General features: G+C 41.5%; 1 protein-coding gene and 1 long non-coding RNA gene across 9 annotated transcripts; one reads left to right on the forward strand and one right to left on the reverse strand.

Moving 5' to 3' along the window:
* Positions 1 to 10,798: 10,798 nt before the first annotated feature.
* On the reverse strand, positions 10,799 to 29,068 carry LOC125078314 (uncharacterized). 6 transcript variants are annotated; one of them, XR_007120861.1, is made up of 4 exons: positions 27,726 to 28,213; positions 26,288 to 26,426; positions 11,418 to 12,099; positions 10,799 to 11,278 (listed from the first exon to the last, which is right to left on the reverse strand). It is a non-coding gene; the product is annotated as an uncharacterized LOC125078314 (long non-coding RNA). The 6 variants fall into 6 exon arrangements; XR_007120860.1 differs by lacking the exon at positions 11,418 to 12,099 and adding an exon at positions 27,405 to 27,491; XR_007120859.1 differs by lacking the exons at positions 11,418 to 12,099; positions 26,288 to 26,426; positions 27,726 to 28,213 and adding exons at positions 15,479 to 15,527; positions 28,845 to 29,068.
* Positions 29,069 to 29,524: 456 nt separating this feature from the next.
* On the forward strand, positions 29,525 to 103,195 carry SESN3 (sestrin 3). 3 transcript variants are annotated; one of them, XM_047690731.1, is made up of 10 exons: positions 29,525 to 29,651; positions 73,275 to 73,340; positions 75,951 to 76,148; positions 77,602 to 77,784; positions 81,834 to 82,070; positions 82,755 to 82,929; positions 89,227 to 89,366; positions 90,170 to 90,360; positions 92,843 to 92,987; positions 95,272 to 103,195. In XM_047690731.1, exons 1-10 carry the CDS (start codon positions 29,574 to 29,576, stop codon positions 95,356 to 95,358), a joined length of 1,500 nt encoding a protein of 499 aa, XP_047546687.1. In that variant the 5' UTR covers positions 29,525 to 29,573; the 3' UTR covers positions 95,359 to 103,195. The 3 variants fall into 3 exon arrangements, with proteins under 3 accessions (XP_047546687.1, XP_047546689.1, XP_047546690.1); XM_047690733.1 differs by having other exon boundaries at positions 89,248 to 89,366; XM_047690734.1 differs by lacking the exon at positions 29,525 to 29,651 and adding an exon at positions 65,027 to 65,078.
* The last annotated feature ends 34,073 nt before the right edge of the window (positions 103,196 to 137,268 follow it).

Genomic DNA, 137,268 nt, shown 5'->3' on the forward strand with positions numbered 1-137,268 from the left:
GTATAAAGCAAGAGGATTCAAAGAGAACTGACATATAGCGTTCCCCCCTTTAGTGGCAGGGGCTACAACCAGATACCACCCCCCCCCCAGCAGATCCCTGAAACCAGAGACTAATGAAATCTACATACACGGCACTCTCTCCTTTCCACACAGAACCTGCGAGAAAGTTGATGTTGCAAAGTGGTCTCAGTAAGACAGTAACAGCAAACACTCATAATAAAACAAGACAACTGTAACAACATACTGTAATAAGTTATGGGAATGTGGTTCTCCCCAAAGTGTCCTACTGTGCTGTACCCCCCCTTCTTCTGGAGATGACGCGAGATGCTAAGATGACTGCCTCAGGAGAGGAAGGGAGTAACACGGCCATTGTGACAGAGCGTTAGGCTACTATTGGTGATCTGATGGAAGGATCATCAGCTTCCAGGGGGCTGTGTGACCGTGGGTCACTCTGAGTAACTCGGACCCTGAGAGAAACTGCGGATAAGGGGGTACAAGTGTAACAAACTTGGGGCACACATCGGGGGCTCCGAGGGAGTTCCTAATTCAGGTATTCACATAGGTAAAAAAACAAACAAACAAACCAGAAAACCTTTGAAATGGGTCGCAAAGAAGAAAAGATTCCTTCCTTCAGTTCTTACTCACTAAGCTCTTACTCCATGCTAAGAAAAGTGCTAGGTGGGGGAGAAAAAAAAAAACAGTGAAAAAAGTCATGTGGTCTTGTGGGAACTAAAAAACAGTAAGGGGAATCAATGGGTGAATGATTTTAGACGGGAAGTTCGAGGCTTGGTTAGGAGATGGTAGTGTGGCTAGAATACGTAAACCTGGGGATGCGGGGGAACTTGGCAGGGAGCTGGGGGGAGGCTGGCCTGAAGGGAGGGGCTTGGTCCTCCTGTGAAGAGCCTCAGGCCAAGCTGAGAAGTTGCCCGTATTATCCTGTGGGTGGCCTTGGGCTGTAGAATTGGCATGTAGGGGTGGATGTTTTCAGACCTGTGTCTACAAAGATCCCTCAGGCACTCGTGCTATATACACAGCTTGTAGGGGAACCCAGTTTTGAAATTTTCCAGGCAAGAAATAACTGGGTCCTGAACCTCAAGCGCAAGTACAGCTGGAGAGATGGGGAAGGATTCAAGAACTAGATGAGAGGGGCGCCTGGGTGGCTCAGTGGGTTAAGGCCTCTGCCTTCAGCTCAGGTCATGATCCCAGGTCCTGCTCGGCAGGGAGCCTGCTTCCTCCCCTCTCTCTCTCTGCCTGCCTCTCTGCCTACTTGTGATCTCTCTCTCTCTCTCTCTCTGTCAAATAAATAAAATCTTAAAAAAAAAAAAAAGAACTAGATGAGAGAGATGAGAGGAATAAAAGCTATAAAATATCGGGAGGGCACTGCATAGTCTCAAAGGATTTTTAGACTCTTTGGGGTCACCTGCTCTACCCCTATTTCACAGATAAGAAAACTTTCTACCAGTGAGGTCGAGTCCCCTGTCCAAGATCACATTACTGCCAGTTTGTCTGTCTGTCAAGTGGGAAGAAGGCAGCTTCTGGATTCTTTCTCCTTGACGCAAAGGCTTGGGGGGACGATCCATGACATTCTATTTTCCGCAGCAAATGCATTTTTTAGGAGAAAGGCCCTGTGGAAAGAATAGAATGTTAGCATTCTGTAGTCTTCTCCACTGCTGACTAATGAGGAATGAGCTTCTAGAATAGCTGATTTGGTCTCGCCCAGGAAATGCACTCCCCGAACTTCCTCCCGCCTCCTCTGGGCACCACAGCTGCTCTGACCTCTAACCTGCCAGGACTTTCACATCCCCACAGACTCCCAGTCTGCCCAGTCTGCAGAAAGGCTTTCTCAACCCCTGTGGGCATCAGCAGCATGGCCCCTTGAAGGACGAAGAAGGATGAAGAAGGGGAAGGATGAGAACAGGATGAGGGCAGATCCTTCTGTGTTACATCCTTCTTGTAAAGAGTGCCAGGGCTTTGTAGAAACATTTGAAGGCCCACTGCATTCCTCTCAAGGCTCCCAGAAAAGTGAAACTCCAATCACACTAAAGCACCTTCATCTGGAGCTTGGGGTCATTCAAACAGAGCCTGGACAAAATTTAATTTTGCCCAGGCAGTAAGGATTTGCTGAGCAAATTAATGCTAGAGTGTAAACAAGGCTTCTCAAGCCGGCCTAAGAGACTTTAAAGGACAACCTGCTTTCATGGCTCGGAAGCAATCCTTTTACATGCTAATTACAAACCCTTCGGTGCTGGTGAAAGCGGGTCCCTCAGGGATTTCTATTTGCCAACACGTTGTTTATTTCCAGTTTAAAAGGAGTGAAGGGTCTATGAATTATTGAGTGGTGATGCTGTGTTTTGCTGGTACTGGATGAGAGCTTGCTTCCCTTCGTTTTTGCTGGCCTCCTTGGAGCAAGCGTTACCCCGGTCTGCACCTGGGGAATGGAGACCTGGCTAGAGGAGCAGAGCAGGTAGGTCCTGGTGCTGGGATTCAAACCCCTGGGAGCCTGCCCTTCTCACCCTCCTCCAGGTCCTGATCAGCCTTCGAATGTATTAAGTCTGCTTCCTTCTAAAACATATACCCAAATTCAGTCTTCTCAGTATTTCAGAATGGCCTGTCTCTAGCGCAGATTAGCTAGCTCTTGTAAACTCTGTTTTCGTTTCAGTAACAAGGAGAAGGAGGCATTCAGCCAGGAGGCAAGCTGTCGGAGGAGAGGGAGGGTAGGGTGCAGGTCTGGGCTAATACCTCATGGTCTCTGTTGTGTCCTGAGCTCTACCAACCACTCTGCAAGAAGACACGATGGAAAATCACTCCCTCTTTGTTATATCTTTTTTTTTTTTTTCTTTTGGGAAGATGTGTTTTCACACTGCCTGTGCCCAACATCCCCCCCTCCCCGCCTCCCTGCAGGCCAGATAGGTGAGGATCCTGCCTGGGAGGGGTAATGGAGTGTGAGGGATGCCAACACCAAGGTAGGGAGGTTGAGCCCTTTGTACCGTTTCTGGGGACTGCTTACTCTGTCTACTAAGGTCAGAAACCCTGGCAACTTGTCAGAAGATTACAGCGTGCTTTTAGGATGACTACAGAGGTCTACCCTCCCCCACCATGGGGCAACATCTACAAGTCACAGCATAACCTTCCCACTTAGACTTATTTTTAAAGCGTACACAAAACACATTTTAGCGAAATTGGAGAACTGGAGCCTTCGACCCAGAAATGAAACAGCTGTTGGCTTCCATACCGCTCGTCGTGAGAGAGAAGCCCCAAAACATCAGAAACAGTATTGATCTTTATATATGCACCTAGAGCTGCCCAGCAGCACAGGATGCACAAAACAGGTTTCAAACAATTATAAGGCACCACATAGAAATCAAGCATTTAAAATATTTATTGACGCTGAAATTTTTGAGGCAAAAAAAGAAAAAAAAAAAACATTTGCTTCGATAGGACTCATTACCCACAGGACCGACTGACTGTTTGGATGCAAATAACCTTAACTGCTTGCACACCCATTGGTACCCTTTCAGCTAAGGAGCCATTCAGCCTCCGCTTCAAGTGCAGAGGAAGTGCAAATAGCCTCTGCACTTGAGAGCTGAGTTTGCTTTACTAGGAAACGGTTGAGCAAAATCCCAGCACGCTCTGATTCATTCTGCTTGCTGATTGGCTGCTCTTCTGGCCGCTGACATCATCCTGTTGCCGGGTGGAAAACTGCCTCGCTGCCGTCCATCCTGACTTCAGATTCTGGTGAAGGGGACGTTGTACTCAACAGGGAAATCAGATTGTAGCTCGAACAGAACGCTCTCCTTCTTCTGGGATTCTTCCATCACCCTCCACCTCTTAAATGAGAGTGTGCCTGCACCCCCCTACCCCATAGTGGAGCAAAAGCTTTTGTGTGGCGCTCTCTCCTCCAAGCTACCCAATCCCAGCCCCCTCTCGAATATCTGTCTTCTTGGAGTGTAGACGGTCCACGTTGCCTACATCTCCCGGATGAGGCTGGCTTTTCTGATTAGTTTAAATTTGCCTTTATTAATAGAACTAGAGTACATTCTTACTTGCTACTATGACTTAGCAGTAGTGAAATAGTACTTCGGACTTACTGTGATAAATATCTTCCCAGCCCTCATAATTCTCCCAGTGTTCTGTGAGGTGTTGATACAGAGGGGAAGGGACAGCAAAGGCCAACTGGGCTAGTGCCCTTTGCGGTTTGCAGAGTGCTTTTTATGTTTGTTCTATTGGTCTCTCACAACAATCCTATGAACTAAGTATATTGCTTCCTCCATTCTATAGATAAAGAAACAAGCCCCCCCCCCCCCCAATATTAAACACTTTGCCAGCCACATAGTCAAAAATAACAAAGCTGGGACTCAAATCCAGTCTTTCTGACTCTGCCCACTGGGACATAGCATCTTTCAGCTTCGGGAGGTTTCTTGACTTGCAAGGGTCAGTCCAAAGTGGCTAAACCAGTACCAGGACTGACCCAGCAACCCTCCTTCTCTGTATAAGACCTTTTCTTCTAAACCTCTTGGGAGTTCTTAAGACACCATTCTAAAGGTTCTCTTTAAGGATGTTCTTAGATACACATTTATTTTAAAAATCCCCAGGCTTTCACAAGCTTTTACTTATTAAGCAAAGCTCTAAGGGAAAAAAAAATAGAAGGCTAATAATTCAGATGCACATTTGCATACATTACATAAGGCTTCTATAAGGGGTAAGGTTCTCTAGTTGCAGGCTTATTTTAAGTTTTAATGGGATGACTTTGACAGAGCAGAAATAGCAGGCTTCGTACCAGCTCAGTGACTTAGGTGGCAAAGGCATTTCTGTGGTGGAAAGTGGGGCTCCTCATCTCATCTCATCTCTGGAGGCAACACTGGATTTCTCTTGTTGATCTCCGGCTGGGATGATTAACAACCATTTGCTTGGCTTTCATCTCCCCTGGCTGGGGCTTTGCTTTCATCTCATTCATTGCTCCAAACCCTCCCTCTCTTCAACTTTTTTTTTTTTTTTAAGATTTTATTTATTTATCTGAAAGAGAGAGTGTGTGTGTGTGCAAGCAGGAGGAGGGTAGTGAGCAGAGGGAAAGGGAGACAGAGACTGCCCACTAAGCTTGGATCCTGATTCCAGTGGGCTGGATCCAGGGGACCCTGGGATCATGACCTGAGCAGAAGTCAAATGCTTAGCAGACTGAGCCACCCAGGCACCCCCTCGCTTCAACTTTTAATGCACATTTGAGATATGTCAGCCTCCCTAAGTTATTTTTACACAAGCAGAGCAAGAAACCACGGAGTCACTCCTTGGAGCCCACCACATCTGGTTTGCTTAGGCAAAAACAATACTCCCTCAGCCATCCTTATTTTTAAAGCAGACAGACTCCTTCCACAAGGACTTGGGAGACTTAAAATGTTGGAGGAGAGGATGAGGGAGTGAGTGGCCCAGATGACTCAGATGTGGAACTGTAGGTGTTTATTTTCTATCTTGATCTTTGTGACTGCAGCCCCAAAACACAGTACAGTGACTTACGCTTTGCAGTTGACATAGCTGATCTCAGATACTTTGCGTGCTTCCATCATCCTATCAATAGTAACCTTTTCCCTCTTGGGGGACATTGTGGGGCTCCGTGTCCCTCTCAATCCTCATGCTTCTTGACTCCTGTGTGCAACTTATATTTACATGGGTCACTCTTAATTTCAGCAAATTCTCTCTCTGAAAAGGCTTCATTTTATATTACTCAGATGCTCATGTTTTCACTGCCTCTGGAAGTACAAGCTTACCGATGCTTGTCTTTCGGTGTTATTCTAAGGTAACAAATCATTTTTCATATTGAAAACTAGATTCTTGATCTCACGAACTCTCCGGAGTGAACCTAGGCAGTCTCCACTTCCAATTCTCCCCCCCTCTGTTGAGTGAATGAACCCCATCTTTGCTCCTACTGTCCCTTTGCAAGAAATGTTTGTCTTCCAAAAGGCATAGAGTTAGCTCTCAGTAAATGTTCAAGAAAAAAAAAAAAAATCCTACAGCCGCAATGCTAGTTGGTGGTGGTTAAAACTAAAATTAGATCCCAATCTCACTTAAACAAGTATTTTTTTATGAAGAAATATGTTAACATAGGTTAGGACATTTGGACAACATCCAGCTCCTTTCAAAGCTCCAGGCATGAAATGTCTCTCCTGGGATCCCAGGAGCTAGATCACCCCTTTCTCTTAATCCACCCAACCTCCCCTCCCTGCCTTCTGATCTCCATGGGGAGATTCCTTTTGCTTAGAAAGTGACAGATAAAGTCAGGCGAGGAGCCTCCATCATGTTCTGGGCTAGATGATCTCAAAGGGCACTGCCAGCCTGGCTTTCTAGGTCCTCAGGCCCTTTGCAAAATCATGCCTACTGGGTTAAGAGTTCAGGCTCTGGAACCAGGCCTCATTCAAACCTCAGCTCTGCAACACACCAGCAGACTGAGAGGAGGGACAGAAACCAATATAGACGTGCAGATAATTTAACCTCTGCCCATCTCTTTCTTTCCTTTTTTTTTTTTTTTTTAATAAATCAAGGGTTGTCATGGATGTACTTCTTACAGGCAAGGATTAAAGAGGAGGAGGCCCATGAAATCCATATCACAGAACCAGGATGTGAGATATGGAAGAATCCCAGTAAAGGCTACTGCATATTTTTGCCAAACAGACAAAAATTCAGAGGCCATAAGGGAAAAAAAAAAAAAATCAAGATAATGAGGATGAATGAGAGCAAATTTCAAGAATGAATATCAGTGGCACTCATAGTTCTGTTAAAGGGGAAAAAAAGAAATATGCAGGCATAGTATGAAAGACTATAAATATATCTAGATGATTAACATCAAAAAGAAGGATTTTTGTTGCTGTTATGGTTCATGAGCTTTGCCAAATAAAACTGTGGCTTTTATTACATTTGTAAGCCTGTTAATTAGAGTCCTATTGGCAAAATCTACCCCATTTTGCTATCCTCAGTAAATGAAATTGGGGATCAGTGATGCATAGAAGGAGTTACACATCCCTTTCCTCCTGATTTCACTGCATCACTTGCAGAATCTCTAGGATAAACTACAGAGACTAAAAACTTTTACAAAATAGCCGAAAATGTTTCTGGAGAGCAAAGCCTATGGTGGGGTGCTCTGACTCTATGAAACATATGGGAGCCTGCGTTACTAACTTGAGTAGACCTGGGCTGTGGCAGAAAGGCTCAACTTTGTACTTCAGTCCTGGAAATGTATCAGATAACCTGGCTGGTTTGTACAGTTTCTGCAAGTCCATAAAAAACGATGCAGATTACTTTCCCGAGCAAATGTGTCCTTCGTGTCCACTATATACAGCACACTGCGCGTGGTGTGGGGAATCCAGGGATGAGTAAAACAGCCATTCCTTACGGACTGAAGTAAGACACAATGTTGCAAACACCGTGATCCACAGGGGCCGTGGGTCCCATCAGTAGTGCGCTTCTTTCTGGCTACAAGATAGGGAGACGCTTCCCAGGATAAAAATACCGTCTGGCATCCAACACGTGCTGATTGATCAATCAATAATCCCCCCAGAAGGGAATCTCTCATACTGCCATGCTAGGGGGCTTAAAGTCCCTCTGAGACCTGTCACCAATTTTAAAAGTAGGGTCTTAAATTAGCAAAAAGAAGACATGTTTATCCGATCAGCATATGGCAGAAAGTTGGGAGAGAGTTAGCGAATTGACGATGAAAGTAAGATTCGGAAAGATCGAGCAGGCTGGGAGGATGGCCTGAAACCAAGAAAAATGTAAAAATTTGTATTAAAAAACCAAATATATAAAAACAGGAGGAGAGAGAGAACTGGCTGGGAAGCAGCCTATGTGAGAAGACATAGGGAATGATTAACTAGAAGTTCTTCTTGGTTTGACTACAGGCTTCTTTAACGAAACCAAATGTCATCATTAAACAGTAGTTTCCTTCAGGGCAGGGATCGCATCTTAAGTATTTTAATAGCCCTTCTTTGCCGACCGTAGGAAATATACAGAGTATGCGCTCTATAGAACTTTCTTAAACGGGGTCAAAAGTGAAAAAGCTTAAAGCAATAGGGCTCCACTAAGGAAGGGGCTGTGGTCCGAAATCCCAGGAAAGGCTGTCCATGCTCCTCTCCTGGACGACTTTTCTGAGGCTGCTCTGGGCTTTCTCCTCCTGTCCCCTTAAGCTGATAACCAAAATTAGAATCCTTTGCGTGACTTAGAAGGCTGACCTGATGCCTCCTGACCTCTGACCTCTGACTTGAGGGGACTCTGCTTCCTCACCCAGCTCCAGTTTTTCGGTTCCTCCAAGACCCCTGAAGGAGGGCTGGGCTCTGCAGGAAAGACTCCTCCCTCCAGCCCACCTCACACAGGTATTCTACCTGCTTCTCCTGCCTCCCTCTGACAGTTGCTTTAACTAACTCAGGGAACCACTCCCTGAACGGCAGCCCAGAGCCCAGCTCTCTACTGTACGCTCTCCTGGTTCCCAACCATGTGTCCTTCTAGCCCTATCTGCAGTCCTCATTCAACGTCAGGCTCAGCCACGACACTCGCTGCTACACCATGAACTCCATGAGGGCAGAGACGTTGGCTGTCCTGCATCTCCACCACTGTATCCCGAGTCCCTAGGCTGGTGTTTCGCAAACTTGAGTGCCCATGAGTGACCTGGGGGACAATGGTAAGCTGCGGATTCTGATTCAGCAGGTCTGGGGTAACACTTGACACTGCATTTGTTCTAGATGATGCTGATAGTACTGGTTTTCTGATTGACTTTGAGAGGCCATGTCCGGCAGTTCATGGATGCTCCCTGCCTTTAAACCAGCCTCTTCTTTCCATCCTCCCAGGCCTTCACGGGATCCCCTCACATCTCTCACTCAGATGCTCTGGTCCCCCAGCTGCTCTTCCTGCCTCTGTTCTTCCTAGAGGTCCAGCTCCTGGGCCACACACCTTCAAGCGTCCTTCTGCAATGTAAGCCTAATCATGTTTCTCCCCTTCTTTTAAAATTGTTAGAGACAGGGACACCTGGGTGACTCAGTCGGTTAAGCGTCTGTCTTCGGCTCAGGTCATGATCTCGGATCCTGGGATCAAGTCCCGTGTCGGGCACCCTGCTCAGCAGGGGGTCTGCTTCTCTCTCTGCCTGCCACTCCCCCTGCTTGTGCTCTCTCTCTCTGACAAATAAATAAATAAGTAATCTTTAAATAAATAAATAAAAATTTTATTTTTTTATATAAGACTTTTTTTTTTTTTTTTTTTTTTTTTTTTTTTTTTTTTTTTTATAAAAGACTGCCTGTCACCTTGTAGGAAGAAGAAACAAACAAATGAAAACCGAGTTTCTCAGTTTGGCCTTCAAGGCTTAACCCTGCCTACTTTTCTGGTCCTACTTCTTCTGCGTCACCAATCCTGCACCCACTCTCTTGGCCTCTCAAAGCTTTTGTGGATCCTTGAACTCACGAGGCTTTGCCATCCCTCCCTACCTTAGCTGGGGCAGTTGACTTTCCTTGGATTACCCTCTCCGGCTCCACCTGCCTGTCGGAAATCCACACTCCTGATCCTCTATGAGAAGCATCTCTAGGATTCTTCTCTCATGGAGAATTGGCCGCTCCCCAAATTGGTTCTGCAGCAGCCCCTTGTGCTAAACCAGTTCATTTACAGGGCAGCCTTCTCCTTCCTGCCGTGAGTCCTCCGAGTACAAAATGGCGTCTCATTCATCCCTGTAACCTTCATGCCTGGCACGTGGCTGGTACGTCAGGCTTGTGTAATGTTACCATGCTCTGCTCCAAATGCAATATTTTAAGGGGGATTCTTGGACACAGTGGAGTCCTTCTAAGGAAGGATCATTGGCATTGGTCTAAAATTCCCAAGAGAAACAGTTCAAACAATGATCTACACATGAAGCCTAGAGAAGATGTGCTGGCACATAGTAGGTGCTCAATAAATATTTATGGACTGAAGGAACAAATGAGCCATAAGAGCTCTCTTCATTATGGAACGCTGAAGTAAAGGAAAGATTGCATGCATTCTGAATTATCTGTAGGTCAGGAGCTCAAACATTATATCAAAGGCAGAGATCTCAGTCCAATAAAAAGAATGAATTTTTAACAAGACCAAGATGTACCAAATTTCACTTTCTCTAGGAGCCACCCAAATGATCTTGTTCTTTTTCAAATATAAAAACTAAGTGACACGACTTAAGTCTCTGGACCAGTGAGAGTTATTTTTGTGGCAAATGACAGGGAAAAAAAATTAAGTCGTGTGTGATTTATTGCCTCAGATGGAGTCATTAGGTGTCCCACTTTCTCCTTCCAGCTCCGGCCTTCCCCTGTGCTGACTTCAGTGTAAAGACCCCCTGGGCCCGTAACTCCAGCTTGCTTCTCCCAGAACAAGGGAAGGACATTCCCCCACCCTACAGCTCCTCTGAAGGAACCTTCTGGAACTGTGGCCAAGAGAAGCCCATGGCCCCAGGAAAGTGGTTCTCTGATAGAACAGAGAATCACATAGCAATGTTGGATCCAGTGCACCTGAGGGAGGGGGACAGACACAGGGCTGAGAATGGAAGAGAGGGCAATGTCCCAGACTAAAACGGGCTAAGAATTTCCCCAAAGGAAAAATAAAAGCAGGAGGAGAAAACCACAGTTTGCCCCCACGGCCTAGATACTTGCTTCAACAATAAAACATGTAACTGCATTCAATATTCCATTTCTTGCACATAATATAAATTTGGTTGACAACCACTGGTTATTAAATACACCCAAGCAATTCAACCTACATTTTACTAACTTGGTAAGAATTCACTAACCAAAGGACTTTTGCACATTGACCTTCTTTATTCATTTCTTCAAAAAAAATTTATTGTATTGAGGATATAATGATGAGAAAAACTGTCCTCATGAAGCTTACAATCTCATAGAGCAGGCAAAGAAGGACAAAAAAAATCACAGAGCAGGTGGCAAGTAGCGTGAGGAAATAACCTATCTCCATATGATCGTATCAAGATACAAAAAGATAAAGCCAAAGTTTAATCAAGCTTCTTCGTGACTATCCATTTTCTCTGCTAACCTGACCAGCTGCCTCTTGATGATACAGATTGGAAGGAAAGTTATTTCTTGCTGAAGTAATCTCAGTGTTTCCCTGGCCCACCAGAAGAAGAAATGCTATCCGCTGGCTTGGAGCACTCAGTTTCAAACCCAACAAACACTCACGGACGTCCCATCATGGACACTGAAGTCACCACCTCCAGAGCACAGAAAACAGCAGATTACTTTGATGAAATGAGCAGCTCCTATCTGTGGCTGGGTCTCTGAAGAATAAAAAAAGGAGAAAGTAAGGAGAAAAGCAATGTCTCGATTCCCACACCGTTTAATTCCTTATGTCACCTGTTCTTCCGACTCTGGTCCTGTTTCCCTTATTTCTCTCAGGCGGATACTTTGAACGTCTACCATGATCCCACAAGGGGTAGGACCTGTCAGATGTGCCCTTTGCTGTGGACATTCTTTGCTCCATCTGTAGTGACATGGCTTCCTTCCTTCATACCTTCCGTCAGAATCTGCAGTGAGGTTTGAATGATACTCTTCCCTCAGGTGGAGAACACCGATGCTCTATTTTACTTGCCTCTCCAGCCTCGATCGTGTGTTTCAAGTTAGTTAGGTCCCGGATGATGGCAGGGGTTGTTGGGTTACAAAGTTTCCCAGGATTTTGTTCTCTGACTTTTGCCTGATATTTAAAATTTTTTCCTATTGCTTATCGAAATCTGAGCAGTTATTAAGAAGCACACCGTACTTAAACTGAGTTGGGGAACATCTAGGAAATCACTTTGGATTATTTCGTTATCCCTCTTACAGGAAGCCCAGATGTGCTACACTCAGGTGATCTAAGAGGCAAGGGGTTCCATGGTAATTGCTGGCCCACAATGTGGGCCCAGCTGGGCTGACATTTTAATTTGTCTCTTTTGTGGCTTCCATTATCCTGGGGACCAAGGTATAAACGTGTCTGGAATCACAATATGTGGAAAGTTAGTAAAATTTTGGAACAGTGCCAGGACCATTCAGTGCTTGGGATGGATTTCTTGGAGTCTCTCCAAATGTACGGGCCGTCCATTGTGCCATGTGGCCAGACTTGAGTCTAGAGGAGACAATTAAGATGAAATTATGTTTACTGCAGCCTAGTTGCACAATGGAAAAAAACTGAGGTGAGTGGTCTGGAGGAGGTTGCTTCTGTGTTTTAGAAGACTTTCAAAGGTTCCACAGAGGAATGCTGCTTGCGTGTGGTGAAGTTTGGGGATGCTTAGAAAGCAGTTACTATATAAATATAAAAGGTGATTTAAAGGGGAAATGATGGCTGAGGCTGGAAAGGCTCTGGGTTTTTGGCAACTGTGCCGTCTCCTGAAAACGAAGGTGACTTGATATGATAAACAAAAGCATGGGATTCTGGTTTGGCCTGGGTTGGTAACCTAGCTTCCCCACTTGTTGGCTGTAAGCTTCTGAAAAAGTTCATTGCTTCTCAGAAAAGCTACAGTATCATGAAGTTAGGGTTAAATTAGTTAATACATACAAAACTTTTAGTATAATGACTGGTGCTACGAAGTGTTCTGCCAAGCCTTATAAGGAGACAGTCTAAAACGTTTTATAAATCCAGGGGTTTATAAGACTTTTGGGGTCTCAAAATTTCCTAGGAACTTGATGAAAACTATGGGTCCTTGTGCCACAGGGGAAAATGTGCATATACAAAATTTTTGTGCACGATTTTAGGGAATTCAAAGACACAAGGCTGTATAACCATAGACTTTAGGTTAAGATCCTTTGCTCTAGGGCTAGGTCCATTCCAAAAAGAGAGAGAAAGTCCTCTGTTTTATTCATTTTGTATAATTTTTGATCATTTATAATCACAGGTACATAGCTTTTTAGATGAGGAGGGATTTTTTTAAAAATATTTTATTTATTTATTTGACAGAGAGCCAGACATAGCACCAGCAGGGGGAGGGGCAGAGGCAGAGGGAGAAGCAGGCTCTCTGCTGGGCAGGGAGCCAGAGGCGGGGCTCCATCCCAGTGCGCTGGGATCATGACCTGAGCCAAAGGCAGATGTTTAACCTACTGAGCCACCCATGCGCCTCTGAGGAAGGGATTTTAGCTAGAAAAAATCCCTTCCCCCTTTTTTGGAATAACAACATTAAAATCCTAAGAAAATACCTGGTGTTTCAGATAAACAGGGAATTGTATCAATTTCACATTTCTATAATTTAAAAAAATCAGTTCTCTTTTTATCACCTACCCTTCATTTTGAGATATTCTGTAATATCTTGTATACAAGATATTCTTGTATTTCCCCTCTCTTCCTAACCCTATACTCTGAAATACATCGCCCTCAGAAGCTCACGTCCGTTCAAAGCTCCATGATGAATACAAGGATCGTTTACTCTGTGTATTTTAATTAGCATATCAAAACCTACTCTGCTATACCCATTTGATATTGTGCTATTTGTTGAACTGTACTACTAGAGTATAACTTCATCAGGTAGGAATTTGTATGAAAAGAGTTATCAAATACCTATAATGGGATGGGCTTGATTCCTTCCTCCTAGGATGCACAAATGAATAGAACCCAGACAGAGATGTATGTCTCAGACTGCTTACAGTCTCACAATAAAAATGATCTTTTCTTTTGGACAATTATGACTGGGTTGAGATTCAATTCATGGATGGGAAGTGAGGTATAACCTGCAAGTTTTCAGCCAAGTGAATGTCACCAAAGCCTCCATTGCCATTCCTCAAGGACACCTGCCTTCATTTGTTTAAACAATTGTTGGCAGCATGGGCACCATTAAACACAAAATAGCCAAAGTGTGTCTGGGCAAAATCCCACCCATAACTCCCCCCTCTGGCAGGAGCCAAGAACAGTAGCAGTGAATTGGCCTGTTCGGGAGCTCATCCCCTCGTTTTTTCACTGCAATATGTGTTTTAGCACTTCTATTTCGCTTCCAGGATACTTTGGGTGACTTTTGAGGAGAAAGTGAGCAAGAGAGCAAAGGTCCTGGGGTTTGGTAGTTTGTTGTAGTTAGAATGGAGCAGGGAATATGGCTGACCATGTGGAAAAGCAGCAGATTAATCCAAGGGAGAGACTGGAACATGAAAAACTGGAAGTAGCTTGGATTAAGTGACGGGCAGAAGGCAAGAGACAGTAAAAGGCTTTGAAATGCTGTACTCTTATACTCTTGTTCAATCTGCTTCTGGAGCCCCAGACGCAGTGTGACACAAAGTCAGTGTCACTAACATTTCGCTGGGATCCACGGCCTCTGGGCAACTCACCAGACCTCCCTCGGAATGTTACTGCAGGCCCAGAGACAAAGGACAAAGACAACAGAGTTGAGGTGGTGCTGGCAGGTTGGGGCTAGCCTCCAGTCACCTCAGCTTCTTGTCCTGTTTAGGGGGACAGACCTCAGGGCTCCATTCTGAAGCTACTTTGGATGGCCAACGTTACAGGAACTATGGCTCCAACACACCCATATATCTGCCTTCCCTACTTTGGTTTTTCTACCTAGAAAAAAGTCTTACCCCTTTTTGCTAACCTCTACATCTAGAACCCTATCCCTGTCTGGCCAAGTATGCTCCCTAGTTCTTGGGGAAAGGGGAGACAGTCTTCTTGGTGTTATCAGAAGAATCCAACTCAGACTTGCTTCAGCCCTTTCTTACCTGAGATGTCCTGTGCACTGGGCTAAGAACCATAGTGGAAAAGCAAAAGTTATGTTCATGACATCCGAGGAAGGTGAAATCAACCTAATGAGTTGCGTCATTTGCTCAAGAGAACACAAGCATTTACTTATGACTTGGTAATGCAGCGACCTTTCTTACATGCACCCATAATTTGCAAGCCACAATATTTTTGGCAGATGACTTGCTTATCTCCTCTCCCAGGGAACGCTTTGACAGACAACAGTATAAATATCCTGTAGCCTGGGCCCTTGGTTTCGTAAACAACCAGGAAAGAAGCAAGGCATTTTGCCTGATGACCAAGGAAGACTCACAAATAGGCTTCTATAAACAGAGGGCAATTGTAAAAGGGAAAGATGACAGAAGCGACGGCTTGGTCCATCCTTTAAATATCTTGCCCGTGACACCACCCAAAGGACCCTGTCAACCCAGACCCATATTTTAAGAAACCAGACCTATTAATATAGTTGGGCTCTTGCTCAAGTCATACAGAATACATCAGGCAAATTCCTTTCATGATTTTGTTCACAACACAAGAGGTAGTTACCTCCCACAGACTAAAACTGGAGATCCTTAGCTATGGGCTAGTAGGCAAAACACTTCGAATATTTCGAGGCACGCTATCTCAGAATTCCAGCTTTTCGGTGGAAATCTTATAAGCTAGCCAACTGCAATTCATCAGTTAAAACCCTAAATAATAATGGTGACTGGCTATCTCTAGCTTAGAAAAAAAGAATTTATCCAGCAGAAGACCAATAAAGGTATATACACATCTATGCATATGTGCACACACTCACCTGTACACACGCACGAGCCCAAGGTCCAGAAAAGATCATCTTTCTTCACCTAGAGGAGGCTAGAATGAGGAATACATTGCTGTCATCTCATTTCTGCAAGCACTTAGGTTCTTTAATAGTCGACGTTATCTCTGACAGGGAGTTCTCTATCTTGGAATGTGATTGGATAGGCTAATGGAAAACAAAAATGTTCTTTGCAAACACAAGGGCAATAAAGATGCTTAATGATAAACCTTGCATGTTATCAAGTACTCAAGGCCCCTTTTAAATCAAAGCAAGCAATGGTAAATGGTATCAGGAAACCCAGAACATTAAAATTCAAGTAAATTTCAATTCCTCTTGGAAAACAGAATGATTGTTGTATGAAACCTTTTAAAAATAGTGATAGCTAGCGTTTGCTCAGTACTCATAATCAGAGGAGCACTGTTCTATGCACTTTGCATATATTTTTTCACTTAGTCCTCAAAAAAAGCCCTCTAAAGTACTAAAAAATGAAATTTGAAGACTTTTGACCAGTGACTAGATGATACAATCCTGTGACAGAAAAAAAATTTTTCGGTTTCATCCTTACAGAGCTCTTAGACGATATATTCCAACTGATAGCTAAAGTTATCCTTGTTCGTAGGTGAATATTTCCATGTGCTTCCATTCCTCAGCACTCTAGCTCCCGGTAGACCTAGGCATCTCTGAATGTTCATGCTTTCTCAGAGAAGTAGAAAATGCAAAGTGACCAGTCTTGTCTCTACGGAAGTAGAGTTATCTCATCCACAGCAAGTGCAATGCAACCAAAGACTTCCAGGATTGCTCAGGGAGAAGCACCATTTCCTTTGGTTCTGCATCCACGTTTCCAAAGGTGTGGCAAGGGACACCTGTAAAGACGATCCTCATTAATAAGGTGAAGTATTGCCTTCATTTTCTAAGGGCTTAACATAAACTCAGAACTATTTACCTAGGAGATAAAAGGTCAAGGGTTGCTGAGCTGCAGATGAGCATAATATAAAGGATAATATAAAGGAGAGAAAGAGAGAAGGGGAAGGAGAAAGGAGAGAGAGAGAATGAGAGAGACTGATCTCAGCAAGGGGAAGAAGCAGGGGCTCCCGCACAGATAGGGCATATGAGGCACGGGAATGAAAACCAAGAAAAGCCCAGATCTACTAAGGCTAGTGATAGGCTCTACACAAACAGCTGTCATTTAGGCACTTACCACATCTGGTAAATTGAAGCAAATTAAAACACTTATACATGGGGGTTGACTGGGTGACTCAGTCGGGGTTAAGCGTCTGCCTTTGGCTTGGGTCATGATCCTGGGGTCCTGGGATCGAGCCCCACATTGGGCTCCCTGCTCATATATGTTTATATTTCCAAAACAATGTGGCCTCCTAGAACATGTCTGATCCCCTTTATGCCTTGTGAAGACCACCACAGTGATCTTTAACCTGCAATTTGACACAAAGTCACCCTTGTTCACTTCATCTTTTTCCTCAGCTACTTCGTTCTTGGAAACTTTTGAGGAAATTGAATTTTGATTTCTTTTTACTTTTTAAAAATCTTTTGGTTCAAAAAACCCTAGACCATCATTAAACTGGGCCAGGATGCATTAAGTGTGAATAAAGGACAAAGAATGGGGGACGCCTGGGTGGCTCAGTTGGTTGGGCAGCTGCCTTCGGCTCAGGTCATGATCCCAGTGTCCTTGGATCGAGTCCCGCGTCGGGCTTCTTGCTCCACAGGGAGCCTGCTTCTCCCTCTGATTCTGCCTGCCACTCTGTCTGCCTGTGCTCGCTCTCTCTCTCTCTGACAAATAAATAAATAAAATCTTAAAAAAAAAAAAAAGGACAAAGAATGGGAAGGGAGAATGCTTTTTGCCTCTCTTCACATAAACACATTAGAATCACTTTGGCATTAAACACGAAGGGGAGAAGAAGCTTGAGTAATGGATGACTGATTCCTACTCTCCAACTAAGAAGGCAAAAAGTTTCTAAAAACTTTGAGGTTTATGCAGAGCAGACTTTTTTAATGAAATGTGGGCTGTAAGAATTTTTTATGTGCAAAAACCAAAATGGGGTTTTCTGGCACAGTGAGTTCTAGTTCTTGCTTTGGGAATGTCTGACTTTCACATCCATTTACTAATGAGAACTAAAAGCAATATTTCATATTTGTAAGTGCTTGACATGAAAATGAAGGAAGACTGTTTCAGTCAATCTTGTTTGGTTGAAAGAAAGAGAGGTGCATTCAAGTTACTTCACAGAGTTGGCACTGGGAGAAGATGAGATGGGGGGAAGGGAATTGTTTCAAGAACTACCCAGCAAGGACCGGACAAGAAACACACCAGGACTGGCGGCATCCCTAAGTAATCCTGTCTTACTGCCTTCACTTTCTTTCTCTGTGTTACTCCGGCTTCCTCAACCTTCACTCTCTATCTGTTCTGATCCTTCAAAGTTTGAGCCCGCATATGGTTCACGGCATCCTCCCACAATCTGACTTGGATGCCAACTGGCTGAGTGTCTTAGCTTCCCATTGCCAAATCTCCAAGACAGGCATCTGATTGGCCCCACTTATCATTTTAAGCTAGTCTATACAGATGGCTGGCCGGGTTACAGAAAGGGCTGCCTTCAAATCAAGTGTCTACCCTTTGGTCCACTCATTTGAGACAAGGGACAAACACGTAGCCTGGAGCATGACTATTTAGAAGGAGACCACCAGCAGAAGGATTTCTTTGGATGGGACAGGTTGAGATAAAAGCTCTACTTTGCCAATAGATTATGTGGAAACCAGTGTACTCATCTTCCTTCTGAGAGGAGCTTGTCTCAGCTAATCACCTTCATCACCTCTACCACCAGTCCATCTACCACTGTCTCCACGACTGACCAAGCGCCTAGGAATCTGCATACTTCGATATCAAAGCATGAGGAATTCCAACAGAGTGCCAACAACAGTATTTTTCATGTTCCAGGACCACTCAATGGTTTTATTTTAGAGTAACATGCCAGTGGGCAATAAAATATTCAAATAGGGATAATAGATATTACTCTGCCTACTCCCATGGCATGTATATTAATAGGAATCCAATTAATGCAGGTGCCCAAACTGTATTTGGTGAGTGTTGGGAGATCTAAGTCAGCTGACCTCACCATTTGGTAACCTAATACAGAGAATTAGTTCAAAGAATATTTGTAATAGGGACGCTTGGGTGGTTCAGTTGGTTAAGTTTCTGCCTTCAGCTCAGATCAGGATCCCAGGGTCCAGGGATTGAGTCCTACATTGGGCTCCCGGCTCAGTGGGGAGCCTGCTTCTCCCCCTGTCTGCCGCTCCCCCTGCTTGTGCTCTCTGACAAATAAATAAATAAAATCTTAAAAAAAGAAAAAGAGTATTTGCAATAATGACTAATTGTAAATGCCAAGGCAGAGTTGCAAAAGACTATAAACCCTGGCATCAAGCAAATATGGTTTCAAATCACAGCTGTCTTATAATAACTGTGAGACTTTGGCAAAACTGCTACTCCCCATAAATCATTTGTAAAGTGAATATAATAATGACCCCTTCATAGGGGTTTTGTATACAGTTAGGCAAGACAATGTTTATAATATTATTTTTAAAAATAAATATTTAGACAATTTAGGCGTAAGTTATTGCAAAATGGCACATAGTAAGCTCTCAATAAATAACAGTAATGGTTTCTATTACTATCACTATTTTGAGTATAATATCCTTACCATGGCTGTTATGGGGATTGAGGAATAGAGATGAGAGTTATGAGGATTATCTTCAAACACTACACAGTCTTAAGAGTGATGATATAGACCTGTGTATTAGAAGTGGGGCATACCTAGAATTTGCACATGCACAAGTGGAATTCAGCAGAATGGTGGAGTAAGTGGGAAATGTTATGTGTGAAATAATGTTCAGTGATAGTCTCTAATTAGGAAAAGGAGGTTTAAATTCTGGCGAATTCTTCTTAGGGATCATGCCTCTTTGAAAAGAAAGGATTGCTCCTAGTGTAAAAGTTTATCTGTGGTAATGTAAAAAGCCAGGATGCCTCGGATTTTCATAACTGGGACATGAACTCCATGGAAAGCATCGAGAACTGCAAATGGAAAGGACCCACTGGATGGAATACCTGGAAGTCACGGTCAGAAACCAGGGGACAGCCCACTGCTTAGAGGTACATTTCACTTCCCCGGGAAGCCTAAACCAGGCTAGAGTCCCCGGCTGTATGTTCTCTTCCTGTGTTTTCCCTACTAAAATACTCACTACATAAAGGCATGACTTGTTTAAAGTCCATCTTCTGTGCTAGGTTGGAAGATCTGTAAGACCCTGACTCGCTATTCATAACTTTATATCCGCAGCTAGCACCTACTGGTACACGGTAGGTATGCCACGAACACACGCCAAGTGAATGAGTACAGGAATGCAAGAATGAATTCAGTAATGTACATGGAATTCAGAGGTGATTTCATCATATATTGTTCTGCATTGTTCTCTAATATTTATAAGGGTTAGTCCTGACTTCCTGTTGACATTATAAATTGCATTGAGACACAGCAAGAATTCTGCATCCTATGTCTCTACCACTACAAGACATCCCATTACAGGCATAAATCCTCCAAGGGTCTTTCTAAGCTCTTTGCTAATAATCTTTCTTACCCTCTACTCTCCATATCCTATCTTCTATTTTCTATATCAATGCAGAGATTACACCTCAGTCTCACTATTAGATTGTAAACAGGGCTTTTGTTATTTTTATCACCAGGACTTACTGCTTGGTAAAGGTCCCATAGATAAATGAGTGAGTAAGGGACTATTTGGACAGCATATATTTCAAAGCATACTATCAAAATGTGCAGCCTTCTAGAACTTCACAAATTGCTGTTGTGTTCCAAGCTTACCATTTGTGTAGAAATATAACATCTCAAGCCAACATTTTATATTTGAAATGGCTCTTTGTTGTTACCATTCACACAAATGTTGAAAGTTTCTTCTTGATAACAAGGCAAATTTTACCTTTGCATGAAAATATTTTTTAAAGATTTATTCATTTGAGAGAGAAAGAGAGAGCGTGTGTATACATGTATATGAGCATAACGAGGGGGAAGGGAGAGAGGGAGAGAGGGAATCTCCAGCAGACTCCCTGCTGAGTGCAGAGCCCAATGTGGGGCTCGATCGCAGAACCCTGAGATCATGACCTGAGGTGAAACTAAGAGTTAGACGCTTAACTGGCTGAGCCACCCAGGCATCCCTGCATGAAATATTTTTTATAATTTTAGGATAACTAGAAAACTTCTGTTGGTAAAAATAACATACCCACTTGCTTTCTAGTTAACAAACTCTGATACATCCAATCGTTTCATTCAATAAGCTTTTTTGAACACCTCTTAGGTTTCAAGCACTTGAATTACTCAGATGTCCCTGGAGAAGGTCAAAGTCTTCATGTACCATAGTCACCGTCAGAGGGTCTGAAGGTTGAAGTGCAGACTGTTCTTTTTCAAGGATCCCTTCAGTCTCACCTTGGTCCTGCACATTGACTCCTGCAAAGCCCTCACAATAGACCACTACCTGTATTGAAGACTTCTGAGTCTGCAATGGTAATTCCTCTGTATTCCCACTAATTAGACCCTGGTCCCAAACTTCCGTACTATCATGTGGATTTTTTTCTACTTTATTCATCCACCTTCCTTTTTAACACCTAGACAGCATATTTCACAATAATCTTTCCTTAAAATATATAAAACATCTCTCTGTCAGTGTTTCCTCATCTCTAAAAGAAGGGTTTAGAGAATTTGGGACAATGGATTCAGAATACCAAGGAGACAAACAGGCTAACAAGGAGAAATAATCCCTGAGTGGCAAAGGAAAACCAACACAACTCTAGCAATTTTGAGGAGAGAACAAGTTTTACTTTCTTCCTGTCCACTTGAAGAAATGCTCCTACTTCCGTATCCTGCTTACACTAGATTCTCATGGAAATACTGAGACAAAACAGATCCACAGAATTTTAGGGCTCGAAGGGGTCTTTGCAATTCTCTACTCCAACATGGATTAGCCACAAATATAATGAACTTTAAGCCTTAGGGTCCATCGCTAGCATTGGCCCCTCCCAAGGCCTTGGGAGAGATCTAAGCAATTGTGTTCACATGGTCACATTTTTAATTAAACATAACCATTATTGGTAAAGACCACAGTCTCTGCAGCCCAACCTACCTCCTTCAAACTCACCCTCACGCTGGGGGAACTGAGAAAGCTGTGGGCATTTGTGTTGCTCTGGCTAGGGATCTATTGAGGTGGAGGTAACATTGGCCTGGGTTTACTGGGTTATATACACATACACGGGGATCTCAGCCACTTTAGCATGCTGCTGTTCCTTTGAGCCGTTCCAGTGTAAGGATGAATTCTAAATAGTTCCACTGTCCATTGGGCCAATTTACTGGCACCAGGTCCCAAAGATGTAGGATTAGGGGCTATTTCATTATATATATTCAATTATATATATTGATTATATATATTCAATTATATATATATATATTCAATTCAATTATATATATATAAAATGAAATAGCCCCTAATCCTACATCTTTGGGACCTGGTGCCAGTGCCTTAAGACATATATATGTCTTAAGGCACTCAACACTGGAAAGGGATGGTAGGGAAAAGATAAAATTACCTTTCTATTCTCTCTGGAGAGAAGAATATTGCAAAAATCATTGTCATATGAAGAGGAAATCAGCCCCCCAAATGTGGGAAATATGTAATAAAGGATTGTCTCAGATAGCTAATTAATAAACATTTATTTGAATTTTGTGATGTTTATGGTATTTTTACCCTTTTAAAATTCATTGTGATTTTGTTACTGATTTTAAGTATTCACTTTCATAACTAATTTTGCATCTAAAATTTTATTTTATTTTTCTTTAAAAAAGGATTATATAAGCATTAGTCTCCCTAAAACCTGGATTTGACCCTTGGCCTACTTAATCACCTCTTCACATTTAATAGGTGAGGCCAGACCATATCACATAGTTCACAGCAGTCCTGAACTAACCTAGGTCTTCTGGCTTTCTGTTCATTGCTATTTTAACCTACATTATCTTACCTTTTTTTTTTTTTTTTAGATTTTATTTATTTATTTGACAGACAGAGATCACAAGTAGGAAGAGAGACAGGCAGAGAGAGATGGGGAAGCAGGCTCCCCACCGAGCAGTGAGCCCGATGCGGGGCTCGATCCCAGGACCCTGGGATCATGACCCAAGCCGAAGGCAGAGGCTTTAAACCACTGAGCCACCCAGGCGCCCCCACATTATCTTACTTTTGAGAAGTACCCAAACTCTTTTTAACTCTTTTTAAGAACTTTTAAAGATCTCCACTTAAAAAAAAAAAGGCAAATAAAAAAAATATCCCCTGACCACAGTATGTAATAATAATAAGCACTTATATAGCATTCTTATATGTTAGGCATTGTTCGAAAGTGTTTTACATATAGCTCATTTAGTCCTCAAAACAACTAAGTTAGTATAATATCCTCATTTTCAGAAGTTTGTCCATAGATTGGCTAAGTAAGTACAGCAAGGTCACAGTGTGCAGAGACCAGAACATCCTCTGTATTGTGGAGCTAGCAGCAAGCATTTTCTGAGACCTTACAAATGTTCTAAGCATTTTGTTGAGAGCTATAGTGCATTATCTCATTCAATCTTTACAATTGCCTGTTAAGATAAGTAGCATTATGACCTTGTCTCAGAAACGAGAAACGGAAATGTAGAGAAATTAAAGGACTTGCCCAAGGTCATGTGTCTCACAAGGGGCAAAGTCAGTACTCAACGGCTCAAGCCTGACTCTAGGGCCAGGGCTTTTAGTCTCTACATGATAATGTCCATCAAAGAAAACACTTTCAATGTCCTTCTACTATTGCCATATTCTCTGTGGTCCCTCTATCCTAAAGTTACAATTAGAATGGGTACGTGGGCAGAATTAAAGACTGGGGTTAGCAGCATAAAGGACATAGTAACCCGCTTAGACATCTGTCCTCCGACTTGTGGGATACACACACACATACATATAATCCCATTGTACACACAGACACATTTGGATCTTAGTGGAGTATGTATGTGTTCTTTGGAAAACGAGCTCTGGTAAGAATTTTCTTGGTGGAGATGTGGAGGGGGTTGGTGAGGGCATGTACGTGTGTATGATTTTCCGTGCATCTGATCCCTGTCCTCAACATTGGTTGTCCCTTAGAGATGGCAAATTTATTTTTGATTCATATTCTGTGATAAAGGTAAGAATGGCAATCAGCAGATTAGTGATGGAGATGCCGAAGAAAGTTTATAGAGGCTGCAAATCCCTACACATGGCAAAAAGAGAACATAAATACAGGGGCAAAATGTAACCCCCAGGGAGTGACAGTGACCTTGGTAAAGTAGAGAGTACTTCAAACCCAAATAGCAGGTACTGGGCTCTAGCAAAAGGAGCTTAGTGTGACCAGATCACACAATTTTTCAAGAGAAACTGGAAATCTAGATTTGGGGTGTAAAATCTCCTCACTTGTAAAAATTTTAAAGTTTTTTTTTTTTTTTTTCCAAAAAAAAAACCCTGTGCTGGCTCACATTGTGGAGGCAAACAAACAACAACAAATCCCACCATCCATAGGCCTCTCCCCGGATGTCTGCTTTGTATGGAGTTAAATGCAGGGAACTCTGAAATGGGAAATTACAAGAAACAACGGACAGAAATTTGGATCTTGGTAGAATAGTGGTTCTTTGAAAAATGAGCTTCAGTAAGAATTTTCTTGGTGGGGGTGGGTGATTCTGGGTGTGGGATGGAAATGGGCACAAAAGCCATAGCCCCTTTGGATCAGATCCTCTTAATTTCTCCTTCGGAGTAGTAATGGTCTTGGGCCTTGGGAAAAAAAAATAGCAGGAATCTAATTAACAGCTCAAAGGGAGCAATCAATTTACAATTGTGTGAAGTGCAAATTCCTTTGTGCACAAAACAAATTACAGTATTTGCAAATTTGTAAATAATGCAGCACTTTCTGCTATCCAAATGCTTTGGGTGCCCCAGGGAGAAGGAAAAAGAAGTCTGAGAAGGCAAAATGTTAGAAAATGACCTATTGTCTCAAAAAATGGAATTTTTAAAATATCTTTAGCAATTGATTTTTTTCAATTGAATCCTTATTTAGGAACTATAATGAGGCCCAGTTCTTAGGTCAGTAGGAGAATATCTAGAGAAGTAAACAATTTCAAGTCCAAAAGTCACAGCATGTTATTAACAGGGTACCTTCTTTCAAAATTACTGAACAGGAAAAATGGCCTCCAACCCTCCCTACACATTGAGTTTCTGGCAAGAATTTCCATTTTATAAAGGCAATAGCAAGGCCCAGTCACAGTAATCATTATGTTCAATGTCAGACAAGGAATTGGTGATAGATAAGGACATGAATCCAGCCAATCTGCCCTGAAACAATGGTTTTGTGAAATGCTCAATTCACAAATATTTACTGGGGCCCTTTTATAAGATGCTATCACTGTCATTCGAGATTCAAAAGATACCCTGAAGAATGAATGGTGTATTTAGGAAAGTAACACATTATTTTTTTCCAAGATTTTTAAATCTTGGAAATAAAATAAATCATTATTCTTTTCCAAGATTTTTAAAGCACTTCTCTACCTGTTGAGCTAGGAATTGAGAATACAAAGTAGGGGTGCCTGGGTGGCTCAGTTGGTTAAGCGTCTGTCTTCGGCTCATGTCATGATCCCAAGGGTCCTGGGATCAGCCCCCTCTGCTTCTCCCTCTTTTTCTGCTGCTCCCCGCCCCAAATAAATAAATTAAGTCTTAAAAGAAGAAGAAGATGAAGATGAAGAGAAAAAGAGAATACAAAGTAAATATAACTTCATCCCTGCCCTCAAGGTGTTCACAATCTAATGAGAAAACAGAATTTAAGCCAATCATTTCAATACTGAGATTGTGCTAAAGAAGAGATAAAAAGAGGGTGACACCATAGACACTTGGACAAGTGCTTGACTCCACCAGAAGATCTTTTTTTTTTTTTTTAATTTATTTATTTGACAGAGAGGGAGATCACAAGCAGGCAGAAAGGCAGGCAGAGAGAGAGGGGGAAGCCCGCCAAGGGGAGAGCCCGATGCGGGGCTCGATCCCAGGACCCTGAGATCATGACCTGAGCCGAAGGCAGAGACCCAACCCACTGAGCACCCAGGCGCCCCCACCAGAAAATCTTTCAACAGGAGATGAAAATCACCAGGCAGAAGGGCAAGGAAAGCATTAGAAGTGGAGGTAAGTGGACTATTTATGGGCCTGAAGCCGGCAAGTGACAGTTCAGATGTGTGCTTTCCAAATGATTCTCTCCCCTGTGTTCTCATTCACTGTGGGATGAGTGCAAATTGGTTAAACCTATCCACAAAATATTTTAGCAAATTGTAACAAGAGCCTTAAAACATATTCACATCCTTTCAGTTAGAAATTCCATATCTAGGAATCAGAGGGGCTGCCAGAAACTTATGTATGAGGAGGCTTATCATAGCATTATTTATAACCATGAAGAACTGGAAACAGCTTCTATGTTCAATAATGGGGTAATGGCTAAAGAATGTCCTATGTGTGTGGAACATCCTATGTGTGTGGGGTGGATGTATCACCTTTTAAGAAATATTTCAAAACAAGCAAAAATTATTTCTAAAAACAATGTCAATTAATAAAGTATCATCCTAATTTTGTAATAAGAAAGTTAAAAAGTAGTTCTCAATGTTGGTTGTAATTTTCACCCATATCTTACTTTTCTGAAGGTCTTTCTTATTTTATACATACCAGACAACAAAAGGGAGGAAGTTTCTCCTTATCCTGTGTGAAATCAAAAGAACTGCTTTTTGTTTTCTTCCCTCTTAAGAGTGTGATCCAGGATTCACAAGTCACTCTCTTAAGTCATATTCTCTTTATGCTATCCAGGCTGGTTAGAAAAGAAAGGGAGACCAGGTGAAAAGTGGAAGAGAAAGGAAGGATCCAGAAGTTGAACACTGACATGAGCACAGAGAAGGATGGTGGGAGAGTGGGGCTTGTGAGGACCAAAAGAAAGGGTGAAGGTTTGTGCTGAGAATGAGTTACTGGATTGAAGATTTTAGGGGTGAAACATAGACACATATAAAAGGGTTCAATATAAGAAATGTCACAATGCAGCACACCCTTAAATGTCAAATAAATGTCGCTCTGGATAATTAATGTTATAAAAGTTTGGAGGAGTTTGGTGGAGAGAGCCATTTTTGGGTCACCTACATGGATCAATGAAGCTATTCCCCTAAAACCTCCCTTTAGCCATCTTTGTCAGTGCAAACAAAGCTGTAGATTACACTCTCCTGGCCATCCTTTCTGGGGAACTTAGTTATGGGGAACTTAGTTATGCTCAAAGAACATCATTGTGAAGGGATTTTAACTACTAAGAGGAAAAGTTATATGAAGAATATGATTGAAACCAATTTGAATCTAAAATACTATCTGAGAAAATTCAATCTCTGCACAAAAATTCACTTCACCCTTCAATACCTCCTATCCTTTAAAATGTATTCACATAAAATCTGCTTTACAAGAGAGAACCAGCCAGGAACATAGCCCAAGAAATTTACCACTAAATGGGGACACATATGTGTTTCAGTTCTTAGGAAAACTGTGCCTTGCTAACTTTCTCCCTGGATTTCTCCATTCTCTGCATTGAAGAGCAGGTGGTGACTTCTCTCCTTACCTAATCTTCTTGCTGTTACACCTTTCTGATCGTTAAGCACCTGCCCCACACCATTGCTATTCTAGGTTATATATGTCTACAACAGCATCAAGGGATCTTTGGCTATCACTAGTTAAATGGATCAACACATTTACCCAACCACAAAACTCAGACCCTTCAGGGGTTTTCCAGTCAATTTTAATCTAATAAAACCTGGCACTGGCAGATTTCCACTTCCTTTGTTCCTTGTGTAGATTTTGGTGTATGTGTGTTGGTCTCTAAAAGGGACAGAGGAGGCAGCTGTTGAAAAATGAGATTGACAGTTTTAACCACACAATTTGGTCTAATAGCTTTGATATGCTAAACTTGCTAGCTCCTCCAAGTGTACCTTTCTGATTTTGCATTACAACACCACACTGAATCCCTAAGGAAACTAGGGTTTTTTGTTTGTTCGTGTGTGTGTGTGTGTGTGTGTGTGTGTGTGTGTGTGTGTGTTTTAATTAAAAAGAAAAGGAAGAAAAGAAAAATGCAAACCAGTGAAACAGTTCTTTTACATCATCTCCAGATTCATTCTGCGGAACGCAGGCCTTCACAAATCCCGGCCCACTAGAGACCTTTAAAAAAGGAGAAGCTGAGAATACAGATCATGTTCTGAAGAGCGAAAACAGGTGATGTCATAACGCACAGTCCTGTGTGGTCACAGCCAGGGGCGGGTGGGGAGCTCGGGCTCCAGTGAGCACGGAGCTCCGCGCCAGTGGGTGAAGCAAGTTGTCTCCGGGGCCAGGAGGACACCGGTGGGGACCCGGCACCAATCAGGTTCTCGCTGGGCGCCTGCCTTTGTTCTCACTGGGGAGCAGGTTTCCGGGCGTCTCGCGTCGGGAACCCGCATTGGACCCGCACGCGCGTTGCTGGCCTCCTCGAGAGACTTGGCTACCCCTTCGCCCGTCCACCCCCCCAAACTCTGCCAGCCAGAGCTTTCCCCAATTAGATGTGCCCTCTCTCCCTAGAGCGTGGACGCCAAAATCCTGACTCACCATTTTTAGCTTTGGAAGAGGCAAGTCCAGCCCAATAGTTTACAGACGATTTGTTCTCTGAACCTTTCTTCCCGAGCAAGGCTCTGTGTTCTCCATGTTTCTGATCAACTGTCTCAGAAAGGACCGTTGGGTGAGAGGATAAACCTGTCTTTTTGGCCCTTTCGTGCTGGACAAATAAAGGAACTTTCACTGCTGAAAGGACTGCGAGAAGGTACTTCAGATGGAGGAGAAAACCGCTAAACCGGAGGTTTTGTGTCCACCCCCCCACACACAACTCAATTAGTGGCGTAAATATATTTCAGACGTCTACCCCTTCCCCCCTCCCCACCCAAGACTCAGGTAATTGGTCTTTTGCAAAACAAGGCTCAAGCAAGATACATGATGCAGAAAGTTCTCTGAGATCCCTGGATGGCAAGCATTACGTGACTGCAGTCTTCTTTACAGCTAAGCTATGATTCTGGCTAAGAGAAAGCCTAATCACTGCCCTGATAGTGTGAACGTTTTAGCTACCGCCTGTCTCCCGTCCCCAGCCTTTCTCAAGAAACCAGGAAATATTTAGTTCAGTCTGAGACCCTCTAGCGAGGCTCTAGCTCCCAGTTTTTTATCTCACTCTCCTTACCATTTTTGCAGGGACCTGGAGAAGGGGGCGTGGCTTGTCTTCGGGGAGGGGCTGGGCTTCCAGGGATGTTTTGCATACGACACACCCTCTTCCTCCTATTGGCAGAGCAGAGCAAACTGTATTCCCTTCCACCCCACTACCTAACTAACCCGCCATCTCTCTCCAGTTCCGAGCCTCGGAGATAAACTTAACTTGCCCGGAGATTCAAGGCGTCCTCGGCCTCTGTGATTGGCCGGCGTGGCTCCCAACCGGGCTCTGGTTGCTCATTGGCTGTGGGCTAGAGGCCCAGGGGCGTGGCCGGGGCTGTCCGAATGGCGGGAGGGGGCGGTACCGGAGCGTGGAGGTGGTGAAGGTGGTGGGGAGGCGGGGGCGGGGCCGCACTGAGGCGCTGCGGCGGCGGCGGAGGCGGCGGCAGCGGTGGCGGCTGCTCGTCCTAGCCTGGCGGGGGCGGGGGTCTGGAGGATGGGGGCGGGAGGAACAACGGGCCGGTGAGGAGCAGCCGCCGCCGTCTCCGCCGGCGCTTCGGCAGCCGCCGCGGTGGTCACCTCGGGCAGCGCCGCTCGTTCTCGGGCAGTCGCCTCCCATCCCGACATTCCGCCCGGGGGAGGCTGAGGCTGAAGCGCAGCCGGCGGCAGGGGGACGGTCCGACTCCGCAGCGGCGCGGGCGGCCGCAGTGATACCCGGCCCCGGCCCCGCCGTCCGTCCTCTCCTTCGGCGCCCGCAGCCACGATGAACCGGGGCGGCAGCAGCCCGTCGGCCGCCGCCAACTACCTGCTCTGTACCAACTGCCGGAAAGTGCTGCGGAAGGTACGGGCTCGGCCTGGGGTCCAGCCCGAGAGGGGCGCTTCCTGCCGGCGGGGCTCGGGCTGCTCGGCCCCGGGGCGCACTGTTGGGGCGAGGCTCAAAGGGATCCCCGGGCACCTTCCCCAGGCCGGGACCGAAGAAGGGGGCGTGGGTTGAGGGTGGAGGTTTGCACTGCTGCGTTTTATCTCCGCCGGGACAGATGCTAGTCCCGAGGGGTTGGGGATTTTTTTTTTTCCGATTTTCTTTTTGCTGCCAGTAGTCTGTTTTTCGGCTCACCTCCCTGCCTTGCCACCTCCGGCCTGCTCTTCGGGCGGAGAGAGGGAGCGATCCTCCTCCGGGTGCTGTGGATGGAGGTCGGTGCGGAATCTGAACAGCCTGGTCTGGTCTTGAGGAACCTGGCTCCCTCTTTGCTCTGTGGCTAACTCTTGGCGGGGGTGGGTTTTGTTTATTCGGTCGTTTCTGCCTTTCTTGTGCGCTCTCCCTTAACACGCCTTTTTGCATTCTCCTGACGGCAGTCTTGTGTCTATAGTTCGGTCTTGAAAGGAACTGGTAAAGCAGCTTGAACTTTATGCCCATGGGAAATGCTATTCGACCTTACAGTTCCTCTGGGGTTGGGGGAGGAGGAGACAGAGGTGGACGCGGGTTATCTCTCCTCAGCAGTACCCCCCCCCGCCCCCGCCCCGTGTAGGTCCAGAAAAATCAGACGTACAAATCAGCTTATTGCTTCCCCGAGTGACTGATAGAAAGTTTACTCCAGAATTGTTTAGCTTACTTGGCTTAATCACTCCGTTAAGGGGTGGGGGAGGGGAGAGAAGATGTCGCTTTAGACCGAGAAAAGCTTTTAATCAGACTTGAACGGCCTCCACTGGGTAATATAATAATCACTTTCTTTTTCTCCAAACTGTATTTTTACATTTCATTAAGCGGAAACAGTAGTTGAGGTGCTTCTGTTTGTCCAGCACAAATGAATTAAAATTGCTGAGCTGTGCAAATGCATCGGGACTGAAAGGCTAAGACGAATACCGCACCGTTTTTAGTCAGTTTCTCCAAATACAGTGCAATTGGGACTGTTATTTATATATTAAAAATAAAAGAAAGCATGTAAGTAAGCAAGCTCAAATATTTGCGCTCTTTGTCCAAAAACTGTTTTTCTTCCTCTGTGGGTCAGGCCAAGTGCCAATCAAAGTTGTTTTTCAAGCTTCTTTTCCCTGCAGTAGGGCTGCTGCTTTTTCCCCCCACTATTTTGAGAGCATGAAGAAAGCAAAAGGGTTGCAGATTTGAAGTTAATCGAACGGTTAAATATGCCTTAAATTGTGTTTATTGGATATGTTTCTCTTGAAACAGATTTTTATTAAATGTGCATGTTGAGTATGTGCAGTTATTTTTTTCCATAAACTCTGGGATCAAATTACAGTTGATACTTGCTCAGCTCATGGTAGGGCAGCTTGTGAGAAATGTAATGGATCAGAAGTGCAGATCAGCTTAGTTGAATGTTAACTCTTTCACTTCAGGGTCAGATGTCATATGAAACTAGCTTTTTAAAAAAAATTATTATTATTATTTCCTGACTTCAAAAGTGGTAAGTTATGTCTTTAACATGAAAAAATTGTTGGTTGAGACACATCTGATTAAACTCAGGCCTGGTTAAAATAACAGCTAGTTGTTTTGTTTTAACTGAATAAGGAACAAAAGGACTATATTGACTTTGACTTTTTTTTTTTTAAGGCTCTGGCAATTTGGTAGGCTAATAAAATGTTTGGAGGTGATATTACGCTTCAAAATCTAGTTTTTCTTTAAAGAGAACCATGGCTATGGATCCATCATCGCTCTTTGCTGGCATTCTTTATATCTTTCTCTTAGCTTTTAAGAAACTTATTTCTGTTTGCCTAGAAAGAACATCCTCATTTCTAGTCATTCTTAAAAGAAAGAGGTATATGGAAAATGGATATTCACTATTTTCATATTTTGTAATTGCTATGTACCTCTGCCAATATTACAGCTTTTAGTAACTCCAAGGTATTTAATATTGATTCATTCAGTAGCATGAAATAACTTTAGATGGAAATGGGATTGTTTGAGCCAGTTATGACATGACTTGGCAATATTTGTAGCTTTTAAAGAGTGCTATTCTTAAGTGCTCTTAAAAGATACCAAGTGTTTAGCATTTTAAATTCTTCATCATTCTAAAAATAGCATGTAAGAGTTTATTTCTAATAAAGATGATTTTCTTTTTGATAGAAACTATATAACTTTAAAATTCATCTGTAACTCTGAAAGTGTGATTCTTTGAATTTATCTTGTTTTCCACTTAATAAAGTGTTCAGTAATAACCAAGTGAGTCATAGCATTTTGAATTTTAGTTCAGTTCATAATGAAGAATGAAACTCATGCACACCCAGTGTGAATTACTCTTTGCTGTTATAATCCTCATTAATGATGGGGAAAGAGTCACCTTTTATGTGGCATGAAGCTTTTTTCTTTAAGTAGCTTAATTTGTTGCAATGTGTTGAATTTGGAGGGAGGGGACTTCAAAAGGAACTGGATTCACCTTCAATGAAATAACTTGGTTTAAACAATGTCCGAAAATTGAGTTATATATTGTATGAGAGTCACATACATTATTAGAATTGCTTTTACAATTTTGATTCAGTGTCTTCCAAAGTAGAAAGACTTCTTAAAATATTGAATATGCCTAATTTGGTAGCCTAGGTTAGTAAAAAGAATATATTTCCCATACAGGGAAACAAATGAAGGAACAACAGACTATCCTCACATCTATAACTCTTTCTAAGTTCTGTTATCAATGAAATAATTCAATAAAGTTTTTAATAAAAAAGGAAATGCTTCCACTTACTTTGGAAAAGTTAATGAGTTCTGAAGTAAAATACATGTTTCTTGAAGAAATTCCGGTGACAACTGGATAAATTCCAAAGTGGAGTACCAAACTGCATTAAGGTAGGTAACCGTCAGTCCACTAATCTTCTGATGAATGAAAGGGGGCATGTTACAATGTTTTTGAGTATGGAGCTGCCAGTGCTAGTGAAGTGAATAAAATAGCACTTTAACATTTAAAAATTCTTAATGTGTTTAGGTAGTTCTAGAGATAGGTTTTTGTTGGGTATTGCATTTTTCCACTTTGTTTCTATAATCAATTATTTTGGCAACTTTTTGGTGGTTTTTAAGCGAAAGGACTCCAAAAATAAAATGGGAAATACTAAATTGAACCATATGAACCTCACTTTTATAATTAAAATTGTCAATTAATAGCAGTTTTATAAGGTTCATTCAGTAGAATGTAGAGTGTAATTGCTTTGGCTGATTTTTGTAGCTGTATTCTTGGTTAATTAGGTTTCTCATATATATATTTTTTTTGATTGTCAAAATCAGTTTTTTACTAATTTATCTTTTTACTTATTTTATCTTAGTTTATCTTAACTAGGTAGAGATGAAGCAGTGAATATATGATAGCAAACCATTATACAATGGTTTTCAGGCTGCTTTTTAGGAAGCCCTAAAATGCCTTTTTAAATACAATTACACTTATTCTTAAGTCGTAACTTAAAAATACAGCTACACCAAAATATGTTTTACCAAATTTTAACAAATTGTTTTAAAAGTTATCTTTTGTTACAAGATTATTATGTGCAGGCTGTGAATTAAAGCTTGTTCTGCTATGCTTATACATGTATTTGAACCTTTTTGTTAATATGCTATTGATAAGAAAGATGGTTAAAAAAATATCCTTCCCACGTGTATCTACTCATGTTATATTTCTACTGTTATAGTTTTATTTGTTAACAAACTTCCTGCTAACAGTAATTGTTGCTTCATAACTAAAACACATTAAAATCATTGTTTTGTATATTTATATATTGCATAGTTCAGATCCAATTGAAATTTCATTTGTAAAAGGGATTCTGTTACTTCTCCCACCTTCCCACCCCCTGGGAACTGCCAAAACATAACTTCTAAAAGCCACTAGATGTGCTCATGGTCTCTCATAGATCTTGTAGTTTGTTACGTCTCTGGCAGGTCTTTTAATTTGGGACAAATTAGTTAATTTCCTTGAAGACACTTTTTTTCTGTAAAATGTAGATAATTTCTGTTTGACTTAAAGGTTGCTACATAGCTCAAGAGAGAGAATGTGTTAAAGTGCTTTGTAAACCATGAAGTGTAACTTATAAATATAAGAAACATAGGAGCCTATTTATTTTTCCAGGTCACTGTAGTTCTTTGTGAGTTACAGCAATATATTTCAGTACATAGTGAGTAATTTGGTTAGTCTTCACTTTTCTGTCCTTTTTAACTATGATGTCTGTAAATGAGAGGTAAAGATACTATGCTTTGGTTAGAATGATCAACATACTGGTTTTTGATTTGCATATTTCTATTTATACTTATTCCTCCCCCTCTTATGTACTAATCCAGTGCATTGCTTTTATTTTTTTCAGTAATTACATAAAATGAAATCGCCTTTTCAACACTTCGGAAGATGAGGAAAATTAGTATTTAGTTTGAAAGGACTAAAAAGTCAAAGATGACTATATTTAATAGAAGTTGGGGATATCTAGGGTAAAGCAAAGAATAGTTCTAATTTAGGAAAAGAGTTATGGGAGGAAAGGTGTCAGTCTCTTCTCCCCATCTCTACCCCATTTTTCCTTTTCGAAAGTATTCGGTAATAACTCAAGTTTTGTCTAGACTTTCATTCACTATTTTTAGAGTGCTTTCACATTATCTCAGTTGCTTCTCACAGAAAATTTAAGTGCCATGACCTCTATCCTACAACTTGTAAAAGGGTCCATTTAATTCTTAGAACCACTTCTGTAATAAAACAATATTCTTATGGTCCCCTGAAGTATTGAAGCTGCCAGGGAATATCTTCAGCGTCTCTGAATGGCTCTAGATCCCCCAAATGCTCCATCTGGCCATTCTTTCTCTTTATGGCAATGAATGTTGTCAGTGGTTCTTCAATGAGTAAAAATGCTCATTTTTGAGCAAATGTTTATCAAAAGCCTACATGGATGGGTAAAAGATCCATTGGAAGTGCAAGCTAGGCAAATAGATTTTAATATAATAGGGTAGGGAAGGTTCATTTCCTGATAGGGTTTCAGATTCCACATTGTAAGGAACTATTAGGAAGCTCAGCTTGTGGAGTTTTGGTGTGCTATCAAAGAAGCATATTCACAGTTAACTCCTTCATTTCCCGACTTCTTAATGTGTGTGTTAGGCCAGATTTTCCTCTCATACTTCAATCAAAACATTGCAACAGATTGAATACAGAATCAGATAGAAAATTCAGCTGTCTTCTATTAAACAGATACTAAAGAGATCTGCAAGCCATAAATGTCACTCTGCTCGCTATTTTTTTGTTTTGGAAAATAAAGTTATTTTCCTAAAAATATGTGCCTTATGTTAACATGTAATGGATTTATTATTTTAAGTGAATTAACATTTAACATTTTCTCAGTTTTAATTCCTAATATAGTAAATATTGACAGTTATAATCCATACACAAACAAAATCTCTTTGGTTCCCTCTGAAATTTTTAAGAGTGTGAAGGAATTCCAAGACCAGAACATTTGAGAACTGTTGAGCCAGAGTTCATATACATGTATGGTGCATATAAATGTAATTCTCAGGAATCTATGGGGAAAACAAAAGGCAGATATCGCTCACAGAAAATGTAGATGAGACCAACCCAGTCAACTCTATTCTGTGTGAGGATCACTTGCAGAGGCTGCCCAGCACCTTTTCAGTGACATCGTAGAAGCTTCTCCACTCTCACAGTAAGGGTTAGGCTAACTAGAAATGATCTTTACTTTTCGTGAGCATCCCCTTACCTGGTAAAAACCAGGGTGGGGGACAAACACGTCTCTGGCTCTGAGAGAATATTCTAAGTACTCGGCAATGAACGGTCAGATCCAAAGATTTTGTCCATTGTGTTCTAATCAGTTGGCTCTTGGCTGAAAAGGAAAGGTTCAGAGTAGCCAGGTTAGCCTTTTTTCTTGAAAGTTGAGACATGTGGGAGAAGCAACAGAAGAAGAAGAGACAAGAAAGAATCAGAGAAGTATTACTGTAGACTGCTGATAACAAGCATTGCTAGAATAAAGGAAAAGAAAACCACCACTGTAGATAGGAGATAGGACAGCTCTGAATGTGGGAGTCCCTAAATACTACAATCCTCAAAGACAGGGCGTTTTCTATTTTGCCTATAGGGGGTGCAGGTTACTCTATCCGCACAAGCTACAACAGACAGTCACCTGCAGTTCAGTGTGGTCTTGAAGGCATGGGCATAAGGCTCTATTTATTCGATTAGATCTGGTGAGACCTGTAAATGACGACCAGTATCTAGACTATCCCTAGGATACCACTGTGGTGGGGGGCAGGGATGGGGGAGAAGGTGGGATTCACCCATATACAGTAAATACATGGAAAACCAAAATGATTGATGATGTGTCCCACACAGTTACCTTAAGTGCATAAGTAGATGAGGTATAAACTACTTAAAAATATATATCCTATACCATCTAAGTCTACAGTTAACATGTAGAATTCTGATTTGTCTTTCAAAAATCTTCAGAGCTTGTGACATCTCCAAAGTGTTTCCTGATCTTTAAACCACTTTCCTTCTAGCTCCTCAGGACGGCTATTCTGCCCAAATATACTGCATTTATCATACTTAACACATTAAACTGTAATTAACAATTATTTACATATATCTTTCCCCTACTAGGTTTCCTCTTATTTGGGATCTAGTTAACAGAAAGTTTATTTTTAGCAAAATTAGAATTCTCATTTAAAGATCTGTTGCTCTTATAAACATTAGCAGTATACTTATATTGAATATAATATAATCTGATAAAATGAGAACTTTTCTCATTTTCCAGAATAGGTTTGATATTTGTCTGATATGTCTGGTCTTTACAGTCATATTTTGTTCTCTACGAAGAAAGAATACTTTGAGTTCAGTGGCAAAGATGACTTTACCATCTTCATGACCATGGGAATGTTTCAGTGAAATAAGCTATGTTTTGGAGGGAGTTCAGATAGGGGGCTGGAATGTCAGTTCACTAAGAGGGTCAGGACAATGGCCTTAGCTATTGGTCTTTTTCAGAAATGCAAAATAGCCATTGCTTTGTCATGGACATATACTCTACCTCCTGGAATGTGCTAGGTTCCATAAGGGGTGGCAGTTTTGGATTACTAAGGACCTACCTTCAAACTTAAAGATTCTCTGTAGGCCCCTTTCTAAGGTTCTTTTCACATATTATTCCGGCTAAGCCTTTCCCTCTTCCACTTCCCCCAAGCCCTTTATTTTGGAAATCTCCAAAGCCAGCTGTGATCCCCTTGGCCAGCAAGCACTCCCTTGGTAACTGAACCAGACAACTCTTCCTGGGCCTGGACTGCCCCTTAGTTAGCCTTTACTTTTTTAGATCCACCCAGAAGTGAGTCACTTTTTGGTCTATGGGCCAGGATATTGACTGCCCCCGGAGGGACACATGAATATTATGGGATGTTTCATGGTGGTTTGGAATAACCTTGCATTTTGTTGCTCAAAGCTTCCAATAAGGAGTAATGGGCATTTAACCTTAGATTTCATGAAGAATATATTAAACATATCATATATGAATAAGGGTGAACAAGTATAAAAATGGCTGATTTAGGGCCATGTTATTTCCTGGGCCAGAGATTTCTTAAAGTGTAAAATATACATTTGAGTGAGACTTATTTTTTCTACTAATTAACAACTACTTGTAGTGGAGGTAGGTATATGTTCTCATTTCTATTACATATTTTATTTTTACATCTCCCGCTCTTGCAAAGATGAAACTAGTCGCTTGAAGAAATGGAATTTCTCTTTCCAATTATAGATATAGGCTGAATATTGAGAAGGCTGAAATTAACCTCCTGGCTAACTAAAGCTGGATTCTGTGAAAGATTATTGTAATTACCTGAGATCATAACCCTTAGTCTTGAAGTGCATTTTATAATGTCAGTAACGATACTAGCTGCTTTTAAAGGTTTTATTTATTTGACAGAGAGAGGGAGCACAAGCAGGGGGAGCAGCAGGCAAAGGGAGAAGGAGAAGCAGACTCCCTGCTCAACAGGGAGCCAGATGTGGGGCTCCATACCACACGCCCAACTGACTGAGCCACCCAGGCAACCCACTAGCTTCTTTTGAATACCTCCTGTGTGCCATAAACTTAACTATATAAGCCCTGCATATGTATCACATTTAATCATCATGATGATCCGATAAAGAATTATTACATTTTATGGTTGAAGAGTTAGGGCTCAGAGAGCTTTAATTACTTGTTTAAGGTCATAGTACCAATAGGTGGTAGACTCAGGATTTGAAACCAGGTCTATCTCCTTATACAGATACAAACACCGAATTTCCTTACATTACACGTTTTCTTTATGGAACAAGTTTTACAAAATGTGAAATTAATAAAACTTACTAGGACTTGATTCATCAAGAGATTAATAGGGATTTCAAATTCAGATATTTTCTACTTTATTTTTATATTAGGAATGCAAATTTATTTAAAAGATTAAATCGATTGACAAACAAATTGAGATTCTCATCGAAAGTTTTGGCCTATCTAGTTAGCTCTGTTACCTAGGTCTGTTGTTAATTATTTGATCATTCTTCCTAATCCCAGGATGGATTTTTCCTAACTTTCCAGCAAACATTGACCTATTTCTTTTGCCAATCAGTCATTCATTAGTTCAGCAACACTGATGCATTCAATACTGCTGACATAGATCTGACACAAAACATTGTCTAGAAACATTTTGAGTGTTTTGTTTCTTGAGTAGGACCTCTAAAGAAATGTTCTCAATTTTTAGTGACATTTTGCAGTAAAAAAGAGTTATTTATGAAGATGTAACATAAATGCTCATTTCCACCATATTCCATATTGGCTTTCTGTGGTAAGGCAAAAATGATGCTAGAAGGAAGCCCAGATCCTGGGACTGGTGTCCAGCCACTGGCCTCTCCTTACCTACCTTTTGTATGCGACATCTGCAGAAGACTTACAGAGGAGTTACCATTGTTACAAAGGGTTTATGGTGGGGAGAGGAGTTTGTGGGACGATGTGGTCCTGCTATTTGTAAATTAGAACTCTTGAGAGTCTCTCCATAGAAACACAGTAAGATATCTAGTTAACTACTATTAATATTACAGTTATATCAACACGCCTTTACTCATTAGCTTGGAAACCTAACCACTAGGTATAACATTGTCTCCAGGGGAAATTTCATTCCAAAATCTAAGTAACTGCTTCACTAGAGGGCTTTCCTAACTTAAATGCTTAACAGTAAAAAGGGTAAATGATTTTGACCAAAAATATTTTGTCATATGTTCCCTCTGAGACTACATTTGGTTATTGTGTCTAACAGGAAAATTCCTTGGATGCAGTTCTACCCAGTATTCAAGTAACAGTTGAAATGAAGAAGGGGATAAATATTGGGTGATGGTGAGGTGTTGGGATAACCAAGGGCCCAACATCAAGCTGGCTTATCCTTGTATGCTTTATACTTTCTTCCTATACTTTCTTCCTGGCCCAGCACAGTTCATTTTAAGCTGGGTGGGATATTTTTTACTATACATTTTGTCTTTAAGGTAATATAAATGAAAAAAAAAAATTAACTCCTCAGAAAGTTTCCTTCTTTATATGAGATTAGGGATTTAACTTGTATATCTTAATTTTTTTGGTATAAATTAATAAGGGAAAACACACCCAGCAAATTTACTCCACCAAAAGGGGATTAAAACAAAAATCACCTAAGCTAAAGGTATCTCAGCACTAAATCCCAAATAATATTCAAATTCTTTTCTATAAACCTTTTTGTATAATAGATTAGCTGAAATTAGTGAATTCTTGGGGGGGGTGCAGAATATCTATTTGTGTTGTACTTTTATTTTTTAATAGAGTATGACCTATATAGTTAATAATCTTGTAAGCTATTGTTTTATATTGGGTAGCTATTAAGATAACCACAAGGTCTAAGTTTTAATATTCTTTAGGCAAAGTGCATTGTTGAATACCCAAGACTAGTATGAATTCATAATTGTTCTTTTATGCAAGAGACCTACTTAGTATTTAGTGCTCTTAAAAATGGGGGAAAATATATGTTTAGGCAAATATGAATGTGAAAACAATTCTCTTTTTCCATAAAATTACATACATTGCCATTTTATGCTTATTCTGTATCTCAATGTTACTACTCCTTCATGGCCTTCATACTTTTAAACAGGCAAGAAATGTAAAGGCTGCTAACATTTATAAACCACTCACATATTATATTAATATCTGTCATTCTTTTATATATTCATTCAGCAAACCTCAGATGCTCCTACCTGTTAAGTGCTGAAAACACAGACAGTGAGGACATCAGGGTTCTTGGCGTAAGCTGGGTGACGATACAGTCTACATCTGGATCTCCGAAAGAGAGCTTCACTAGTTATGCCCCCCATTTGACAGATGGTATAAATAGTGTTTGGCAAATTTCTTCTGCAGAGGACTAGATAGTGAATATTTTAGGTTCACAAGCCCAAAGTGAGGCCTAGGTAGTTTCCATGCAACAACTCAACTCTGTCCTTGGATGGCAAAACCAGCCCTAGACAACTCATAGAGAATAAGCATAAAATGGGAATGTACATATTTTTATCAAAAAAGAATTGTTTTTACATTTCTATGTGCCTAAACACATATTTCCCCTCATTCTTAAGGGCACTAAATACTAAGTATGTCTCTTGCATAAAGGAATACTTAGGAATGGATGTGGCTTTTATTCTGATAAAACTTTATGGACACTGCAGTTGTAATTTTATATTATTTTCCCATGTCATGAATATGCTTTTGGTTTTTTTTTTTTTTCAATTATTTAAAAATATAAAACCCAGGCAGTAAAAAAAGAGACGGCAGGCTGGATGTAGCCAGCAGTCTAGCTAGCTGACCTCTTGGTGTAGGGGACAGTGCAAGGAAGTGGGCATCAGAGGTCTAGATTAGCTGACTTTTCTGGATTGTGCCTGCTCATTACTAACATATAGACAGTATATTACCTCCCTAAAAAAAGAAAAATTCCTATATCATTCGAACTGTATTTTCATTAGTGTGCAAAATGAATCCAAAGCTGACTATGAATAAACAGCAAATCTGCAAAAACATCTAATTAGAATGACTTGTCTTTAGTACCTGGTTAGATAACATAATTTGAATCTATCCAAAGTAAAATTTCAAAAAATCTGTAAATACTAAATATCCTTGAAAGCACATTTGTCAGGCCATTAAACACTTAAAAACATAGAGTTCCCCCCCCCTTTTTTTAAGCTCTTTTGCAGTAACCCCATGTCATACCTTGTTGGGTTTTTAGTAGGAGTACCATTATATATTCCACAGCCTTACATTTTAATTACAGTTACATTTTGAGAATTTTGCAAAACCTAACTAGTGAATGATTTGATTTGAGAGACCATAGTGCAAAACTGGTTGCTTAAGATTCTAAATGTGTTCTTTGTGCTGGTCAGAATCCCCATGTTAGGATTTCAGAGCTCTGTCATCCATAGTGTCTTTAAGGTCTTGAGTGGAATATAGGATAGTTCCCTAGACGCTTCTTATGACTACAGATGGGCAACGTGACACGCATCATACTTTTTCTATAGTGAATTTTAAAGTGTTGAATTCTTTGTCTTAATTTCTTCACCAACATTAACATAGTGGCATTCAAGAACTGTGTCATATGGTAAGTGAGACAAACACATACTCCAGAGCTGACAAGGGTAGTACCCGAGTGCTGGGATGGGCAGTATGTGTGAGGAGAGGCAGTATGTGCTCACCTCCTCTGGTGAGCAGAAGTGATGGCTGTCAATAATTCAAAAATGGAAAATCGTTAATTATTCTTTTTACTTTTTAAGATACTTTTTAAGATGAAGAGTTTTAAAATTTCACACTGAGTATTTAGTCAGTGAATATAAAATGGCACCATTTACCAGGGTTGCACCCTTGTAAAACTATCGGTATATGATTTCTTCCATGGTTGAGATCTAATGATGTCTAGAGCAATGACAAAGCCAGTACCAAGTGCAAGATTCAGACCCTGAATCAGAATTTTCACTGAAGTGAAGATTGATAGACAAGCTGTGCATTTTAATATTGTGTGCTTCGTACTAGATCTGGTAGGGAGTTCTTTTGACCAACTCTTATTATGATTGCATATTGTTATGATTCTATATAGGAGAATTAAATTTCTATAACCCAAGTACTCATATGTATGATTTTGCTTATCTAGTTCTCTTTTATGTTATGAAGTAATCACTAATCTGGTGTTCTTGGTTTTATTTTTAAAGTATAGTTGATATACATTATATTAGTTTCAGGTGTACAGCATAATGCTTAGACATTTGTATACCTTGCTGAATGATCACCACAATAAGTCTAGTTACCGCCTGACACCACACAAAGTTAATGACATTTTTTTTCTTGTGATGAGCACTTTGAAGATTTACTTTCTTAGCAACTTTCCATTGTGCTGCCAGTAGTACAGTCACCATGCTGTATAGTCCCCCATCACCAATTTTGCCCACCCCTCCACTGTCTTCTCCCCTGTGTCTCTCCTCTCCACCCATCTAGTCTCTGTATGAGTTTGATTTTTTGTGTGTTCATTTATTTTTTTAGATTTCCAAGAGGTAACTGAAACCATATAGTATTTGTCTTCCTCTGTCTGACTAATTTCACATGGCATAATACCCTCAAGGTCTCTCCTTGTTGCAAAGCACAAGTTTCCAGTCTTTTTCATGGCTGAGTGGTATTCCATCATATATACATACACACACACACACACACACACACACACACACACACACACACACGGGACATCATCTTTGTCCATTCATTCATCGATGGGCATTTAGGTTATGTCCTTGTCTGTTGTAAATAATGCTTTCGTGAACTAGAGATGCAGATACCTTTTTAGGTGTTAGGCTTGTTGTTCTCTTAAGATAAACACCCAGAGGTGGAATTGCTGGGTCATATGACAGTTCTACTTTCAGTTTTTTTGAGGAGCCTCCATACTGTCCTCTATAGTAGCTGTATCAATCTACATTCCCACCACCAATATACAAGGGTTCCCTTCTCTTGTCCTTTTGATGATAGCTATTCTGACAGGTGCGAGCTGATATCTCATTGTGGTTTTGATTTATTTGCATTTCCCTGGTGATGAGTGGCGTTGAGCATCTCTTCATGCGCCTATGGACCATCTTAATGTCTTTGGGAAAATGTCTATTTAGATCCTCTGCTCATTTTTTAAATTGGGTTATTTGGAGGTTTTTGTTACTGTACCAGTTTTTTATGTACTTTCAGTATTAACCTCTCTTCAGATATATGATTTGCAAATATTTTCTCCCATTCAGTGGGTTGCCTTTTTATTTTGGTTTCCTTTGCTATGCAGAAGCTTTTTAGTTTGATGCAGTCCCACTTGTTTATTTTTGCTCTTGTTGCCTTTGCCTTTGGAGTCAGATTTAAAAAAAAAACAAAAACATAAACAAGAATGATGTCAAAGAGATTAACACCATTGTTTTCTTCTAGGAGTTACATGGCTTCTAGTTTTACATTCAGGTCTTTCATCCATTTTGAGTCAGTTTTTGTGTATGGATTAGGATAGTGGTCCAATTTCCTTCTTCCAGTTTTCCCAGCACCAGTTTTAGAAGAGATTGTCCTTCCCCACTGTATGTTCTTGCCTCCTTTGTTGTAAAGTAATTGACCATATATGCTTGGGTTTATTTCTGGGCTCTCTATTCTGTTCCATTGATCTACATATCTGTTTTATGCCAATACTATACTATTTTGATTACCAGAGCTTTGTAATAGATGAAATCAGGGAGTGTGATCTTTACTCTTTTCCTCAAGATTGCTTTGGCTGTTCTGGATCTTTTGTGGTTCCACATAAATTTTAGGATTGATGCACTTGGGTTTCTAAAACAAATCCTATGATGTAAAAGCAGCTATTCGTGGAAAATAATTTACTTTTAGTTGATGGTAAGCTTTTAAAGGTAAGTACATCTATGTGTTTTTTTCTTTTGTTTCCTTTACTAATGGTCTTTATTAAAGCGATTGCAGAGACAATGTTTGTCACAGTGGCAAATGGAAAGAATTGATCATTAATGAGTACCTTGATGATAACTCCATTTAACTTCAGATATTTATAGAAACAGTTGAATTTGTTTAAAAACTGAGTAAGAAACTCACTCAGAATCCTACTATCAGTATGCTATCAGATGTTACAGCTTTTGCTTTAGAATGCCACTAAAGGCTGAATTTGCCCTGCCTGTACATTTTAACAGTTTTAGCTTTTAATAAACCACAATGTTACCACTTATCAAAGGTACTCTGATGTCATGAGAATGAAGTAGTTTGTCTACCGATACTTCTAGCTAGCTCATTACTTTGTCAGTGACAGGTATACATTTCATACCCCTAAAATAGTAGAGGAGTATATTGTTATTATAAAAGGATACTTCTTTTTATTCTATCTTTATAGTCCTTTTAATGCTTTTTAGTGTTTATGGATAATCAACTATTTGACAGAGCTGTAGAGCACTTGAAAACCAAAATGCAATGTCCTGTCAGTTGTAGATCAATTCAAGATAAGGGATGTCTCAAATGAAAATGTAAATTAGTGGGAAGCTAGATTGAACTCCCAGAAATGTTGATACATACGTTTTCTGGATCATATGTAAATGCATAATTTACAGTTATTTCTAAGAAAACATTTACATTCAATTACTAAGTTTCTCCACACAAGTTTATAGTAGATAACTGCTGTTCAAGGCCAGTTGAATCCACAGGAGATGCAACCTTCTTTTGCTGGTCAAGGGTTTGTTTTCCTGAATGTCATTGTAACCCCAGCAGCTGCCTAACCACTGGATAACAAGTGTTAGGAATTAACTTGGTTTTGATTGAATGGATATCCTTTCCAAATTGCTAAGATTGACTGTCCTCCCCCAGACCCACCCCTGAGACCGAAGCTATTGTTTTATTTAAAATGGTTCCTTTGGGGAAAGATGGAAGTGATATATTAACAGGATAACAATTCTGTAAGCTAATAAGCCTATTTAATGTCCAGGACAATGGTTCTTGAAGTGTGGTCCTGGAACCAGGAACATCAGCATCACCTGGGAGTTTGTTAGAAATGCACTATTTGGGGCCCTGACCCTGCTCTGCTGAATCGGAAATTTTGGAGGTGAGCCTGCCCATTTGTTTTGTAAAAACCCCTCCAGGTGATCCTGATGGGTTCTTAAGGATCGAGAACCACTGGTCTACAGTTATTAACCAAATGCTTCTACAAATCAAAATTGTATGTGTTCATTTTATTTCCAATATGCATTATCGATTGTTTGAGAAATGGGGTAAGAAGAGGAAATTGTTTCAAATTAAGTCAGTATGAAATCCCTACTCTTTATAGATAATAAAGAGTATCAGCTCTAGAATCAGAAAGATTTCTTTGCCTGTTTAAAAAAATACAGATTTGAGACCATCTGGTACAACATGCTCTTACCCTAAGAAATATAATGTCTTATTTTATTGTTGCTGGATTCTGAACTTTAGCTTAAGGGAAAAAAAGAGAGTTGGGTTTTAGAAGCTGTTTTATGACTGAACTCAAATGAAAATATCTTTTGAGATTGCTTATTTACATAAAAATAGTGTTTTAGTACCAACATTGATAGACTTGGATGGGTCTCACCATCTTAAATTATTTTTATTTCACAGAAGATTATAATTTTGGACCTTTTTTTTTTTCCCCTGAAACAGAAAGAGAAGTGATAATATTTGTCCTAAAGAAAGGTTTAGTATTGAAAGATTGGAAGTTTTTGATTGTTTTGTTTGTTTGTTTTGTTTTGAGTCCCTTAGACAAATTTAAACATACGTGTAAATTATGGGTATTCCTCTTTACCTATAAACTAGTTGCTTATTCTTCAATTTCAGATGGGATGTCAGAAAGCCGAATCAGGAAGTCTGAAAATTAACACAAAGGAAACTTATGGAATGTCTCTTATACTGGGGCTTTCTAAAATCCAAAAGATAAAAGATTGCTCTTTGAAAGGAAAAATTGCTTCGGCCAGTTGCAGTTCTTTCTAGGATAGTAAATAGAAATAATTTTATCTTCTTATTTGGTTGCATATAATTTTGAGGTAATGGGAGTTTTTCTCTTATCGTCTCTAGCTTAGTGGTGAAATCTAACCTGTGTTGACCTTTCTCAAGAAAAATAACAAACTGTATTAAATTGCCCCCTACTCCTAAATTTCTATTTATGTGTTTGCTGCCCCCAGAACCATATGTAATTACTTAATTCTAACCCATGGAGAGTGATGCTTTTCTATTGACCACTTTTCTATCCTTCTGCGAGGAAAGGACTAATATAGTACCTTAAATAGAACTGTCTCCATGGCAATGGGCAGTCAGCTTTTGACTTTGAGACTCATAAAAAAGGAAATTTAGAAAGGCATTTTCATGGTCTAAAATAGCAGTGCAGCAAAAGGAAGGTATGAGAATATTTCCTGTCAGTTATTGCCTGTCTGATGAAGCTAGCATAACATGTTTTTTTTTTACATAGCACTTTTCATCTGAGCATTTCAAAATGCTATACAACAATCCTTCCCTTAATTAAGGAGCAATAATTATTATCTTCAGATTAATGGAAAATTTGAGCAGCTCAGATATAAGTTTAGGATTGGGGCCCCTGCCTGAGGAAAAAAAGGTTGCTTAGCTCTAGTTGTAATTTTATTCTCATAAAGAATAAAAATACTAAATTATGGGTCATTCTTGATTATATTTAAATCGAATTCTCCGGGGAACACTGGAAGCAGTGACAAGATTAAAAATAAAAGCAACACTTCGTGCCTATTTTTTCCCCCAACTGCTTCCTATAATTTTGTGTCTACGGATCACTTAGGAGACTCCACTGGCAACCTGCCTGCCTTCCTTGTTCCCTCTGCATCCATACCTACTTAAGAGGCAAAACTTTGGTTCTCACTGTTGGGCCACCTCGCCTTCCATGAATGTCCGTGAGAGTGCTGTTTAGTAGAAGCTAAAGAATAAAACCACATTATCATCTGTAATCTTTTGTCTTTTCTGTATGTATTTCCTTCTCAACTAAGCCTTATCTCAGTAAGGGTTCATTTCCAGGTGAATCATCTCTTACTTTTTAAAGTATCATCAGTAAATACTTCCTGGTCTGAGGTTACTCTTAATAAGGGAATCAACTGAACAGATATGTGACCTAAATGCAGTGGTATACTGGACTGCTCTTGGGATTAGATTTGTGCATTGAAGTGAATAGTGAATGTATTGTCCGTAATAGGTTATTGAGTAGAAAAGGCTGGGTTTCTTTTTTTAAAGGATATCCTTTGACGTCCTATAACTTCGTACCATTTTCATTCTTAAAAAGGTAAAGAAACTAGAAGGTGGACTCCAGGGGTGCCTGGGTGGCTCAGTCAGTTGGGCATCTGACTCTTGATTTCAGTTCAGGTCATGATCTCGGGGTCCTGAGATCAAGTCCCACATTGGGCTCCATGCTCAGCAGGGAGTTGGCTTGAGATTCTCTCCCTCTCCGACCCCACTCACACCCACGCTCTCTCTCTCTCTAAAATAATTACTTAAAAAGGAAGTGTGGACTCAAATTAGTAATGTCAATTCCCGGGCGATGGGATTGATTGCTGGAAATTATTTTTATCATTTACTTCCTGTTATTGTCTTTTGTTTCCCCAATAAGTGTGTATTTCATAAAAATTTTAAGAACTATTACTATTTTGAAATAAGTAGAACAAATAATTTCAGTGCAGAGAGCAAATCCAAATGAGATGATAAATTAAAGGCCCATTGAGACATAAACAAAAGCTCATAGATAAAATAGATATCCATAGTAGCTGTGGTAATTGCCCAAGGAATAATACTGTGTGTGCAGGTGGTTCGTAAGGACTGAAACGTGTAGACATCGATGTGTACAATCTGGAAATGAATGAAGGTATTGTAGCTATCTGGATAGCAGTTTCCGTTCTGTTATCATATGCGTCATTCCAAGATTTCTCTTTAGGAACCTGTTGTACTTACTAGTATTTAAACAGAAATTTAGTTTTTTTCTTTTTAAATTTGAATCCAAAAGATAGCTGCTATTGTATTGCTCTACTTTTAGACTATATGGTAGATAAGACTTCTTGTACAAATTCCAAGAATTTCTCAAATATTTAATTTGACTATTATATGTTTATCTCGAGGTGTTACTCATTAAGACCTAAGGATAAGGAAAGATGGTTACCGTATGAAATAATTTATTTTTTATGATTTATTTGTTTATTTGAGAGCAAGAGCGAGACGGCTTGTGACAGCAGGGGGAGGGCAAGAGGGAGAGAGAGAGAGAATCTCGAGCAAACTCCCCACTGAGCAAGAGCCAGACTCAGGGCTCCATCTGGGGACCCTGCGATCATGAGAACCGAAGTCAAAGCCAGAGGCTTAGCTGACTGAGCCACCCGGGTGCCCCTGAAACAATTTAATTAATAGTTATTTAATTTATATTTATATTCCCGCATTTTTGAAGAATAAAAGGGCATACAAAATATGACCTAGGTTTCAGTTACTATGTGGTTGGAGAGAAATATGTTTTCTAAATAGCTAAGAAAGGAGGTAAAAATGGAAAACATATTATTTTGGCTTTTTACAGATATTCATCAGTTGTTACTTTAGTAACAGTTATGAAGGCATGAATAAAATGTCAATCATGTAAATACAGTGTGTGGAAAAGACTAGTTAAGTATTAGATATCTTTTTAATTTTCAAAGCAGAGTGATGTGGTCTTGGTGACTGTATTTTTAAGAATTTTTTCAGTCTAAATTTGAATTCTTGAAAATGATCATCTACTCATTAAAGAGTATCTATAACTAGTTACTGTGCTAGTGAATGTTCCTCACTTAAGTGGCTATATTTTCCAATTCTGTTTTCCATTTTTAATTGAGACATTTGATGAGCAAAATTTTGAATTAAGGGACTACTGTGAGCCAATGAATAGTTTTATAAATTCAGTCTATTCTATAAATCTTTCCTTTAACTTGTTAGGTGACGTTTAAACATTTTGACTAATTACATTGTGCTTTGTGAACTCAATATTGACTAATTCTAATAATAGCAGATATGTAGCTGATAATGTGACACTGTTCTAAGAAGTCTACGGATATTCACTCATATAATTATTGTCATGACTTGTTTTAATGGCTTCTTACTTACCCCTTTGGTGAGGGAGAGATCCCCAACTTTGGGTCATAGGACGGCCAGACACACAACACCCAGCACTGGACAGATGAGATCAGCAGTTTGTTCTACCTACTCACAGCCCAGGGAAAGAAAACACTGCACACCCCGCAGGGCTGCATGGAGGTTGCACTCAGGAGTGAAAAACTAAGGACTGTGGGAGGGAGGCTTTGTCATATCAAGAGGTTGAGATACCCCCTTGGTTCTTGTGGGACTCTGTGATTGGCTTGTTTGAATAATTCCATGGACTGGTGGGGAATCGAAACTTGCTAGTTGGAGAAAAGCATAATTGTACCTGGTCCATGTGGTAAGGAGGGTTGTTTGGTCTGGGGACCTTACCCATGTGAACAGTGTGAGGATGGGAATTTATAGTTAGGTTATTTGAGATCCTACTTATTTTATCAGATGTCAAAGCACCTCATAATGTTGAGCCTTAATTTTAGGCTTTGCACCATACCACCCTTTGAGGTAGGTGTTATGATTATCCTTATTTCATGGATGAGGATATCAGGTACACAAAGTAACTTGCTTAAAACTATGACCACCGTACCTTCAAGGATTTTCTTATATGTTTTCTTTCCTTCAACCTAGATAGAAATTCTCAGTACCCAAAAAGAACAGAAAAGTATATAGAAGTGAACTGACCCATTGTTTTTATTACTAATTGCTGAGTTTTCATCTAAGTGCCCTGATGATTTTATTTCCTTTCCTTTTATAAGTCTGTAAACTCTAGTATAGTGAGATACATTTGCATTTCTTGAGTGAGAGTTGTGAGACATAGTTCTCAACCAAGAGAGGTGATAGTTTTCAGTTTTCCTCTTCTATGAGTGTTTGAAACAGAATAATTGATAATTTGGACTTCATTCCACCTAGTATAGAAGGATGGTCTACTGGTCTCCATTTCTAAAGGCTAGTGTTTCTGTAAGTTATATATTTAACAAATACATAGAATGTCTTTTGGTTGATAGGAATTTTGCTGGTTTGCTTGATTACAACTTTAGAACTTGCAGACATGATTTATCACTACTGTTTAACTAACGGACTTTGTGTACACACCAGGAAGTAATTGATTATTATCTGAGATATATATCCTATTTTTTTACTCTAATGATATCAGGGCATCTCAATTTTCTTGATAAAACTGGTTATCTTTTTCGTGAATCTGGCTTTCAAATAATGCAAATCTAACTATAAATTGCCTAAATTAACTCCATTGTTTTTTTTTTAAATAGGGCCAGATCTGTGATATAAGGAAGACAAGTGTTTATTTATAGAGTATTATTTATAATAAACTATATGATATGATTGAAAGCAGATTTTCCATACTTGAGTTTCTCTCCCTTCATCTTGCCTAAGTTAACTTTTTGCCCATGAAAAAATTTAATAAATAATAAATAATAATAATAAATGTCTTTAGTCTTCCTTTCTGTCTTAAAAAGAGCTGCATTTAAGTGATATAGTGTTAGAATGCAAAATTCTGTCCATTCTGGTGTAGCTCTTAGGCAAATTTGTTCGAGTTGATATGGAAGGGAATGATTTGGGCATAATGGTGAATTCTGCATTTACTTTGTGCAATTTCATCTGTGAGAAACATGAGGTAAATTCATTAAAGTGCACCCATCTGACCTGAGCTACCTAGGAATAACCCCCCACACACACACACACATGTACCTCAAACATCTGCCCTCTACCTCAGCACACCAGTGTTAGGAGCTCTGCCCATCCTTCTCTGGTGTGAGGCCTTCCATTGGATTTCACATCATCCGCTTTCCACTGCTTTATAACTCAAAAGTGGGTGTGGAGGGGGTTATAGTACTAACAGTAAGTTACTTTGGTTTTTAATGAAGGTCTCAGAGAAACATAATCCAGAATGTAGGAAAATTAGTAAATCTTGTCAGAAATTCTACCTGAAATTTGAATATAAGGCTGCTTTTCATTTGGGGCCTACTATATTCCTGACACAGTACTAGGCTTATTCTTCGTACCTTATCTCATTCTATCCTTGTAACAATCTCTTAAGGTTGAGATCCCCGCTATATGAAAGAATAAATTAAGGCTGGAAGAGATTAAATATTTACCTGCTTCTTTAATGCTTCAGTATTCCTGTTGTATTACTTCTCTTTTTCTCAAGAGAAATGTGTATTTTGAAACACGTGTCTATCTTTTTGTAATAGGAAAAACATGATCATCTTGTTTTCTAAATTACAAAAACAATTTTCTGGGGGAAAAAGTTTGTTAGCTTTTGTGGAGAAGGACACCATAGCCTTATAACTTGTAGAATAGTGCCATGCAGGACTTACAAATCTGTATTTTGTGTTTTGCCACTACAGAAATAAATGTTATTTCAGTGCTTAGCAGTGAAATTAAGGTTTCGTATAGCATCCTTATTTGAAGATTTAATTAGTTTCACTAAGAAATCAAATAATAGCATTTATAAAAATACAAAAGAAACTATTGACTCCTGAAATGCAGAAGTCTGTTTTGGTATGTTAAAAGTATTTACAAATATTTTGCCAACTAAATTCTGCTTAAGTAATCACATATCTATTCAGACTAACAATAACTTTATTTACATGATGGGTAAGAGTGACTTAACATTGCTAAGGTCACTTCTACTCTTGATCATAATATAAAGTCACCATTTGATTAGTCTCTGAATCAAGTTCTGTTGGTTTGGAAAGGTACTTTGTGTTTGTGAACTTAGTTTGTAGGTCTTGGTTCCACTTGTAATTGTGCCTAAAGAACTGGTTGTTCCCACTCTAATACGCTCGTCTTGGAACAAAGGTAGGCTGGGGTGCAACTAAGAAAACTAAGAGTTTTTGCTTTTGAAAGTAAAGTTAGGCTTTGAAGAATTATCAGTAAAAACTCATGGGGAAGACCTGCAGCTTCAACCTTTGCCAGGTGGTTGTGGGGTTTTCTGGAACCTAGCTGCCATATTGGAGGAAGCAAAAGCAGCCCACGTGGAGGAGAAGCATGGCACTCCAGCCAAAAGGCAGCACCAACCAGCCAGATGAGGGAGGCATCCTGTCTTAGTGGCCAACCCATCAATTCTGATCACTGTATACATGTTAGGCATACCGATGGTCATGTGACTCTTCTTTTAGAAGAGAAAAGTGTGGGTTTTTTTGAAGATTGCATTCTAGTGAAGAAATAGCTGTATTTGAAGATCTGTTAAGATTATATGAACTCCCTAAAAAATAAATTATGGACAATAAAGATTCACTAATATATAGAGGCCTTATAATCCTTAATGGTGAAGATAAAATTCTACAATACATTTCTTAATAGAAATATCTGAAAACAACAAGTCCATACATCATTTTGTGAGGACTTGGAAAAATTGTTTACAATAATAGAGATTTTTAATCTTATAAAGCAACATGAATCCTTACAGGACGTGGATTTTTTTATTTAATTTAAAAATTTTGTTAAAGTATGGCATGTCTTCTCAACTGGATCATTTATACAGAACAGAAAATGTAGAACATTGAAAAAGTTTTTAAATAAATTTAAAGTGAAAGTCATTCAGTTATAAAAATATGTCAGTTATGTAGTATATCTGTAATAAGGTTTATTTTCTAATCTTGGTTTCATGACATTTTACCAAAAATTCAAAATCTGAGTTTATCAGCTTTTTAAAAGATTAAGTAAAATGGTTATTTAAAAAAATATATTTGTTTTAAACTAGTAAAAATAATGAGAAGGTAATTTTAAGGTATTTTGGTTATTTGTTTCTGAAGACTGTTTTTTTAGAGTTGCTTACAGCATTTTGTATGACCAGAGAATGGGAATGCAAAAAGGCCCTTAGAGATGATCTGTTTCATTTTTCAAGTGAGAAAATTGATGCCCTGGAAATTGAACAGGTTCTCTCAGTGCTGAAGAAGAATGCAGGTTTTTGGTACATTTTCATCATATCACCTTGCCGGTAGCATTTAGTTACACACTGTTCTGTTTATCATTGTTTGAGGTGCTTATGTCTAATTTCACCAGCTAGTTTGTAAAATCCTTTAGGCAGCTTTTCTACTTTTTATAGTCTTAAAAGTGCTATTACACAAGCTGTTTAACAATGAAGAATTCAGGGGCACCTGGGTGGCTCAGTCAGTCAGTTGAGTGTCTGCCTTCAGCTCAGGTCATGATCCCGGGGTCCTGGGATCGAGCCCCACATCGGGCTCCTTGCACATCAGGGAGTCTGCTTCTCCCTCTCCCTCTGCCCCTCTCTCCCCCTCTTTCTCAAATAAGTAAATAATTTTTTTTTTTTTTTAATGAAGAATCCAGTTAGTGCAAACTGATTTGTTGGTTGGTTGGTTGATTTGAATGTGTGTTTTTAACTTAGAATGCTCTGGTTCCCATTTGATGTCTTTTTAATGCTAAAAAATTAGTAAAGCTTACTTCATATGAATGCGCATCTTTATTTTTTTCTAAGGTTTTGTTTCTATTTATTTGAGAGAGAGAGAGCGGGAAAGAGAGCACAAGCTAGGGGAGAGGCAGAGGGAGAGAGAAGCAGGGGCTCCATCCCAGGACCCTGGGATCATGACCTGAGCTTCGCAAAGGCAGACAGTTAACCAATTGACCCACCCTAGAGCCCCTCTCATCTCTCAGTTGATTAAAAAACTAGGGATTAATATACTAACACTGAGGCCTGAAAAAGAGGCTGTCCTTAGTTAACATAAGTTAAATTAGTTACACAGAATGATAAAGAAGAGAAAGGTGTGTGAATAGCATCTATATAGAAGTTAATCTGGAAAATGGGAGGAGATATCAGGAGAATAACAAATTAAAGACATTTTGATAATTAGAAGATACCTTCCATGGATTTTAATTGTAACGTAATTATAACCCTTTCAACCAAAAGTACACTCTGAGAATTTTGTTGCCCAAACAAATTCCAAACGTTTGGATGTGGGATGATTCTATTCAGTTGTGATTGTTTGTGTATGTGTGAGTGTGTGTCTTAGGACTAGCCTGAGTCCAGGATGACAATAATTGTTTAAGGCAGGGGGTGCCTGGATGGCTTAGTCGGTTGGGTGTCTGCCTTTGTTTGGGGCCATGATCCTGGGGTCCTGGGATTGAGCCCCACTTAGAGCCCCATGCCTGGCTCCCTGCTCTCTAGGGAATCTGCTTCTCCATTTGCCTCTCCTTGTGCGTGTACTCGTTCTTCCTCTCTGAGGTAAATGAATAAAATCTTAAAAAAAGTTGTTTAAGGTGGTCATTGCCCCAAAAGACCTACTTAATATCATCATTAAATGTGTAATCGTCTCAGTAATATATCGAGATGTTATGGGGTCAGTCAACATTTGCTGAGCACCGGATCTGAATTTATGATCAAGTAAGGTGGAATTACTTCTAGAATTAAATAAGTGAAGTAGAAGACAAAGCTATGTAAAGGTAGATCAGGTGTCATTTAAGTGAGAAACCAGAAGAAGGTACAAACTTGCTGTTGAATGATTCAATATAGAGAATGTAGGAACTGAGTTGGACCTGTGGAGAGAAGTTAGTAAAACCATGATAAATATGATGAAGGGACATGGCATTCCCCAGGTGGAGGTTCAAGGACAAAGGAACAAAGGTACAGAAATATGCAAAGGAGGGCTTGGGAGTCAGTAGATCAGGGTAGTTGAAGCCAGGTGTTCATGGTAGGACCACTTGGAAAACAAGCATTGGAAAGCTAGATAAGGGCCAGAATATGAAAAACTTCACCCTCTTTCTACCATCATTCCCTCCCCTTCCCACCGCATAGCTGGGGATACAATGGTGTATAATAATGGGATAGTGGTGGTGGAGGTGGGACACATATGAGTCACCGACAGAGACTTTGTGAACAGGTGGTGAGAAGTTGCCATTAAATGTTAGAGTGTTCAGCCTAACAGGAAGTTTGAGTCCTTAAATGCAGATGAAAATAATCAAACACTTGACTCTTGCCAGTCTCCTCTCCCTGAAACTTATATCCTTCTATATTCCTGCCTTATACAATTATATCAATAGATTATTAGAGTCATCCTAAATCTGAGCTGCCCCTTCTCTTGATTTCTTTTCTATCACTTGGTACCACCATTATTCATCCATCCAGTCACTTGACAGGAAACCTAGACTTCTCTCACTCCTTCCCCCTCCTATCCAGTCAGCCCCTCCGTACTATTTATTCTGTCTCCTAAATAGCTCTCAACAGAATGCCTTTTAATCCACACTGTTTAGTGAACCCATATCTTCTCTCTCCTAGAAATTATAGGAGCCCTCTAACAGGTGTTACGTTCTCCAGACAACCCCACATCTCTTTGATGTCAGAAATATTTTCTTAAAAGATAAATATAATCTGTTTAATATTGTCTGTTGTTCATATGAAGTCCAGGCTCTTTGGTCTGGCATTCATGATATGACTCTTGCCTATCCCTCTACGCTTATTCCCTGAGAGAGGTTCAGGGATCAGGTAGAACAGTATATAATTCCCTAAACATGTCATGACTTTGCATATTCTGTTCCTTTTACCTGGAATGTTGTACGCATATACACCCATCTATTTTCTAGATGGCCTGACACTTTTCCATGCCTTTCTAGAGATCTGTCCCATTGGGAAGGCTCTTTTGATCCATCCCCTTGCAGGCAGAGTTAGGTACTTCTGTTTTGGTCGTCTCCCTTATAGCTCCTAATGTCTATTGTAATTGTACATCCATATTTATTTACATGATGTTTTCTTGAGGTCAGCACTTAAGCTTTATCTTCGTACTCCCAGTACTTAGCCCAAGACCTTTCAAATAAACTTTTAGAAAGAAAACTTCTGGGGGGCGCCTGGGGGGGTGGTCAGTTGATTGAGCAGCTGCCTTCTGCTCGGGTCATGATCCCAGAATCCTGGGATTGAGTCCTACATTGGGCTTCCTGCTTGGCGGGGAGTCTGCTTCTCCCTCTGCCACTCCCCCTGTCTTGTGCTCTCTCGCTCGCTCTCTCTCTCCAATAAATAAATAAAATTTTTGAAAAGATCATGAAAAACATCAAGCTATACAAAAGCAGAAAATACCATACACCAAACCTCCAAAAGCCGTCACCAAATTCAATATTGCAAGATATTGCCACTTCATCAATCCAGTGCTGTTATTGTCGCTGAGGTAATTTAATTAAATCTCAAAGCCATTTTCTTTTACCCCTGCTACATTAGCATCTAAAGTATATGAATGCATTCTTGTATAACTACAATGGGAATTATCACACCTAACAAAATTGGCAATAATTGTGTGATATCATGTAATATTTCATGTTATTCAGTTTCCTCTCATTGTTCCATGTCTTTTTAGAGTTGACTTTTTCTGACTTAAGTTCTCTGAAGCTGTGTCTTTGAAGTCTGTCTTCAGAATAGGCTCTCCTCTTTCGTTGCTCCTGCTGGTTTTTTTTTTTTTTTTTCTTTTTTTTTTTCCATACCTTTAACCAGTTGGGTCAGTTGTCCTATAGGATCTTTCATAATCAGGATATTTTTCTGTTTTCTCATGTTGTCTTTTAACTTTGCCTCTCACCCTCTGTTTCCCGTTAATTTGAAATCTGGACGGAAAGCTTGATTAGATTCGGTTTCAAGTTATTTTTAGTACATAGACATTTTCCTCGTCCTCTTTTATGGCTGTATCGATGGGTTAGATTCTCAGAAGTGAGATTACTGGGTCAAAGGATAAATGCATGTGTAATATTTCCAGACATTGTTAAATTCCTGTCCCTAAGAGCTGGATTCTTGCATTCCCACAGTTGTTGGGAGTGTCGTTCCCTCATAGTCTAGTCAATAAATACTATGTTGCCTAACTTGGTTATTTGCCAATCTGATATATGAAATATAATGTTTGCTTTTCTCTCTTTATGAGTAATTTCTACTGTTAATGCCTGTTCCTTGTCCAGTTTTTTTTCTTTGGTTTTGCTTTTTTCCTGTTGATGTTTGGGAACTCCTTAAACAATTAGAGAAGTAACTATTGTTTGGGGTTAAATTTCAGGTGTTTGTCATCTGATTTTGCCTGTGGTGTTTTTGTAACGTGTAAAAGGTGTGTGTGTGTGTGTGTGTGTGTGTGTGTGTGTGTGTTTGAATTACCAGTTCCAGATACGGAGTCATAATTACAAATGTTCCATTGGTTTGTGAATCTGTTCATATGCCAACACAACTCCTAATTATAGAACTATATTTTACTATATGGTAGGGGCTGCATCCCTCCTAAATTGTGCTTTTCCTACAGGGTTTTCTTGATCGTTTGTATGTACTTCATCAATTGAAAGTTTATTTTACAAATGAGCACTTCCATAGAAGTTCTATGACCTTGTAGTAATGAGAAAACCAAAACATCATAATTGTTCTAAGAGCTTCTTGATACTTTGTCTTACTGTGAAGGTGAAATGTGGCAATCTTTTGCAAATCACTGAAACCATTTATAAGGATACCTAACTCTCTTTTAATTAGGTAACCTTATAAACGGTTTCAGTCATTTGCAAAAAGACTTCTCTTTTAAGTCTCTTTCAAAATAGAGACTATGCACAGAGCCCCGAAGGCAAAGCAGATGTGTGACTGAGTTGTGAGCCACACTAGTCATTTTATTGAACACCATTTGCACGTGAAAGAATGACTGATGATTACTCAGACTTGGGTATCTGGCAGTTTCGATAACTAAGTCACAAAAACTAACCGAGTGAGCCTGCCACTTTGAGGAAAACAACTGACAGAACTTATTGCTCATGATAAAATGTGAGCTTTCATGAGAAAAGAATTTTTGAAAACTGCTATCCTCTACCATGAGCTTGACCACTTCTCCGTACTTACAGATGCCTCTGATGTGACGAGTGGTGGTATTAGCAAATTTTATTTTTAATATCATATGTATCACTATTTTAAAAACTTGCAAAGCTCAAGGAGCCAATACTTTCTAAATGACCAGTGGTTAACATTCCAAAATCATATGTGGGTAAATGATCCATTTATTACAAGATAAGCCAATGGATTTTAATGCAGCACAGTAAGAAACTTATTAATAAGGCTTCAGAATCTACATTGCAACAAACTTATAAAAGCTACCATTTGTCCAGTTTTAGTGTAGTATCAAAGAATGTGCAAAATTGTGTGCAAAGGCTATTAAAATACAACTCTTTTCCATTACATCTTTGTGAAGGCCAGACTTCGTTCATGTTGTACAATCACTACAACAGATAGCAACATTTTGAATGCAGAAGGAAATATAAGACTCCAGTTCTTTTTAATTAAGCCAGATATTTGCTCAAATGTAAAATAATGCTCCTTTTCTCAAAGATTTTTTGCTGCTGTCTACAGTTTCCAAAAAATTCACTTGTGTTAACATGTAATGGGTTTATTACTGCTGTTTTTAGTTTTAAATGAATAAATACTTCAAAATGTTCTTTGGTTTAATTTCTTACATGGTAACTATTGATAGATATTACTTACATAAAAGCTTTTGGAGTCAATAATTTTTATTTATAAAGAGGTCCTGATATCAAAAAGTTTGTGAACCATCCACTGAAATGAGCATAACGGGTGCCTGGGTGGCTCAGTCAGTTGAGCGTTGGGACCCTTGATTTCAGCTCAGGTCAAGATATCAGAGTTGGGGAGTCTGCTTGAGATTCTCCCTCTCCCTCCCTCCCCCCATTCATCTTGTGCTCTCATCTCTCTTTCTAAACTAAATAAATCTTTAATAAAAAAATAAATGAGCATAACAACTCATGGTTTTAATTGTAATTTCAATAGGCTTTAAATTTACCCATGCTCATTAAAGCACAGTTTTGTAGTTCTCTGTTTGTAGACTTAGGGGTTGACACCATAGATCAGAAATGAAGTTAGTGAGAATTAACTATTAGATTATGATGATTATTTTATTATTCAGATCAGACTTTCTATTCCAGGCAAGAATTAAAACACGGCCGTTCTTTCCAAAACGAAACAAAAACTTCTGTTTTTCTTTTAAATTTCATTACAACTAGAGTTGAATGTAATTCAGTGTAAAATCGAACACACTTTAATTTGCTCAGCTGTTGTGTTCCTGGGAGGCTGTGAAAGGTACTTTCTCAATTTAAATTAGACCGTAAGTTTCTTGTTATTTTTTACTACTCAGTGTGTAAAGAAGTATTGGTTTTCAGGTGTTTAAAATGCTGATGTTTTGTAAATCTACAAATCAATTGTATTTGATGTTTTTCTCCTGATTCCTCTAAGGTAAGCAAGTGATCTGTATTTTGTTAATCATCCTGTTTTGAAAGATCTGGAAACTGTGCTGGCATCCTGTGTTGCATTAGAATAACCTAAAGGCCTTTTGATTTTGTTACAACCTAGGTGGTAGATGCTGAGTTTAGAAGATTGATTTAAAACTGTGTTTCCCTGGGATACCCAGGTGGCACAATCGGTTGAGCATCTGATTCTTGGTTTTGGGTCAGGTCATGACCTCAGGGCTTGGTGCTCAGACTCTCTCTTCCCCTCCCCCTCTCCCGCTGCCCCTTCCCCTTGCATGCTCTGTCTCTCAAATAAATAAGTAAATCTTTAAAAAACGAAACTGTTTCCTTCATATACCAAGGAAACTACATTCATAGCAATTTTTTTTGTTTCTTCAAAATCTTACTTTCTCAAACTCCCAATTTTAATTTCCTTTAATTAAGGACCTAATTTTAATAGTAAAACTTACTAAAATCAAGGAGAGTTTTTATTATTACACAATGCAAAACTTGAAACATTGTTTGTAGAGAAGTAAAGCCCTTCTTAGTACTTTTGTGGGACTTGAGGAGAGATCCTATAATTTGTAGTAGGAAAGTATATTGTCTATATGTTAATAGAGAAGTACCGAGTTAGGTAGTTATTATGGACTCCCATTATCTCAGATACAAAGAGTAATAGTCCTCTCCTCGTTGTCTTGGGCTTGAGCCCAAAATTTTAATAACATGTTTAGCAAGTGTATTTCTTAGTTCCGCATCTCTTAAAAAAAAAAAAAAGTGCTCAACACTGAAAAGCTTATATAGGAGTGTTTGTTGTTCCGGATTATTAGTGTCACAGCATGTAATAATATTATTACTGATTTCTAGAAAATATTTCAAATTATGGGAAATTGCAGATATTATTTGTTTTATCAATATAAGAAAATAAACAGGAAAAAGTGTCACATAGGGAACCCAAGGAGTGCAGGGAAAGTAATGGATTGATGTCCAGGACTGTTTATGAATTTGACTTACTGTTGTTTCTCACTGAGAAGACAGACAATGGCCTCAAGTGCACAGGATACTTTTGCCCTGAAGCAAAAGTCTGTACCAGACTCCTGTCCCCCATTGTTTTCATGCTGCTGTGCTGTCACACTACAGATACTGTATCAGAAATTGATCTTGCTCTTTAAGGAGCTTATTTATTATTTGAAAGGAGTGAAAAGATAACGGTATATGTTAATAGTTATAAAAGAGAGGAACACAATTGTGAATCTTAAGAAGAATAGGTTTAAATTCAAAGCAGGTCTTGGGAATTGGTAGGAGTGGAGGGGAGACCAAAGGAGATGATACTTGAGCCAGGTCTTAAAGGGGGAATGGGTAGAATTTCAATAGACATCAAAAAGGCAAGGCAGAGTCTCAGGAAGCTCTGGTTAAATATATCTAAGTTCCACAGAATACAGAAAAGACCTGTCGTATTAGAACTACCGATTTTTAGGGGCATCTGGGTGGCTCAGTCAGCTAAGCATCTGACTCTGGCTTAGGTCATGATCTCAGGCTCAGGGATAGAGTCCCGGGGTAGACTCCCGCAGCTAGCAGTGGGAGGAAGGCCCTCTCCTTCTGCCCCTCCTGACCCCCAAGCTCTCTTTCTCTCTCTCTGTCTCAAATAAATAAGTAAAATCTTTTAAAAGAACTACCAACTTTTAATTTATAGGTGAAACTAACTTGATAGATTTATGCTACTTTGTGGCATTACATGGAAAGTGGAAAAGGATGTGTGTTCTTTACTGCTTGCCTCTGGATGGTCTTGGATATGAACATGATTTTAGATTTACTTCCAGTTTAATGCTCGCTTCGGCAGCACATATACTAAAATTAGATTTACTTCCAGTTTAAAGGATTAGCTTGTAGTATGATGCTACTCAAATAATTTAAGACTGTCCCAGCCCCATATTTTATTTTATTTTATTTTATTTTATTTTATTTTATTTTAAAGAGAGATTGAGAATCCTAAGTAGGCTTCACACCCAACGTGGAGCCTGATGACGTGGGGCTCAATCTTAAAACCCTGAGATCATGACCTGAGCAGAAATCAAGAGTTGGATGCTTAGCTGGCTGAGCCACCCAGACGCCTCTCCCATATTTGCTTTTAATATTCCTACCTTTATAAGTTGGTGTCAGTCTGTGGCTGTACAGGGTGCTAGTGGTCCTTTTGTTTTTACAAGTTTGCTATTTCATAGTCTGTATAAAAATAGAAAAACTTGCCTGCACTTTGCATGGAGTTCACTATGTGTTCTAATGAATAAAATTTAAGAGATTTTTGTTACTAGCCAGGGGAAAGCTCATTTAGAAATTCAGCTATATTGCAGTGCAAGTTTAACTCATTAGCTCCCCTTTGCTATATGGATATATGTGTTTAATTATTTTATTGATGGGATGAGGCCCATTCATCTTTGTGTACTTGACTGCAGCTGCTACAGCAAATATTATTACTGATTTCTGCTCGATAATAGTCCTACTTAGTAGGTGAATTTATGTATCTTTAGGCCCACTGTTGGTAAAACACATTTACCAAATGGTTCCTACAAAACGGCACACCAAGGTTTTTTGTTTTTTTTTAATGAGAGTTGCTTAATCATGATGCCTCATTTCTTGGAACTGGTTTTTGAAAAATGAAATAGAAAAAAAAAATCCTGCTATTCAAATGATCATTACGTAAAACTTTAAAAAATGGATCAGATGTTTATCTCACACTGTAGTCTGTATTAAGTTGAAATGCTCAAAGATGGACAAGGCACTATGCAGGACCACCAGGAGCGGACGGCTTAGCAGGCGAGTGAGAAGGTAAAGAAATCGCTAAAATACACTGGATGGGGGCGCCTGGGTGGTTCAGTTGGTTAAGCATCTGGCTTTGTCTCAGGTCATGGTCTCAGGGTCCTGGAATCAAGCCCCATGTTGGGCTCCCTGCCCAGAGAGTAGCCTGCGTCTCCCTTTCCCTCCACCCCTTCCCGCCAATAAACAAATAAAATCTTTACAAAAAATACACTGGATAAGTGCATTGCTTTTAGTGGAAGATTTTGAGATTTCAAGGTAAAATTTTAGGCAGTATGTGTTTATCAGGAATCGCTGAAATTCAAAGTTAACAAGGTCTTTGCATGTTCTTCCAGTGACTCTGGCCAGGTTCGAGCTCTTGTTGCTAGAGGAACTTGGTAGGCTTCATTTTACTAGGTGTGTTAAAAGACGTCCACTTCTGGTCTCAGGCCCTGGAAATGAGGCAGGGTTTCCCACCTGTGAAGGGGAATTTTGAGCGCTCTTTGGAGTATCAGTGCATCTTTGCCATACGCTACGATGCCTGGCGGGGCTCCTCATGTCAGTGGTTCTTTGCACACCCTAGCTCCAAGTCATAGGAGAGATTTTGGCAGGATTTGAAAGGTTCCCATCGTTGGTGCTATTGCCATTTTCCGCTACCAGATCTTTTCTCACAAAATGACCTTGGATCTCAGTTATTATATCATGCAGGTCAACATATATCTTAATCCAATGTAGGAGAAGTCACAACTTTGTTAAATTGTCTTTTAGGCCATTTAGGTGGTGGGAACACAACGTATATTCCAGATCATTACAGAAATTTAAATTTGAGTTTACTGTAAAATTACCAGTCTGTTATAATTAATCTTAGAGCCTGTTCTTTTCTCCTTTAGGTAGTGATAAGAGTTTTTAATCTCCTTGTTCCTTTCCATTTGCCCTTTTCCTCTGAAATATGCAATGTCATCAATTTCTCTAAACCCAGGCCTTATCCCTGAAATCGTCTGCCAAGGAACAAAAAGATGGCATCAGCATTACCTAACAGCATGGAGCTACCTGTCCATCTCTGCCCTTCCTGCAGTAGTTTGTGCCAAAGTCAAACACCTGTAAAGAGTAGAAGGAGACTCAACAACTGAAGTGTACTGTTCGTATTGATCATTGTGGTTGGCTTTCTTATAGTCACAATTAAAATTTTTGCTTGGGCCATGTGTTTCATAGGCAGGATGCTTTGTCATTGTTGTATGTTTAAAAAAACGAGTGTTGAAGGTATTAAATTACCTTCTTGGGATTTACTTACTTACTTATTTATTATTTTGTTTTAAATAAGTTCCACACCCAATGTGGGTCTTGAACTTGCAACCCTGAGATTAAGAGTCACATGGTCTACCAACTGAGCCAGCCAGGCGCCCCCTCAGGCTATCTTTAAAAGCTATGGTATCAATGTGCACTCTGGAGTCAGATTTCTGTTTTGCCATAATTTTTATATGTTGAAGATTTTAAAAACCTCTCTTAAGTGTCTCTGTGTAAAGTTAATGATACATATTACTCAATATTTTCTCTCCTAAAGAGATAACTTCATACGTAGTTTTTACATTTTAATAAATGGTATGTGCATGTGTTTTGCTTTCCTGTGATAAACTGGTGAGATAAGTGAAAATGAAATTTAATAATTTTAAAGTATTTAGGAGCAGGAAGTTGTAGCACTTAATTCTACAGGATAATCAGCTTTTTAGGGCCACATATTTTGTTGATTACCTCTAAAAACTCATAATTTTAAGAATTCCTAACTTCCAAGTGTCTGAAATTGATTTATATAAAGTTATCTGGCAAATTGCTTAGCTGTTACATGTCAAAAGAAGCCGTTTTCTAAATGTAATTAATCTTCATCCTTACAGTGTTTGGTTTTCTAGCAGATAATGACTTAATAGGCATAATCTCCACTGATGAATTTCACACATAACTTCTTTCAGCTATAATAACATATCTGAAAAATGAAACTTACCTCATGGTAGCATTCTTGACCTTACAACCCTTGTAAGACAATCTTAGAACACATAGAACTGACAGAGTCTCGGTTCCTATTTTATACCTAGTTTTCTTTTCTTGATTGAAATTAAGGAATTTTATGGAAAAAATTTAAACAAATCCTGTGACTACTGTCTAAGACATTTGAAAACAAAGCCTACTTACATTTACTATTGTTTAAAGTTTCTTAAAATTCTCTGTGCCCTTTTATTTTTTAACACGAAAGTCAGCATTTTAGAGATGTTTATTTTTACATAGTGATTTGAACATTATCATCAAATTGAGATTCCGAAGAATGGTATCTTCCAACTTTAGTGCCATTGTAGTTGTTGGTTTTCCAGTTTTAATATGCAAATCAATTTTTATTTTATTTCTATAGTTACTTTTTAAAAAAAGAGTTATTTATTTATTAGAGAGAGAAAGCATGAGTGGTGGGCCCCAGGGAGGGGCAGAGAGAGGGGGAGAGAGAGTCTCAAGCAGGCTCCCTGCTGAGCATAGAGCCCAAAATGGGCCTCAATCCCCGGACCCTGTGATCATGACCTGAGCCAAAATCAAGAGTTAACTGCTTAACTGACTGAGCCACCTGTGGCCCTAAAGTTACTTTAATACATGTTTATTATGTTTTTGTTCATTCCTGAAATTCCAACCATTTTGTATCTTTGCATCATCCCAGCTGCCAAAATCAGGACTAAGTGATGCTATGGAGCAATGCTATGGTCTGTCTGTACCACAGACACTTTGGCGATGATTAGATTGGCGATGATAGAAAAATCCTAGATTTGCATTGCACAAATCTCAATAGCCACCTGTGACTGTTGTACACCCTCAAAGGTCAGGAATGCAATTTGGGCGCTGCATTTTTTTAACTTCATTTAAAGTTAACTTAAATGGAAATAGCCACATGTGACTATTGTAATAGATAATGCAGCTAAAAAACTCGAGAGCTAGCTTTGGGAATTTAGATTTTTTTTAACTTTTTTTTCTTTTCTTTTTTCTTTTTTTTTTTTTTTAAGTAATCTCTGCACCGCACGTGGGGCTTTTTCTCACAACCCCGAGATCAAGAGTCACATGCTCCACCAGCTGAGCCAGCCAGGCGCCCGGGGATTTTAGACTTTCACAGAAACAAAACAAGGCCATTGTACGAGAATCGCTGGTATGATCAAAGCCATTTGCTTCTGCAGAATAAGATATCAGCTTTATACTTAAAAAGAGGAAAATATGGCGGTGTTATTCCTCAAAATTAGTGCGGCTGCAGGTGACTTTCACTTCTAGAACAACCCTTGAGTTCTATTAGGGCAGCGTCTGTTGAGAAAATATAGCTATTCTTATTTGGGGTGTTTGGTCTTGTTTTACATCAGGGGAAATTGGCAGAAAGAAAACTAAAACTAAGACCTCATTTTGAATTATGCATTGCATTTTTTATGTGTTATCTTCTCAAAGCCTCCCCACAAGAGGGAAAGCTAAGACGCTGAATTGACATGATTCTCAGTTGTGAGGGGAAACTGTTTCTCAATTCTTATGGCTGAGGAGGGTCTGTGGAGAGGATGACTTAAAGATTGAGTGGGGAAAAGGCAGTTAACAGGGTTTGGCAACTGTTGGAATGCAGGCTCCTAGGATGAGGAGTCAAAGCTAACTCTCTGTTGGAACCAAGGCTACTGCTACATATGGTGACTTTACAACTCAATCAGGAAAGTGAGAAGGGACAGTGGGTTTGATGTAGAAGATTTTTTTTTTTAAGATTTCCTTTATTTATTTGAGAGAGTGTACAAGTGGGGCGAGGGGCAGAGGGAGAAGGAGAAGCAGGACCCTCCCGTTCCCTCCCCACACTGCTCAGCAGGAAGCCCCACTTGTGGCTTGATCCCAGGACCCTGAGATGATGACCTGAGCTGAAGTCAGACGTCCCAGAAGAATGGTTTCAAACATGTTGATTTTAAGGTGCAAAAATTACAAACAGATAAAGTCAACGGCAGCCCAGAATGCCCCACAGCCAGACTGCAGGGCCAGGAAAAGCTAGCTCTGAGCTAGAGAACAGGATTCAGGAGTCAGTTGCCTGGCTTGCTCATTTTCAGTTCACATGCCCTTTTTTCCCTGCTCTCCACCCCCTACCCCCCACCTCCCGGTACAGGGACTGTCAACGCAACACAGTAAATTTGGTTTTATGGAAAGAAGATGTAAACCCTAGAAAAGAATGCTGACTTGAGAGAATGAATAGTAATGAAAGAAATGCCAGGGATGTCCAGGGAAAGTGCACGAGCGGTCAAGGACTCCGTAGGATGGGTGCTCCAATGTGAGAGAGGCAACCAAGGGTGGAGTTGCACAGGAGACAGATCTGAATGGTGCGAGGAAGCAAGAAGGCTGGGGATTATGTAAGGAGCATCTCAGCTGGGATCTGAAGAGTGTGCTGACATAAAAAGCACCAAGTAGTGGTCGCCAAGGGCTGGGGGTGAGGGAAAGGTGGAGCTGTTGTTCAACGGGTATAAGGTTTTACTTACGCAAGATAAGAAAGTCCTAGACATCTGTTGTACAACACTGTCCTTACAGTGAGCAATTCTGTACTGTACATTTGATTTTTCAATGTGGCAGATCTCACGGTATGTGTTTTTTTTACCATAATTTTGTAAAAGGGAGAGAAAGGTTTTATTTTTCTGGAGACAATTCTAAGAGCAGAAATTGAGACAGGGATCCTTGGAACTAGCTGATTGTTTATTTGTTTGTTTGGTTTTCCTGAATTACCCTTATTTGGATTCACTCTTAATTTGGTTGAGGGCATTTCTGCAATGACATTAAAATGCTTGGTTATGGGATCGAGTAGTTGTGATCATCAAATCAATAACTCTGCAGAGAAATCATTTATCATTTCAAAAAGCCATTAAAATGTCAAAGATGTGGTTTTTTGTTTTGTTTTGTTTTGTTTTAATTTAAATGAAGACTCTAGAGCAGTGCTATTTGGTAGCACTTTCTGCGGTGCTGCAGGGGAATGTCGGCACTGTCCTTTATGTTATGTTAGCCGTGGATGTATGTGGTCGTTGAGCACATGAAATGTGACTAGCATGGTGGAGAAACTGTACTTTTAGCTTTAATTTTATTTAATTTAAATGTCATCACATGTGACTGATGGCTACTGTACAAGGCAACATAGGCCCAGAGACTTCAGAAAAGTTAATCAGGGTGTGAATGAGGTAGCAACTTGGTCCTGGGCATTTTGGATTTGAAATAAAAGCTGAGGAAAGAAAAAAATAAATACAATTTTAAAAAGAATAAAAATTTAAAAAGCTGAGGAAAGGTGTCACAGGGTATTACAGGAGACCAGAGCTTCAGCTTAGGGTTTGAAGATGCATCTTTGGGATATGGTGCTATCCTCTTTCTTTTGGGTTTGACCATATCAACTTTCAAAACATAGAGACAGAAAGTAGGTGGGCTGAGGGGTGTGGTACTTAGAAAAAGGAGTTCACAGTAGAATTTATGAGCTGCCGTGATCATTTTTTCAATTTTGCTTTTCACCTTCTTATAAATATACAAAGCAGCTAACTGAGACAGTACTAAAATCCTCACCAGAAAAGGTGCTCCTTTTATAGAAGCAGGAACTAGCTGATCATTTCAGTAGTGGTGCCATTTAAAAAACGAAACCGAAGAAGGATACATGATGGCAAAACTTACAAATGATGTTAGTTTTCTTTTCTTTTTTTTTTTTTTTTTTTTAAATGATGTTAGTTTTCAAGGGCACCAGGGTGGCTCCGTTGGTTAAGCATCTGGTTCTTGGTTTCCACTCAGGTTATGATCTCAGGGTCATGAGATCGAGCCCCACAACCAGGCTCCATGCTCACTGCAGATTTTCTTGTCCTTCTCTCTCTGCCCCTCCCAGTGCTCGTGCGCTCGCTCTCTCTCTCAAATAAAAATCTTTTTTTAAAAAATGATGTTAGTTTTCCCTTCCCTTCAGTGTTTAAGCAGCTCTCTTAGGTCAGCCCACATCATCTCTCCCCCGGGGCTATTGCAGTAACTGCCCAACTGGGGAGTTTCTGTTAGTTGGTTTGTTTGTGTTAGCCCCAGGCTCAGGGGCTACATCACCCCCAGACTGTATTATTTTAAAAAAAACTATTATTTAAAATATTGTATTATTATTAATTATATTACACATCTCAACGTAAGAAATTTTACCTCAGATATCATAAAAAGTTCCAATCACATTTTTGGATGCTGTTTTTCACTTTTGAAGTGAATGAGTTAAGTGGGTGTTTTCTCAGCTGATGAACCATAACCATTTTATTACCATAAAATTGGCAAAAGATTTTTGTTAGCACCTTTGTGGTTTGCAACAAGAACTTTAAGGCTATTTGACCTAAAGCTCAGGAAATCCACATCGGGGAGTCTTCTAAAGAACCTATCCTGAATACCACAGTCTGCCCTCAAATCTCTTTATGCAAAGATCCTCATCATAGCGTTATTCATAATAGTGAAAACTGGACATAACTTCAGTGTTCAACCAAAGAGGGATGACTGAGCAAGTGGTAATTGTTAAAATGATCTCTTCCTTCATCACTGTGGGTATGCATCTGCTCTGGGCTCTGTCATATGCCGCGTGGTTGGCTGTAGGCATTTCTGTCAGGTTAATCCTTATTTGTGTCTGGCACGTTGTAGATTCTCAATGTTTGCTGACTAAATGAGCAAACGAATGTTGACACAAATGAAATTGAGTCTCTGTTGCTTCTTATCAGTTGGTCAAACGAAGAGATGTTATGTTCTTTGAAGTGCAGCAGTGGGCACTTCCATTTGTTATGAAGACTTATTTCAGATTTAAACATCTTCTGTTCCAGAAAATATTATGGTAGGCAGAATAACAATTTCAAGCATGTAGCAGTAAATTCAGTTGATAAATGTCTCAAAGCTGATTTTTACAAACAAATCATATTAGTAATAAATCATTCTTTGTCTCCCGAAGTCCCTTCATATGCTTTTGGTTTTTCTCTCCCTGTCTTTTCTCTGAATTTTATGTATTTTTTATAAATATAAACAAAAACCCCCACTTACCTTCCCATTGGCATTTTTTCTCCTCAAACCTGTGGTAGGTCCTCACAATCAGTTTCTCTTAACTGCTCTATTCATTTGAAATGATTCATCATCAAGGAAATTGCTTTTCACATAGGACTGCCTTAGGCTGTATTACAGAGTATTTGAAATGTTGTTTCCTATAACTCACGGCAGCTAGCAGAGGGAAGAAATCTGTTATTTTCTTTTAAATTTTCTGGGTAAAACTAGATTTGGGTTGATGTAGACAGGAAATGCCGATATTAGAATTTCTAAATCACTCCTTTTTACATGGAGTCTTCTAGTATTTTTGACCAGTAGGTTAAGATATATTTGTCATCACTTTATAAATACAACCTAAATGCCTGGTCCTTTCTGAAACCTGAGCCGGTTTAGGTTATCATTACTCAATATATTTATTCCGATAGAATTCTGAAAATTGATGGAAGTTGTGTGCCATGCTCATGAGGGCAAGGACCCTCCCTCTTTTGCTTGCTCTCTATCCTCTGAATCTGTCACAGTACCTGATCAGATTCTCAAAAAAAGTCACTGAACGCCTGGCTGTCTCCTTTTGTCTGTTGGTTTTGTAACTGCTGTTCATTGAAGTAAGGAGTTGGGGGTTGCCTGGGTGGCTCAGTCATTAAGCGTCTGCCTTTGGCTCAGGTCATGATCCCAGAGTCCTGGGAACTGAAAGCCCCACATGAGGCTCCCTGCTCAGCAGGAAGCCTGCTTTTCCCTCTCCTCCTCTCCCAGCTTGTGTTCCCTCTCTGGCTGTGTCTCTGTCAAATAAATAAATAAAAATCTTAAAAAAATAAAAGCAATGGATTAGAATAACTATTTTGTGTTTGGTAGGCTCTTTGATTTTAAGGAACAAAAAAGACTCCAGTTACCTTATGGAGAGAGAAAGAGGAGAGGATGGAAGGGAGGAAAAGACACAGGAGAGCCCATGATTAGACTTGACTTCGCTGGTGATGCTATAGAAACGCTAGTGCTTTTCCCCTTAGCAGCAGACACGTGTTAATGCATCTTTATTGTGTTCTCTGCCTCTGTTTCTGAATGCTATGTTGTTGCTCTTCTTGTTGTCAGGGTCCATTACTCGCATATACCTCCAGTAACTCTAGAATCTTAACCCGTCCAACAAATTGCCCTCGGTTGTGTTTGGGCAGAACTTCTACATCAAAGCACCCATAGGCGGCAGATCTCTTTCTATGCTGATTCGTCTGATCTGCTCTGGATAAGAGACAAGGTCACATGAAATAGATATTGCCAACATTGGATAAGGAACCATTTACAGTCACTTCCTCAGTGTGGAAGTTGCCTGAGGAGGGCTTGGTGGCACCTGAAGCTTAATGCACTCTTTTCCAGGAGACTCTGTTCTCATGTTCTTCAGTTTCCCACACAGTCTTTATAATCTCTGCAAACCATGGCTGAGTCCCTATTTTGTTTTTATTGAAGTTTAATTGGCATACATTATACTAGTTTCAGGTGTACCACATAATGATTTGACATTTGTATACACTCCAAAATGATCACCCCCTTAAGCCGAGTTACCATCTGTCACCCCACACAGTGACACATTTTTTTGGTCTTGTGATGAGAACCTTTAAGATTTACTTTCTTAGTAACTTTCAGATTTGCTATGCAATATTATTGACTGTAGTCGCCACGCTGTATATCACATCCCTGTGACTTGCTGATTTTATAACTGGAAGTTAGTACCTCTTTACCCCCTTCACCAGTCTGCCCACCTCTCCACCCTTCCCCCTCTGGCAACCACCAACCTATTTTCCCTATCTGGAGGTTTGGTTTGGTTTCGTGTGTTCATTTGTTTCATCATTTGGATTCCATATGTAAGTGAAATCACTCCATATTTATCTTTCTCTAACTTACGTCACTTAGACTAATACCCTCAAGGTCTGTCTGTGTTGTCGCAAATGGAAGGATTTCTTTGTCTTTTATGGCTGAGGAGTAATCCATTGTATATGTACAGTATACCACATCTTCTTTATCCATTCATTCATTCATGAAAGGTTATTTCCATACCTTGATTATTGTAAATAATGCTGCAATAAACACAGAGGTGTATATATTTTTTTCTAATTAGTGTTTTCATTTTCTTCATATAAGCACCCAGAAGTAGAATGGTTGGATCATAGGGTAGTTCTGTTTTTAATTTTTTGAGGACCTCCATCCTGTCTTCCACAGTGGCTGCCCCAGTTTGTATTACCTCTAGCAGGGCACTGGGGTTCCTTTTTCTCCACATCATCATCAACACTTGTTGTTTCTCGCATTTTTGAGTTTAGCCATTCTGACAGGTGTGAGGTGATACCTCGTTGTTGTTTTGATTTGCATTTCCCTGATGATGAGTGAGGTTGAGCATCTCGTCATGTATCCACTGGTCATCTGAATGTCTTCTCTGGGAAAATGTCTATTCCGGTCCTCTGCCCATTTTTTAAATTGAACTTTTGCTTTTGCTTTTGAATTATATGAGTCTGTTATGTATTTTGGATATTAACCTTTTATTAGGTACATGATTTACAAATACCTTCTCCCATTCAGTAGGTTGCCTTATTATTTTGTTGATGGTTTCCTTCGCTGTGCAGAAGCTTTTTAGTCTGTTGTAGTCCCAACTGTTTATTTTTGCTTTTGTTGCCTTTGCCTTTAGAGTCGGATCCAAAAAAAATACCGCTGAGAGCAATGTCAAGGAGCTTACCGCCAATGTTTTCTTTTAGGAGTTATATGGTTTTTGGTCTTACATCCAAGTCTTTAATCCATTTTGAGCAAATTTTTGTGTATGGTGTAACCATAGTCCATGTTTTTATGTTACAGTTTTAGAGGGCTTCTTTTTTAGAACTTCAGAATATTACTTACAGTATAGAAAATTAAGTAGCCATGTCTCCTCTCTCTCTCCTCCTGGCTAAGAAGGACTTTAGAGCCCTGAGAGCCTCTCTCTGACTATTCCAGCTTTCCAACATGCCTGCAGAGAAGGAAGTTATTACCTAATTGGAATGTTTGCAGCTTTATAGATATCACACTTAAATGGGGTTACCAAAATATTTTTTAATTAAAAAAAATTAACAAAAAAATAAAAACTTCAAATAAATCAAAACTTAGAATACCACTGACAATCTCCCGTTAGTCCTCAATAGAATAGCAAGTGGACCAATATGGATTGCTAAGTTCTCCATTTCTTACCTTAAGTTAACCTCTACTTCTCCAAGTTTTACATTTTTCTTACTTAAAGCTTCAAAACTTTATATTAGATATGTCTATTCCTATTTTATTGTGGAAAAAGAACGCCACAGGTCAGGTCATTACCTTGGGGAATTGCATGGAATCCTCTGATTTCAACCTAGGAGTTTCCAGATTGAGGTCTAACAGTGCAGTAGTATACTGTGAGATATGATTTTATTATGGAGATCAACAGTTTCAGTCACGCCAACTATGGGCTAAAAATCTCTGGGGCTGTAGAAGATGACTGAGGAAAATGAAATTTTGGACTGAGGTAGGCACTTGTCCCATTATCCTTTTTTTTTTCTCGTTTCTATTTTCATTCCAGTTAGCTAATATACAGTGTTTAAATTAATTTCAGGTGTACAATATAGTGATTCACCAATTCTGTCCATCTGCTGGTGCTCATCACAAGTGCTCTCCTTCATCCCCATCCCCTATCTCACCCATCCCCCCACCTGCCTCCCCTGGTGACCCATCAGTTTGCTCCCTACAGTTGAGAGTCTAGTTCTTGATTCATCTCTCTCTCTCTCATTTTTTTTCCCTTTGCATGTTTGTTTTGTTTCTTAAATTTCACATATGAGTGAAATCATATGGTGTTTGTCTTCCTCTGAGTGACTTATTTAGCTCAGCATTATACTCTCTGACTCTATCCATGTTATTGCAAATGGCAAGATTTCATTCTTTTTGTGGTGAAATAATATCCTGTTGTATATATATACTATACCCTCTTTATCCACTTATGAATCAATGGACACTTGGGTGGCTTCCGTATGTTGGCTATTGTAAATAATGCTGCTATAAACATAGGGAAGCATGTATCCTTTTGCATTAGTGTTCTTGTGTTCTTTGGGTAAATAGCTAATCGTGTGATTGTTGGATCATAAGTTCGGTTTTTAACTTTTTGAGGAACTTGCCCCATTATCTTATTCACACATTAGCCCTATGGATTTTCTGTGATCTGAGACCTGTCCCTTACTTTGATTTCATGTTCTATTTATTCAGTCTGTTTCAGTACCTCAGCAATTTATTTGCACCAATTTAACTTTAATTAGAATGTCATCATTAACACATAAAACTTTTCTTTTGAAAACAGGATAAAAGAATCAGAGTATCTCAGCCCTTGACAAGAGGACCAAGTGCCTTTATTCCAGAGAAGGAAGTAAGTTTATCTGTCTTAAAATACATTAAGTGTGATATGAAAAAATAACTGGATTGTATCAAAGAATATCTCCATTTTTAATAGGGGAGTAAACCTGTGTTTTGCTTTTTGTTCCTTATTTCTATTTCAGAGAACCACAGAGATACTTTCTTTTGAACTTCACTTAAAAGTTTATGTGTTTAGTAATCTGCCATCTTATTTTAGAGTTGGTTTAGAGTTAGAGTTCTGCAAGGTTAGAAAAAAGTGAGTTTTACCATATTTGATTTCAAATATAACTTTTCTGAACAAAGCTACTAACAGTAATAAAGTTTCTTTTAAATAAAGTTTAATATTAACCCAAAGGTTTCAAAATATATTTTGAGTTGAAAAAATGAGTTTCCCAACTAAACCTATTAAGCAGAATATCATTAGTCATTACTAATTTAATGACATTAGTCGTTACTCTTTTGTTTATTTTGGTTCTAAGAAGTCTCTTGGAGAGAATGTCAATTCAGTCTGTACAGTATGTACCTTTAGTTGAGGGGGCGGGAAGCAAGATGGTAATTTCAAGAAGGAGAGGTCGTAAAATGACAATCAAGAGAAGATTTATGCCTTTTTGTGGGTATACATCCTTATGAAAGATCCCAGCAAAGTGCCCGACATCCTAGATTCCTAGATGCCTCTCAGATAGATACTTGAGCTAAGAAAACTTTAAGAACCACTAAACTGGGGAGTTTTTCTCTGCTGGAGGAGTTATTGCCTTATTGAATACAATTGTATATCCTGATTCACTACTGCAAAGACATTTATCTTAAAGCACCAGCATTATTCCTATATTGTTCTGAAAGCAGTCAACAAAGATACACAGAGCACCTGTTATGTGCCAGGAATTGTCTTAAAAGAAGGGATGAATAAAATTCGAAAAATACATGCCAGGTCCTTGCCAGAGTCAGTAATCCTACATCTTCATTTTGCTTTTTGAGTGACCTTACCATCTGAATGGAAAGGTTAAAGGAATGTTAACAGTCATGTTAACATGGGAAACATGTTAACAAGTTAACATTGGGAACTCCATCTCTAGCTGATCTAAATGGGACCAGTCGTTACAGAAAGGACTGAGTTTGTGCCCATTTTCTCCTACAGCATAGGGATCTTGGTGGAGTGATTACCTCATTTACATAAAGACTTCCTGAAACAATCTTTTTCACGCTATATATTGAAGGTAAGGTGGTTTGCAGAAGCCACCGCTGTTCTCAGGACCTCTAGCGTTTGTTTACGCCTTTGGCATTGCTTAAACAAAAGAAACTCTGCTGGAGAAGACAAAACAAAATTAACAAATATTCTATGTTTAATTACATGTGGTTAATCCGGAGTTTATTGTTTTTAACATCACTTGATCCCTATAGTTGACAAAATGGGGGGAAATGAGCAAATGAAAGTGTACTTGGCTTTATAAGTAGCTGAACTGAAATTGCTTTTATACACCATTGTAATTAACATTTCCTCACAGTTCACACTTTCCAACGTTCTATTTCCTTTGGGATTACGTCTTCCTCAGTCAATAGTGCCTTTGTATAATTTGTACTTATTTTTCAGAAGAGACTGTGAAGCCAGCCTTAAAGAGTAAACAGAGTTTCTAATAACAGTATGGATCTCTGGGAAGACCAGTAGTCTGGACTTTAGAAAATCTGGATTCTAGACCAGGCTCTGCAGTTAACTAGGTGCATGAGCTCGAATTTAATTTTGAATCTGAAATAAGAAATGTATTCTTAAGTCTAGGATTCTAATTCTATAATATCAATAAATAATGAACCAGTCCTAGAAATATTCATCTCATGTCCATTAATTCCCACAGAGCTGGGTCCTTCTACAAGGTGCTAATAAGCTCTTAACACCTTCAGACCCAATTCTTGGTGTGATGCCCAAGCTGTCACTGTGTATAAAGCTACATATAATAATCTATTTTTGAGAAAGCTCTTTTGAGTCCCTGGGATAGAGGATGTCCATTTTAATAACCAACCTTGTTTTTAACAATTAATACAATAGGCTGAAAATAGGAATCACAGTATTCTAGTGTCCTTATTAATTTTTCAATTAACACTTTCCTACAAATTATCATGTTTTCCTTTGTCCCTAAAAAGATTTCAGAAAGCTTTTTATTTTATGTTGAACAAAAACAAGCACAAGATCAGACTGAAACTCTTGTCTTAAGACAATGTGATTAAATATCTTCGTAGGCCGTTGGGATAAAATTGTAACTGTGGGAATTGAATACCACCGCTTCCCGCTCCCCCAGTTGGTGTGATAACGGCCAGGCAAGTGGGCCCTGGAAAGTGTGCCTTCTGCGGCTGGCAGAGCAGATGGAAGCTGCTTTTCTCCAAGTTCAGAGCTGTGTGTTTGATGATTTGACATTTGTTGTTTAATAAATTGCGGTCCCAGAGCCAAAAACAAGCGGTGCTTTTTTCTTTCCTTTTTTTTTTTTTTTAATTTCCGTTGCTGGTATGAGCAACTGCGTAATTTCAGGGTCTGTTCCTACCCAGAGAACATTCGCTTGCTTCCAGAGTGGCATCATGTGTGTAAACAAAAGATCCATTGCTTCTCAGTACTCATGGTGTGCTTCTCCATCACCAGGTTGTCCAAGCGAACACAGTGGATGAGCGTACGAACTTTCTTGTGGAAGAGTACTCTACTTCCGGCCGCCTGGACAACATCACGCAGGTCATGAGTTTGCACACTCAGTACCTGGAATCTTTCCTGCGGAGCCAGTTCTATATGCTGCGCATGGATGGCCCCCTTCCTCTACCACACAGGCACTACATCGCGATAATGGTGCGCCCGCTTCCCAGCTGCCTGTGCTCCCACCACACCGCCCTTGCTCGTCCCTTCTCCCCGCTCCTAGTGTGTGTGTGTTTGTGTGTGTAGAGCTCAGTACCCTTTTCTAGAAATAAGACTTGAAGAAGCCTGTGGGCTTTAGGATACCGCGTGTCTGGGATGCATTTGGAATGCTTTACATGCCTTAAAGGTTCAGTTTCTCCTTGAATTTTCAGTTTATTCACCTACGGTTGATGACGCTAGTAGGGTCCAAGGGACTATCCCTAAGATCCCACAGGTCGTGTTTTGGCTCTTGATGCCTTGTTTTTTATTATTAATATAAAACAGGTTGGTTGTGACATCTGATTTAGTCATTTTCTACTTGAAGAATGTTACTGATTTGGCCAGAGGAGAGGAGAGTATCCATTAGCACCAATGGAGGAAAAATTCTTAAATGAGTCATAACCCCACTAAATATAGTACTTGGTACAAACTAGTGAACTAGTTAATGTTTTAGTCGGGGTGGGGAGAGAATTATAAATCAGGATGAGAAAGGTAGAAAGGAACAGTGTCACAGGTGGGCTATTCCTGGAGAAAAAGATAGAGGACCTGGTCCCAGTGCCCTGTGTTGGGGTGGTTTAGGAGAACAGCTGGCTGGCAGAGGTAGCTGGCAGTCAGCAGGTTCATTTTTCCCAACTTTGATTTGATTATCTTGTTTATGCTCTCATCAAAGTTTTAAACAAGACGAACACGACTGAGACTGTAATTCCAGCTTACAGATTTGACCCAGCAAGTTCCCAGGCAGCCTTAGAATGATGATAAACTAAGAGATAAGCAAGATATGGAAAATAGAATGAAGAAACGATACTGTTTTCCTGAGAAGCAGGCCTAGGGAAAGGAGCAGTGGAAAGTCTGCATTGCAAGGATTTCCCAAACTCCCAGTGTCAAGACTGGTTTGACTGCTCGGGCAGGAAGGTGTCAGCGAACTTATCTTATCTCAGTGGGTGAAGTGCCGGGATAAGACTGAAATCGCAGTTATCTTAAAGGGGGTGAGAGGAGCACCCAAATTAGCTGTGTTCTGAATGGGTAGAATACAAGTTAGTGAGATTTTATTGAGTTTTAAATAGAACGTAGTTTATGTCATTTACCATCATGAAATGGACGTGTATGTTCTTGATATAACCAGGAAGTGCATTTGAGGATAATCCACACCCACCTCTGGCTGAGGAGGTAATTGCCTACATGGGACAGTTATTCGCTTGTACAAATATCGACTACGTGTACTGGTTCAAGAATCTATGGTGTATTGTGATAGAAGTTGGAGGAGGAGGAGGAATCTATAAGAAAAGAATTATTGGTTATTAAAATTATTAAACTCCAAATCAATTATCATTATTATTATTGGTTTAGAACTAGTAGAATGCGACATGTACCACGATTGCTATATCAACAGAGTCTTCTTGTGTTTTAGGCTGCAGCTAGACATCAGTGTTCCTACCTAATAAACATGCACGTGGATGAATTTTTAAAGACAGGAGGTATTGCTGAGTGGTTGAATGGTTTGGAATATGTGCCGCAAAGACTGAAAAATCTTAATGAAATTAACAAGCTGCTCGCACACAGACCCTGGCTGATCACAAAAGAGCACATTCAGGTACTGAGTGCTGTTTGGAAATGAAAAAGAGATTTCCTTACGATTCTGGCTGAGAGTTCAGTTTTCTTTTCTTTCTTTTCCTTTTTTTTCCCTTTTTCCTTTCTTTTTTTTTTTTTGGTTAAGACTTAATTTTAAAATACTTGCATATTAGTAACTTACAACATAGGCTCTCAGCATATAGAAAAGATAACTGTAGAAAGTCTGTGGGTTAAATTTAAGTGCCAATGGATATTCCTTTTAAGGTAATCAATAATGAGCTACCCAGGTGCCTTAGTGAGTGGCCATGAAAAAAGTTGATTTCTGTTTTCAAGCAGGAGGTAGACCAAATAAACTGCACAATGGACTCCCTGGGTTCTCACACCCGTGACCTTGAGTAAATTAACTTCTGTGGACCTCAGTAGCTCCCCGCTTTATAACATGAGGGGCCTAGATTAAATGAGTTCCAGGCTCTTTTCTAGTTCTAACATTTCATAATTTTAAGATCTGCAAATTACAGTTTTGCAAATAAAAAGCGATGTGCCAACTGGTGTGAACACTTCAATGCCTTTAGAAGCTAGAGCTTAGATGAGAAACAGAGTTGCAATTGACTAGAATACTTGCAGATGGAAAGGGGCTTCCATCAAGGGCACACAGGGTGAGGCCTTGGCACTGTGCTTGGCACTGGGTCACTATTCAGTACATAGGTATTCAAATTCCCTGCTTCTAATGAGTAGATATGTCTTTGGTTTTGTTGATCCTCTCGGGTAGACTACATTTTTGTTAGTTATTTGCCCAGTTAAACCAAACTGAGCTTTTGTCATCTCTCTACTCTTAGAAATTGAGTTACCTGTATGGGAATATGTGAAACATAACATTTCCCTCAGCTTTATGTTCCGACTTGATAAGATGTTACTTAGATAGAAGAATTGATCCTTATTTTTATGTCCTATGTTCATTACTTTGTGCCGTGTACTTTGGTGGGTCCAAAAAGGTAGACCCTGCCCTTCAGCATGCTTGGAATCTAGGGGAAGAAAGAGGGAGAGATAAGGACAATAAACATAGCACAGTGGTATATGAAGGTATGAATAGAAAGAATGGGATCAGGAAGTTGCATGAAAGAGGTAACATTTGAGATAGGTCTTGAAGAGTAAGTGGGAATTTTCAAGGAGAGGCAGGTGGGGGGTCGGGGGGTGGGGGGGACTTCTGAAACATTGTATGTTGGAAAAGTAACTAACAGCTTCAGGTTACTGACAGTAGGGAAGGTTATGTGAAGTGTGGGGTAGGAGATGGGAAGAATGGGGAGCATGTCCTTATGACACAATGAGTACTGTATTAAAGAATTTATGTTTTATCCTCAGAAACCTATGTTCTTCAGAGTTCTATTACCTTACTTCAGGGGACGCAGAAGGCAATCCTTCAAAATGTTGGAAAATTATTTGTGTGTGTGCACCCATATGTATTCTTACCTTAATAAATTTCTCTGTATATTTTACAATATTAGTATTACAGTACATGTGTATGACTCATCTATATAAAATGTTGTATTTTTAAAGTGTTTATTTATAAATAAACGTACATACTATCAGAGGTTGGAGTCCCCAACAGTTACTGTCAGAAGTATACGTGATCAAGGGGCAGTGGGTGGCTCAGTCAGTTAAGTGTCCAACTCTCGATTTTGTCTCAGGTCATGACCTCAGGGTCCTGGGATTGAGCCCCATGTAGGGCTCCACACTCAGCACAGAATCTGCTTGGGATTCTCTCTCTCCCTCTCCCCCTCCCCCTGCTCGTGCCCTCTCCCTCTCTCTCTCTCTCTCTCTCAAATCAAATAAAATCTTAAAAAAAGAAAGTAGTAGTATATGTGGTCAAAAGATTTCGGAGATGAGTATGATAAAGAATTAGGAGTCATCAGAGGTTTTTGAGCGGAGTTGTAATATGAACGTGTGTGGTGATATAGGAGGTAAATCACAAATGGTACGGTCTAGAAACAGGAGTCAATCATAAAGCAATTGCAGTAGTCCACGTGAGAGATGATTTTTTTTTTTTTTAAAGCCAAAGGAGAGATCATACTGTATGTAAGCATTCTACATGGAAAGAGACAGGACGTGGTAACTAGCAGAATGTGAAGATGGAGGAGAGGGGAAGGACAGGAGAGTAAGTAAGGTTTCTGCCTTCTTGACTGGGAGAAGGCATGAGCAGGACAGTACACTCTGGGCTGAAAGCAGAATATTGTTAACTCTGGATAGTGATGTCCAGTTACTGAAGGAAATATAGGTCTGTAACTCAAGATAAAGGATAGATTAGAAACCGGATCAGATCGCTATTGGCAGTAGGCAAAGGTCAAGTTGAAGGAATGAATGATCCATCTGGGGTCGAATAGAGCCAGCCAACATTTGGAGAGAAGCAGAGAAAGTGGGCTGAGACGAAGACAGGGAAACGTGCATCTCAGGGGAGAGAGGGTGCAAAAAAAAATTTAGTGGAACTGCTGAAGTCAAAGGAGATTAATTTCAAGAAAGGAGGAAGTAAGGAAAGCATAAATCCTACAGAGACCCAATAGGATAACTACTAAAAAAGAAATACTTAGATTTGGCCATTGGGAGTCATACCTGACCTTCACAAAAGTTGTTTTTAGGAGGCTGCTTAAAAAAGAGAACAAATTATAATGAATTAAAGAAACAGAAATGAATGTGAGATGAGAAATTTGAGGTGATGAGTGCTGGCTATCTATCCTTTCAGGTTTCGTACTCTTTGAAAGACTGACAAAGGCATTGTAAATTCTACCTGTTTTTTGGAAAAGGCTCTTTGGCAGTATTATGAAAAGTCCTTAAAATATGATTGCCCTCAAAATCCCATTAGGAATTAAAGATGCTATTTATAGCATAGATATAGCAAGGAATGAAGGTGCTATTTATAATAGCAAATAAACAGAAAAAAACTTAGAAGCAATTTGAATATCTAACAGTAAAAAAATGGAGAAATAGCTCTCTATATCCATTTCTCTGCAGTATAAAGGCCATGCTCAGTCTAAGACATTGTAGCCTTATGAGAAAAGAACATGTCAAAATGTCAGGTTTGCAAAGCAGAGAAAATTAGGAGTGTTACTCTGATTATATAATTATGCTTATAAAAATAAAATATGGGAAAGTTACCTTAGGGTGGTAGAATCTGATTAATTTTTCCTTTTCCTTTAACTGAGCTTTTGGTAATATATTAAATTTCCTGTGTGTTGGAGGGGAGGGCAGTTAATGGAGAGTAAAGCCAAAGAGGTTTCTGGTGGGGGCTTGGCTGTGAAGTGAGCAGAATTTAAAGTGTAGAAATGTAGTGAGCAGCAGAACATGCACGCACATGTGTACCAAGCTAGACAGAGAGGACACCGATGGGAAAGACTCTGATGTGCTGACAGATGGGATTGGCTCTTGGAGAAAGTGGGGATGGAGACATCATTGTTTTTAATGCCTTCACTTGTGATTCCATCCTTCAGTTGGAGGATCAAGTGAAATAGCATACAAAAAAGTGCTTTGAAACTTTTAAAGTTCTTATTCAAAGGTGAGGTAGTAATTCTACTGCTCCTATCCTCTGCCATCAGCTCTTTCTCCATCAGAAAAGGCACCTAAAAGTTGACTTAATGAATTAGGGTTTTGTTTTGTTTTTATGTGATTTTTAAGGTCAAGTCTTTACCTAAAAACCTTGAAGTGGATGGCTTTGCTAAATAATCTTTAAAGGCCCTTCTAGCTTCAGTGTTCTTTGATTCTCTGAACTATCTTATTGAAACAACACAGTATGTAAGTGTGCTTTGGAAACAGAAGATCCATGGTACCTATAAGGAATTCAGAATAATCTACAACATAATTATATTGTTAGTTTTGCTGGTTGAATGTAATGTTGTTTGACCAAAGCCATATCTTTATTACATGAAACATTTTTAAAAGGAAGTTTTAAAAAGGAGTTTTAAAAGTTTAAGTTTGATTGCTATAAATGGACCTAAAAATTTGGTGGATTTTCCATGCTTTCTAAAATTGCTTTGCAGCATTCTGTGGTTTTCATTCTTACTTTGATTCACTTTCTCATTACAGAAACTTGTCAAAACTGGAGAAAATAACTGGTCTCTGCCCGAGCTGGTACACGCTGTAGTCCTACTGGCACATTATCATGCTTTGGCAAGCTTTGTTTTTGGTAGTGGCATCAATCCGGAGAGAGATCCAGAAATCTCCAATGGATTCAGGCTAATATCAGTCAACAATTTCTGTGTTTGTGATCTCGCCAACGATAACAACATAGAGAATGCATCCCTTACAGGCAACAACTTCGGGGTTAGTGTTCTGAACTTCGTTTTTCTTCACTATTTTGCCTGAAAAATACATAGAAAGAGTTTGTCTGACTCAACAGGACATTGTATACTAGAACTATTTCTGCACAACTTTTACTACTGTAAAAACTTAACTTGTACATGAAGTTCTGAATTGTCTTAAAGATAAGGCTTTTAAAGCAAATAGATAGCCTGGGTGGCTCAGTCAGTTAGGCATCTGCTTTTGGCTCAGGTCGTGATCCTGGGGCCCTAAGACTGAGCTCCCTCCTCAGCAGGGAGTCTGCTTCTCCCTCTGCCCCTGCTCATGCACTCTCTCTCTCTTTTTCAAATAAATAAGTCAATAAAATCTTTGGAAAAAATAATAAAGCAAATAGATATTATGACAAATCATAAGGCCACCTTATTTTTAAAAATAAACTATAACTTAATATATACCAAATGCTCAAATTCTAGATTAAATATATCTATACTTATAAGTTTTCTAGATTTATAACTGCAGCAAAAACATCATACTCTGGAAAACGTTTGAATCTGTCATTTGATTTTCTTTGGCGTTAATGGAAAACCCACTTAGGAACTTAAGGGTCCACACCTCTGTACATAGTCAGGCGGCATTTACTAGACAGGGACCTTTACCAGAATAATTCTTGGTATTACTAACACCCAACACCATCTTACCTGGCTCCAGATTGTCGATTCCCTAAGTGAGCTAGAGGCCTTGATGGACAGAATGAAGAGACTTCGAGAAGAGAGGGAAGATGAAGAGGCATCTCAGGAAGAAATGACCACTCGTTTTGAGAAGGAGAAGAAGGAAAGTCTTTTTGTGGTCTCTGGAGACACTTTTCACTCCTTTCCACATTCAGGTGAGCTCCCCCAGCCCGCCCTGTACTGTCTGCCTTTGAGTTGTTGCATCCCTGACCGACCACGTTCCATGTTTTCCATACGGATCTGTAAAAGTGCCTCTACTACCATGTCCCTTTTATTTCCTCCTCCTACAGCCCCCCCCCCCCAATGCTGTTCCCTCCCCTTCTTTTGGTGCGTCTTTGAATACACTCCAGGTCCAGTTGAGAGGGACTCCCAACCTTGTAGTCCACACTCATCCTGGATAAAACGCGATTTGAAGCCAGAGCAGTTGCCTGTAAAGCTAGACAGAGATACCTAATTCGTTCTACTTTTCTGATGTTTTTAAGTGATAAGTGAAATCCTCTTTCAATAGATAAAATTAAAAAAAAAAACAACACATGCATCTCTGCCTTTTTTGCGTGTGGGGAGTATGTGGGAGGATTGTTCTTGCGCTGCTACTTTTCCAGATTAGTTCTAAAATTACATTGTACTCGCATTTGCATTTCTTTGGAGACATCTTTGGGATTTTATAAAAATGCATTATTTAGGTCATTTTCTTATACTGAATTTGAAAGAATTCATTCTGTATTAAAAGCTAGACATCTTTGCTCTAGTCTTAAAAAGATACTTTTTACCCCCTAATACTCTAAGAGACTTTGAATTAGACAGTTTTTCAGTCATGACTAAAAAGATATTGAACACCACGTAGTAAATGTTATTAAAATAGCCTTGGGGCACCTGAGTGGTTCAGTCAGTTGAGTATCTGACTCTTGGTTTCAGCTCAGGTCATGATCTCAGGGCCCCAAGGAGTCTGCTTGAGATTCTCTCTCTCCGTCTCCCTGTGTCCCTCCCTCTACTCTCTCTCTTTCTCTCTCTCTCTAAAATAAATAAAATAAGTCTTTTAAAAAATAGCATTGACAGTAGAAAACTGAAGCTCTCCAAAGTCATCAATTTACATAACATTTTAAAAATAGAGTGCCATTGGTTTAAGAAATGTTTAGTCTTAAGGGCAATCAGTCTCATAAATTCCGAGGGTAACTGATTGGGCCATAACTTGTTATTAATGTTGAACATAGCATTGACCAGTAGTTCTCAGAAGTTTCGCCAGAAAGAACAAAAACCCTTTTTATCATCTCCCCTGTGGTCTTTTTTATGAAAGATTTTATCCACCACATTGACTATATTAAGTTCAAGTTTCTCGGAGCTTCTAAGCAGCAGGAAATCCCAAATAAAGAAACTTGGTGTTTTAGTTATTGCCTTAATATCCATCCTGCAGTTACTGAGTACTCTTTATGGTGTCAGCCCTGTAGTGGGTACTAAGGTTTTCAGGCTAAATAAGAGACGATTCCTGCCTTCTGGGCGCTCTCCTTGCTGGTGGGAGAGAAACAATTTCAATCCATAGCAGAGTGTGAGCAGTATATGAACCTAGAAGAGGACCCTGAATCCAGCCTCATTGGGGAAAGAGTGTGCATAAAAGGGATCCTCGAGGAAGACTTCCTCCAGTCTTAGGGACTCGAATGCAAGGGAGTCAGGCAGCGGCTGGCGTTGGTGGTAAATAATCGATGGAGCCAAGGCCCCCTGCTAAGGAAACAAGATGCCGGGCACAGGAGCGAGTGGGCATAAATCATGGAGCAGGTAATGTCATCACATAGGCCAGTTAGGTAAACAGAGGCTTTATCATGATAACCTTTCTAGCCTTAAGAAGCATGCAGCCTGTCGTATTTTGGACATTTTGAGCTAACAGGCCCATAAAACCTGAAGTCTGGAGATGTCTAGTATACTGCTTCTTAACCTTCCATTGCATTGAGTCACCTGGGAATCTCACCGAAAGGTGGATTCTGATTCAGTCTGGTCTAGGACCTGAGAGGACACATGGCTCTCATTCCTCCACGTGGTGGCCAGGCTGCCAGTCTACAAACCACCCGCAGTAATGAGGGCCTGGCAGATGGTCTGAAGGTCAGGACAGGCTTTTAAACTCCAGACAAAATTTTGGAAATTATCAGCATATGATCGGGCGTTAAAACCAGGATAGTTGTTTATAAAAACCATCCAGAGGGAACACATGGGACAGAGGAAAATCATAAGCCTAGGGTGAACCTTCAAGGGAATCCAAGATTATAAAATGTAAAGATTTTTATTAAGGCTAGTAATCTCTATTTGCTTTTAACCCACTGAGTCACCCAGGCACCCCTCTATTTGCTTTTAGACATTAATTTTTAAGAGCTTCTCGAACATCACTAGAGCTTGAGGGATATAAATGTTTTATTTCCCTTAGTCGTTTTTTAATGTTGAAAATAGATTTTGTTTCCTGCTATGGTGAGTGCTGTGAAGTGTGTAAACCTGGCGATTCACAGACCTGTACCCCTGGGGCTAATAATATATTATATGTTTATAAAAAAATTTAAAAATTATTTTAAAAATAGATTTTGTTTCTTTAATCAAAGCTCTTCTGAGAGCTTCTTTTGTTTTGTTTTGTTTTGTTTTGTTTTGTTTTCTTATTGAGTAGACTCCACACCCAGCATGGAGCCCAACATGGGGCTTGAACTCATGACCCCAACATGAAGCCCTGGGCTGAGATCAAGAGTTGGACACTTAACTGACTGAGCTACCCAGGCGCCCCTTGAAAATATATTTTGGGCCCCCACCTCTACCTTCTTGGATCCTTGAGCAGGGACTCCTGCTTCATTCAGTAGTGAATTTTGACTAGCAAGTCTTAGGTTCTCGCCAAAAATTATGTTCTAGTTTTGACGGAAGAGGCTGTATCATTTGTAAATTGGACAAGGAAATAAGTCATTTCATTGTTTACCCTTCAGCATTCCCAGTACTACATTTGCTGGTCACACAAAGGTAACAGAAAAATGACTCTGTGGAGTAAATAGATGAGTCCTTTTTATAACCTTACCATGTTTTAAAATGGAAATAGAAATGTATTTTTTTCTATAATGAATTTCTTGGTTTGACCCGTGTGATAAAGCATTCCAGATTCCATGTGGAGATTCTAAGAATAGCTGTTCAAGCCTTTGGAAGAAAATAAATGTTTAAAATGTTCTACAGAGGTAGTATTCCATAGCTTGGTAAGAGTTAACCAGCTCTTACTCTTTTTTTGTTTTTCAAGTTAGAAGGCTGTTCCGTTACTATAATAGAGCGTTTTCTATATTATGTTTGGGACAGCAGAATTGAGCCAAAATGCAAAATGCTATTTCCTTTGAGTCCAGACTTGGAAATATTTGTTTAGTTAGAATTAAATTGGAGGGGCGCCTGGGTGGCTCAGTGGGTTAAGCCTCTGCCTTCGGCTCAGGTCTAGCCCCGCATCGGGCTCTCTGCTCAGCAGGGAGCCTGCTTCCCCTTCTCTCTCTGCCTGCCTCTCTGCCTGCTTGTGATCTCTGTCTGTCAAATAAATAAATAAAATCTAAAAAAAAAAAAAAAAAAGAATTGAAAATGGAGTTTTCGATTTGTTGATCAGAGTACTGATCTTAACTTCTTAAATTTGAAAAAAAGGATCTGTAGTTTGAGAGACCTGTGTACATTTCTTTCTATGAACAAAATGATCTAGAAGACAGGTCTTGATTGACTCCTAATTTTAAAATGAATAAATGGATATTATTCATAGGATAAATTCTATCTTGTTGGAGTCCAGGTGCTTATTATTGTTAATTTAAAATGTTTCAAAGTCGTATGACAAGTTGAAAATGTTTACAGGCAAATCAGAAACTAACATCAACATCAAATGAACCAGCTGTGTGATCTTCCACTCCAGAATCGGTATTTGCCCGGTGAAATCAACTGCTTCTGCAGTGTGGGTGGAGAGATCACATCAGGGGAGAAACTTGTTTTGCAGACTTTAGTTCTCACTCACCGTCCTGGATTTGATTTTACCTCACAGCCCACAAAACTAGTGTTCTTAGCAGGGTCAGTGATCGCTAACCACATTTTCGATTTTTTTTTTTTTTTTTGCTTTGTTTCTGTTGATTAGTATGCGATGGACTGAATTAAGGAAAAAGGAAAACATAACCTTGTTCATAAATATGGAGAGACAAAACATTGAAAACACCATTTTCCACGTGTTTCCATTTACCCGAACAGAGTTCTGCAGCCCAAGGAGACAGCTGTCGTGGGTTGGGCTAGGGATAAGCCCGAGATTTCACTTTAGAAAACTGAAAGTCACTTAAAAGCTTCAGATCAGATTAAGTAGTTCAGAGTTCACAAATTTTCCACACCATCCTAAACTAATTTGCATTGTAGTTCTTGCTTACGGTACAGACAGTGCTATTAGTACTTACAGTTAGTTTACTAATTTCTTAAGAAGGTATTTCTTTTTGCATTAATAAAACAAAAAATTGATATTAAGCATATAGCATAGTACCTGGTATATATTAAGTACTCAGCAGGGACGCCTGGGTGGCTCAGTCAGTTAAATGTCTGCCTTTGGCTCAGGTCATGTCCCAGAGTCCTGGGATCAAGTCCCACATCAGGCTCCCTGCTCAGTGGGGAGCCTGCTTCTCCCTCTGCCCTGCCACTCTCCCTGCCAGGGCTCTCGCAACAAACAAATAAAAAAAGTGCTCAACAAATATCAGTCTCTTTGCATCATGGGTAATAACGAAGTTAGGTAAGAATTTTAATATTTCCAGAGTTGAATAGCCTTGGTAGTTGATCTTTCCTGCCATTATCAAGCAGTGACCTAAGGATTCAACCTTGTGAGGAAAGAGTAATTATTGCTAGGATTTTCATGAAATAGCCAAGAGTAAGATAATGGAGGCACTACTAACTTACTACATCTTTTGGATGAATTACTGCAATTGTAACTGTTCTTTTAAACCTCTCAAGACTGTCCAGTTCTTATGCCATCAAATTGTTGAGGTGGTTAAGCGTCTGCCTTCAGCTCAGGTCATGATCTCGGGGTCCTGGGATGGAGCCCTGAGTAGGGCTTTCTGCTCAGCAAGGGGTCTGCTTCTCTCTCTCCCTATGCCCCTCTCACCACCTCATGGTTGTGCTAGCTTTCTCTCTCTCAAGTAAATAAATAAAATGCTAAAAAATTGTTTTAGAAACTGTTTAATAATTGTTTATTAATTATTAAGTATTACATTTATTTGATATTGATTAAAATTCTTAATAAGAAAATGTTGTTCTTTGCATAGAAGGAGCCTTTTTTTAAATTTTGAAAACATTATGTTCATTTTCTAGAATAGGAGTTGGTAAATAAAAGCTGTTCATTCCCTTTCAGTGATTGAAATCAGAAAAAAGTAATTATAAAGACAGACTAACTACCCTAAAAAAAAGTGAGTTAGAATCTTCTTGAAGCAAAATTAACATGCATCGGGCACTTAAATTCTTCAGTGGTAGATTTTTAATACTATCAAGTATGCAGAAGTCAGCCATCTTAAAAGATTGTTGTAGTCTTCCTATCTTCCTGAATGCCACTTATAATATTCTGATCACAATCTCATCAACACATTGTTTTACTTCGTACTTTATATGCCTTTTTATTTCCATGTACATAGAAAAGCGCAGGTGGGTTAGGTGTAAAACTCCATGGATTTTCTCAAACTGACCCTTCCTATTCTAGTGCCCAAGCCAACTCTGAATAATGGGGCACCCAAAAGGTCACTTTCCTCCTTGTTCCAATTCCCTTCCCAGACCTTCTCCCTAAATGCCTCTTTGTGAGCCAAAAATGGATGAGATTGCACTGATTTTCAGCATGAACACATCCATATGAAGTACCGTTAAATTTTAACAAAATCTATCTTAACATTAAAGTCCACTCAAGTTATCTTTCACCTTCCTGTCTTCTCTTTCCCTATACCCCACTTCATCAAGTAAGAGTTCAAAAAATATTTAAGTTCTGTCCTCAAAGCACTGTGCCATCTTCCTCTTCTGAATAAGGAAAGCTAGGATATTGATTCTTCACTGCTACTGCTTAGCTGTTTCAGTGGAGTCATGTTTTTGCCCAGACAAGTACAGTTAAATGTTAAGATTGCCAGTATTTGGTAACGCAATTGAATTGAAATTGAATTCAGACGTAAGCCAGGAAGTCAATATTGTCACTTCAAAAATCCATGGGAGGGGCGCCTGGGTGGCTCAGTGGTTAAAGCCTCTGCCTTCGGCTCAGGTCATGATCTCAGGGTCCTGGGATCGAGTCCCGCATCGGGCTCTCTGCTCAGCGGGGAGCCTGCCTCCTCCTCCTGTCTCTCTCTGCCTGCCTCTCTGCCTACTTGTGATCTGTCAAATAAAAAAAAAAAAAAAAAAAATCCGTGGGAAAGCTAAAAAGTGGAGGGAAATGGAGCGTTTCATTGTTCTATGCACAGTTTCCTTTATTCTAGATTGCTCATTATTGTCCTCAGATTTTGAAGATGACATGATTATAACATCTGATGTCTCCCGATATATTGAAGACCCTGGTTTTGGGTATGAGGACTTTGCCAGACGAGGAGAAGAACATTTGCCAACATTCCGAGCTCAGGTATAAGATGCCTTTAACTCAGAGAAACTAGAGAAGAAATATTGTCGTTTTAACTGTGAAATGTTGAGATATAAGTCCATTGCCTTCTAAATTGATAGAGTCTGTAGATCTTTTTATGTAATCTCGTTTTTGGCCCAGTCTAATTTGATCTCCTAGTAGATAAATTATTATTTCAATGTTTCCCCCTCTAAGAAGGCAAAAGGAAATGGTTTCATTCAGTTACTTGCAACATTACATGGTAATTGTATAATGTTCATACCCTTTTTTTTCTTAAGGAGCAGGGAGAAAATCAAGCAATAAAGTTACATTTATAATAAAATGGCATTTTGTAGTAAGATCATATACCAGTAGTTCTGGGATTAAGGGCTACCCCACCAAAACCCCTAGAGGCCAGAGTCACAGTAGCAATGTGGCTCCCAAAGAGAGTGAAAGTTTGAATTAAGACAGACTCCTTTGCACTTGTTTCACTAATCTGCTAATTGTCCGTGTCACTGAGTAGGTTTGGTCACACGGGAATTTTCTCAGATTTCCTGGGGCTCTTCCAGATAAGGATATAGTTTGCATAGTACCCGACCGCAGGGGGAGGCCAGAGTTCATCACCAATATGTCCAACCAGGGACCCCACTGAGGAAACCACATGGCGCTCTGATCCAGGAACCGATGTGAAGGGTTCTTAGTAAGGCTGTCAACTTAGAATACATTTGAAATATCTTCACTTCCTTGCTTCAGTAGTTGTTTCCCACAAACATGGAATTTAAATGGAGACTGCCCATTTGGTAACTGGATACAATTTCTTCTTTCAGGACTATACCTGGGAAAATCATGGGTTCTCCCTGGTGAACAGACTTTATTCTGACATTGGACATCTTCTTGATGAGAAGTTCCGCATGGTCTACAATCTCACCTATAACACTATGGCCTCCCATGAGGATGTTGACACAACCACGCTGCGCAGAGCTTTATTTAACTACGTTCACTGTATGTTTGGAATCAGGTATGTTCGTCGTCGAGACCATTTTAAACATTTCTAAGTGACAGTTCTGACCCAAGTTTTGCTCCTGTCCTTTTTAGTGCTATAGAGCCCTGGGGAGAAAAATACTACAAGTGGACTTCTGATTTTGAAAAATGACTTCCAGTTTATAGAAGAACATTTTTCCTTGTTTGACTGTTTGGAATCTTAGCAGGCACCTGTAAATACAGTAATGAGAATTTACTAAGGAGGGGGAAAAAAGTTTCAGTAATCGTTGGGGGATACAATAGAATCAGACTCAATTTAAGTATCTTCCTGGAAGAATTAGGCAGTTAAGGAACGTTTATTGTGCCTCTTTGGCCCACTGTAATAAATGCTGGTTTGTTTATTTTTAAAGGAATGGTAATTAGGGTATAAATAAAACTAGGATAGATTGTATCTTCATAAAGCTCACATAAGAACACTGAAATGAAACTATCAGCCAGTATAAATTAATGGCCTCTAAATTTAGAAAATTGGCATGGAGAGGACAGTGAGTAAATGAGTGAGTGAGATTGAATGGTCTAATCAGGAAAGCTTTTTTGGGAGAATGTGCCTTTTTGATCTGGGTTTTGAAGGCGTTTATGGAGATAGATTTGCAGAAAGAAAAAATGCCCAGTTATGAATACATTCAATTTGACTCTACTTTCTCCTTTCTAATATAGTCACAGAAAGCCTTTATGGCATGGAGTTAGAATTCAATTTGCTAAGCAAAGTATTTTCTATCATTTTAATGTAAAAAAATTTTCCTGAAACATCAGCTAATAGTCAAGCATTCTACCTAGAAGACACTGGCACTATGGTAGTTAACTATGCTGTTTGCTCATTTATCATTCCAGACAATAACTTAACACTGAATCATCACATTTTAAAACACATACGTCATAACTACCTACTTTAAGAAAAATAAATACTAGTAATTCAATTCAGTTGTGATAAATTATGTTCAAGACGATACATGACAAATATTATGGTGATTATATTAAAATGTTGGATGCTACCAAATAAAGCTCATATAAGATTTTTGAATACTTATTTTTTGACTAAGGATATGTTTGGGTTAAAAATTAACTGAAGGGGCGCCTGGGTGGCTCAGTGGGTTAAGCCTCTGCCTTTGGCTCAGGTCATGATCCCAAGGTCCTGGGATCAAGCCTCACATCGGGCTCTCTGCTCAGCGGGGAGCCTGCTTCCCTTCCTCTCTCTCTGCCTGCCTCTCTGCCTACTTGTGATCTCTGTGACCTGCGGGTAAATCTAAAAAGCAAAACCAGGAAACAGAAACAGACTGATATAGAGAACAAACTGATGGCTGTGGGGGGAGAGGAAGGAGAGGGCTGAATGGGTAAAGGGGATCGAGAGGTTAAAGTTCCGGTTACAAAGTAAGTAAGTCGTGGAGATGCAGTGTCTCAGCCCAGGGACTCCAGTCAGTAAGATTGTAATGACTTTGTATGGTGACAGATGGTAACTACATTGGTGGGGAGCATTTTGTGGAGCGTATTAATGCTGAATCACTGTGTCCTACACCTATCACTCATATCATATGGTATGTCAAGTATAAATAAAAATAAAAGTTCCTTGTTCCCCGGGCCCCTGGGTGTCTCAGTTGGTTAAGCATCCAACTATTGATCTCAGCTCTGGTCTTGATCTCAGGTTCGTGAGTTCAAGCCCCTACTTAAAAAAAAAAAAAAATTCTTCCTTCTCTCTCTTGCAAAACCAACTTTACCCTCTTCACTGGATCTTTCCCATCAGTATATACACACTGCTGTGACTTCTCTCATCTTTAGAAAAAAATTCCTTTCTTCCTCCTTCTTTGCCTTCTAGCCTTTGCCTTGTCTTCCTGCTCCCACACACAGCCCATCTCTTTGACAAAGTGTTGTTTACTTGCTCGCTATTTTATCCCTCATTCCATCTTCAATGCACTACAGCACCACCGCACTACAACAAAACCCCTCTTGGGCGAGATTGCCTGTGACCCTCCTCACGCCTGCTCCCAGGGCTCAGGGCCTAGTTCCTGTTGCATTTTATTTGTCAGCAGCATGGGACACAGTGGGTCACTCCCTCTGCCCCCCATGATGACTCCCACCTCAGGGCTCTCGGCTGACACCTTCTCCTCAGAGAACAGCCTCGCCCCCTCCCTAAAAAGCGCTGCTTTTCTTCTCACAGCCTCCTTTCCCTCCACAGCAGTGAACACCCCCCAACAGATCACATGCTTGTCTATGTTTTAACTTTCTTCTCCAATAGGATTGAAACTCCATGGGACTGGAGATCTTTGTTTATTCTGTTCATTTCTGTATCACCAGTGCCTAGAAAGCTCCATGGAAAGGACACAGCACCTAACAGGCACCAAGAAATATTTGTGACAACAATTAGTTAATGAGTTTTTGGTATTGAATTGCTAGACCATAAACATCTCTTGATACCAACATAGAAATCAGAAATTTTGAATTTTTCATTTGTCTTTGGCCTGTAGGTATGATGACTATGATTATGGAGAAGTTAATCAATTACTTGAACGAAGCCTGAAGGTTTACATTAAGACAGTGACCTGCTATCCGGAGAGAACCACCAAGCGCATGTACGATAGTTACTGGCGTCAGTTCAAGCACTCAGAAAAGGTGTGTTTCATGACTTGACGTTATAGACACCTTAGGCTTGTGTCTGGTATAATTAGTAACGATCAGCAAACATTATACAGGAAAATATTGATAAGTTAGTGCCATTAAAGAAAAGAAGTGACATCATTCAGCTGTCTTTTCAAAATGTGTTTAAATTCCGGTTTATTGAATATTAACTAAATTTTGGTTCTGTGTTTCGGCCAACATGGTGGGTACAGCACACTTGTAGCATCAGCCTTTGAAAGGCTGGGTCCAGATATTGATATTTTTAAAGTACCTTTAGGAAAATGTCTACCATTCTCATGATTCATAAAAATCAAACCTAATGATTGGGCCAGGCCCAGAAGGTATGTCGGATTAAAGATTAACTCTAGCCACTAGAGTTGACAGAGAACAACAGTTTCTCATTCCAACTTGGTAATTTAGTATTTTGATAATCTAATGCATGACCCTTGAGCCAAATGTATGTACCATTATAAGAATATTTCTTTGGATGAAATGTATGGAAATCATTATTTAAGACCTAATAAATCTTAAGGATCTCTGCCAACATTCTAGTGTAAGAACCTTATATCCTAGGTCTTTTCAACCTGTAAGTCGAAGAATCTTCCATTTATACCAGTTTCCAAGATTTTGAGAGTAAGAAAATCTCTTTAGGGTCCCAATAGTCACTAGTTAATTCTATGACCTTGGCAGAGGATGTTACGACCTCCAAACCTAACCGATTATTTTGAAGCCTCAGAGACAATCCCACATCAGATAAATAACCATGTTACTGCCAGCATGACTTCTTTTTTTTTCTTTTTATTTATTATTTTTTAAAGATTTTATTTATTTATTTGACAGAGAGATCACAAGTAGATGGAGAGGCAGGCAGAGAGAGAGAGAGGGAGAGAGAGAGGGAAGCAGGCTCCCTGCTGAGCAGAGAGCCTGATGCGGGACTCGATCCCAGGACCCTGAGATCATGACCTGAGCCGAAGGCAGCGGCTTAACCCACTGAGCCACCCAGGCGCCCCCAGCATGACTTCTTGATAGATCTCTATGCCCTGTTTATATGTTTGCATTAGATTCTCTCCCTTTACCAGGCTGTATCTAGAAATTCTCTTTACTCATCAAGAGAATATACCTAACAGCATGTCTAACCTGTAGAACATTATCAAAATAAATATAATATCAAAAACATTGTAGTAAATTTCAAAAAAAAATGGATATTCATTTTAATCTATCAGCTAGGGTGTATCTCCCCCAAAACTTAGAAGCTTGTTCACTGTTGTATCTGAAAGACTATAGGGAAGCTACCCAAATCTAACAAGGACCAGACGCTAATTACAAACTGCTTTCGGCTTCAGGTTTTCACCTTAGGATCTTTCAAGGATCCAGTAAGAAATATTGTTTAAAAATGTTGTTTAAAGCTTTCCAAGTAACGAACATAGGCTCTAATGAGTGTAGAGCTGATTTTTAGACCTCTAAGATTTAGACCTATAAGATTTGATAACTGAAAGATAGTAGCACTTGCAGAAAAGTTGTCATTTATAAATAAATATATATATATACATATACATATGTATATATATATATTATTAACATATAATGTATTATTTGTTTCAGGGGTACAGGTCTATTATTCATCAGTCTTACACAATTCACAGCACTCACCATAGCATATACCCTCCTCATTGTCCATCAGCCAGCCACCCTATCCCTCCCACCCACTCCCCTCCAGCAATCCTCAGTTTGTTTCCTGAGATTAAGAGTGTCTTATGGTTTGTCTCCCTCCCCCGTCCCATCTTGTTTCGTTTTTCCCCTCCCTTCCCCCCATGACCCCCCCGCCCTGCCTCTCAAATTTCTCATATCAGTGAGATCATATGATGATAATTGTCTTTCTCTGATTGACTTATTTCACTTAGCATAATAGCCTCTATTGCAAATGGCAAGATTTTGGGGGTTTTGATGGTTGCATAGTATTCCTGTGTGTGTGTGTGTGTGTGTGTGTGTTTTAAAAAGTTATTGCATAATCCAGGAGATTGATTGGCTTTTCCCAATATATATCTTGACATAATGATTGGTATTTTCCAGGCTTTTAGCAGTTGTTTTCGCTGCTCACAAGACCCATTGCTTTTTTTTTGAACAGCTTTCGTCAATGAGCGTTACATCATTTATATGTGTAGATAACACCCATTTGTATGGTAAACCTTCATGAATGTCTGATATGTTTAAAGGAAAAAAGTAAGTTTTTTTCAGTTGTTTATACCGGTCACTAAGGAGATAACATTTTCATTTCTAGGTTCATGTGAATCTACTTCTAATGGAAGCGCGAATGCAGGCTGAACTCCTTTATGCGCTTCGTGCCATAACTCGGCATTTGACCTGATAGCATCATCACCCAGCGAACATGTCCTACGTGTGGAAAGACCTTTTCACACAAGACACACATCAGAAGCTGTTTGTGATGTAGCATCAAAAATTTTTCAATTCTCTAGTGGCAAAGTTTAGCCGTTCTTTTTGGCGGCTGTAATGTGCAATGACGTGTTTTCTTTTTCTTGATGCTTAACATTACTAACAATTGCAAAAATAATACTGAGGAGCACTACTTTGCATTGTTTTATAGCTGGATTTTTTGGATACTGATCATAAATCATGAACCTGGTTTATTAATGCTTAACTTCAGCGCTTTGGGGTTTGTACGTATGTGTATTCTTTCTTTCCTTTTTTTTTTTTTTTGAGTAAGGAAAAAGCGCTTACAATCTGCTCAAGCAATTGTTTTTCAGCTAGTGGAATTCAGCACAGAATGACCTCCTCTGGCCATTCTAAACTTTAATGTTGTGTCCTAAATCTGGTGGAGGAGAAGCATGCGCTGTTGAACTAAGCTGCTCACAAGGACACGTGTCTGTGTCCCCAGGAGATTATTTGTCAGGCACTGTTTGTGGGGGTTTTTTTGTTTGTTTTTGGGTTTTTTTGTTTGTTTTTTGTTTTGGTTTGGTTTTGGGTTTTTTACTGCTATTGGCGATAACGTGAAATGTGATACAGCCATTGTCCATAATTTAATGTGAAATTAATCATGATGAATTCTATAGCATGCTACTGAAATGCCAAATTCAGCTGTTTTCTTTCTCTTCGGAAACAGAAGTTTCCGTTTTCCATATCAGATGTATATATTAAAAGTGAAATTATGCACAATCCTTTCTATCACGGACAGCCATCCTCGGTCACCGGGGTAACCACTGCTCACAGAGCTGCTCACAGTTCATTCGGTCGGCACGTCCAAGCCTGTACCCACACAAGATTGACCAAAAAGTTTCTTTGCACATTTTTCTTTTCTCATAGTGTTTTCTGTATTGCAGTTAAGCAGAGGAAGGTTAATATACTTGTAATTTTTTCCTAGTAGGCCTTTAGAACTTCTTTCCTATTATTTTCCTTCTAATAGGTTGAACAGTTGAATATTCAGAGGTTAAAAATTGTGTTTCTATGCATTAATGTGATTGAACAGCAACAACAAAAAAAAGTGCAATATGTTGGGAAAAAGTACTCCACGGAACTCCCCCCCCACCATTACGTCATTGCAGAAGTGTCCTTTTGAACAGAGCCATAAAGAAATTTGTTCCAATTTCTTTATAGCACAAGGCTTTTGCCTTACTGGGGTTGAACGATATTCTTTTCCTAATGCCAAAGCACCCCCTTCCCCAGGGGAAAAAAATCTCTTTGGACAACTGGTTTTAAAAAATATCAAGTCTTAGGGGAGGAATAAGCATCCAAAAAGTCACATTTTTGCATTGGTTTATGTTGCTTGATTAGACTATCTTCACAGAGCACAACCTTATGTGTTTATAGCTTTAATTTGTCTTGTGTTAATGAACCAGTGAAGTGCCTGAAGAGATGCTTACAGCTATCCAGTAGGACACGACTGCACTGCTTAAACACTTTTTGGTTAATTAAGGGTGACTTGAATTTTAAACATGCTGATTTAAAAAAAAAAAAAAAAACAACTGCTCCATTTGTTCATAGTAAATAATATTGTCGAAATTCTCCACTAGGGTTCCCACAAAGACTTTGTCTTAGACTTACTTCCTTACTTGTTCTGTAGGAGTTTTTGTCATGAAAGAATCATGGATGAGTGTTTTCGTTCGGCCCATCCATTCGTCATCCATTTCTAGTACAACACATTAGGCTGCTTTCTTTTAGATTTTGTTCCAGACAAGAAAATAGAAAGGTGACTGTAAGCCTACGAACAGGAGGCTGTTCTGCATTTTTCGATCCCAGGATCTCGTGTGAGATCGTCCGTGTGAGGAAAAAATCACTAATATTTTTTAAGACAGGGTGGTTTATTTAAAGATACTATTCAGAGAATTCATGCCAGATCTCTTCTGTTTAAATGCACATACCATATGTTGATTTTATTCAGCATCACGTTATACAGAGATGTAGTAACTGCAAGGAAAGTAGGAAAATGACAAAACATAGATGATAGCATAAATGTTCATTTGATGTCCCCAACCTTAGAACTTTTCAAGTTGGGGATGTCTTTTATTCTTGACATCTGGGTTTGGTTCTGTTGTTTTGTTTTGTTTCCTTTTCCTACAGTCCTTTCATTTAATAGCCCTCTATATTGTGCAGGTGACCTGTGTTAACAGGATTAGAAATGATCTTTATAAAAGGAAAAAGAGAAATTCTCACAGAACATCATATGAGCTTTAGACCAAAAGGGGAAACAAGGTTTAAGTAACGAAAATGGCCACTTAGTTTTTGTCTTTTATTTTTTTACCCCCAGAAATGTAAGCAGTTGGAGTTTGGGTTTTGGAAATATTTAGTGCCTTTACTAGATCTCTTTTCTAGCAAAGTTTCTTTTTAGCTCCGCATTGATCTATCTCCTCAGTAATCAGGAACCTAAGTCGACTTGGACCTATAAACAAAAACAAAACAATATATTTATGAACCTCAGTGAACCAGCCTAGAAAAATCGACTTCCGGGAGTGCTAGGGCACCCCCAGTAAGCTACAGCACGTGCAGCATTCCGGGGCATGAATACCATTTTAAACAAGTTTGCTGGGAACCTTCTCTAATGCAAACTTGAAATTCTGATGTGGTTTTCCAGGGTGGTATTTTTTCAGAGTATTGAATTTACTATGTAGTAATTTATAGTATAGCTTTTTATATTAAAATGTGATATTTTTAAAAGAGATATCTGGTTCAATTGGTGTAACGACGTGATTCTACGGTATGCTAACCTACACCTGGGGGCTCACATTGTGCCAAACTTTAAACGTGCAAGTGTACTTGGGGGGAAAAAAAAAAGCACATGAGAATGTGAATTCTCTGACTTCCTTGCTTATCATGTGAAAATTAGTCTAACAGCCCACCTATGTATATGCTTGATCGATGTCTATTTACTTCCCAGCTTCAGTAGTAATTCGTGATTTCTCAGATCACCGTAGGAAATACCTGAATACTCTCCCGTCAGAAGGCAACTCTGTTCTGGAAGCGGATCGCTTGGCAGTGGGAGTGGCCTGGCAGCCGCCCCACTTGATCCTTCAGTTTAGACCCCCTCAGATGGACTCACCATAATCAGCGGCAAAGAGGCTTTCTGAGATGAGACCACCTGTTACCTTCTTTACCTTCTTGAACCACATGTGTTATCTCAGTCCCAGGAAGAATCTTTGTCCCATTTGGGGTACTTTTACCATAAAAGATGACCAATGTGGAATCCAGGCCATGGCCTTGGCCTTTAATTATGGCTTTAAACCCAAATAATGGCAGAGCAATGCAGGGCTCTTTTAGAACAGAAAACTCAGTGGAAACTTTATATTAAAACAATATTTGAACCATAGCCCCCATTTTAATTGTGTTATAAAGTCTCCTAAAGTTCTTAAATTCTTATGAAGACTAAACAACATTATTCCAGAGCAGTTTTTTTTTTCTCCTCTTCCACCTTATAGAGTTTTTTAATCCAAAAATCTTGGATTTTTATGCCATGGCAAAATAAAATGATTGGCAAAAATTAAAGATCTATACTTAAAAATAGTTCACCATGCATATATGACCATAAGATTCTTTTAAACTCTTAAAGACAACTAGTTCGTCAAGGGAAAAAAAATAACAAATTTCAGTGCATGTGGTAGAAATGATTTGCACTGTGATAGTAAAGTGAGGTTTTTGTTTTGTGTTGTGTTGTGTTTTGAAGACAATTCGAAATCATTCCTCTGAAAAGCAAGACCTTAAACTCTTTATCTAACAGTCTTTTTCTTCTTTTCTGCAAATAGGCGGTCTTGCATGAAGTAAAAAGTACGCAACAATAATGATATGTGAACAGTACCCGGAATTTTCTTGGTGGTGTAATTCCACAGCACCCTAAGAGACATGCGGCCCCTCAGTTCAGATTGAGTGCAAAGTTACTTAATTTGTCTCATCAGAACCCACTCGCGGTGGCCGTCATCTTTATCTGTGTTTCCTTACTGTATCCCTCTGGAGACTGAGAATCAAATTATGGAGTCTTTCCTCAGAACAGTACTGTAACATGAATGTATTCCTCTCAGTCACCAGAATTTAAATGCCTCCGTTTGTGGAGCTGATTTCCATGCTAATTTGGCTTTGTGAGCAATGTCCACTCAGGTGAGACCTAGAACAGAAGCAGCTGTGGCGAAATGGACCCTAGAGGCAGAGGCAGAGAGAGCCCTGTGAGGAAGGAAGAGGTTGTCAAAGAACACATGGAACATCACTCTGAGTGTGGCCATCCTCAGCATCCTACACCTAGTATCAAGGAACCTTCCCTTGTGGGAGTTCCGACCCGCATCGGTCCACCCTTCCCCGCCTGCTTTCTTTCCCCCAAGTGCCTCAACCTTCTCCACGCTTGCTTCCCTGCCGCCCGCCCCTGCCCTCAGCCCACCTTGGCCACCATGCAAGCCAAACATCACCAGCCACCTGCTGATAGTCACCAGCATTTACTTTTCTGAGTTACTTTTTCTCCACTCATTGAGAGCAGGACTTCGTCCCAGCTCCCCTACATGCCTCAACCATCCAGCTACATTTTGGCTAACCTTCGCCCTGGACACCCTACCAGATACCATGCAGCACCAAGTGGAGTCCTCTCCATCCCATATTCTTTTCCCCTTTCCTGACTGCCAAAATATCTTGCTGTCCTCTACCTCATCCCCAAAGAGCCTATAAATTCAGAGTATCCAACCTTTTCATGGATTCACTCTCTGTTGTTCAGTAATGCTACTTCCATATTTTAATAAATCGTAGAAGATTTTTGCCTTCTATCAAACTAGAAGTCTTTATATTTATACATGATACAGAAATGGAACTATTTCTATCATGCAGAACTTAGCATTTAGTGGGACTTTAACATGACTGAGTTACCATCCTAAACTGGATCTATATTAGGGAATAAATACTGGTGTCAGTCCAAGTTATTTGAATGTACATTTAAAATTCTCTAGCAATCCAGATCGATCCATAACCCTTCGGTGGAACAGGAACCTTCTGGCATAGAAACGGCTGGTGTTTCAGAGACTTGTTTGATTGCTGTCGCTTGGGCCAGTTCTTAATAGAAGGACATGCGACAAAGGGTGTTCAGGTGATCCCATTGGATCACACAAGCCCATTTGATAAATAACATGGAAAAAATACCACAAAATTGGGTACATCAGAGTTTGGACAAGCTTTCCTGGGTCGGACTAAGCTTCTCATCCCCTTCCTTACCCTGCTGTCATGGGGGTGGGGGAGGGGATGGGACAGAAAGGGAATGCATTGACTTTGTAGTCTGTCTTCCCCTGGCTGCATTTCAGGTCTATCCAGACCTTGTCACTAAGGAACACTTGCACAGAGGAGGAAGAAGCAAGTTCTTCCTCTCCAGCCAGTGCCCATGCTGTGTCCTTCATGGATGGAAACCCTGTCAGGTTTCTAACAGGGGGCGTGTAGCTCTACCATGGTTGTCTGACCTGAGGATGAACCACCCTGTTTGGAAGTAGAAAATATTACACTCTGAGGTGGTATTCGAATGCTGTACATTCTGTTCCTGAGCAACCCAGCGGGACAGCAGAGTCTAGTGAAATGCCTTCAGGGGCCCAGGAGTGAATCAATGTTTCGTTAAGAAATGAGACTTAATAATAGACGCTGAAGGGACTGTTTTTACTAAATCATACATCATGAGGTGTTCGTTCTAGCTTTAAATTCATTATGACTGCACCACCATGAAGTAGAGAATTGAAAAAGGAAAAATCTGGGAGTGGGGGGAGTAGAAAGAATATCTGATTTTTTCCCAGTGCTTATGGAAATCTTTGAGATAATGAAACGTACCTTATAAAATAGGCTTTAGAACAAACACCCCATTCTACTTATAGCTGATAGGACAACATCAAACATTAGTAAGTCTAAGTATGATAAATAGAATTTTTGGTATATAAATTTTGCTAAAACAGTCTATTTTTCTTGTACCCCTCGGTTGAACCTCTTAAAAAAAAATGAATGTATAATTTCCACAGAAAGATTATCAAAGGGAGAGAGAACCTCTGGTCTTAAATGCTGAAGTATTGTTCATGACTTCGGAGTGGCTGAGTGTGTGCCTTACAACACTTAGCAAATGAAAGTGGCTCTACATCTCTTTCTTAAATTAATCGGTCTTTATAGATTTCCACAGACTTCCAAATCTCATCAGGAAAGATCAAAAGGAAGGATAAAGGAAACCCATCAGCTGGGGAGGAAGTCATTTCCTTTGTGATGTTGAGAGACTTGTTTTCTCTTTTCTGAATTTCACGAGTTCTCTAAAAGGAAAGGCAAGAGTTCAGTGGTACCCTTGTTTGTCAAGGACAATGAGCCAAACTCTCTCTAGGGCATGTTTTCTTTGCATCCCATAGATCTTCTCTGGAAAGAAAATACAGTTTTTCCCCTTCCTCTTTCTCTTCACATCTACTCTTTTCAGCCCAAATTAAGATAGACACAGGAAGCCAACCAAGCCAGTCTGGCCTCTTCTCCATGCTAATAGAATAGTCCCATCCACGTGCACCGTCTGAGCGAGGTGACAGAGAACCCCGTCAGGTCGACTCAGAACATGGCCTTGCTCCTCAGATTAGCTCCTTTGAACCCGAAAATAACTTTCCTGGTCATGGAAGAACTGGATGTATCCTTTAGCTTATGAAATAGGATTTGAACTTGAAATCTCTTTTAAAAAAAAAAGAAACTCTGTTGCAGGGCGGCTACATGACGAATGTATATATTAAGACTTTGTAGCTGAATCGCACACGAAATCCGATTGCCAACTTCTTGACTTTCAATTTTAGACATCCTTTTATCCTTCAGTTGTGAGCGATATATGTAGCATGCTGTGAAATGTCTATTATAGTTCTTTAATTCATCAGTATTAATACAGATTTATCTTTTGCGTTCCTTGGTACTTTTTATTCAATGTAATCAGAAGCTGTGATGTTTTGCCTTTGTAGTCCTGTGCTTTGTTACTGTAATTTTTTTTTTTTAACGAAGCACGTGACTTTGGACTAATGTGAGGCAGATGACATGATCTTTGAGACTGCTATATAGGTCAGTCTTACTATATAAGGTTTTCAATTAGAATAAGCTTTTATCAAATAGATCATTGATGCAACTTAGGATTCACACAGGTTTCAGCGTCAAACGGTGGTCCTGTATTTATAGTTTCAATTCTGGAAATAGCAGACTTGATAAACAGCCACTTTAAACTCATTCTGGCAAACCAGACCCTGCTCTAGATGTAGTCGTCTAAGGTAGTTAACCATATAAGCCTTTTCAACTATATTATGCCCTCCACGGGAGTCAGCCGTAAAGGAGTTTATAGAACCCATGAAAGCTTTTTGTATGTATAAGTAGGTTTTATTTTTCTTATGTTGCCGATTTTACAATTCTGACTAAAGCTGACCTGAATGGATCAGTTTATGTGTAATATTGGAGTGCTTTAATGGCTTTTTTTTTTTTTTTTTGGAGGGATGGGTAATATTATTTGAACAGATGCAGAAGGAACTGTTAGTGGGTCAAGACAAACACATTTGAAATAAAGGAACTGTGTATTAAACATGTTAACAACAATTCATAACTGCACTTTTTATGACATTTTGAAAATCTATTTATAGGTACAGAACAATGGGTTTTGTTAAACTGTATCACATTTATACTTGCAGAAATTTATTTCATTGTTATTAGTAGGAATTTTATTGGTTCAATAAAATTGGCAAAACTGAACTCTGGTTATTTGCTTTATATATATTTATCTTTACACTGGAGTAACATTCTTGCCTAGGTTCATTTCTGCATGATATTGAGACGTGCTTTTGGAAACACATCAGAATTGTCTTTTTTTTTCCCCTTTATTCCCGACCCACGGTTTTTTGGGTGACATTTCTTATAATCACTCGATATTGCATTAATGGAATATTATGATAGCGTAAGTGGTGCAAAATATATAATTATTGCTGCCTTTTAAAATGTCTGTTGTGGTCACAGAAAGAGGCACATTAATTTCACTATTGTCTCTTAGCCAAAATGGTAATGCAGAATGGGAAAGGGGCATTGAACCTGGGGTCAGAGCCTGGCTTTAAAAACTTTTTTTCTCATTCTAATACTAGCTTTGTGACCTTAGAAGTAATTTAATCTCTGGGAACCTTGATTTCCACACCACAATCTGAAGGGAACAGTACCTTCTTGATGTGGTTGTTGGAGAATGAGGTGAAATGTAATCATGTATTTGAAATATACAGAATGGTAGCGGGTTTCAAAGGGTAGATGAGAAAGCTTGACAACAGTGTTGTTTCTAATTGAAATAAAGAGGTGGGAAGGACAACAGATGGAGAAGGGGAGGTTATTCACCCGTAATGGGCAGGGATGGTAAGGTCTCAAGGAGATATGGAAGACGGGCTTTTGGAAAGCTACAGAGAATGTGTAAAGCCTTTCATGCAAGTCCTAATTTTGACTTATGCTGATTACATAAAAATTCATATCAAAGGCGAGAGCTCTCCCTTTGTGCCCTGTGTCCAGCTGTCCACTGACAATTGGCAGAACCCAGGTCCTTGCTGATGAGAGCCTGTCTCTTTCAATAATAGACAACATCTAGGGGAGAGGAAGGGGACACATCCAGCAAACTCAGCAGCTCAGCCCTTCCTCAAGACACCCGCCCCCCTCACCCCAAAGAATCCGCCTTTTTGACACTTGTTCCCTGGGAATTTATTAACTTTGAACCATTCTTTAAAGTGAAATAAAAGTCCAGGTTTCTGTGTGTGCTTTGTCCTTTCACATGCACGATCTCGTTTACTCCTCGGGTTATCTTTGGGAAGAGTTGTTACCTCCATTTTACAGGTGAGGAAACTTGAGTATCAGAGAGCCTCGCTCAGGGAGGGTTTGACCTTCTGTCCTTCTAATACCACTTCCTATAAGGAACTTCCTCCCTTAGTTCAGTCTAAGTTTCTTGCACGATGGTGTAAATACTACCAACATGACATTTTACTTGAAAACTTAAAGGATAGTCTATGCTCCAAACAAGAGGTTAGATAACTTTCCTATCCGGCGAACCTGCAACTTTTTTTAATTTAAAAAAATCGGGTTTCTTTCCTCTAATCATGTAGGGGCACTTTGATTTAAAAGATGGTCCCCAAGGGGGAAGGTTCCCAAACCAATTATATCAAATCTGTACTTGTAAATTCAAAGGCTAAGAATTTACCCCACAAGAACAACAAGCCTGATCCTAGAGAAGACTCAGGAAAGCTTAAAACTATATTACATTTCTCTTGTTAGCACCATTCCACCAAATGGTGGAAGTCACCAGTTCAAAGTCATAGTTGCTAACGCACCTCACTTTCTCACACAAAAGACGTCTCTTGTCCCTCATCTCACACCGTTGACATGTTTCAAAACACAGGTGAGCAAATCTTTCCCTAGAACTCTTTTGAAAGCAGCTGAGGCAAGACTTCATACTCCCTCTGGCACAAGCCTGCTCTTAAAATGAACGTGAATAAATTCTTACTCTTCATATCAAGGTGAAATTTAGGAAAAAGGGCCCAGTTACAGAACTCTCCACCACCCGTTGGCTCTCTCCCTCACTTGCCCAGAGGCACTAGGGCACGTTCCTTCAACACCATTGCACAGTCACGGTAGCCCCTTGCTGATCCAGGTTCAGCAGGGGAACATGTCTGGTGGCCTTGGGACTACTGACGTCTGGCTTCTGCTCACCACCCTCCTCAGGGGGGCTGCTCTGAGTGCTAATGTAGGATGCCAGAGGAAACTGCCTTTGCACGAGGTGTATGAAATGCTGAGAGTGAACAGTTAACCCCTGGCCATAAGGACAGGATGGACGCTTCCTTCTTTTACTCTCCCAGGCAATGGTCTAGAGATTCCTAGGGCCTGGAGAATCAAGGACTGGCCCAACTCCATTGCCTTTTCCTCCTTCCCTCCTCCCTCCCCTGCCCTCTCCACTTTCTCCAGTCTCCTAAACAGTGGTTTCTGGCTTCGCTTCCAGGATAGCCTAGACCAAGATAAGGCAGTACAGGATAGGAATTTAGAAAACACATCCCAGAATAAATTGAAATCTCAATGCCAGCATTGCTAGCTGTCTGGCCTGGAACAAGTTACCTAATCCTGTGGTTTCTTAAGTTCCTCCTCTGTAAAATGCAGATAACAGTATGAAGGAGGGCCTAGCCCCTGTCCTTAAGAAAGGGGAAGTGTGGGTAGGAAGAAGCTAGCTTAGGGACATCAGACAACAGAGGAAAGAATAAGGGAATAGGGGCGCCTGGGTGGCTCAGTGGGTTAGGCCGCTGCCTTCGGCTCAGGTCATGATCCCAGGTCCTGGGTTCGAGCCCCACATCGGGCTTTCTGCTCAGCAGGGAGCCTACTTCCTCCTCTCTCTCTGCCTGCCTCTCTGCTTACTTGTGATTTCTCTCTGTCAAATAAAAAAAAAAAAAAATCTTTAAGAATAAGGGAATAGTTCGTATAGCAGGGAGTCATAAAACTATCATTTATCAAGAACCTTCTAAATGTTAGGAACTTTAAATACATTAGTTTTATTACAGTCACCCTTCAAGTAGGTATCTCCCCCCTTGAAAGCATAAAAAAAAAATTGGTGAAAAAAATAAGCGACTTGTTTAAGGTCAAACAGGTGAATGGTAGAACATTCTCAGGTCTGTTTCATTTTAGTTGCTGCTGTTTCGTCTTTGCCAAATAAAGAGGAAAGTCTTTCTTTTTGTTTGGTGTCTTCAGTGAAGGTTTAACTGGTAGAACTGGTAAGATTTGGGTTCGCAGAGATTAAGGAACAGCACAATTAGGCAGAGACGACCGAGGGAGCAAAAACCCAAAGTACAATATTCAGGCCAGATGTGTAAGGCTTTGCATTAGATGAATTTAGAAAGTGTCATTTGCTCAGACCATGCAAGGTTGTCACGGTCAGGCTAAAGCACTGTATTTATTCATTCGGAAAAGGAGATGAAAGCCATTTTCAGTAGGTCTTGAGGTCCCTCCACACAGGAATGGATGTGTCCCACTTTGAAACCACAGCATCACCTTGACAACCAGAGCCTGCCTAGAATTTCAGGGGCTCATGGAAACAAGATGTGCAAAGTAAGTGCAATGCCATCTTTAGGAAGTTTTCTGCCTGAATACTTTTGCTCCTCCCCTCTGACGATGTACGCCAGGCTCCCATCGGTAGAGTATAAGATCCCTGCAAGCACACTATGGCCACGCAAGGTCATCCCTTCCCACACAAGAGCCTTCCGAAGCCCAGGACCAATGTGGAGCCATTAGAATTCCATGCCTTCGAGCTAGGCGTTACCCAAACAGGCAAAGTTTAAGTAATAGATGTGGGATATTGCTTAAGTGCGACAGTTAATGTCCTTCTAGCAGCCACCATCTTTGGACTAGAACTCGACAACTTCTCTCATCAAGAGGTGGAATCTACTTCTCTTGAATCTGGGTTCATCAGGTGGTTTGACTTTTCCAACAGTGCGGCGGCAGCGACATGGTACGAGTTGCAGACCTAGGTTCTGAGACACCTTGCATGCTTCTGCTATCTCTTGGAATCCCTCCGTGTCTGGGGCCAGCCTGCTGGAGGGTGAGACGTCGGCAGCCTGCTGAGTTGTTCCAGATGCTCTGGCCAAGGCCTGGGTTGGAGAAACCCACCCAAGATCAGTAACGACATTAGCCTACCTACAACTGATTGCTCACTCGCCAAGCCCAGTCCAGATCAGAGGAATCTCCCAGGCAACCCAGACGCATGAGCAAAACTCATTCTTTTTTTTTTTTTAAGTTTTGTTTGTTTGTTTGTTTGTTTTGTTTTGTTTTTGAGAGAGAGAGAGAAAGAGTTTGAGAGAGATTTTGCGTGTGCAAGTGCCTGTGCGTGAGCATGAGCTGGGGGAGAGGCAGAAGGAGAGGGAGAAGCAGGCTCCCCACTAATGGTGGATCCTCACACAGGGCTCAGTCCCAGGACCCCAAGATCATGCCCCGAGCCAAAGTCAGATGCTTAACCGACCGAGTCACCCAGGCACCCCAAAGCTCACTATTTCTGATTGTGCTATTGAGGTTCTGTGGTTGCATATTCCGCAGCACGATTGTGAGAATAGGTAGCGATACGATGGAAATGCTGGAGGCAGTCAGTACCGCATCCCATACAGAATCTGGACTGGGAAATTTCTCCTAGCACAGTTTACTAAGGATAGCCTTGGGGAATAATCTTAAGGATTTTCATTTATATGTCTAGAGTTCATGTAGGTAGTAACTTAAAAATCAGCCCTCTGCTCATTCCTGTTCTCAGAATGTTCATCTTCCTGGGGTTAAAATAGATCACATTCCTATTAAGCTTGTTCTTGGGTCCTCACCCCAATATTTTGGACTCTAAACATGATTGCGCCTGTAACTGGAATGGTGAGTTCAGAAATACCCAAACTTTGGAGTATAAGAATCACTGAGGAACTTGTTAAAAATCCAGATTCATGGAACCACCCCTAGCAATTGTGATTCAGCAAATATCGGCCAGAGACTTGGAGCATCCTTTTTTTAAAAGCTTCCAGATAACTGGCAGTCATGCGGTCAGACTTTGAAGCAAAACGGCTGGGTCATAAGATCTTTCCAGTTCTGAATGTACCAAAACTACAATACAGGTGCATACCACAGGATAGTCTTTGAAGTCTGCAAAAAGAAAAAGGAAAAAAGCAAATCAAACCACAGAAGGACAAGTGGATACAGAAAATAATCATGAACTCATACGTGTAGGGAGGGCACAAGGGAAAGGAATATTTTTCTCCTGGTTTTTCAGTGAGCATTCCTGCTATACTTTTATTTCTTCCTTGGGTGGAATGTAGATCAAATTAATAGTTCTCGACCATGATGCCCTCAGAATCCCCTGGGGACTTTAAAAATACTAATATCTGAGAACTGATCACCCACCCTGAGATTCGGTTGGAATTAGTTAGAGTTACACCCAGAACATTTGGTCTTTTTTTTTTTTTTCAAGATTTTATTTATTTGTCGGGGAGAGAGAGAGAGAGAGAGAGAGAAGAGAGAGCACAAGCAGGGGGAACATCAGGCAGAGGGAGAAACAGGGTCCCCACTGAGCAAGAAGCCCGATGCAGGACTCGATCCCAAGACCCTGGGATCATGACCTGAGCCCAAGGCAGAGGCTTAACCCACTGAGCCACCCAGGTGCCCCAGGACATTTGGTTTTGAAATCTCTCCTGGTGATTCCAATGTCCAGCACATTTTGAGAACTCAGTGGGCAGAATTAAAAACACATTCCATTGAATGGATGTCTTCCTAACAGTGGAAAAATTGTACCCCTGATTTACCGCTCTGACCTGCAGACAATGGGGAGGACACAGTCAGATTAGGCACAAATGAAAAGGAATTCCCTGTTGCTTTGAAGACCACATTCTTAGAGGGACTCTCAGTAGTTGCTGGGAAGGTGAACGTGGAAACACATACCCATTTCCCAGGACCCCGAGGAAAAGACGGCAAGTGCCCATTCTTGACCTGTGAGCAGAATGCTTTTGTAGACTGAAGTCATTCTAGATTGTTCTACATTTTTATATCCATGTGTCTAAATTTCTATGTATCTCTATGTGCACAAGCCACGTGGTATCTTCTGTCACTGCTCTTCTCCCTATCACTTTGTGGTTAGAATGAAATAGAGCCATGAAAACAAGACATGGAACCCTTAAAAACTAAATGGACTGTGCTCCATCGCAGTCCAAACTGTGGTTCTCAGACCTTCTCTGAGCATCAGAATCTATAGAGAAGAGTGTTTAAAATGAACATTCCCAGAAATACCCAGACTTAACGGATTAGATTGGAAGGTGAGGACTCATATGATTTCCCTACTGCTAAGCTACACACACACATTTTTTTGTGTGCACTAGGCACCATCCTTCAGAAATCTCTTTTGGAGAAGCATGTACATTTGGGAAGCAAGTGCCCTTGGATGTGGGAGGTCGCAATAAGGCTTGAGACGAGGACCAAACCAGGCCCTGTCTTGTGCCTCCTTTAAAGTCGGAATATCCTAACAAAAGGTTTAGGACAGCATAAGTTGAGTAGCACTGAGAAAGGGTCTGTGCTATGTGTTGTGCGCTCACCTACATGACTTCCCACACGCTTGCTAAACAAATGAGAACAATTCAGTTGGGGTCATAAGTTCGTGGCTGGTCCTTGCTGCCCTAGTACAGCCCATAAATTACTTTCAGGTTTGCTGTATCAATACAGAACAATTATACTGGCATCAGCCATTTGGCTTCACGAGGTCTGCTTATAGTCAAGTGTGAAACTTATTATGGGAACTCGTGGTTGTTTAACTAGACACAGATGTATTGCTTCTCCTATTGTAATATCATTATATATATGGCCTTAATGCTTTGAATAAACTTAGCACTGTTGGACATCCTCCTCAGTGCTCCTCCTGCCCCCATCTCTCTGCTTCTCAAGTTCTTTTCTTCATCCTTTTACCCTCACGTTCCTGGTCGATTTGTCACACCGGCCGCGACACTTGGACAATGTTATCCACAGTCACATGGCCTGAGGTCTGCTTTGACTGTCCATACGCTCTCTGTGCTCAGTGTATGACTGGAACACCAGATGGCATCTAGGGGCTGACCGAGAGCAGGGGAGGGGGAGGTTGAGGGCTGCAGAAGACCCCGCACCCTGACTTTGGGCCCCAGGCATGGTGGTGATGTACGCAGTCAGCTGGTACAGCCCCTCCATGTCCTGGGCCTTATGGGGCTGTTAGCTGCTTGGAGCTCTCCAGAAGGAACATGTCCCTTCTTGCCTCATAATAGTAGATTCTAACCAAATCCTTCCACTGAGCCCTTTCTGCATAAAACAAGATTCTGTAACTAGACTTCTTTTGACTCAGTTCTGCCTATAGCCCCCAGGATTCAGGAGAAGGTAAAGCACCCCCAGATTCCAACATGAAATGATGTTCCGTGTACTGAGGACCGGCAACAGAGGTGACCCCACTCCTCTTGTGACCCTTCCTCCAGCCCCACTCCTGGCTATGGAAGAGCCAAGAGAGAAAGGCAGGAAGAGAACATTTCTTCAGCGAGAACTGGGTTTGAGTCCCCACTCCCTTCATGGAGACCACTCTAAGGAATTTCTACAGTGGTGTGGAGTTTAGGGAAACTTAACAGACTGCTCTACAACTCTAATCTAAAGGAAAGCCACAGCTAAACTGCACTCCCGAGTGTCCCTCACTTGTGGGCCTGTACAGGACGGATGCCAAGGGGCAAACGCAAGGGCCCTCCAGCACCTGGCATGCCAGGAGGCCAGATCTCCTTGCAGGCCAAGAGCAGACTATGGGGGGTAACCAGGCTGGGGCATCTTGAAGGGACATGGTCTAAGAGGGGGCCCTGCCAGAGGGAGATGCCTCACCCCACATGAAGGCCAGATTGGGGCATCTGCAGGAGACCACCCCAGAATATATCTCCCGAGTCCCCCTACTGCGGTCGAGGCTGTCGGCTGTTAGTGTAAGAGCAACAAAATCTACGGCAGAGTTTTGAACGGCGCGTGTGGAGGAGGGAAGAATGACAGCCACGTGATCACATTTGAATTTCAAGAACGTTCTGGCAGGAGCATGGAGAATGGAGGGACCAGAATAGAAGTGTGAAGGCTGGTGAAGAAGGCAGGCAGAGGGGAGAGGAGCAGGGAGCATGGACTGGAGTGGATGCACCAGAGAGGGGGAGAAGGAGAGGGATCTGGGGACAGATAAGGAGCCACTGGGATCAGACGGGGTGGGGGGCAGGGTTAGACAATAAGGAGGAGTCAGGATGACTCCCAGCGTCCCTCCTGGCCCAAGCAGCTGTCCAGTGGAGTCACTCAGAGAACTCCAGGAAGGGGCCAAGCCATAGGGAAGAGGCATGTGTCTTTGCCTTGGTCATGGGAATTTGGAGTGCTTTTAAGATATACAAAGATGTCATGTAGGGGACCTGATGCTTAGGATGGCTTAGGACCTGATGGCTTAGGAGGGAGAGTGAGAATGAACATGACCTGAGAGCCGGCCTCCAGGGACTCAACAGTGAAGGCCAGGCAGCGGAGAAGGCACTTAAGCAGGAAAAGGGGGTAACGCAGGAACGCCCAGAGATGCAGGCTGAAGGTCCACACACCCCGCATGCGCTCATGGCTAGCTACCCAACCGGGGATAAGGAGACACGCAGCCTGCCAATGTGGAGTTTCCCTTCCACAAAATGAACTACAAATCAGAGGAAGTGTTGTAAAGGAAAAGGCAGGGAATAAAGGTGATTTGGGGGAGGGCAGAGAAGGGTTGTCGGAGGAGGCCACATGTCTGCAGATCAGCCCCTTGACGTGGGATGCTAAGGAGAGACAGCTGTTCCAATGCCACAGGATCCACACTGATTTCTTCAACATCTGGATTGAAGATACCAGGGCCCAGTGAACGGGAAGGGCTTCCGGGGGTGGGGGTTCCCTGGGGCCCACTGTCTGCTTCCTCATGGGGGTGGTTCTCCCCTCCCCGGCAACTTGCCAGGAGGGGTTAAGGACCCACAGGTACCTAATGATCAAGTGTCTTTGACCAGTGAATGTCTCCCAAAAGAAGGGGAGAACCAGGTGAACTGACCCAGGACCCAAATGCCTGGGCCAAGGGTGAATGGGGGGAAGAGGAGCTACTGCAGGCCCTGGGCCAATGAGAAGATGTCTGGGCACTTGGTCACAGCCTGGAGACAGGGACAGTCCACCTGAACCCCAAGGCAGTCAAACCCTTGTTCCAAGCAAAGTGGCCCAAAGGGTGTCAGTTAACACCCAGCCCTGCCAAGGGTTGTCACAGCAATTTTTGTGGTCAGGACAGCAAGGAGTTACATGGCCTTGGGAATATAGCCCAGGAGTCCCCCCGCCCAGGCTGCCTGAAATACACCCCAGACTCAAGGTGTACTCTTTCACCCAAGGTCCCCGTCGACTGATTTACTGGGTTCCTTTAATCTAATTCTTTTCCATGTAAATGGTATTGCACTGTTCATATACAATCCAATTTAGTGAGGCAAATAGGAAGCACTGTGTTAGGGCAGTGGCCTTAAACACTGAGAAAGCACCAAGTCTCAGGGAAGAGAGTCCTTAGGCTTTGGACTCAGACTCTAAGTCCAGCTCCGCCACCTGCTGGCTCCGCCCCCACTGAGTCAGTGACCTTGGCCAAATGAGGCAGGGCCCATCTTCCTTCTTGTCTTATAGACCAGGACAATAGAATTTACTTCCCAAGGGTGTTTTGAGAATTCAGTGACATAATGCCTGGAAAGTACTTGATGTTAATAGTAGTAATAATAATGATGCTAATATCGATTGAGCACTTCTGGTACCCCAGATACGGTCAACGTGGCTGACATGTATGAAGGAATGAATGACCTATGACATGGAACTCAAGGCCTTCCTGGTCCACACTCCTCCCTTGCACCCTCACTCCCTCCCCAAGTCAGATGCCAGACCTTCGTTCCAGCCACACTGGCCTCTGGTCCTTCCTAACAGGCCCCACCTTCTCTCCACTCTCTCTGAGGCAGTCTCCAGCTGGTTCCATCCCACCTTCTTGCTCTACCCAACTCCTATTCACCTTTCAGGTGCAAATCAAATATCCCCAAATACCCCAGCGGGTCTTTGAAGCCTCCTCTGCTGCCCACAGGGGGTGCTTTTCAGCTTCACCCTCTCTGCACTCCCACACACTTCCTCCACACCCGAATGAGAGTGGTAAACACAAGGGCCAAGCAGGGCACTGAAGGACCTCAACTTTTTAAACTCATCAAAGCGCCATGAAACCTATAGTGTAGTTTTGTAATTAACTTTGTTTTAGGATACAAAATGTCAGGCACAGAGAAGTTAAGTAACTTGCCCAATGCCACACAGCCCATAAGCAGCAGAACAAGTACACAAACCCCCTGGGAAATTCTGATTGCAAAGCCAGTGCCATAAACAGCACACTGGGTTCAGGGTGCCTAAGTCTCTCTCCTCCATGTGAGGCTGGGAGAGCAGGAGCTGGGGATGGGGGTGCCGGAGGTGGGGGGACGGGAGGGATATGACTGTGTTTCATTCTGTGTCCCTGCCCCTCACTCCCTCCAACCCCCTCCCTGTACCTGGCAAACAAGCACATGCAATCTCCTTCCCCCAATTATTATAGGAAAAACCACTAATCCAGGAAAACTCACCCATGTGTCCTGGTCTTTTCTTTCTGGTCCCTGATTTCTGATTGGGAAATTGTGCTATGAGTCCTGTTCAAGGGGCCAAGTACAGTCTCTTTGAAGTTGATATATAAAAAGAACATCTAGTTCATCCAGTTTTTTTTTTTTTTAAGCCATTCCCCCCCCCCCCCGCCCTTGGAGAAATCTGGAGCCTAACTCTAAACAGAGACATAGCATTGGTCGCGACATCTTTTCCCATTGAAAAGAAGGGATTCTGTTTTTAAAGAAAAGAGTAGTAGGGGCGCCTGGGTGGCTCAGTGGGTTAAGCCTCTGCCTTCGGCTCAGGTCATGATCTCAGGGTCCTAGGATCGAGCCCCGCATTGGCTCTGCCTGCCTCTCTGCCTACTTGTAATCTCTCTCTCTTTCTGTCAAATAAATTAAATTAAGTTACATTAAATTAACTTTAAAAAAAAATAAGGAAAGAAAAGAATAACAGTGGAACTCAAAAGGCCCTTTCTTGGCCAGGCAGCTCCAGGAGGCAGCCGACAAGTCAGAGAAAGGCGAGCTGGCTGAGCCTAGCCCCGCGCTCACACATCTGGGCCAGAATGGAGCTGTGGAGGCAGCAATCCCAAGACGGGGAGGACCCTGGGAAAATCTTCAGAGTTAGCAAGATGGAAAGGTGCCTGTCCCTTCCTTTGCCACGCCCTCGTTTAGTATCTAACTCAGTTATTTCCAGGATTCTTTTGTTTCCCACCAGAAGTGGATCAGGTCTGGGGCCAAGTGGTCCTTTGCCCGAATCATCCGTGTTCCTTGCCCTCCCCCCGACACTTAGAAACAAAAGGTACGGCTTTGCCAAGAATGGCATTCCTTCTAAAACTCCAAGTCTGGCTCAGTTCAACATGCACAAGAGGAGGCCTTTGAAGGTGCTCTGGCTAATTTTCTAATAAAGCGAAACTACCCGGTAGGACAGAGGCCAAAACAGAACTCACGTCTTTCAAATTCAGGTCTTAATCGGCTCTGTAAAAAATGGATTTTTTTTTATCATAGTAGCTTTATTTTTTTATTAACATATAATGTTGTTATTTGAAGCCAAAGCTCAAACTCAGGCTGAAACGTCAGATTTGAAAACTGTTTGCAGCTAGAATTGGGAGGCGACCTGGGAGGTGGTCAGGAAATGTGGGGGCGGGGGAAGCACTGGGGGACGGTCGGGCTCCCAGTCCGCTGTGACTGAGTTCATGGGTTCACACGCTCCTGGCCCCATTGGGAAGTCTATGCTGTCTAGCACGTCTTCATGCTAAAAGTCAAGGTGGAATCTGAAGGTGTCTAACACATAGGATGTCACCCTCTGAGTGATTCATCACCTCCCTGAGGAGAGGGGGCCCAAAGTAAGCAAAGGTCTGTGTATAAAGGACTTGGCACATGATGGAGACCTCTCAAAGTCACCTCCTGTCTGCTCTTTGGACTGCTGGAGAGGAAGTGATGTGACCATGAGAGGTATTGGTGGGCAGAGAGCAGAGCTTTGACCACAGAGAGGGAAAGTTCGCCATGGGCCCCTGCGGCCACAGGGAAGGGGGAGACGGCCAGGGGTGAGGTGGGCCGTGGTGTGTGAGCATGAGCTGGCAGATGAGAGGGAGGACGGGAGAAGACGGCAGGACACTCCGGCAGGAGCCTCCAACACCATCTGAGTCTGGGGTTCATCTGAGCCTGGGTTCCAGATGGGAAGCCAAACTCTGACAGCTATGGACAGGTGTGTGTATTTGTTTGCTCTTTGCTATAACATGATTTATTATACATTTTCAACATCTGAATTTGAATGTCTGAGCTTGGGAAAGATTCGCTCATCAAAAAAAATTTTTTTTCTTTAGACTTTTTTTATTTATTTGTCAGAGAGAGAGAGAGAACAAGAACAAGCAGAGGAGTGGCGGGCAGAGGGAGAAGCAGGCTCCCCGCGGAGCAAGGAGTCCCATGCAGGACCGGATCCCAGGACCCCAGGATCATGACCTGATTCAAAGGCAGAAGCTTAACTGACTGAGTCACCCATATGTCCCCTCTCTTCAATTTTTTCTCTTTTTAAAATTTACTTATTTGACAGAGAGAGAAAGAGAGATCACAAGTAGGCAGAGAGGCAGGCAGAGAAGGGGAAGCAGGCTCCCCACTGAGCAGAGAGCCCGTTGCGGGGCTCAACCCCAGGACCCTGAGATCATGAACCGAGCCGAAGGCTGATGCTTAACCCACTGAGCCATCCAGGCGCCCCGCCTCTCTTCAATTTTCAGTTCAGCTCCAGACCCCCTTCCTCCTGTTGATCACCCAATTCCTGCCTTTATGTTACCTGTCAAGGCAGGTAGGGACTTGATCTTGTGGTTGCAAATAGGTAACAGGAAAACTGGACACTTTCGCAATAATGGAAATGGCCTTTCAGAACTCACACTCATAGGTACCATTGACATTTGAATGTTGTTTGCCTGAAATCTGCATTTCAGGCAAACAACAAAAATATTTTTACTACAAGTATGTCTCAGTGAAAATTATTCATTGTTTTTCCAAAACTCAAACTTAACTGAGTCTCTGGTTTTGGGCTTTGGCTGAATCCAGCAATTCTACCCATTTGGCCACGGATCAGATTATTGGGAGGAAATAAAGGAGATCAACTACGGAAGTTGTCCAAGATGCCCCCGGAGAAATAGGCCACCTGTTCCTCTAACTCAGCAGGGGGCTGGACAGGAAGGGAGAGGGTCAGAGCAAAGAATGGACAGATTCTGCAGTTGGTTAGAGATGTGGAGCGAAGGCCCAGAAGCTGCCCAAGACTTAGAGAAACACTATCTACACCGTAGCTCCAGCGCTCCATGGGGCAGGACTCTCCCAGCCTGTTTCCCCATTAGCGCCTCATGGCCTGTGGTGATGTATAAAGAGACCGTGGGAATGTCTTACAGGTGCGGCATAAACAAGGTCCCAGCCCCATTCTTTTCCACATACGGGACTGCTAAAATCATGTCTCTTCCATATTGTCCTTGGCCGAGGCTTTTGAACACGAGGGTGACATGTCCCCTTCTTCCATTTCCCCATGGGCCCACGCTGCTTGGACTTGTACAGTTCCCCACTCTTCTCCAGGGGCACTCGCAAGCGGTCAGCTTCCTATCCTTGGCGAACTTGAGGACCTTCCCTCTGCTTTTTAGGGAGCCGTTGATAAAAATGTTTCTGATGGCAGAATTGGGGACAGAACCCCACAAGCCATAAATCCTGGCCCTCCAGGGGGCCCTCAGTCTGTGATCAAACACTCTATAGGGCCCATCAAATGCATCTGCAGCCACACCTGGTTTCTCTGGGCTCGGCCGTCAGGAGCAGCCTGCTCCGCTAATGACATAGGCGACGAGTCCAGAGACTGACCCTCCCCTCTGCCCTTTTCTACCTCTGGACTTGGGACAGATCATGTGGCTTTTTCATCCAGAGATAAAGTTTCATTTCACCTTTTGATGTCTTTTTCCTTTAATTGTTTTTTTCTTTCTTCATGTCAATTTTTAGCAGTCGAAACAATTTCTTCCTGAATTACAAATGTTGGAGGCAAACAATGCGATCCCTTGCCTGGATTTCTTCAAATCCCCTTGCCTTTGCCCTCGGTGGCACTGCCTTCCTCGCACACACCCCCTGGATCCGGGCTCCCTCCAGGATGAGGCACCTTTCCTTGGCCTCTGTTGCCACCTGCAGGATCATTTGGAGGAGAGTTCAGCGACCCTGCGTGCTCCAGGAAAGATAAGGTAGCAGCAACCTGAAGGCTTCCGGCTTCCGGGGTTGTCAGAGACCTCAGGAGGCACAACCTAACCTCATTATCTCTCTGGAGCTCAGGCTCCAATATTTAATTAGCTGAGTGACTTTGGGCAAGTAATTTCTTTGAGCCTATTTCCTCGTCTCTGAAACATCATTTCACACCCATAATTGCTTTGATCGCGATTGTTGATGGGCCATTCATTCATGTACATATCTGTGAAGCAAACACCATGTCAATACACAGACACACACACAAAAGGCATTCCAGAGGAAATCTCCATCTTACAGTGGCATCCATCAGATCCACAGGAAACTGTCCTTTGTTGTGACACTTGCTACAACAGAGGTATGACCAAAGTGTCCCGTGAACTAAGAAGTGACTAACTCTGTCAAGTGCAACTAGGGAAGTCCTCACAGTGGAAGAGACATACGAGTTGCCTGTGAAAACACACATCAGAATTCACCAGAATGTGGAAGAACACACAGGAGTTGTTCACTAGATAGAGAACAAGGGAAAGGACATGCCAGAGAGAGGAAGCAAAGAACCAAAATGCTTTTACCTAGATTGCTCTAGAAACTTCCAAGGTGTGACTGAACTTTCAGATCCTGCAGCAGGCTTGGTAGGAGAGAAGTAGAAGGATGGAGAATTTTGCTACCTTCAAGGCAAAGAGATAGCCCCTCACTTTGTGAGCGGTGGGGCCCGGCCCTGCTGGGGGTCTAGCTCATGGAGGAGGGAGAAGAGCTACAAGGTTGGGAAAAGAACATTCTGGGCAGGATCAGGAGGGAGTGGGGTCTGCTTCATGCCCCAGGCTCTGCCACCCACTCAGTGTGCAACCTTGACTACGGTAACCATTCTTTCTATGCTCAGAGCGTTGTTGCCAAGATACAATCAAAACTGTTAACACAGTGCCCAACACAGACGTGCTCAAATATATGAACGGCTGGTATGACCACTAGATGTTCACCGTTGGGACATTTTTTTACCTCACCAAGCCTACTTTCCTCCTCTAGAAGATGAGAAGAACAGTGCTTGCCCACATGCATCGGGAATTCATTGTGAAGGTGCTATCAGGTAATAGAGTCTGTGAAGTTCATATATATCTGAGTTATAAGTAAGAATGGGATCCTCAAGCCTGCATCTTAAAAACATACTGAGTGCCTACTGTTTGGAAGGCATTTTCACTTCCATTGCCCCATTTAGCGTTTCCCGACAACCATCTTAACAAGGTAGGCATCCCGTTTTGCTTGCCTTACATGTAAGAATCAGATGTTCTGTGAGCAGGTGCTGGGATGGAACCGTAAACCAGAGAGGATCACGGGAACTACAGCTGAGCAAAGGGCCCAGGCATGATGCATGTATGGGCAGCCCCAGACTCCGTGCTTACACTCTCATGTCCCACTCGCTGTTTCCAGATCTCTCCAGATCTCAGACCTTCCAGTGCCACCTCTGTGTATCCCGACAGCCCCACATCCCTATCTCCTATCCCTATCTCCTATCTCCAGCCCAGACGTCGCTAGTCAGCTTCTCCACCACTTCTTCCGTTAGACCCTTCCAGCTTAGTGCGTCCAAGACTCAGCTTGTCAGTGCCTTTCACACAGCTTTCCAGTCTCGGTCCTTGGAACCATCTTCGATTCCTACCAATCGCACCTCACAGCAGACAGGAATTGTTTTTATTCTAGTTTGAAATGCATACTCACAACGTCACCACTTCTCCCCACCTCCAGGAGCCCCCATCTGGCCCAAGACAACACCCTTCTCCCCTGGGTCCCTGCTGTGGTCATGTTGCTTCAAGATCTCCTACTCTCTATTCTCAATGCAGCAAACAATGTAAAAAGCAAATGCCCACTCGCTGCTCAAAACCTACAAACGATTCCCCATTTCTTTCACATGAATGCCAAGGTCCATTAAATTTTTACAAAGCCCTGTAAAATGGGCCCTCTTCCAACAGATATGATTTTGTTTTTATGTGTATTGCTTATTGTCTGACTCGAAGGCCAGCAAATAATCCTTTACTGGCACACAGTGTGGACTCTATAAATATGTGTCGAACGGATAAAATGACCATAGTGGTTAAGTGCTATAAGAAGATGCAGTCTGGTGGCTCCTGGGTGGCTTAGTCGTTAAGCATCTGCCTTCTGCTCAGGTCCTGATCCTGGGGTCCTGGGATCAAGCCCCGCATCCGGCTCCCTGCTCAGCAGAAAGCCTGCTTCTCCCTCTCTCACTCCCCCTGCTTGTGTTCCCTCTCGCTGTCTCTGTCAAATAAATAATCTTAAAGAAGGAGGAGGAGGAGGAGGATCCCTCTAATAAGAGCCAACTCATAGGGAGAGAGCCAGAATTTCAGCTGGATTTTTATAGCTCCGAACCCAGAGGTTCTTCCACGAAGACAGTGTGCAGTGGAGTGCCTGGCACAGCAGGTGCTTTTATATGCTCCCCAAATTGGCATCTGAGATGATTTCCGGAAACAGGGAAGGTCTTCCCTCAGCCTCCATCAGAGGTTTGCCCGCTAAAGACACACACACCCTGCCTTCCCTGGACCACTTCGTGTGCGTAGACTTCGTAGCTCCTTAAAATGTAAACAGTTCTCAAGAGGAGGAGTAAAAGTCAACTGGACCCACGCTGGCTTTTCTAGAGACGAGATGCGTAGCCTACTCCCCACCCCCGCACGGCGCCTTCCTGCCGGTGATGGAGACGCAGTAAAGGAAGAAGGTACCCAGGTCCCGCCTCACGGGGGAGGTGGGGCGAGAACCTGGAACCAGGCTGCCCTCTGTCGGCGAGCCTGTGGAATCGGCGCACGGTGGAGGAGTGCGGGGGCGGGGGTACCAGGCGCCAACCTCAGCCCTGCTCAACTGTAACCCGACGCCCCTCTTAACACCTCTCAGATGGGGCGCATCGCCAAAAAAGGGGACACGGGGTCTAGGGAAGGGCGGGCCCTACGGTCCCACTGAGATGGGTCAAGAGACGGTCCGAGGCTGACGCAGTTGTACCTTTGATTCATCTAACCCCCCGCTTTGCGTTCACGTCTTCAGCAGCTTCTGCTCTGGCCTCAGCCTGGGGAGGGTCTGCGGGATCAGGCCCCGCCGGGGTCTTCAGCGGATCCAGGGAGGCCCAGGGGGCCAATGCGTAATTGGGTGGATGACAGTGGCCGGTCCTGGGAGTCTAAGGCTTCCCTCGGACTCCCAGAATCCCAGCCCGCAGCCGGGGAAGAACCCGGGCCGGGACGTGAGGTCCCGAGTACAGGGAGCGCTGGCGGCCCCGCCCGTCGCAGTCCTTCTCCTCCCGCTCGGCTTCCCCGCGGCGGCGAGGGTCACCAGAGATGCAAGGAGCGTGTGGGGGACGGGAGCGGGATGGGGCCGCGCCTTGGACACGTAGCCCCCTCCGCGGACCTGAGCCCACCTCGGGCCTCCGCCGTCGGATTCGGCCGACTGGGGCCGCAGGGCGGGCCCCCTGGGGGCAGGCGGGACCGCCGGACCCTCGAGAAGCGCATTTCTTGCCGCAGCGCCTCGGGATCCCCGAGACGTCGGACAGCCCCGAGCGCCCTGCCGCCCTCCTGCCCCCCGCCAGGGGGTGCCATCGCCGCCCTCGTGGGACCCGGGGGCTGTCGGAGGAGGCGCCAGCAGTCCGGGTAGCGGGACACGCTGTGTACATCCCCGATCGCAGCTGCCGGACCTCCCGCTTTCGGAACCGAGCCCCTGCTCAAGCTCCTCATACTGACTGGGACAGGGGAGAGGTTTTCAGCCCAGTTCGGGCCCTGGTGTCCTAAGCATCAGCCTGTCCTTTCTGCGCCGGAGGAAACGGGCAGAGGGGGCTCGGAAGGACGGCTGTTGCCCAGAGGAAGGGACAGTGTTGTCACCTGGCTGCCTCCCCGAGGACCTCGGAACTTGGAGTGGGAAGGGGGAGGGTGCACAGCCTTGAATCAGCTCAAGAAAAGGAGGGGCTTTCTCCCCCACCCACCCCAGGGGAAAATAAACAGTCTCTGGCATTTTCCTGCATTCCTGATTTTTAACCAAACTATTGTTGAAGGTTGGCCACCATGGGCTGGGTTGGAGGAATTCCCCTCCGGAGCAAACCTACCCACCCCAGGCCCTGGGCAGAGTGGGCGCCTGGCCCAGCCAGCCCTCCAGGAACAATGCCCCTTTGTAGCCTGCCCTCCTAGCCCGAGGCCACCCCTCCATGCCCAGGGCTCCCACTCAGAGGACTCCACTGGAGCTTCACTGTGCTTCCAGGTCCCTGCCTGGGAAGGAAACAAAGTAACCTTCCTAATTGCTGGGGGTAGTGGAAGAGAAGGGAAGAGTGCCTGCGCTTTGAGTGTTGGCAGGCACCTGGCTCCTCCCTGCCAGCCTTGTCCAGAGGAATTCTTACTCTCAGGTTCTGTATCTGATGCAAGGTCCACAGTTGTGAAATGGTAGGGGGGTCCCAAACCCAGCCCTGTTGTAGAGAAATTATGCATACATATGTACACACGTATACATGTATGAATTTATACACACATGCGTTTTTTACACACACATAAATTAATATATGCATTTATACGTGTACATTTTTCCTTTCCACCACCCAGGGTTGAGAATTAATGGCGTTTTGATGTTGTTCCCTTTCCATCTAAAGCCTCCAAAACTGTGGCTGGCATTTGCTTGACAGTTCTTCTGTGTGCCCCAGGAAGGAACCCCTCCCTATTCCCTCCTTCTCCCATCTCCCTCTTTCACCTGCCCCACCTCCTTGGCATAGGCCCCCTGCCTCCTCATTTAGATCTGAGACACAGTGGGTGTGCCTCCGGAATGGTCCTCTCCCTTCAGGCTCTGGCTTGTCCGTCCTCCCTCAATACTCCTGCCAGTGTCTCAGTCCACTGCCAAGACCTGGGAGGACCTGATCCCTCCCATCTGCTCTGCAAAAGGGCAGAACCTCAGGGGTGCTGGGAATAATGGTTACCCTCTCCACCTTGGGCAACTGTTGGCAGACTCCACAGTCATTCACACAAGCTAGAGCCAGTCCCAGACCAAAGATGACTACCAAAACCCGGAGCAGTGGACGCTGGCTCTGGGGTCACTGAGGGACCACCAACCGAAAGTATAGACTGGGTGACTCCTTGGAAAAATATTCATGTATGGGGTGCTGGTAATTTTGCAGAAGGCAAAAATGAGGTCCTTGAACTCACAGCTCCATACATTTCCAACTTCCCCTCCCACCCCTCCCTTTCCCTGCCTGCACTCCTCCTCTGTTTGCACTGGCTGTGGACCACTTCTTCTTGCCAAATGACTCAGTACAGTGGGAAGTTTTGCTTATGTGAGGGAGGCCTGTATACTCTGCAGGTACCAAGACTGTCTCACACACACGCGCGCAATTGAATTAAATAAATAAAAATAAAATGCCCAGAAACAGATAACCGATCCTGTGAAATTTACAATCCTTGATGTCTGCTGAATGTTCGCATCAGCCAAAAGCAAGACCAGGGTAATCCACGTGGGGCTCATGGACCTCAGTAACCTTGAGGCAGGACGATCAAGGAAATATTGTGCAGGCTCCAGTCTGGCTTAGAATCCTGGTTCTGACATTCGCTGTGTGATCTTGGCCCACTTATTCAGCCTCTCTGAGCTTCAAATTCATCTTCCTCAAAAACAGAATTAATAATTCTTTATCTCGGCAGGGTTGTTGTGAAGAGTAAATGAAATAACACATTTGAAAGTTTCCAACGTACAGCAAGCGCTTAGTAAGTGTTCATTTCATTGTTGGCAGTTCTATTAGAAATGAAGCCAAAAGAGGATTTCCATCATTACATGTCAAAAAAAACCTCGGAAATACGGTCCATCAGAGGTCTTCGGGCCCCTCAAACAGGACCTAGAGCTATTTTGAACGGAGGAAGTGAAGGTGGAATGAGGACTGGGGGTTCAGGGACTTACCTCCTTCTTGTTTTCTGTTGAAGGTGCAGAAGGAAAAAACATGGTTTTCTGGTGCAGAAGGAGAAAACATAGTTTTCTGGCAGCATAAGTATGTTTTGGCAACATTTAAAAAGTTGTCCCCCTTTTCTGATAAATGGGCTCAACTCCAGTCTCCTCCTTTCCTTCCTTCCTCCCTTCACCCCTTTCTCCTTCTCCTCCCTCTTCCTCCCCACATTTCCTCATCTGAAACCTGGCAGTCAGAATAATTCATAGGGTCACAAGAAGGGCTGAGTGGGATAACACATTCAATAAATCAGCCCTACCTCCCTTAAGCTGTCTCTTCTTTTCCTCGTCCCCGTTGACTTCTAATTCTCCCTGCTTCTCCCCCTTCCCATTCTGCACAGAGACGGAAAGTGAGGCTGGACCAGGCCCAGAGACAAAGGGTAGGTCTGGGAAATGGGTGGCTCCTTCATGTCATTCCACTGGATTTGGATGATCGTCATATGATGGGCGGCTAATGGCTTATCACCTACCAAGCTCCTACCAGCGGCATCGAAGAGTACACAGCTCCTGAATTATTTACTCGTAGGAACTTTTCACTGGGTGTGTGGTCACGGCATGGAGTCCTAGAGTAAATAAACTCAATACTGTAATTTGATTCATTCTGGGGTCATGCCTAAACTCAACAACATTAAAAATGTACCTGTCTGTGCTGAGGACTCCTTGGGCAGGTAGATGAACGGACTTGCCGTGTTCATCTTAGTGCTTTGTTTGGGCTTAGAGAGCTGGCTTCTCCTTTTGAGGAAGCTAGGGCCTGAATGTTCTAGTGTGCTACAGAAAAGGCAGTCCTGGTCCAGGGCTATGGCTGGCTGTTCTGGCATGTCAGCATTCCCCACCCCTTGCCCCCCAACGATGCTGCCTCCTTTTATAGTTCAGTCTGGATCAATGGCTTGGCATTGGTTCATTCAGCAACCATTTACTATGATGGGGGGTGGTGGTAATAAAGACAAGACCCCTTGCTCAGGACAACTCTGAAGGGCTATCCCAGCTTCAGAGCCCCCCAAGGGCCTCCTGAGTCCTTTGCTATGACAGCAGCAGCTCACCTTTTCCTTTGCTTGATGCTGTGTCCTTACATCCCCTTTCAGGTGATGTCCCTGATCTCATCAGTGACCTTCCTTCATGCTGATCTCATCTCATCGTCTGATTCCTGGGAGCACCTAGGCTCAACGTGGAGCTGCCTGGAAGGTGGGCTGAGACAGACCGGGGTTTAAATCCTGGCTCTGTCACTTAGTGCCTATGTGATTTGAGGCAAGTTATCTAACCTTTAAAATTTCGCTTTTCACCTGGGGGAAAAGATTTTAGTAAAGATTAAATGAGTTTATATAGAGTGTGTAAGTAACTGGATCACTGAAGCAGCTCAAAAATGTTATTTCTTTCTTTAATATTCATTAGACAGGACATCTCAAATCCTACTAGAACTTTCATGTCAAGTTTACACATTTTATTAGAATATACTTTTATGTTCTCGAAAACAATACTGCATCTTTGAAGAGGTGACTCGTTGTTAACTTTTTAGAATACTGTCTTAAGTGAAGCAAAGTGGTTAAGAAATCAGAGGGAGAGTGGATTTGGTTGCCGGTAAGTGAGCAAACTAACCAAATGACTTAGCGAATCATGGCAAAATATCCTCACGTGTAGAACAGGATATTAACAGTAGATACTTATGACAGATGGTATTTTCCTTGAATGTCTACAGTAATATTTCTCACGCCAGCTGCTCTTCCAGAATGACCTTGTCATTTTGGAGCACCTGGGTGGCTCAGTCCATTAAGTATCCACCTTTGGCTCAGGTCATGATTTCAGGGTCCTGGAACTGAGTCTCATATAGGGCTCCCTGCTCAGCAGGGAGTCTGCTGCTCCCTCTCTGCTTATGCTCTCTCTCTCTCTCTCTCTCAAATAAATAAATAAAATCTTTTAAAAGAAAAAATGAAAAATAAATAAAGAAAATGACCTTGCCATTCCTCTGTCAACAGATGACATCTAATTCCCATTCCCCTTGCATCCAGCCTGGCCTCTGCGACTCCCATGACCACAGAATGTTGCAGAAACAATGTTCTGGACCTTCAAGGCTAGATTACACGAGACCAGGTCATTTTGTCTGGGTTTCATGTAACATCCCCGCTGGAAACCAGCCACCATGCTGTGAGAAGGCCAAGGGCTTGGAGAAGTTTGGCAGTGGAGATATCTGCTTAACGGCCCAAGCTGACAGACAGCATCAACTACCAGCTAACAGAGAGAACGGCCCCAGCCAACTGTGACTCCATGAGGCCCCAACAAGAATGGCCCTGCTGAGCCCAGTCCAACCACAGACCATGGCAGGGAATAATCAATTGTTGCTTGAAACCACTAAATTATGGGCTGGTTTGTTATGCAGCAGTACAAGCCCAAACTCTACCTCCTAGGGCTCTTGTGAGATGAGACAAGGCAGACAAACGGAAGAAGTGCTTGATCAGTGATTACTACACTTGGAGAAAAGGGTAAACTTATTTATATGGGGAGATAGAAGATGGGGACACATAAACTCAATAGTAACCAGACATCTTCTGAATCAATATTTAGTGAGCCCCTGTCCCATGCTCTCTATAAGATCATAAAATCTCTGAGGAGAAAGGAATCTTGGAATCCTTCTAGTTCTACCTGGCCCCCAGGGAGGACATTTCTTCAGGAAAGCTTGCTCAATCCAACAGTTACTTATTAACCCCTGCTCTGTGGGCACTGTCGGAAGCAGAATACCAAGATGACTGAGACCAAGGCCAGACCCAAGCGCAAACACAGGGACGGCATGACCCAGTGTAGTAACTGCACGTCCCCAGCAGGGAATGGGTGAGCCACCTCATTGTTGGCCAGCTCCAGTCACACACCTTCCCCGCACTTGGGCTCCTGCCCATCTGTTTTTTGCATACCAGCTTGTATTTTGAGTGGCAGTTCTCGGGTTCTTTGCCTTCTCATCCCATATCCTGAAGTCAACTATTTACACAGGCACTTGCCCCTCTCAGCCCAGACTCCCCCTTCTCAAGGAAGGCAGGCTGGGCCTGGAATTGGACGCGGGCCCTCAGACCCTGTGAGGGCGGTCCCTGGGTCTGTTGGCCACCGGGGCCTTGGCTCCTGGAACGACCAAAACCAAAGAAGAAAAACGAAAAGAAGAAGAAAGTGAAGAGAAGAAAACAATGAGAAAATGTATCCTGTTATGTGTGGGTCCAGAAAAATGCCAGAAATTTCCTTCACCAACGTTCGTATCAGTCTACGTGCGGCCGGCGGAAGCCCAATCCACATTCATTTCAAACGACAGCCTAAGCGGCTTTCTCAGCCTTCAAAAGTGACATGAAGGTTTTCACAGGCCGTAATTTTCATGGACAGCAGAAACCAGTTGTTTTTTGTTTCTTTGTTTGTTTGTTTTAAATCTCCGAAGGGGGCACAAAAACAGACACATAGATCAATGGAACAGAATAGAGAGCCCAGAAATGGACCCTCAACTCTATGGTCAACTCATCTTCGACAAAGCAGGAAAGAATGTCCAATGGAACAAAGACAGCCTCTTCAATAAATGGTGTTGGGAAAATTGGACAGCCACATGCAGAAAAATGAAATTGGATCATTTCCTTACACCACACACGAAAATAGACTCAAAATGGATGAAGGATCTCAACGTGAGAAAGGAATCCATCAAAATCCTCGAGGAGAACACAGGCAGCAACCTCTTCGACGTCAGCCGCAGCAACATCTTCCTAGGAACATCACCAAAGGCAAGGGAAGCAAGGGCAAAAATGAACTTTTGGGATTTTATCAAGATCAAAAGCTTTTGCACAGCAAAGGAAACAGTGAACAAAACCAAAAGACAACTGACAGAATGGGAGAAGATATTTGCAAATGACATATCAGATAAAGGGCTAGTGTCCAAAATCTATAAAGAACTTAGCAAACTCAACACCCAAAGAACAAATAATCCAATCAAGAAATGGGCAGAGGACATGAACAGACATTTCTGCAAAGAAGACATCCAGATGGCCAACAGACACATGAAAAAGTGCTCCATATCACTCGGCATCAGGGAAATACAAATCAAAACCACCATGAGATATCACCTCACACCAGTCAGAATGGCTAAAATTAACAAGTCAGGAAATGACAGATGCTGGCGAGGATGCGGAGAAAGGGGAACCCTCCTACACTGTTGGTGGGAATGCAAGCTGGTGCAACCACTCTGGAAAACAGCATGGAGGTTCCTCAAAATGTTGAAAATAGAACTACCCTATGACCCAGCAATTGCACTGCTGGGTATTTACCCTAAAGATACAAACATAGTGATCCGAAGGGGCACGTGCACCCGAATGTTTATAGCAGCAATGTCTACAATAGCCAAACTATGGAAAGAACCTAGATGTCCATCTACAGACGAATGGATAAAGAAGATGTGGTATATATACACAATGGAATACTATGCAGCCATCAAAAGAAATGAAATCTTGCCATTTGCGACGACGTGGATGGAACTAGAGGGTATCATGCTTAGCGAAATAAGTCAATTGGAGAAAGACAACTATCATATGATCTCCCTGATATGAGGGAGAGGAGATGCAACATGGGGGGTCGAGGGGGTAGGAGAAGAGTAAATGAAACAAGATGGGATTGGGAGGGAGACAAACCATAAGTGACTCTTAATCTCACAAAACAAACTGAGGGTTGATGGGGGGAGGGGGTTGGGAGAGGGGGTGGGGTTATGGATATCGGGGAGGGTATGTGCTATGGTGAGTGTTGTGAAGTGTGTAAACCTGGCGATTCGCAGACCTGTACCCCTGGGGATAAAAATATATGTTTATAAAGCTATAAATCTCCGAAGGGTTCACTCAGCATTCACTGCAGCCAAGTAGTTAAGAAGCTGCTACAATTTATGAGCCATCCCGGGTTCCCACACACAGACATATCTTATGGCTTCCTAAAATTATCTATAAAAAATGTTTCACACACCATGAGCTTCCCACAGATAGAGGGTTAGAACTTTTATTTTCAATGAGAAACGGAAGTTCCATGGCACAGATGAGAAAGCCCTCGTCTTCTCTTGGGAAAAAGAGGGAGAAGAGAACCCACCAGAATAGCACTCACAGCTCTCGGAAATCTACCCTCCTCCTCCTCCTCACCTGATTCACCTGCTGTGAGCTCTGCCCCCACCTCCCAGGTGTTGGGACAGAGCAATTTCGCATCCCTTCATCACCCATGAGATCACTTTGGGTCCTCATGCTCTTTCTTCTCCTTTGAAAATGTTATCCCTTGTTTGTACCGATCTTTCTCTGCATGTCTGTAACAGGAGTTTATACACAACCCAGCACAGGGCCCTGCTGTTCCGGGATTTACTCTATTTTGTTGCTACAATGCATTCATACCGTGGAGTAGGGGTAGAATCTGTTGAATTACCTCTGAAGACAGAGCAGCCGCCTTCACAAGAGGAAGTCCTAAGAAAAAGAGGAACTTGGTGGGGAACAGGGGAGGCAGTTTTCTGGGAAGTTTGGCCACCGGTGGGGAGACTTCATTGCTGTTACATTCTCTTGGTTTGTATGGTTTCTGAGCACTCAAGAACCCTCCTGGATTGAGATGTGTCTAGAGGGTCCTGACAGACCCTCAGAGATGGGTCTGAGGTGTTCTGCTGAGCCCTCCTAGGATGCAAGGATCAGGGAAATCATGACACCTCTCCTAGAGAGAGATGATCCGTAGAGTCATAACAAGAATGCCTTTGGAAAGACAGACCTTCATTCTTGCTTCCATTTGGCATCAGTCCCAGGGGCCTCCATCTGTTTTCTCATCTGTGCCTGTGCCCCACGAGCAAATCTCCACCATCTTCCTCTTCCTCCTTTCCTGCTCAGGGGTGAAGACAGCTCACATCCTGGTCTGCAACCTCCATCCTCCTGCAGCTGGCCCTGGAAGGCTGCAGCTGCTTTTCTGCAACTCTTGCAAATGAGTCTATGGCTCACAACAGCACGGATGGCAAATGATACATCAAATGGGAGAGGGCACCTGGGTGGCTCAATTGGTTGGGGGTCTGCCTCCAGCTCAGGTCATAATCCCAGAGTCCTGGGATCCAATCCCATATCAGGATCCCTGCTCAGCAGGGTGTCTGCTCCTCCCTGTCCCTCTGCCCCCAACCCCCTCGGGCTTGTGCGCTCTCACTCTCTCTCTCTCTCTCTCAAATAAATAAATAAATAAATAAATAAATAAATAAATAAAATCTTTTAGAAAAAAAAAATAAAATAAAGGGCAGGGAGAAGAAACTACAGCAGAGGGGGCACCCAAATTCTCAGTGCTGTGAATTGTATAAGACTGATGGTTCACAGACCTATACCCCTGAAGCAAATAATACATTATATGTTAATAAAAAATAAATAAATAAAAACAAAATAAAATGTGAATTGATGTCTTTAAAAAAAAAAAGTTTGGCCACGGTCACAGTGTTTACCTGCAGCCCATTAAGCCTGCCTAGCTATTCGGACCTCATCCAAAGGGATTGATTAGGATACTCATTCAAAGGAAAGAACATTTGTGTGCTGAAGGTTAGGAACAAAACAGTTTTCAGGGATAAGATCTGCTTGCATTTTTTAGTCATCAAAAAAGAAAACTAAATAGGTCTCGAGTTTCTTTTCTGATCAGTTGCATTTTCATTCTGTCAAGACACTATCTCCCTCAGTGGCAATGGACTTCATTTCTCATTATTTTTAAAAATTTTTTAAAAATATTTTATTTATTCATTTGACAAAGAGAGAGAGAGAGAGAGAGCAAGAAAGGGAACATAAGCAGGGGGGCATGGAAGAGGGAGAAACAGGCTTCCTGTTGAGCAGGGAGCCTGATGCAGGGCTCGATCCCAGGACCCTGGGACCATGATCAGAGCCAAAAGCAGATGCTTAACCAACTGAGCCACCCAGACGCCCTTCATTCCTCATTATAACAACTCATTTCTTCTTTGCTCTTTTCACTGACTCAGTGTGTGAAATAGTTTTCACGTTGCCTTGTGAAGAAAGAAACAGCATGTCCTTATGCTATGTTAGCATTTGGAGAAATGCCTATACAATCTCTAATTTCTCGAAATGAGCAATTCTGAGACTCAGTCCCTATGGAAGTTCACTGAAGGGAGATATGTGTTCATGATCTGATCACCTTCCCTATCTTCTTTGTCCAACCCAGCAACGTAGAGCTGGAGACCTGCGTGGGGCAGTGTGAAATGCTTCTCCCGGGAAGAGCATGGCTCAGAGGTCTGTCGCCTGTGAGCATTTGTGATAGTATCAGAACTCTGCCCCTGGACTTCACACCCTACCTCAAGAGCCTGCCAGTGGAGGTAGGAAGGAGGACACACTCACAATGGGGCTGATGTAACAGAGGCTGTTGAGGAAAGACTTCCTGTGGGCCCAGCAAGGGGCTAAGTGTACCTCGTCCATCTTCTTGCTCTCACACCATGATCCCATTCTCCAGGTCATGTTGTTCTGGGAACATAAATAAAAAGACTAGAAGGCAAGGGCATTTGACGAACTGATAATCAGCGGGTCAACTTGACCATGAGTTCCTTGAGCTTGGGTTCTTCATCTTAATCTCAGTTTTATCTCTGCAGACCAAAACACTGGAATGCTCACTGACCGTTTCTGGGTAGTCCTTAAACAGACTTCAAGGCTGAAGAGAGCAAGAGGCAGCTCAGGCTGCCAGTGAAGCCAAAGTCCTGGTCCTTTCCAAGGGAATATTGGATTTTCTTGGAGATGAGTCTGAGCGAGGGACTATACATGTGTTCCATCTGGACCATCTTGCCATCAAACTGGCAGGGCTGTGAGACTCTTCAAGACTATCCGGGCATACTTTTCAGAGTCCTCAGAATGTTTACGATCGGTGCTGCTCAATCTTCATTTTTCTGGAGTAACTCTTCCAGTATCTGAAATCAAATGACCCAAAACAGGCTGGAATTATTCAGGGCAGCTAGAAGATAAGCACCTGTCCACAACGATGGAGGGTTCTCCTCAGGCCAAACAACAGGTAGACCCCTGTTCGACAAACTCCCCTTTACTCAGAGTGGCTGAATGTATTTATAAATCTGTGTCCCTTCCTTAAGTTTGCAACTTCCCTTCTCAAAATGGAAACTTATTTGGAAATCCTTTGCTCATTTAAAAGCTTTTTGACAGTAAAAATACATATAAATAATGTCATGCGGGAATGACTGCACTCGTGATCTGCCTTTCTATGAACTCAATTTATTCCTTTCAAAAAGAGAAACTCTGACTTTATACAGCAACACCACAAATTGGTGAGACTGTTCTTCTTGTCACTTTTGTGAGATCTGTACATATTCAGGGTGTTTGCCATCCCTTTGCAAATTATATTCGTTGGTATTCTCCCCCTGCCCCCAGTCATAGCCTGTAAGGCATACAGTACAAGCACATAACTGTACTGTTGGCCTACTCTTTGTGCATGGTGGACATGGAGTGTCCAGCAAATGGAGAGTAAGTAGAAACCCTAAAGGCCTGGGTGGCTCAGTTGGTTAAGCATCTGTCTTTGGCTGAGGTCATGATCCCAGGTCCTGGCATCGAGCCCTGCCTTGGGCTCCTTGCTCAGCCTGCTTCTCCCTCTGCCTGCCACTCCCACTGCTTGTGAGCTCTCTCTCTCCCTGACAGATTAACAAATAAAATCTTGAGGGGTGGGGGAAAGAAACTCTAAAGGTGTATCAGCTCACATTTTGCAGTCTATCTGATAATTCGAATTTTTTAAGTTCATTTTCAGAAGCCAGGGGAAAATATTTACACGGAAAGCCCAATCATAAACACCTCTTCTCCTCTCCAGATAGCACAGAAAATTCTAAAACAAAGATTTATGTTTCCTGACTCTTGGCAGAGCCCTACCTGCTTCGGGATTGAGAGAGAAGGTCTAAAGAGAACACCTAAGTCATTTATTAAAATCTTGAGCTGAGACAGTCCCTTGTAGGAGAAAGGCAGTGGTTTTAAGTACATGCTTGGGAGCTGGATAGTGGGATGACAAGACCCAAGTCCATTTGTTGCTGTGTAATCTTGGACAAATTGTTAACCTCCCTACCAGCCCTTGGTGCCTTCCTTTATAAAAATCCTCTGTAAAATATAGATGCACTTTAGTAGAGGGTAGAGAACATAAGTGCTCAATAAAATCTAGGTGGTATTGTTATCATGACAATTATGACACCACCCAAGTCATGTAAACAGCCATCGAGTTTCGGAGACTGTATAATGATGTTATTCCTCAGACTCATCTGATTTCCTACCAATTAAGTCCAACCTTTGCTTCTCCCTTCTATAAAACACTGGGATAATCATGGTAAATAAAATGGCTTTGTGTTTCTAAAGCCTGATCACACTCATTTTCTCATTTGATCTCCACGATAACTGTTAATGTAAATGAGGAAAACCTTGTTATCTCCATTTTCTAGGTAAGGGACTGATGGCACAGAGAGGTCAGGTGCTTTGCCCAACTGAAAAAAAGTAGAATGGGACTCAAAGCAATATCTTTGTCTCTGGGATGAGTAGAAGGGGACTCAGCACGAAGGGTCATCCCCCTAGGTCTAGCTCCTGGCCGCCATGTTCCCTGGTCTATGCCAGTGATCCAGTTTCGCTGCCATCCCTGGGAGTATGCGGACAGGGAGCATTTCTCCTCCACTTCCTGGAATTCTGGATCCCCAGTCTGCTGCCTTAGCTCTGAAACTTCAGCATCTGGTATCAGCTTCTTATCATGCCCAAGGTTGTACCAGCAGGTGTTAGTAGGACGCATCTGGCCGGGGCAAGTCATGCTGTTTCTACACATACGAACCCTCCTAAATAACATCTTTATCTTCTTTAAATATCAACATGTTCACCAAAGTCAACTTCAAAAAAAAAAAACAAAACTGTCACAAGGAAGCATCAGGCTGGAATGGATGGATAAACACTGGCAGGGGAGGGTGTGTCTGTTCTATCAAAGTCCAAAGTAGCTCGAGCTTCCAGGCAGCTAGGCTGGACCCCGAGCACTGAGGCGATGGATTTAAGCATTTGGCAACCTTTCACATGAGCACCTGCTGTTGTGGGACCATCCCCTTCTGCTCCAGTCACCAAGTGGGGAAGGGCTCTGCCAAAATACGTGGCCCAGGGAAACTGAAATGACCTAAGATTATAGAACCAACCTTGGCTGTACACCAGAATCCTAAGGCAAAACTTTTAATAAATACTGATGGCAGATCAATTAAATCAGAATCTTTGAGCCTGAGACCCAGCCACCTGTTTTTTTAATACAGCCATATTGATATACATTGTATTATATACATTGTATAATTGGCATATAATAAACTGCACATAGTTAGAGTTTGATGAGTTTTGACATAAATATATATCCTGACCCATCACTACAATCAAGATGTTGGACATAGACATCATCTCCTAAAGTTCCTTCACACCCTTTGTAATCCTTCCCTACCTCCCCCATCCCCACCACCAGGCAAACATGAATCAGCTTTCTGTTGCTATAGATGAACTTATATTTGCTAGAATTTTAATTATATGGAGCCATATTGTAACTTCCTTTTCTTTTCTCTGGCTTCATTAGCTCAAAATTATTTTGAGATTTAACCATGTGGTTATATGTCTATTCCTTTTTTTTTTTAATTTTATTTATTTATCAGAAAGAGAGCACAAGCAGGGGGAGCAGCAGGCTCCCCACTGAGCAAGGAGCCCAATGGAGGACTCAATCCTAGGGCCCCCAGATTATGACCTGAGCCAAAGGCAGACACTTAACTGACTGAGCCACGCAGGCGTCCCGTGTCTATTCCTTTTTATTGCCGAGCAGTGTTCTGCTCTGAGATATACCATGGCTTGTTGATCTATTCACTTGTCTCAAAACATCTGTTTCCAGTTTGGGACTATTACAAATAAAGTTACTCTAAATACATATGTGCAAGTCTTTGTCTGGGCGTAGGATTTCTTTTTCTTGGATAAACAGCTCAGAGCAGAATGACTGAATCACGTAGCAGATCTATGTTTAGCATTTTAAGAGTCTGCTGAACAGATTTGCAAAGTAGTTGTACCATTTTATATTTCCACCAGCAGAACAGAAGAGTTCCAGTGGCTCTACGTCCTCTCCATTCTTGTCGGCGTGTGTGGATAAGACAGCCCACCAGAAATTTAATTTGCATTTTCCTAATAACTGATGGTGTTAAACATCTTTTCATGTGCTCCCCCCACCTTCTTTGACATTAGGTATATCTTTTTTGGAGAAGTGTCTGTTCAAATCTTTAGAGATGGGACCTAAACATGAATTAAACATAAATAAAATCTCCCCGGTGATTCTAAATATTTAGCCAGGGTTAAGCACTACTGTCTTAACTGGAAAATGGAGTGCAAACCTCTCATTTAATCATGTGGGGACTGAAATCTAGAAAGAGATTGGGTTACTTGTAGAGCAAAACAATGAAATCACCCTTAACATTATTGTGGCCACTAGGGACCGATCCTTCACTAGCATGTTTCCATAAGTTGGACAACGTATCTATCTGAGCTAAGACTTACTGGTCCATGCTTCAACCTGATCACTGACCATCTCACCTACTTATCTATTTTGTTCTATAATAAAAATTTGAAGGATGTGATTGGTTTTGAATTTGTGACAGTCTTATGACTATGGTGACATGGGAGGGGGAAATGGTCTCGGGACTTCCACATCTAGTGCAGACTATACGACTCTAGAGGGCTCCATTCACATAGACTATGGTGTGAAAGGCATCCCTAGAGTTGTTCAGTGCACAGTCTGTACAACCCTATAGGGTGACCTTAAATTCTAAGAGCTGGGTCTCACCTTTAGCTGTGCAATCATAGCAAAGTCCGTTGAATCTCTGAATTTTGGGTTGAAATCTATAAAATTGGGATAATTCATGCTCACAGCATAGATATGAATGAAATGAGTTCATGTTAGGGATTAGCAAACCCAAGTGGCTATGGGCGCTAAGCAAGTAACTTAAATGAGTAAAGAGGGTCAGGTCAGGGACACCTGGATGCTCAGTGGGTTAAGCGGCTGCCTTCAGCTCAGGTCATGATCCCAGGGTCCAGGGATGGCGAGTCCCACATCTGGCTCCTTGCTCAGCAGGGAGCCTGCTTCTCCCCCTGCCTGCATCTCCCCCTGCTTGTGCCCTCTCTGACAAAAAATGATAAACAAAAAAAAATTTTTTTAAAAAGGGTCAGGTCAGAGAGGTGAGAAAGAAATGAAGGGTTCCTGACAAACTGTCTGCTCAGCTCGAGCTGATTACAGCCTTGTAAAAATGCTGGCATGCAGCGACCAGAGCTTCCGTTTCTTAAAAGAAAACCCAAAATATCTGTGGTCAAACGTGGTCCAGAGAGGAATGTGAAAGGGCTTTCTGAATTACGCCACCTTATGTATTTACAGGGTGCCACTGTACGGCTTAACTCAAACTGTGGGTCAGTCTGGCATTTATCTTGCACCCCTCCTCTCAGCATTACAGGCAACCTGACCTACGAAGCCAGGTCATGATTCAAAGTTTGTATGGTTGGAATGGGATTGAAAAAGAGGTGGTAGGTCAGTTGAGACTTAATGGCACTAAGCTAAAATAACCTGGTGCGTTCATTTCACAGGGCAGGTGATGGATTGGATTTGGAACTATTCCAAGTGCAAGTTGCCAAGCCTTCCTCTCCTGTGGCTAGTACTCATTCTGGGCATAGTCAGTGTCTGTCACAGTGACCTTTCTTTCTCTGCCATTCTAGGGCTGATCAATTCCTTCTCTGCTGGAAACACCTTTTCTATGTCTTAATGCACTCAGTTGGATTATAAAGTTGCCGTGCGGGGAGTGACTCCCAGTGACTCGTACCAGCTCAGAAGCGCTGATCACACGCATCTCCTCCCCATTATGCTTCCAGTGATGTCACCCTGATAGCTGGAAATTAGCCACGGTGCGTAAATCTATACTAGAGAAACTGGCAAATGTTACAAATCAGGTTTATCCCTCCCACCCCCACTAACTGGCACATCCCCGGTTATGAGGGTCACGGACCCTGCAGCTTCTTACCTCTTCCACGTGTTTGTTTCTCCTTTGATCTGTTATGGGCCTATCTTCTAGTTGACACATAGCAATTTGCTAGCATTATTTCTAAGATCTTAGAGAGGACCTCACTTTATCCTCAATCTTCCCATTAAAGGAAGGGCTCGCCTGGGCCAGACTCTGACCCCATGGGAACCTGATCTAAGACAGAGGCTTCCCACCACACCCCTCACCTATCAAAACAATTCCTGTATGTAGGCATCACCCCAGCTGGTCGGAAGGATTTCGTGAGATCATTTATTCTAACCAGCTAGTATTGCCACGGTGTGCTAACTCTCCTCGGGCTCTTTGTATCTTTACAGGAAACAGAGATAGCCCAAGGGAAGAGACTCAAGGGGTGAGATCCCCCCACACCGGGCAGCGATCAAGGAGCTCTATGACGTTCTTACATGCTCTCGGGTTGGCTTCCAACTCGGAGTAACCCTGCCAATGAATTGTGTGAGTCTGGGAAGAAGAAATGCTAATAATAATAATAATGATAATGAGATGATGAGATGATGGTTCACTGTCCTTCCCGGTAATGTCCCAGAGAATTTCTCTGACTTTTGGTAACCTTCAAATAGAAGCAATAAACTAATAAAACTTGATTGGGATCTTTGTGACTCAGTGAGAGAAAATTCCTGTTGAAAAGCAAAGATTTAGGGGCTACCCGGCGGCCCCGTCGGGCCGTGCGTGTGCGTTTGTGCCCCGCGTCCCTCGGTGTGTGCGTGGTGGGGGGCCGGTGGGAACCCCCTGGGTGCCTGTGAAAAAAAAAGAAAAGCAAAGATTTATTACCTGCAACTTGGCAAGGCCCGACGGATGGCTCTGTCCCTCCCTTCTCGTTTTGCTGTGACATCCAGAAAAAGTACGGTAGCCCTGAGGAAGTGCATTCAGGTGTCATTGAAGTAATGACAGTGAGGCAGTGAACGGGTTACCCCTGGATCTGCCT

The sequence above is a fragment of the Lutra lutra genome, chromosome 10 (genome assembly GCF_902655055.1).
Source record: "Lutra lutra chromosome 10, mLutLut1.2, whole genome shotgun sequence".
NCBI lineage: Eukaryota > Metazoa > Chordata > Mammalia > Carnivora > Mustelidae > Lutra > Lutra lutra.

What these genes read in the sequence shown, in the direction of transcription:
- SESN3 (XM_047690731.1), top strand. Translation starts at nt 29,574, where the DNA reads ATGAACCGGGGCGGCAGCAGCCCGTCGGCCGCCGCCAACTACCTGCTC. An exon ending in CACTGTATGTTTGGAATCAG is followed by an intron (nt 90,361 to 92,842) that starts GTATGTTCGTCG and finishes TTTGGCCTGTAG; the next exon opens with GTATGATGACTATGATTATG. An exon ending in AGTTCAAGCACTCAGAAAAG is followed by an intron (nt 92,988 to 95,271) that starts GTGTGTTTCATG and finishes TTTCATTTCTAG; the next exon opens with GTTCATGTGAATCTACTTCT.